Source organism: Eretmochelys imbricata, chromosome 2 (assembly GCF_965152235.1).
Source record: "Eretmochelys imbricata isolate rEreImb1 chromosome 2, rEreImb1.hap1, whole genome shotgun sequence".
NCBI lineage: Eukaryota > Metazoa > Chordata > Testudines > Cheloniidae > Eretmochelys > Eretmochelys imbricata.
The window spans coordinates 225,392,220-225,536,257 of record NC_135573.1 but is presented as its reverse complement, the minus strand read 5'-3'; the positions used below and the strand labels follow the sequence as shown (position 1 = coordinate 225,536,257).

At 41.4% G+C, this 144,038-nt stretch overlaps 4 protein-coding genes across 8 annotated transcripts; 3 read left to right on the top strand and 1 right to left on the bottom strand.

Annotated features, from left to right (window-relative positions):
- Window positions 1-6,023: 6,023 nt before the first annotated feature.
- On the bottom strand, window positions 6,024-6,392 carry FAM237B (family with sequence similarity 237 member B). Its single transcript, XM_077809417.1, has one exon. It carries the CDS (start codon window positions 6,390-6,392, stop codon window positions 6,024-6,026), a length of 369 nt encoding a protein of 122 aa, XP_077665543.1.
- A 13,763-nt stretch (window positions 6,393-20,155) lies between these two features.
- Window positions 20,156-40,231, top strand: GTPBP10 (GTP binding protein 10). 2 transcript variants are annotated; one of them, XM_077808136.1, is made up of 10 exons: window positions 20,156-20,272; window positions 21,035-21,228; window positions 21,327-21,418; window positions 23,996-24,140; window positions 29,654-29,727; window positions 30,455-30,507; window positions 34,509-34,616; window positions 35,084-35,161; window positions 37,005-37,128; window positions 39,727-40,231. In XM_077808136.1, the coding sequence occupies exons 1-10, from the start codon at window positions 20,240-20,242 to the stop codon at window positions 39,927-39,929; spliced, it is 1,104 nt and encodes a 367-aa protein (XP_077664262.1). In that variant the 5' UTR covers window positions 20,156-20,239; the 3' UTR covers window positions 39,930-40,231. The 2 variants fall into 2 exon arrangements, with proteins under 2 accessions (XP_077664262.1, XP_077664264.1); XM_077808138.1 differs by lacking the exons at window positions 20,156-20,272; window positions 21,035-21,228; window positions 21,327-21,418 and adding an exon at window positions 20,306-20,662.
- A 4,268-nt stretch (window positions 40,232-44,499) lies between these two features.
- CLDN12 (claudin 12) lies at window positions 44,500-57,913 on the top strand. Of its 3 annotated transcripts, XM_077808135.1 has the most exons (4): window positions 44,520-44,609; window positions 48,345-48,412; window positions 49,834-49,867; window positions 54,245-57,913. In XM_077808135.1, the coding sequence occupies exon 4, from the start codon at window positions 54,267-54,269 to the stop codon at window positions 55,002-55,004; it is 738 nt and encodes a 245-aa protein (XP_077664261.1). In that variant the 5' UTR covers window positions 44,520-44,609; window positions 48,345-48,412; window positions 49,834-49,867; window positions 54,245-54,266; the 3' UTR covers window positions 55,005-57,913. The 3 variants fall into 3 exon arrangements, with proteins under 3 accessions (XP_077664259.1, XP_077664261.1, XP_077664260.1); XM_077808133.1 differs by lacking the exon at window positions 49,834-49,867 and having other exon boundaries at window positions 44,500-44,553; XM_077808134.1 differs by lacking the exon at window positions 49,834-49,867.
- Window positions 57,914-71,346: 13,433 nt separating this feature from the next.
- Window positions 71,347-129,406, top strand: PTTG1IP2 (PTTG1IP family member 2). 2 transcript variants are annotated; one of them, XM_077808131.1, is made up of 7 exons: window positions 71,347-71,525; window positions 77,280-77,332; window positions 86,029-86,137; window positions 91,452-91,560; window positions 100,351-100,419; window positions 121,253-121,299; window positions 129,070-129,406. In XM_077808131.1, exons 1-7 carry the CDS (start codon window positions 71,432-71,434, stop codon window positions 129,117-129,119), a joined length of 531 nt encoding a protein of 176 aa, XP_077664257.1. In that variant the 5' UTR covers window positions 71,347-71,431; the 3' UTR covers window positions 129,120-129,406. The 2 variants fall into 2 exon arrangements, with proteins under 2 accessions (XP_077664257.1, XP_077664258.1); XM_077808132.1 differs by lacking the exon at window positions 77,280-77,332 and having other exon boundaries at window positions 71,396-71,525.
- Window positions 129,407-144,038: the final 14,632 nt, after the last annotated feature.

Below are 144,038 nucleotides of genomic sequence, written 5' to 3'. Positions count from 1 at the left end.
TGCCTGTTTTGTTGGTGCCTAGAGCCGGCCCTGCTAATAATACATACATTAAATTCTCAGCCTATCTATAAACATTTCTATAAACCCAGTGTGTCAGCTACCTAGAGAGGAGAGATTACCAGCACATCACTCTGGAGTCTTTACCACTCACTTTCCTCAAATACCCCTTCTTCAGGCAGGTTAGCATGTTTCTGAGTCTTTCAGGACATTTAGTCTCCTGCTCTGATCTTCTCAGTGTCAGCTTTTCACTGGAATCTGAGTTGTTCTCTTGTTCCTTGACACTTTCTCCTTTGATGATAAATGATCAGTCAGTTGGGAAATGCCAACGTCCGCATATTCTGTCAGTGTTTTGGAACTTTCTGGGATTACTCTTAGATCCCTTTGATTACGTCGAAATGTGTCCCCCGGGTCTGTCTGGACTACATAATCCTTGGATGCAGCTGTTCTTATATGGTACCCCTTTGGCCCCAAGTACCAGAGGTGTCATTGCTCAGGCTGAGTTAAGAGATGGGAGATCACGGGCCCTTTTGTCAAAATAATATTTCTGCTTCCACTTCTGATTTTCTTTCATTTTCCATATGGTTTCATGGCTACGAGATTTCAGCAAGTAATCAGTAACTGGTAAATTAGATCTTATCCTTCTTCCCATTAACCGCTGAGCTGGAGAAAAGCCATTCTCCAAGGGGTGTATTTCAGTAAACCAATAAAGTTTTATACAAATTGCCCCCACTATCAAAATATTTTTCAAACAGTTCTGTACTGACCGAATAGACTTTTCCACAAGTCCGTGTGATTGGGGGTCATTTGGACTTGATGTTTTGTGAAGAAAATCCCAATCTATGGCAAATTGCCTAAAATCTGCACTGGAAAATTCCAACCTATTATCACTAAAGACTTCATCTGGAATTCCATGTCTGAAGAAGATTCCCTTCATGCCACTTATCACTGACTTACTATTAGCACTGTGCAGTGTGCAAATTTCTGGATACAGAGAATAATAATCTGTGACTATTAAATAATCCTTTGATTGCCAGGTAAATAAGTCAGTGCCTACCTTCTCGTAAGTCCTTGTAGAACAGATGAGGTCGCGGTAGCTCTGCCTGTTGCCATGGCTTGTATTTCAAGCATGAAAAGCAGTTTCCTACCACATCAGTAATGTCGTGAGTGATCCATGGCCAATACACAACCTCTTGTGCTCACTTATTTGCACTTCTCAATTCCCAAATGACCGTCATGGATCTTCTGTAGCATTTCTTTTTGGAGGCACACTGGAATTACAACCTTACTGCCTTTGAAAATCACCCCATCTATCACAGTAAATTCATGTCTGCAGTTCCAATAGTCTTATACTTGCACGGCAGGTACTTATTTTTCAGACCACCCTTTAATTATCACTTCTTTAAGGATCCCCAGAGATTCATCTTTCTCTATTTCCTCTGCTATTTGCTGCAGTCTCCTGTTAGCTATGGGAATTGACTTTACAATCAGATCCACATAGGCTTGAATCTCTATCTCTAAAGTCTTCTCTGGCTTCCTAGTGGAAGTCACTGCTCTGAAAAGTGCATCTGCAGTGAACTTGAATTTAGCAGGTGTGTAGGTCACAACCATATCATACTTTTTCAGCTTTATCATTCTTTGAAGCCTTAAGGTACAGTCATTTAGCAGTTTGCTAAATAATGCTATCAAGGGCTTGTGTCCAATTCAACTTCATTATCTGATTGAATCTCTCACAGGCAAACAATGTTCCTAAAAGCTCCTTCTCAATCTGTGCATATACGGTTTCTTCCTCCGTCAGTGATTTTGCATGCATATATCACTGGTTGCCAACAAGCCTCATGCTTCTGTAAAATCACTGCACCTAACCCAGACTGTGAAGCATCTGCTGACATTTTAATAGGCCTTCCTGGTGCATAGACCTTCAACACTGGCTCTTGCATCAGTTGTTGTTTTAAACCTTCCTATGATTCCTCCTGTTCTGCACCTCAACACCATTCATTTTTTTATTCTCTAGGAATAAAATACTGCTTTGGTAGACTAGATATGAATTTTCCAAGATAATTAACCAATATTCTCTCTCATCTCCTCTACCCACTCGTGTGTTACATGTTGTCTAATCTTTTAGCCTTTGTTCTCTCACACACTTCACTCAATGTCTTCCTCATGCTTCCGCTTATGCTTAGCACTGCCTCCTCCAATCAACCTCATCCTCCTCTTCGTCAGTGTTCGTTGGATAGCTTGTCATGCCAATAAAGTCCCACTTGAACTAATTGTTTACACTGTATTGTAAATCACTTGGGTCAAGGACTTGTTTGTGAAGTACTCCATGTATGAATAATAATACATGCCTTGACATTGTTGAACTTATTATTATTGTACCTTGGACTTGATCTTAGCATTTGTATAGTCAATATACTGTAGTTTCTTAAGATATCTGAGACCACTTTGCATTGGGACAAGGGCATCAGAATATAAAAAAATATTAGATTTGATCCTGCAAGGTGTTGAGTCCCTTCATCTCCAGTTGAAATCAATGAGAGTTGAGGACTCCTTGTACCTTGCAGGATGGAGTCCTTTCAAATATGTATGGTGCATTGCAACTGTTGTTCAGTTCAAAAATAGTGCTGATATAAATGAGCATAAAAGTGTGTGAATGATGAGTGTGAATGATGAGTGTGAATGCATTTTACACCTCTGTAAATGAACTATAGTTAAAGTAACTTTTTTTTATTCACTGAAAAACCCTGGATCATTACTGCACTGTTTATACGGCCAAGGTAGAAAGCTCAGCTAAACTGAGCTCTCTAAGGCAAACAATTGATCCAGCTTTATATATTGGGTCTCTAATGAAGCATACTCCATCTATAGCTATTAAGTCAAAATGAGGATTGTAGTAAAAATTCAACTTTTGTTTTATAAATAAACAAATTTATTTTGAAAGGTCTTGCTGATCTGATTCCTTGCAGCATCCTCAGCTAATTATTTTAAGTTAACCATCTTTCACTAACTCTCCAAGGGTATGTCTACAAAGCAAAGAAAAACCCGCGGCTGGCCCCTGCCAGTTGACCCGGGCTCGCAGGGCTCAAACTGCAGGGCTGTTTCATTACTTTGTAGACTTCCAGGGATGGACTGGAGGCTGATCTCTGGGACCTTCCCACCCTGCGGGGTCCTAGACCTGGGGCTCCAGGACAAGTGCACAAAGCAAATGAAACCGCATGTATTAAGGCAAATGGCTTGGGTCACATCTCACGTAGTTTGGAAGCAGTTCAAACTGAAGCACATTCAGGACTGGTGCACACTGGAATCCAGACTGCAGTACGGCACATTTGCGAGAGTCTCTAGTGAGTCTCATCACTTACCCATTGTAAAGACCCTTTACAAATATGCCCTAAGAATCACTCCACCCCATCCTGCAGGTTATTCAACTGGTAACTGTCACACATATGCTAGTTCTTTTGAAACTTAAGTCCCAAGGCTTGGGATAGATGACAAAAATATTACAGCCGTAATAAGAGTTTGTCCTTTTCAGGTGAGTAGAAGTTGACTTCAAGCAGTCTGGAGTTTTAAGACCTCACAAAAACATATCCTCCTTTGCACCCAGCATCTGAAGTGTTATCCGCTCCCTGCACAAGAAGGCCCATCCCCTCCTTGTAAGAAGGTTGTGAATTTTAAGGCAGTGATTGGGGGTTTGAGGAAGCTTTCTGGATATTTTCCCCTTTAAGCAGGAGAATCCTGTCAAATTCCTAGTCCAGTGAAATCACACTTGTTTTGCTCCTGCCCAGTAGGATTTTTGGGGCAGGGCTGATAGAAGTCAGAGCCAGTAGCAGCGCAGAACTGCAGGCATAAGGGTGGCAATGCCACCCTTACCTCTCTGCTGCTGCTGGTGGCAGCGCTGCCTTCAGAGTGTGGGCACCTGGCCAACAGCCGCCACCCTCAATACCATACCATGCCACCCTTCCTTCTGGGTAACATTTGACTTTTGCACTGGGAGGAGTGGCTACAGGGGGGGTAAGGCAAATTTTGGGGTGGCTATAGCCCCGATAAGGCTCTCCCAGTGCCACCCCTGTAAAGGGCTAGACCTTGATTTAACATTCTGCCATAAGTTGCACAGCTCCAGGAGCAAACCAGAAAACAAGTGTTGACTTGGAGAATCACAGTTCATTACTAAGTTCCCCTTGCTTGGGAAGAGACCAGTAGCCGGTTATTGCCCCCTCTTTGCCAGCTGTGCTGTGCTGGTTGGTTTCTTGTAGTGGAGACAAGACTCCATCCATTCTCCACTCCATGCCCATCTGCCTGAGGCGGCTCTCCCACTGTGCTGCAACCCAAGTAGCCCATGGGTGGGATACATTGCACCCCTTTTACTCCCACCTTGGTGCATTGGGCACATGCTAATCTTATGCAAAATACGTAACTGTCCCTTTTTATGTTATACATATACTGTATTTGTAACTAATCAGCTACACAAATGGACAAGTATGAGACAGTGACTATTATTCAGTTTTTGTTGCATAGAAAAATATTTTAATTAAACTATAACCAAGACCAAGCAGTGATCAAATACAAACTTAGAGGCTGCGCAAGACACTACATCAAGCATAATCTCTCCCTTTGGGTTGATATTGGCACTTTTTTGCAGATCTTAAAACTGAAATCCATTTCATGTGCATGATACTGTATAAAATATCCTTGTTACCATTGCAGTCTGTTTAATGTATAAAAATATATTGGGTTTCCATTGCAGTTAACATTTTAAAAAATAATTATTTGCAAGATGAATGTCTACAAAAATATAACACTAGTTTAAACAGATAGATTTACCTGAGAGAACACAGATATTGACTCAAAATACATAAAGCATTCACACGTGCAGAGGGGTGGGAAAGGCAACCATGGTACATTTAAAGAAAGGGAAACGTTGGTAACACACATCTGAAGAACTTATCAATTATCAAGTGCTTGTTCAGCATAAAACAAAATCTCAAAACCCATCAAAGGAACAATGCTCAATAAGCAGCTACAGTACAGGCTGTGCTTTTGACAAGCAGGCTCTTTTCCTTCAGTTTGATGTCATCTTGCTAAGGTATCTTCAATTTTCTCCCATTTTGGCCTAAAACTGATGTTTTGAGAAGTCTGACCCTGCAAGATTAGAAAAGAGAGCTAGTTATTATCCTAGCAATCTGTTTAGGAAGGCTAGGGTTATGTGATATCTTTTATCTTGGTCTATTCATTTTGTGTGTCATGTTCAATCTCAATTCTTTGCCACTATAAAAAAAAAATCTACTGGGGTTATATTACTCTGGGGCAAAGCTATCTCTGGGGATTGGTTAATAAGATATAGAGCTGGTCATCCAGAGGCTGCCAGTTCAAATCTCCCCCAAAAGCAAGAGTGACCAGTGAATTTGTTACCATTTGGTGGTTCTCAGTGGCCAGGTGTCCATGTTACAAAAATGAGCACTAATAGTATGTGTCAGTGGGAAGGATATGACTTGAATGGACAGGGAATCTGAACCTCTCCGAGAGATCATTTCTCCAGGTCAGAGGTGAAGCATAATTGCTATGAAGATGTCACTGTTGCTATTTCTTTTACATCTGTTCTGTGAATAAACAGAGGAATTCAGTCTCCAACCTTGTTAGTTTGGCACGATGAGCTTTTATGAGCACTAAATTCACACAGACACTTTTAAGAAAAACCTTGGTAAAAATATAATAGCTAATATATAGCCCAATTTGCCTTGAACAGAGCACATAGTAGGGTTATATGGACATATATGATCTAGCACAATCTGAACAACACACACAATTCTTCAAAATTTGATGCACTGTAGATGTAAAAGGAGAGGAAGATGTAAATTATTATTAAAATGGCTTTGAAAAACATTTGATAAAGAAAGATGGGCAGAAAACTAGAAATTATTGTGTTGAGTTGTCTGAAAAATAGACCGTTGAAGGATGGAACAATATTATGGCTTTAATAGCTTGTATTTAGTTGGTTAGTATTGTACATTAAAGTTACCTTGTGAGGTTCTCTATGGGTATGTGGAAAAATAATTGGGAGATAGTAACTGTCTTCTGCCCATTCCATGGGACCTTGAAAGCACACAGTCGACATACATATCCCAGAAGTTCTGGGCTAAGTCATTGAAGAGTTCGTTATGCTTGGCCTTAGGTGATTCTTTTAGGAACATCATGAAATCCCAGAGAGCAATGATAGCATCTGCTACCCTGAGTTTCTTCATTTCCACCAGCCTGTGAGAGGAGATCTCCCAGCAGTGATGGTCAATCTCACCCAGGCTTCCAGGAGGTTCTTTCTGATATTCTGGATTGGCATAAACCAAATTCACTATCAATATACAGCCCAATTGAAGGTACCACCTTCTTCTACACACAGAGTCCATGCTTCACACTAAAAAGAAAGGACATAAAAACAATAGTGACTTTGCCCTTCTCTAATCCTTTCTCACATAACTTTAAAAGCTATCCCTGAGATGATTTATGAATTGTGGTCATGCATAACACTTAACATTTATATAGCACTTTTCATTTCCAAAGCACTAGTATAAACATTAATATGCTTTACAATATGCTTGCAAAGCAGCTAATATCATAAACTCCATTTCACAGATGGAAAAATTGAGATAAAAACATTCAGTGACTTGCCAATAGTCATAGACTAAGTTGGCTTCAGAGCTGATCTTAGAACACAGGAGCTCCCATCTACCACTCCTGTGTTTAGACTACCCTGCCTCTCTGCTAGTTATTCAATTATTAGTAGAGATTTAAAGAATTATAACATTCGTGTTTAAAATTATTGCAATCAAGTATCAGGATTATAAACAATCTGCACTACTGGAAGTTCTGGCAGTTCCGATTCAGACTGGCAGTACCAGGGCAAAGAGTAGACTGTTGCACACGAGTGAGTAAGTGTATGCACAGAATGAGCCTTTCCAGCCATAACAGAGGAAAGAGTAAATCCAAGGCTGTCTTCTTTCAGTATTGCATAGAAATTAAGCAAACATTTATTATAGCTTTTCTAACGTGTATGCATGAAATATTAGCTATCTAGAGAGAGCAGAATGGGAGAGGCAAAGAGTAGCAACCCTACAGTCATAATGAAAAGTCAGACATGACAGTATACAGCCATTGTGAGCTGATCTACACTAGGAAAATTCTGACCTGAAATTCTCGATGGATGCAGCTCTATCTGCTCAGAATAACTACTTATGATAAACCATCTGTTCCATCTTGTATTTAGCTGTGACACTGAGTACATTTCCCAGACCTGCAGAAGAGCTCTGTGTAGCTCAAAAGCTAGTCTCTCTTCACCAACAGAAGTTGGTCCAGTACCTTGTCTCTCAGAACAGGGTTAGATAGCACAATGGTTGAAACACCTGAGCTCTCTCTGCCCTATAGCTTCCACTATTGTTACCATTGACTGAGCTGCACTGATGGAAAATTACAGGTCTGGATTTTATCACTGAAGACATATGTAAGAAAGCAGCTGAGATGAAAGCTGGGAGATGAAAGAGCCGGAGCCATGATGTACCTTGTAAGTAGGAAGAACACTGTTGATTTGTTTCAGTACATAATATTTGTTTCTGTGTCTTTAATTTTTAATTATTATTCAAATCCAAATGAAGCACACTTTAAAAAGAAATCTAGTTCACTGTGATGAAACTTTTATTTTAATTCAACAACTATTCTCCTCAGCGTCCATATATTGCCAGTGCATGAACACAGGTGGAATAAAATGATTTGCACAGACCAAGTTAATTATGTCTTATTGGCCTAATCCAAATCTCATTGAAGTCAATGAAAGCCTTTCACCTTTTTTGACAGAATAGGTCGTCTCTCCCCAAGGTTTAGCGCCATCTCCTCTATTTGAACCCAAGAGTCACATGCCTCAGAACCTTAACACGAAGTATAGGAAAACACCAATGTGCAGTGAAGTGTATTAAATGGCTATTGTTGTTTCAGGGATATACAAACTGTTAACTGTGCAACCGCTTGGGAAACAATTAGCATTCAGTCAAGAGAATCTTATTATTCGTCTACTGACTGCCTGAAGAGGTCACTCTCTCAAATGCTGCTAGCCTACTCACAACACAGGCAGATCTGCAGGCTGGAGTTAAGGTTGAACTCTTCATTATGTCTCTGCAGAGTAAACTTACACTGTCATGATTTGGATGACCCAGTAATTAAACATGTCCGTAAGAGCAGTGTCTTGGAAGAGCCCTTCATTGTAGTTTTCAAACGCCCGTGGGGAGACAGCAGATTTGTTTTCTATTTCCAGCGCTGTCACAGACTTGCTATGTGACCTTGGGTAAGTCACAACCTAAGCTGAGCCTCTTTTTTTAACTATCTCTATATAATACGGGGATAATAATATGAAGCTACTTTACAGGATTGTGAGAAGAATTAATGTTGTTAAAGCAATTTGCAAGCCTTGCAGAAAGGCTCAGAATTGTGATTATATCCAGTGATTAGATTGATCATTTTAGAGTCGGAAGGCAACACCAGCTTCTTCTCTTGGAGAGTGTCTTGGCCCAGAATGCAACTTTGTCACTGATTTCCAAGTCCCAGGCACCAGCGTTAAGCACCAGCTAGTTAACACTTGGAACACAGCAGCCCAGGATGGCTTCAGCTGTGGCACCAAAAAGAAACGTTTGAAAAGAAGCAAAAGACTGTGAGAAGTGTCTCAAACCCAGCAGCAGCAATAGGATTGGCAAAGCGTCCCAAAACCATTATCCAACTTTTAGCTCTGAGGCAGGTATCATCTACGCTATCCCTGTTCTGTGCTCACTGTCCTTTAGCTGGTTTTTTTTAGCCCCTCCTCTCACTATGTCAGCAGGCTAAGCGGAGTAGAGATACATAAACAAGACTGAGGAAAAAGACAGATGACAGTAAAGATTCAAAAACATTCCCCCTCATTTGGTATCTCACCTAAATGCCACCCTGCAGATTTATCTGTCACAGCATTTATAACCACACTTTTCACCGCAGTCAGATACTCTCTTACCAATTCTCAAAATAAAAACAGCAAAGAAGTATGTGAACTACCAACTTTCAGAGGTGTCATGTAAATACAAAATAGTGATTTGGGCCAAAGAAAGTTTTACACTGGGTCCCAGGAATTTGTTGTGTCTCCCAACTGGGTTTCCAACCAGAATAATTTTGTGAGCCAATAATAATAATAGTAATACAAGGTTTTTCAAAGTGCTGGTAACCAGTCCTTTATTCACCCTCACTACATGTATATGAGCTAGATAACAACTAATATTTTGAATCTAATTCTGTTCTAAACCTTTCCTTTTTATCTATGGTTAAAGGTCAGTTGGTTATACCTTCTTCTGCAGAGTAACATTTTGAAAACATGTGTTCAAGTTTCTCTGCATATTTGTTCTTGCCTGTATTATTAGAAAAAATTATTCAGTAAAACAGGAAAGAAATTATGTATCTTCCTTACTTTCATTTCACTGGTACAGTAAGGATATGTAAGTGCCTTGGTTATGAAGCAGTAAAACAGGAGCTTTGAAGTCACCACTGATTTTTATCAGCTGCCAAAAGCAGAAAACAAAAATTACAAAAGTCAATTGCCATCTGAACCCCCGAACCAGAAGCAAACCCTAGAACAGCTCCTGAGTGGGACTTGACAAGTCATGAGCTAACGACTGCCACTATTTAGCGCAGGACAGATTAGTTTCACAAAGGCAATAATGTAAGTAACAAAGTGAAATACTTACAGGGATACTGTGGTGTGAGTAAATACTCTACCCCGTGAAACACTAGGGATCAGCCACTTGTAGAAAAGGAAATAAAGTCCTGAACTGACTGCTCGAGTCCAGTAGACTGAAGAGGCTGCTGCTCTAGGGAAGTTGGAATTGCACTGCACAGAGCCTAGGAAGATACTGACACTGACAAAGCAGCAACAGCATTAACTCGAGCCAGTGGAAAAGGAGAGGACAGGGGGCTATTGATCTGAAAGTCCCACCCCTATCGACATCACCTTCTCTGAGTCAATCTCACCCAAGTCCCTGTCTGTCCCCTTGTCCCATTCAGAATGTGTGTATAAGTTGGGGGTGGAGACGGACAGAGACAGAGGTGCAAACTAAAAATGTAAGAAGTCACATCTCTCGAAATCATGAATGTGCTCAAAGGCTCCCACCCTCAACACAAACTTCAACCTGCCAAGATAGTTTCAGTACTGCTGTCCCCCAGTCCCCTAGATAGATTCTGCCCTGTCCTGTGTTCCCAGTGTAAGGACAAGACATTTTAAAGTGTCACACTTCCCTGTTATCCGAGATCATCAGAAAAGTTACTGCTTTCCCTACTCATCCTCCACGTTAGGGTGTTAACTTCTTATCCTACCCGTAATTCAGCCCCAATCATTGTATAAATCTAAGTTTTCATGGAAACACACCTTTTTAATGCACCCTCGACTATCCTGTATGTATGCACGCACACACACACAAAACAAGGAGAGCCTTCAAATGTATGGAAAATGGGCTTTTTACCTGGGACACAGATGCCATATCAGGTTCCAGTAGGAAATTTCCTGATTTGAGATTAATTTTTAGAGAGATTCCCTGATTTGGGGATAATTTTACAGCACTTTTAAAAGTCTCTAGTGTCTTCCTCTAGTAATTTAAATTATTTTCTGTGTCTCATTCAAAGGGATATTTACAACCTCATTTTCACTGGTACTTTACCACAGCCCCTGAAGCCACTCCAGAAAATTGGAGCAGAAACTAGTGCTGCGGGCACAGAACAAATGCACACGTTTATATTGCACATGTAGCAGGGGGAAGCAAACCATCTACCCCAGTTTTTAATTAATCCTTTTTGCTTTTGCTTTTGTTTCTTTACTAGTAATAACTTTTTGCCCCAAGGAAAAGTTGGTTGATTTATTTTATAATAACTAATAAACATTTTTCACATTAAATATTTTGTCTTCTATATTCCCTTCTGTTGCTATGCCCACTACAGAATAGTCAGAGTAGAGAAAAGGTTTGACTCACATGTGCATTTGAAAGTATTCCATATCCTTAGCGGGAGGAGAGACTTCTGAAGCTTACACTTTGTATTGGATCTTCTGACATGAGTCACGGCTCTTAGCTCATACGACCACTGCAGCATGCATAACACAGGCCACGTTGTGTTCATAAAGACATTGTAGTAATTGTCATAAAAGTAGAGGAGGCCGGGGCAGGAAATCAGCTTCTGCATCACTCAAAACAGGCAGTGTGACTGTGCAGCCAACGAAGGAGACTACACACATAGTAATCTTTTAGGGAGGCAAATGCTCTTCCCATCCCCCATCCCACCATACTTAAAACTTTGAGTACTTCCCTGTCCCTTTCAGCGGGAAGGATTCTACTGGATTCTTTTTGTTTAGTTCTATCTGCAATCCCAACAGATAACCTTATTAAAGGAGATACAGATTCTATTTCCAGCTCTGTTGTGGCCTTCCTGTGTGACTATGTGCAAGTCACATAATGATGCCCTAGTCTCCACATTAGTAATGTGAGGGTAACATTATCTTAACTCACAGGAAGGTTGTGAAGTTCAACTCATTAATGTCTGTAAAGTGCTTTGAGCTCTTTGGATGGAAGACACGTTGTTAATGCAAAGTGTTGTTGTTTCAGGTGTCCCTAAGTCCATTCCTGCAGTCACATTACTTTTCACAAGCTTGTGACCCTCTTCCTCCCCACAACTCTTAACGTTGCTGAGGCATTTTTAGTCTGCAAGTATTACATTATGTTTGTGCACTTAAAGATGGAGCAGTAGGACAAGAGCACTGGCTATTTATTCTTGGACAGAGCCAGGCAGAATGAGCTGGACAACTGGGAGAACAGTCAACAGAACCCCAAGCAGAGAAGCCTCAGCTGCAGGAGTTGGCAGAGGAGTTGAACATGCTGTTCTTCCACACCATGGAAACACCTTAAGAAGATGCGGGTGAGGACATTTGCAGCTGAAAGTGTGAGAAAGACAGGGCAGAGAGAAGGGAGAGAAGCTAAGAAAAGGACAAAATGGGTATGTAGAGAATGAGGACAGAAGAATGGTGGAGGAGAGAAGGGGGAGTCATAATTGAGTCAATGTGTATAATAGGTAGATCTCCTGTGGTTTTTATGCAGCACAATAAATGTGATAATAAAAGCTTCTTCCCTATGGGCCATGGGCTGCACTGAGTGAGGGCCAAATACCAGTCCAACTGAAGTCAATGGAAAACCCTCAGTATGCTGGCTTCTTGAGTCCCAAGTTCAAATCCTGTCTATGGTCACTGGTGAAAATGAATTTGGAGATGGCTTTTTCCAGTTGCGTACATCTTTTAAAACAGTTCCACCACAGACAGTTTCTTAAGAGAGTTCCTGAAGTATTGTTGCACGTGCATTGTCTGAGTTCTCTGAGGGAATGATACTTCAAGCCAAACTATTAGACCTTCACTTTCATAGGCACTAATTTCACCCACAAGTTTTTAACAACCAGTAACAGCTTCCTCTTTTGAGCCCAGTATTATAAAGCTGTCATAAATATAAAGGGAAGGGTAAACCCCTTTGAAATCCCTCCTGGCCAGGGGAAAGCTCCTCTCACCTGTAAAGGGTTAAGAAGCTAAAGGTAACCTCGCTGGCACCTGACCAAAATGACCAATGAGGAGACAAGATACTTTCAAAAGCTGGGAGAAGGGAGAGAAACAAAGGGTCTCCGTCTGTCTATATGCTGTTTCTGCCCGGGATAGACCAGGAATGGAGTCTTAGAACTTTTAGTAAGTAATCTAGCTAGGTATGTGTTAGATTATGATTTCTTTAAATGGCTGAGAAAAGAATTGTGCTGAATAGAATAACTATTTCTGTCTGTGTATCTTTTTTGTAACTTAAGGTTTTGCCTAGAGGGGTTCTCTATGTTTTGAATCTAATTACCCTGTAAGGTATCTACCATCCTGATTTTACAGAGGTGATTTCTTTACTTCTATTTACTTCTATTTCTATTAAAAGTCTTCTTGTAAGAAAACTGAATGCTTTTTCATTGTTCTCAGATCCAAGGGTTTGGGTCTGTGGTCACCTATGCAAATTGGTGAGGCTTTTTATCCAACATTTCCCAGGAAAGGGGGGGTGCAAGTGTTGGGAGGATTGTTCATTGTTCTTAGGATCCAAGGGTCTGGGTCTGTAGTCACCTAGGCAAATTGGTGAGGCTTTTTACCAAACCTTGTCCAGGAAGTGGGGTGCAAGGGTTTGGGAAGTATTTTGGGGGGAAAGACGTTTCCAAACAGCTCTTCCCCAGTAACCAGTATTTGTCTGGTGGTGGTAGCGGCCAATCCAAGGACAAAGGGTGGAATATTTTGTACCTTGGGGAAGTTTTGACCTAAGCTAGTAAAGATAAGCGTAGGAGGTTTTTCATGCAGGTCCCCACATCTGTACCCTAGCGTTCAGAGTGGGGAAGGAACCTTGACAAAAGCATTTTACACCATAGGTACTATTCAGCTCTATTAACTAACCAAAACAAAGGTATTCTGGATTTCACCTGCTTGCCGGCTGTTCAGAGATGAGCAAATTATTAAAGAAGCTGTTCTAGGGAGTCTAGTAGAAGGAAGTTGTTCAAGGCTCTAAACTGGCAAGGTCCATGCTGCCTTGGACAGCCACAGCCCTGCACTTGAGAAAAATGCCATAGAATTTTAAATGATTACTGGTGAAAGACATCTGCCATCTGAAAGACAGCTCTTCCAACACAGTTGCCTCCAACACCATGCTGGCAGAGTGGCTCACTAAAGAATTACAAAAAGATCCACTTACTGAAACACCAAAACCTCTTCTTGCAGCATCTGCTTTTCCTTGAAGTCTTTCATCCAGGTAATATGCCAATCGAACTCTGCATAGTTTGTGAGATCTGGCAAAATCACAGCATAAGATTCTATAGGTGCAAGATACATGCCCTGCTCAATCTTGGATGATGTCAGGTAGATCTAACTTTCTAAACTATATCTGTTCTCTTCTTGAATCTGAGTCTCTGGCACAGCTGTCACCCAATAGATTAAGACCATAATTCAAGTCATTCCATTTTTACAAATGCTACTTTATATAGGTGTGACATTGCACTCCATATGTTTTATGGAAATATGCTTATGAGTGTGAATATGATGTTACTGAAATATGCATTATGTGAAAGGTCTCTTGTAAGGTATCATTACAAAGCTTATAATCTATTGAGTGTGTTCATCCTATTTGTATGCATGTATAATTCTTGTATCTGAAGCTAGAAATATGAAGTATAACTTTGAGGTCCTAATGTAATTATGCAAAGTGTGGGCCATTAATGGTGGCTTAAAATCTAGATGGCTCCCATTGACTAGGACAATTAGTTGTAAATGGTTTATTCACCTGCAAGCCTTCCTGTGTAGTGTAGGCCAGCCCAGGAAGAATGGAGGCTGGGGTCTCATAGGACATGTGACCATGTCACATGATACTGGAATCCATCTTAAATCTGGTACTTTTCCATTTAGAAGGAGGGGTGGGGACCCAGGGAGACAAAAGATTCCCGCCAGGTGCCAAAGCTATAAAAGGGGGTGGAACAGAACAAAGGAGGAGGCCAGTTATGAGACCATCCCTGCTTTCCACCTAAGATGTCTGCTGGAACTAACAAGGACTGTACCAGGAAAAAGGACTGGGCCAGACTAGGAAGGAGTCTAGTCTGTGAAGGAAGCTTATTGGAACATCTCTGAGGGTGAGATTTTACCTGTAAACGTTTCTTAATGTATTAGGCTTAGACTTGCGTGTTTTTGCTTTATTTTTCTTGGTGACTTATTTTGTTCTGTCTGTTATTACTTGAAACCACTTAAATCCTACTTTTTATACTTAATAAAATCACTTTTGTTCATTAATTAACCCAGAGTAAGTGATTAATACCTGGGGGAGCAAACAGCTATGCTTATCTTTCTATCAGTGTTATAGAGGGCAGACAATTTATGAGTTCACCCTGTATAAACTTTATATAGAGTAAAACTGATTTATTTCATGTTTGGATCCCATTGGGAACTAGGTGTCTGGGTGCTTGAGATAGAAGACCTGCTGAGTAGTTTTTGGTTAAAAATCTGCAGCTTTGGGGGCATGCCCAGACCTGGGTCTGTGTTGTAGCAGGCTAGCGTGTCTGGATCAACAAGGCAGGGTTCTGGAATCCCAAACTTTGGCAGGGAAAATGGGCTCAGAGGTAATCTCAGCATGTCAGGTGACAGTCCCAAGGGGATCTCTGTGACCAAACCCATCACCATAGGCTTTTAGATATTAATAATAATTTATAGAGCACCATAGCATATGCAACCTTGTTAGGGTATAAAATAAGCTGGATAATGAAGAGTCTCTGTGCCAGAGAACTTTCTGTCTCTAAAGGCAAGATCTGAAAAAGAATACAAGTATATAGTAAGACTTGTTCTTAGAATTTCAGAATATGCATTGGTGAAATATGATAGGAGCCATGGTCTGTTTTTATGTGAAAATGTGATCAAACCACTGTCATCAAAACTAGTTATACAATACTAGAGACACAAATCCAAATGTGCTTTGAAACTGATGATACTCAAAAAAACTCTAGCTGTCTACTGACAGCCTTTAAAGCATTAGTAGAGGGACTATTATTTCCTTTGCATCTAAGAGGTAAAAAGAACCTAACTGGGCCAAAATAGATATATGAAGAAATACAGCCAGAGGATGAGTATACAGTGACTTGATGTGAACCTATCACTGAGCTTTTTGAAGAATCAGTGAGCTTTCTGAAGAATTAAAAGAAGCAAAATCCACTAGGTGCCCATCTCATCTTCAGGTGCTTAAATACCTTTGAAAATCTGATTTAAGAAGCCCAATCCAATGGCCACTGAAGTTAACAGAAAGGCTTCTATTTACTTAAATGGGCGTTGACTTAGGCCCTAAATCAATTTTTCATTTTACATTTAATACTTTCATTCATTTTATTACCTAGTCTCAACTTTTCTCTTTCCATATGATTTCTTAGCATAGTATTATACGCTCTTCTTTAACCCTAAAATCAGACCTTTCCAGAACAGCATCTATGGAATTAGAATGCTAGGGAGTGGGTTTTTCTTATGTAAGCTAACCCTCCCAAATAGAGAAGCATAGGCCTTTGCTATTTGACTCTGTTTCCCCAATATCCTATCTAATTCCCTTAGGAAATTATTTCTGTAAAAATTCTTTGATAAGAAAATGACCCCCTTCAAAAATATTGTAATTATTTTTTATATTAGAGACTCTTGCACCTTGTGACAGGAGACTACCCAGTCTTTCCTCCACCGTTGGTCAAGTGCCATGTTTCTTGCTCCATTATAGTCCGTTTCCATAACAGCGACATTCTTCTCACTAGTTTTCTTACATGTCATCTGTTGTCCTCCTCTTTTCTGTCTTCCACCAGGTGGTATCTTGTCAAGTGCTTGTCTAGAAATACATAGTGTTGATACCTGTACAAAGTGTTGATACCTGTACAAAAGAATTGAATCAATGGAATTGCAATAAACAGTGCATCACTGATTAGCAGTGTGTGACATCAAGCAAAAAAATGGTGGTGTTCTACAATCAAGCTGGACACTTAGTACGCCCACTGTTTGGCACACCCACTATATAACTCAACACCCAAATCAAATTAAAAGAAGATGACAACACCAGCATCAGTAAGTTGCTGGTGAAATTGGCTGGGTTTTTTAGGGTAATGATATAACAATATATATATATTTTAAAAAGCAATGCAGTTGATAAAGAAACCATCTAAACACCTTAGATGCTTTGAGACGCATACCAGCAATCTTAGCATCTCTTTTATTTTTCTTCTGTATTATAAAGACTTTGGTAATGAAGACCCCTAAACAATGGCTCATTTAAAAGGCAATGGTATAATAAGTAATCTAATTCTTGTTCTTCTTATGAACTTGCTCAGTGCTGGAGCAGAACTAGTGCTAGAACAAATGGTGTTGATTCTAGTGAGTACCATCAACACTCACTGACTTAAGCTGCATTGAAGATTCTCATTTTCCTGTGTTTCCCTTCTTTCACCTTCAGTGATGTTGATGTTATGCAGCTGAATTAATGTAACCATTGGTAATATCTCTGGACAAGGCTGTAGACATATTTATCTTTCTATTGGAAGTCAATGGGAGTTGAGGGTGACCAGCATTTTATGATACAAGGCCTGCTAGTAACCTTAGAGTGAGTGTCTTCAAGAACAAATGTATCTATAGATTATGCCATTGGTATTATCAATTGTCATGCTGACTCAAGACCCTGAAAACCAAGCAGTACTGAACTTGAAAGAAGTAATGAGAATACATATTAGGGCATACTGACGTACAAGTAAAGAACACGGACTATGACACTATATGATTCATAATTGTAGTGGGGCAGCTGCCCCACTCCATGAGGAAAAGGGCTAGAACAAGCCAGAGAGACTGTGCAGACCAGCAGCCAATCAGCAAGAGCCTGTGGAGAGCCAATCGGGACAAAGATAGAGGCAGCCAATCAGGGCCAGGCTGGGCCCTATATAAAGGCTACCTAGCAAAGGGGAGGTAGTCTCTCCCTAACGAGTAAGGGAGGAGGACTAGCTCCTGAGGTAAGGAGGTGGTACCTTGGACAGAGCAGTGTTGGGCAGGCTTGGGGGGAGCAAAGGAGGGCTCTGGCTCCTGCTAAAAAGGGTTGAGAAGGTGCATGGGGCCAAAGGGGAAGTGGCCCAGGGAAGATAGGCAGACAAGAGGAGAGCGAAGGAGGGCAGAGAGAGGCTGCCACCAGAGGGTCCCTGAGTCAGGACCCAGAGTAGTGGGTGGGCCTGGGTCCCCCTCTTACACTGCACCTGGCCACAGAGGAGTGTGGCTGAGACAGACTGCCCTGAGGTGAGGGCTAGACTTTGGGGTTGTGGTTGGCCACTGACGCAGGTGCAAGATGAAGAACTGTTAACTCCCCACTCCCCTGCCCTGAAAGGGGATGAGACTGGAGTAGTGGGCACTGCTGGAGGGCAGTGTCCTGAAGAGGATGCTACCAAGCGGGGAGCAACGCAGGTCCCAAACTAGCAGAGCAGACAACAGGTGAGACATGATGCGCAGAGGGTGCTCCACAGCTGACAAGTGCTAATTCCTGGAGCAACTAGCTGGAGGTGCCAGTGGTGGTGAGTCATAACCCTGTTACAATAATCATTAATGAAGTTACTTCCAATATTGTGTACCTTGCCAATGTGGTCTAGCAATGTTCCCTTGCTGTTGTATTTGCAAAAGAACATTTTCAAGTCCTACAGAAGACTCCATTATAATAAAGTAAAACACATGCAGTATTTGCAGGCATTACAGCTACTATTAGCCAAACCCAGCTGTAAAGTTGATAACAACAAAAAACTGCAGTAAAATTAGCAAATTATCAACATAATCAAATGCTCTTCTCCATATTTTTCCATATATAGGTGAAGACATTGGTCCAGAAAAATGGCTCAATTAACTTTCAAGCCTTTTAAAAATACTATTAAATAAGTACATACTTGGATATGATGCTTAAGTATGAAAAGCACTGTATATTGTGAGTACTATGGACTCTCATTCAGTTAAGGTATTTTTATTTATTCATTCACCATATCCATCAACAGAGAGCAGGGAGAGTCAGTCAAGATTTCTCATGTATCCTCATCAGCACAACAATCCAGCTGCAGAATAATAAACAGCCTAGTTTTATTTATGACTGACAGAGGAAGTATGAGCAGTTCAAAAGCACAGGCCTGGAAGTCTGGATTCTATTCATTCTCCCTTAAAACTTGTTTAAAAAATATATTAAATATAAATTATGGAGAAGGGTAGTTTAGTGAAAACAAGTTATATCACCCTAATTTATCTTAATGTAGAAAATATTTATAATTTTTTACATAAAGATATCATCCTAAATTTTTTCTGCAATGAGGAGAAAAATGAAAATTATAGGGACAACACTGACACAATCAGGAATTAAGTTAAGCATTAACCACTTTGTACACATGGTTCCCAACTCTGAAGAGTCCTATGCCAAGAAAAGAGACAGAAAAACATAATGTTTAAAATGTTGTTAAAACTGTGGGGGGAAGACAGAATGGCCCAAAAATTTATAATGGGCTTCAGTGTCTGTGCTAGACATAAGCAATTGCTTAGGGCCTCCAATAATTCAAGGGGGCCCCTTATAGAATATTAGGGTTGGAAGAGACCTCAGGAGGCCATCTAGTCCAACCCCCTACTCAAAGCAGGACCAACGCCAACTAAATCATCCCAGCCAGGGCTTTGTCAAGCTGGGCCTTAAAAACCACTAAGGATGGAGATTCCACCACCTTCCTAGATAACCCATTCCAGTGCTTCACCACCCTCCTAGTGAAATAGTGTTTCCTAATATCCAACCTAGACCGCCCCCACTGCAACTTGAGACCACTGCTCCTTGTTCTGTCATCTGCCACCACTGAGCTCTGTCCTCTTGGGAACCTCCCTTCAGGTAGTTGAAGGCTGCTATCCAATCCCCCCTCACTTTTCTCTTCTGCAGACTAAACCCCAGTTCCCTCAGCCTCTCCTCATAAGTCATGTGCCCCAGCCCCCCAATCATTCTCATTACCCTCTGCTGGACTCTCTCCAATTTGTCCACATCCCTTCTGTAGTGGAGGGACCAAAACTGGCTGCCATACTCCGGGTGGGGCCTCACCACTGCCGAATTGAGGAAGTATTTATTCCCCTCTATCTACTGGCAATACTCCTACTCATACAGCCCAATATGCCTTGGCCTTCTTGGCAATAAGGGCACATGGCTGACTCACATCCAGCTTCTCGTCCACTGTCATCCCCAAGTCCCTTTCTGGAGCAGCTGGGGCGAACCCACAACATCCAGAGCGCTAAACGCTTACTCCCCTTCTCCCTCACTGTTCCTGCCCCCACAGCTCCCCTCCACCCCATCCCTCCTTGCCCCAATTCAAACCCCCGCACGCCCCCTCACGCTGTCCCTGGCCCTCCTGCGCTTCCCCACCCAACCCGCCCCCATTCTACTCGCCCACCTCCCCGCAATCCGTCCCCCTCCGTAAGACCCTCTCGTCTCGCGGGGTCTGCTCCTCGCGCTACCCCGCCCGCCCCTCCGCACACAACGCCCCGCCCTCTGGGCGGGCTGAGCCGCCGCACGCGCCTCTCTACGGAGGGGAAGCGCCACGACGTCAGCGGCTGCGCTCGCGCGTTGCGTCCCTGCTTCTAGGCCCGAGCTGAGGGGCCCTGGCCAGGATGGTGCGGGGGAGCCGCGCGCTGCTCCGGAAGGTCAGCGCGCCGCGTGCCCTGTGGCGGCCGCGGGGAAGGGACAGTCCGCGGCCGGAGTCTGGGGCGGCAGCTCCGCGTGTGAGCGGGGCTGGGGGTGGCGAAGATGAGCAGCCTCCGGCGTGGGAAAGGGTCTGGCCCGGCGGGCCACGTTGGGACGTCCCACGCTTTGCTCCCCCCCCCGCCCCCAGCAATAGCACGTAGCTGGCTCCCGTCGTCCTGCCCAGTGCCCGGTTTGCTGGGGGGCACCCAGAGTTTGCGGCCGGGCTTGGATGGCCTCAGCGTTGCATTTACAAATCCTCCCGGCGCTAAGGCTAGGAGAGCAGGACTTGCTAGCAGGCCTTGGCAAGCCCCCGCCAGTTTCTTCTCACAACGTGCCCTGGAGCAGGGGAGGTAACTCAAGCATGAGTTTCCTGAAGTATTTTTTCACTAACACTCTGAAGGATAGGTTTCAGAGTAACAGCCGTGTTAGTCTGTATTCGCAAAAAGAAAAGGAGTACTTGTGGCACCTTAGAGACTAACCAATTTATTTGAGCATGAGCTTTCGTGAGCTACAGCTCACTCCGATGAAGTGAGCTGTAGCTCACGAAAGCTCATGCTCAAATAAATTGGTTAGTCTCTAAGGTGCCACAAGTACTCCTTTTCTACTTAGAAGGATAATGCCATCTTGCCGGGGCTGGTGCTTAGGAGCTTACTAACAGTGTATGTGTGAAAGGCCTGTGGGATAAATATGAAACACCAATTTAACACTTCTTATGTTGTTAGTATGGCAACTTTATAGATGATCTAAGAATCTATGTGAAAGGAGGAACTGGTGGAATGGGGCATCCTCGCTTGGGTGGAGAAGGAGGGAGAGGTGGTGATGTCTGGCTTGTAGCCAAAGAAAAAACTACCTTAAAGAGAATTAAAGACAGATTTCCCCAGAAACGCTTTGTAGCTGGAGCAGGAGTCAACAGTAGGTAAGGACATATTGTGACCTGATTTATATTGTTGAACATCTTTAACCTGAGAGAAAAATATCCCTTAAAACCTTTTTTACTGTCTAACTTTTTTATAGTGTCCGTGCACTGAAAGGTGAAAAGGGAACAGATTGTGAAGTTGATGTGCCTTTGGGAATTTCAGTTACTTCCTGTGATGGGAAACAGATTGGTAAAAACCTTTTGCTTTTCCTTTATTTTGAGATAGCAGAAAATAAGGTAGTTTGACACATCGTTTGCTGGGTGTACTCTCTTCACACCAAAGGCTCTTGTGAGATGTTTCATCTTTAAGACAAAATAGAAGGATTTGTTTGAGACAAATGTGGGGAGACAGAATCACATGCAGGAGACTTCTGATGTTAGAGGCTCCTTCCAAAAGCATAATTATAACTAATTTGTATCTCCAGATATAGTACCAGGAACATGTTCCCACAACAAGATTTAAAGGCTGGAAGCCAGGTTGGTTTTAGAGTGAGCTACTGAATTACTCCGTGACCTTGGAAAGGTTACTTGTCCACTTTGTAACTCTCAGTTATTTGAACTATAAAACTGGCCGAGTTTCAGCATCTCAGGAATTACCCATGATGATAATTGTGTTGAAAGTAACTACTGTGTCTAGAACAGTGGAAAGAATTTCAGATTATCTGTGCAAGGCTCCTGAAATGGCCCTTTCTCAAACTATAACCTTGAAGTTGGAGAGTGCTCTCCTTTCTGTAGTTTTCAGAGTTATTTTTTTAGTAATAAAAATGATTTTTATTTATTGGATATTTCCTTTGTTTAAGTGTTAAGCAGGATTAAAGTATGATGTAGGTAAGGTGGTATCTGTAAGTATTTTTGTAAATTATATATATTATGCTAGTGTTTAACTACAATTCTAAAATATGGTAATAATAGGTGGTGACATCACAGCAGGAATCTTAATGGAAGAGCCTGTAATATCTAATGAGTTTGGTGGTTAAAACAGGCTGTGTAATTCTCAAGTTTAAAGTATTTGGTTAACAAGCTATTATAGCCATGGCTAAAAATATCAAAACTACTGATACATGTGGCTTTTCTTGGTTTAACCCACATCCAACTACATGATACAATGTGGTGATGTTGACCACTTAAAACTAATACTTTGGGAGATCTAGTATATTGAGCTTACATGTGATTAGTGTTACTTTTCTTTTTGGAATCACGTGCTTGTTAGTATCAACTACCATTTTGACCATACTGCGTATTCATTTTCAAGGGATAACAACTCCAAAGAGAAACTCTACTTCATGTAGTTATTTGGTATTAGGACTTGAAATGTCTGACTCTTGGCAGAGACCTGCACCAAGCCCAAGGGGTTTATATAGAAACTAGTGGAAAGTCTCTTCTTTCATTGACAGCAGGTCTACCTGGTAATGGAGAATCTTAACTGTTGCACAACAGCTATATTTTCTGACTAGTTTCCGAGTAACAGCTGTGTTAGTCTGTATTCGCAAAAAGAAAAGGAGTACTTGTGGCACCTTAGAGACTAACCAATTTATTTGAGCATAAGCTTTCGTGAGCTACAGCTCACTTCATCGGGTGCATACTGTGGAAAGTTTAGAAGATCTTATTATATATACACACAAAGCATGAAAAAATACCTCCTCCCACCCCACTCTCCTGCTGGTAATAGCTTATCTAAAGTGACCACTCTCCTTACAATGTGTATGATAATCAAGGTGGGCCATTTCCAACACAAATCCAGGTTTTCTCATCCCCCCCCACTCCCCCGCCCAAACAAACTCACTCTCCTGCTGGTAATAGCTTATCCAAAGTGACCACTCTCCTTACATTGTGTATGATAATCAAGGTGGGCCACTTCCAGCACAAATCCAGGGTTTAACAAGAATGTCGGGGGGGGGGGGAGGTAGGAAAAAACAAGGGGAAATAGGCTACCTTGCATAGTGACTAAGCCTCTCCCAGTCTCTATTCAAGGCTAAGTTAATTGTATCCAATTTGCAAATGAATTCCAATTCAGCAGTTTCTCGCTGGAGTCTGTGCCCACATATCTATTCAGGGGACACCATCACAGGGCCTAATAACATCAGCCACACTATCAGAGGCTCGTTCACCTGCACATCCACCAATGTGATATATGCCATCATGTGCCAGCAATGCCCCTCTGCCATGTACATTGGTCAAACTGGACAGTCTCTACGTAAAAGAGTAAATGGACACAAATCAGATGTCAAGAATTATAACATTCATAAACCAGTCGGAGAACACTTCAATCTCTCTGGTCACACGATTACAGACATGAAAGTTGCTATTTTACAACAAAAAAACTTCAAATCCAGACTCCAGCGAGAAACTGCTGAATTGGAATTCATTTGCAAATTGGATACAATTAACTTAGGCTTGAATAGAGACTGGGAGTGGCTTAGTCACTATGCAAGGTAGCCTATTTCCCCTTGTTTTTTCCTACCCCCGCCCCCCCCCCCCCCCCCGACATTCTTGTTAAACCCTGGATTCGTGCTGGAAATGGCCCACCTTGATTATCATACACATTGTAAGGAGAGTGATCACTTTAGATAAGCTATTACCAGCAGGAGAGTGGGGTGGGAGGAGGTATTGTTTCATGCTTTGTGTGTATATAATATCTTCTAAACTTTCCACAGTATGCATCCGATGAAGTGAGCTGTAGCTCTTGAAAGCTTATGCTCAAATAAATTGGTTAGTCTCTAAGGTGCCACAAGTACTCATTTTCTGACTAGTAATTTTTATTTTTCAGGAGAACTTAATAAAGCAGGAGACAGAATACTGGTAGCTCGTGGAGGTATTGGTGGCTGTTTGGTTACAAATTTCTTGCCTTTGAAAGGCCAGATACAAACAATTCATCTTGATTTGAAACTTCTAGCAGATGTTGGCTTAGTTGGGTGAGTATTGGAGTCTGTTATCTGTGAGTTAAACATTTAGGAGTATAATTTAAAGTAAAGCACTTCAAGTGAGGTGGGAAGGGGCATACATGCCTCTTTTTAAAAAAAAAAAAAAAAAAAAAAAAACAACAAAACTCATGACCAAGTCTCAACCTATTACTTCATTTTTGTTGTTACAATGAGTTATCAGAATTGATTACTCATGGTTGGATGAATGCGGGGCCATTGGTCTGAATCCAGGTGAGGTTGATAATGATATCAGATGGCTGTTCAGTAATATATGTGAAATGAATTGGGAATCTCAAGCCAAGGCCTAGTGGACTGGTAGCTGTATTGCAAAAACTGCCATTACCATCCAAGTACTGGCACAAGTGGGTCTCCTTAATATTTATTCTTTGGCATTGCTGTTAAAACTAGATATGGAATCTGCTCTCTCAGGCCTGGTCTACACTGACGGGGGCTGGGGGGGGGGGGATGGAGAATTGATCTAAGATGCGTCGACTTCAGCTACGCTATTCTCGTAGCTGAAGTTGCATATCTTAGATCAACTTAGAATCACTTACTTCGCATCCTCGCAGTGCGGGATCGACAGCCGCCGCTCCCCTGTCGACTCTGCTTCTGCCTCTCACTCTGGTGGAATTCCGGAGTCGATGGCAGAGTGATCAGGGATTGATTTATCGCATCTACACTAGACCCAATAAATCTATCCCCAATAGCTCGATCACTACCCCCCCCAATCCGGTGGGTAGTGTAGATGTGGCCTCAGAAAAGCATCCTGGCATATTTTTAGGGGAGTATGGAAAACCTTGAACTATGGTCCTTCTGTTTCATTTGCATTTAGTCTGCATTTTCACTGCCACCGATAAAAGGAATACAAATTTGAATTGGTTTTTTTTTTTAGGAAATCTGAAGAAAAGCATCTAAGGCACTAAAACCATGCAAACACTGTTTATTAAGAACTCATTAGGTTTTTTTTTCCCTATACCTTATGGACAGTGAGTTACTCTTAAAGTTTTTTATGGATGCATAATGAGCAAAGTACTTGTAAACATATCTGCACATTTCCATCTACATTGGATATTCAACAACTTGAGAATAAGGTTGATATTTTGCTAGCCATCTTCAGGGGTTATGTGATCACTTGGCTCCAGTCCTGCAAACACTATCCATGTGAGTAATTTGCCACAGGCAAGGAGTCATACTGAGCTTCATAAGATTCCTTATATGCATAATTCTTTGCAGAGTTTTATATGTGAAAAATGTAAATATTAGATGGTTTGGGCCACCTCATGAATCTAATACCTGTAGTTACTAATACCACAAACCTTTTAAAATATTCTTCTCATTACTTTTGTGAAGGTATAAGAAGCTGGTCTTTGTTTTAATATGTGGGACATAAAAATTCCCTGACAAATTATGCTTTGTGAATAACAGGAAGAAGAATATACGTTGGGTAGTCTGCATCTGTGCCTCTTAATATTCATAGGCCATGTCTCTCTATACTGCAAAATATCAGGTGGCACAGTAACTTACAAATGTATTTAGGATGTGTGGCATTCAGGCACAAAAACTGAGGGAATGACTCATGGTAGGCTTTTTATTAAGATCTGAAGAGATATCTCACTTTTTTTAATGTGAATTCTATTAAATGGATTTGCGGGGGGGGGGGGTATATATGTATAAAAATGAAAAAAAATTCCTGAACTATTAGACTCATCCTTTATGAGAGTACAACTGAAAGCATTTTTAAAAGCGTTTTTTTTTCTAGTTTGAACAATGAAAATGCACTCGTTAGTTTCACTTTAGTTTCTAATCTAAGGTCAGTTTCAGGCTGTCATGTATTAACACAGTGCTACAGTTTACTGTAGTGCAATACATTTGTTTAAACTGGCATAAGAATTGTAAAAAATAGTCCTAGATCTCTTGGTCTTAGGTCTCAGGTTTTGTAAAGGCTGGTGTGTTTGGGTTTTTTTGTTCTTACAAATCCTAAGTTTTGGCTCATTTGAGCTGACAGGCTTTCATTAAAAGCATAGAATCATGATTGATGAAGATTGTGTCCTAGCCAAAATTGTGAGTCAACATCTGATATCCTGTTAGTGTCTGTACTTTGATCTTTTCTTTGAGTATGTTGCTTTTACTTCAGCATATACACAAGTGCTTTGCTATTAGATCAGATCAAGAAATCTTATGGTCTTGAGAGAGGATCATCCGGTCTGGGTACAGATTGTGAGGTACAAGAGAGGTTGCAATTGAGCTTCAAAGAGAATACGTTGAGCCTTGATGGAAACAAAATACTTCCTTGAAGAAATGGAAGGCGTAACATTCCGAATTGTCTATATGGCTTCTATCATCAGAGAGCATTAAATTCCTCCAATAACTTTCCTATTATAAAAGTCATTTTCTTCCATTATAAGGAATTAAGTCTTTAAAATATCAGTTTTTTAATTAGTTGGTGTCCCTCTTGCTGTTTAACAAAGTTTGATTTTATTAATTTATGGTTAAATTCACAACATGGTGAATTCCTCAACCAATAATGCATTACAGGCAATAAAGGAAAATGCTTCTCTCTCTGGGCTAGCAGACTGCAAGACCATAGTCTCTTATTTTTAATTGCAGATCTATACTACCCCACCATAGATTCCTAACCTTCACACACTTTTGATCAGGTGACTTTTAATATCTATTTAGGAACTTATTTATCCTAGATCTAGTATTGTAGTGAAATATAGTGCCGTGTGATGGTCTGCAAATTTGACTTAAACCAAGGTCCCTTATGAACTCCTCCTTCTGTTGAGTGACTGGGAACTGTGTTCTGTTCCTGTGACCATGCCTGAGGTTGACTTTTTTTTTTTTTTTTTGAGTAAGGCACCTAACTGTGTCTTGTAACTCCATTTAATCATGGGTAAAATGGAACAATAATACTTTTCTGATTAGACACTATACATTCAAAATGGTTATTTTGAAAAGGGTTATTTCTAGCTCTTTAAGTGTGGGTCTGTTCTGTAAAGTATGTAAGTAAAAATGGCACTGCCTGACTCAGAAGACCTGTTTGCTGTGCATGTTCAGTTGTTGCTGCTTTCTTATGTGAAAAAGGTTTGGGGAGCATGGGAGGCATTGCTATAGTCAGCACCCTGCATAATCAGCTCAGATCTTGGAGCATGAGCTAAGTTTGTTTGTTTTTGGGTTTTTTTTGTTGTTTTCTGGTACACTCCTCAATAATACTTATCCCTTATACAGCGCCTTTCATCAGTAGATCTCAAAACATTTCACAGTCTTTAACGGATGTATCCTCACAACACCCCTGGGACGTAGGAAAGTATTATTACCTGCCTTTGGGGGGGCGGGGGTAAGGTGCGCAGAAACTGTGACTTGCCCAAGATCACACTGGAAGTGTATAAAATTAACAGAATTGTTAATTTAGTTCCAATTTCATGACCACCTGTAGAACTGTTTTATCTTCAGATTGTGTACTTGGGTATATCTGTGCAACCCTGCAAAAGGCAGTAGTAGCAGAAGTGCAAATGAAGGTGGCATTTGGCTTGTAGAATCTTCTGTTTATTGGAATGATACATGTACCAGAAACCAGGCTGAGTTTGCAAGGCTATCAGTTAGAAAAAATATCTTTTTTACTTTTCAAATCAGCAGTCCGGTATAAAAATCAGACACAGTAAACCTGGAACCTCATAATGCCTTTTTAACGAAGCCCCTTTGGAGAGTAGAATGTCACTTAAAGCTGTTACACATGAAGGTTCATCGCACTTTCAAATATTTTATGCTCAGACCTCAGGAGCACTGTTGAGTTTACAGGAAAGATAAGTTTGGTTAAAAGAATATTATGACACTGTCCAGTAAACTAAGTTTCACTGTAAATGAGTTCATCCCTGAAACCTTCAGAAAGTCTTTTAGTTTGTCTGCATTCTTATAAACAGTTGTAACGGTTTTCAAAATTGTGGGAAAAAAGCAAGTTGTATAAAACATTTTATTGTCTGTGTTACAGAAACCTAGAGATCCCAGCCAAGACTACAGTTACAAAATTTGTAGATGACAGTGCTGGGGGGGTGGGTTGCAAGCACTTTAGAAAACCCGATTTAGAATTCAAAATGACCTTGATACACTGGAGAACTGGTCTGAAATCAACAAGATGAAACAACTTGAAAGAGACAAGATCAAAGTATTATCCTTAGGAAGGAGAAAAACTAAATGTGCAGATTCAAAACTGAGAATAACTGGCTAGCCAATGAATCTCAAAGTGAATGAGTCAACAATGATGCTGTTGCAAAAAAAGGCAATGGGATATATTAGCAGGAGTGTTCTACATAAAACATGGAAGTACTGGAACAGGTTGCTTAGGGAATCCCCATAGAATATCAGGGTTGGAAGGGACCTCAGGAGGTCATCTGGTCCAACCCCCTGGTCAAAGCAGGACCGATCCCCAATTAAATCATCCCAGCAAGGGCCCTGTCAAGCCTGACCTTAAAAACTTCTAAGGAAGGAGATTCCACCACCTCCCTAGGCAACGCATTCCAGTGTTTCACCAACCTCCTAGTGAAAAAGGTTTTCCTAACATCCAACCTAAATCTCCTCCCATCACTGGAGGGTTTTTAAGAACAGGTTAGACCAGGTGTGAGCAAACTTTTTGGCCACATCAGGGTTCCAAAACTGTGTATGGAGGGCCAGGTAAGGAAGGCTGTGCCTCCCGAAACAGCCTGGCCTCAGCCCCCTCCCCCTTCCCAACCCCCCTGCTCCTTGTCCCCTGACCGCCTCTCGGACCCCACCCCCTATCCAACCCCTCCAGCCCCATTACCATGCTGCTCAGAGCACCAGGACTGGCAGCCACGCTGCCATGCAGTCTAGAGCACCGGGGCGGGGCAGGCCGGCGGCTCTCACAGCTGCCCTGCCCGGCAGGAGCTCACAGCCCCACTACCCAGAGTGCTGGCGGCACAGCAAGCTGAGGCTGTGGGGGAGAGGGAGACAGCAGGGGAGGGGCCAGAGGCTAGCCTCCCTGGCCGGGTGCTCAAGGACCAGGCAGGATGGTCCCGCAGGCCATAGTTTGCCCACCTCTGGGTTAGACGATCACCCATCAGGGATGGTCTAGGAATACTTAATGCTGCCTCAGCGAAGAGGAATAGACTGGATCACATCTAGAGGCCACTTGCAGCACTACATTTCTATGATTTCTAAGATCAGGGCCCCAGTACACTAGGTGCTGTGCAAGTACATACTGACAGACAGTTCCTGCCCCCAAAGGGTTTAACAGCCTAAATAGTAAAGGAGTACTTGTGGCACCTTAGGGACTAACCAATTTATTTGAGCATAAGCTTTCGTGAGCTGCAGCTCACTTCATAAATAGTATTGATTCTGGCGGGGGAGGGGTGGTAGATTGTCAGAAATGCAAAAAAAAAATAATAGAATTATATGTTTGCCAGTATTTTGTTCATTTAACTCAATAGTAACACATATGCAAGTGTGACATAAATAGTTATTCATTGTGTAAATCCCAACTTTCCTTCTAGATTTCCAAATGCAGGAAAATCCTCGTTGCTAAGCAAAATTTCTCATGCCAAACCTCAGATTGCAGATTATCCTTGTAAGTACAAACTGCATTATTTTTCATTGCTGTAACATTACTTGAGAACATAGGCCTTTCCTATGGCTTGGCTGAACAACTTTTAGAAAAGAACTGGAGAGTAGGAGCTGCCTACAGTTGCTACAGATGTTATTACCTACTAAATATTACTCTCTTCGCCTTTATTTCAGTTCTTCCACAACTCATAAGACAGCAAGAAAGAGAGGTAGCTTCCTTTGAGCACCATTACTGGGGCTCTCTGTTCCTGTTACTTCTGTTTTCACATGTATCTTTTAAGTTCTGTGGCACAAAGTCTGAAGCATGATAGAAGCACTGAAGAGGCCACAACTACAGAGATTTGTTTTTAGTTGTTAGTTTTGTGAGCTCAGTGTCCTGCGGGAGACGAAAAGCAAAAATGGAAGCAGTAGCTGCTGTATGATCAACATGATTAGAGGAGATAAAAGCAATGAGGGAAAAGTTAGTGGTGGTGGCAAATTTTCAGTGTGGCCTTAATTTTCAAAAGGGGTTTGGTTGATATTTACTAGGATTCATATCTGTTACATTATATCGTAGTACTTTCTGATGTAACTCCATAATGTCATTCATATAAATATATTATAATGGAAGTGTTCCAAACGAAGGCATGAGTAATTAGATCCAATACATAAGGAGAGGCATGAAGGTTTTATAATGTTAGTCACTTTTAATATACAGTGCTTTTTTTTTCTTTCTTATCCTGCCCATCCAGTCACAACAGTAAAACCTGAACTGGGAAAGATCATGTATCCAGATTACAAGCAGGTTGGTATTGAAAAGCAATTAAATGTGTTATACATTTGGGTATAATGGCTAGTTAGATTAATGTCATTACAGCCTTTCATCTTCTGCAATGGAGCTTAATCCCAAATCATACTTTCAAATATATATTTTCTTTGCTTAAGGATGTTACTGCATTATTTTCTACGCCAATAGTTAATGGTGCAAAAATGGTGAAAGTAAAAGTGGTTCCCACTTCTGTTTCCCTTAACAGAAGGAACTAGGTTTCTGTAGTAACAGACTAATAGTTCTTCACCTAAATGTTGTTAGCTTTCTTCTCCACCTTTTTTGTTACTCATCTAACAAATGAGTTTCCCTAAGTTATTGAATATGGTGGTAATAAAAAATACAGAAGTAACCAGAATTTTGCATTTTACTGCCATGAAATGACTGAGAATTTAAATATTGCACTTCCTGTATCAACTGTTTCCCTGGCAGCTGATATTAATAGGTCACTGTTAAAGGATTGGAAAAACTAAAATACATATTTTAGTAATTGATCACTTTGTGCCTGCTCAAAAAATTATCTTGATTAATTTAATATGAGCAAATATCTACTGTGTCTATTTTCTTGTTGCCTACTTTCAACGTAGCTTATATACAAATATAGTATGTTGGTGCTTTGAGGTTCACGAGTACTGTATCCTGCAAGGAGCTAAGAATTCCTGTGCACCCCCCAACTCCCACTGACTTCACAAGGGGGATGAGCACCTTGCAGGATCAAGCCCAAAATGCTACCCCAGGGGTATAAATAAATTTCTTGATTTTTTTTTTAATAGTAGAGTAAGTACCCAAGCATTATCTATAAAAACATGTTTTATATAAACTGTCCCTTTCATCTCCTGCATATTTTGTTTTGTTTTTTTTTTTTGTTAGAGAAATACAGGGAAAGCAGAGAATTTTGATTTTTCAGATCAAACTATTGGGTTACAGGAAACACAAAACTGAAACAACCATGGAGCAAAAATTAAACAAAGTTTGTCTGGCTATATTCTTTGTTTTATTCGCTATTTGTTTTTAAAGGATAATCTTATTTCTAATTAGTCCTAATACTTCATGTTTGTTCATGGAAATTGTTAGTTTTAAACAGGAAATTAACTACAGTTGATTTTTAGTCCTTAGCATATTGGTTAAAATTGTTTATAAAATGGGCGTGATCAGGTAAATAAATCTGTCAGGCCCAGATTCTCAGGGTGTACAGACATGCATTTTACCTGCACAAATTTGGACTAACCTACCCGAACTGAAAATTCCATAAAATATCTGTACATCCCTGTAACTCTCCCAGTATTATGAATAGATAAGAACAAAAGTCTACCCTTTCATGGACGCACACAAGCCTCCATAGGAATTGTGCACACATCTAAAGGCAAAATGTGTCCCTGAATTGGGAGATTAAATTGGCAACTTTAATAATTTCGAGAAGAAATCAAAACAAGATAGCCCTTTGCTGCAGATAACAGGGTAAGTTTTTTTTTTTTAATCCTGAAAAGGAACTGATCTGCCAGGAATCAGTGGCACGTCCTCTACCAAGTGGATAATTACACATCCCTAGGGATGACCTTTTTTTTCTACAGTCTGTCAATTATCAGATACCAGCAAGAGTTTCTCATTTGCTTGTACAAGCAATTTGTTTTATTTGATAAGGAGGAAATATAAAAGTGTCGTAGTGATATGCCAGCTCCAGCAAACTCCATCATACTAGAAAATAGATTTTCCCTGTACATTCAACTTCCATGGATTGTTTAGTAAATGTAGTTGAAACTGTATAGCCTTTTAATGTATTTCCATGTCTTTTTAGATGGAGAATCCTGAAGCAGGGTTTGACATATTTAGCAAACACCTACTAGCCAGAGGCCAGTATAAAGGTGAGTGGGGGTGGCGTTCACCAGCAAGATATTGAAGCAACATCTTGATAGAAAACTGAGTCATCAGTTGCTGGGAAAAGGCAAGGGTGCAGGGATTCCTACCAAGTACTGGCCCTGGGCTCTTGTCAGGTTTTCGTCCTTTTATAACAGCCTCTGGTTTGTAGGTGTTGGATAGACTTGAAGCCCTTAGCGCTTCTATTTTTCTAGATTTCTGAGAACTAGTAAATATATACAGCAGAACTCCATTTATCTGAACTAATTGGGACTGGGCCAAATCTGATAATCAAAAAGCAGAGAAAACTGGAGAATGGGAAAGTGCAGTGCTGCAGCACCATCTAGTGGCCAAAGGAGATCACTCCTTTTTATACCTGTGTATGCTGGTTGTCCAGCTAACATGGACAGCTGGATAATGGAGGGTCAGATAAACAGTGTTCTACTGTAGGTAGATAAGCACTAGGATGACCAGATGTCCCGATTTTATAGGGACAGTCCCGATTTTGGGGTCTTTTTCTTATATAGCCTCCTATTTTACACACACACACTCCCAATCCCTTGTCCCGATTTTTCACATTTGCTGTCTCGTCACCCTACTGAGCACCAGAAATGCTGCTTGAGGAGAACAGCAGAAACTTATAGCCCCTTATTTGTCTGCTAAAGCAGACTTCTGATGACAGGCTTTAAATGTTTTGCAGTTGCTTGTAAATATTGCCACTGAGATACTAAGGTCAGAAGGGACCATTATGATCATCTAGTCTGACCTCCTGCACAACGCAGGCCACAGAATCTCACCCACCCACTCCTGCGGAAAAACCTCTCACCTATGTCTTAGTTATTGAAGTCCTCAAATGGCAGTTTAAAGACTTCAAGGAGCAGAGAATCCTCCAGCAAGTGACTCATGCTACAGAGGAAGGCAAAAAACCTCTAGGGCCTCTTCCAATCTACCTTGGAGGAAAATTCCTTCCCGACCCCAAATATGGCGATCACCTAACCCTGAGCATGTGGGCAAGATTCACCAGCCAGATACCCAGGAAAGAATTTTCTGTAGTAACTCAGATCCCACCCCATCACAGGCTATTGGGCCTATTTACCATGAATATTTAAAGATCAATTAATAACCAAAATCCTGTTATCCCATCATACCATCTCCTCCATACTCTTATAGAGTTTAATCTTCAAGCCAGATAGGTCTTTTGCCCCACTGCTTCCCTTGGAAGGCTATTCCAAAATTTCACTCCTCTGATGGTTAGACAGTCTAATTTCAAGTCTGAACTTCCCAATGACCAGTTTATATCCATTTGCTCTTGTGTCCACATTGGTACTGAGTTTAAATAATTCCTCTCCCTCTCCGGTATTTATCCCTCTGATATATTTATAGAGAGCAATCATATCTCCCCTCAACCTTCTTTTAGTTAGGCTAAACAAGCCAAGCTCCTTGAGTCTCCTTTCATAAGACAGGTTTTCCATTCCTCGGATCATCTTAGTAGCCCTTCTCTGTACCAGTTCCAGTTTGAATTCATCCTTCTTAAACATGGGAAACCAGAACTGCACACAGTATTCCAGATGAGGTCTCACGAGTGCCTTGTATAATGGTACTAACACCTCCTTATCTCTACTGGAAATACCTCACCTGATGCATCCCAAGACTGCATTCGCTTTTTTCATGGCCATATCACATTGGCGGCTCATAATCATCCAATGATCAACCAATACTCCAAGGTCCTTCTCCTCCTCCGTTACTTCTAATTGATACGTCCCCAGTTTGTAACTAAAATTCTTGTTGTTAATCCCTAAATGCATGACCTTACACTTCTCACTATTAAATTTCATCCTATTACTATTACTCCAATTTACAAGGTCATCCAAATCTTTCTGTATGATTTCACTTTCCTTCTCTACATTGGAAATACGTCCCAGCTTTGTATCATCTGCAAACTTTATTAGCACACTCCCACTTTTTGTGCCGATAACAATTCTCAGAAATAAGTAGCTACGAAATAAGATCCTCATAAAATAAGCATCCCCAGAATACTTTTCTGTTCTTGTTTGTAGTCATTTGAGGTGTTGATGTTATAATTACTTTACCATTTTTTTCTGACAAATTTTCATTTATCTTCCTAGGTCTCAGTAGCAGATCTTCCAGGATTGATTGAAGGTGCACATGCAAACAAAGGAATGGGCCACAAATTCCTCAAGCATGTAGAAAGAACCAAACAGCTTCTCTTTGTAGTAAGTAAATATTATAATTTAAATAACCTGGTAACTTTAGTTTTTTATTCTGTTTAGCTTAGAATTTACTATCCTGTAAACCTAAATTCCTGAGATTTTATTGCCGCTGGCTTTGAGAAAACATTTCCTTCATAATTGTCATGTATTATTTTACTCTAGCCGTGGTTATAAACAAATATAATATAGTATCTAAACTAGAAATCTAATCATATCCATTTTATGTTGATGAAGGCCATAGAGATACCTAAATAATCAGAGGGTTTTATAAAGATTGCCTGTTGCTCAACAGCATGAAAAGGTTCCTAGCACAGCTCAGACATTAGGTAGCCATTGTGCAACAAGAGCCTCTTAAAACAGACCAAAAAGCCATTCTTGGGCCTGGATATCTTGAAAAATGGTAGTATTTGGGGGGTGGTCGTGTGTGTGTGTGTGTGTGTGTGTGTATTTAACTTTATAATTCATTCTAGGTTGATATTTCTGGGTTTCGGCTATCTTCAAAAACTCGATTCAGAACAGCTTTTGAAACTATACTGCTTCTAATACAGGTAACTTCGCATCGCTTTAAATGTTGACTCTAATACTGTGTAGATGTGAAGAAACAATAGCTAAAAGTGCGTGTAAGCTGACTGCTAGATTAGTAGACGGAGCTGCTGAGGATCCAGTGTGGTTAATCATTTTTACTAGCAATCTTAAAAGGCTGGGAACTTTCTAGATGTACTTAAGGCAGATGACAAAACTTTAGACATAATGAGGACACAGCTAACTTCTGCTGCATCTGTAAGGAGATGTGCCTGAAGGCCAAGCTGAGTGAAGAACCAGAGCTCTTCAGTCCCCAGATTTGGCTGCCTTTTAGGAAATGGAAAACAGGTCATCTGCTAACTCCCTGGCTTGAGCTCTGTCCAAACCATGAGGTAACTGAGGTTATGTGTATGCAACAGCAGCACAGCTATGGCATTAAAGCTCTGTGGATGTAGTGCCATAGCGTAGATGCTTCCTACATCAACAGGAAGGGGTTTTTCCATTGATGTAGTTAGTCCACCTTTTGTAAGAGGTGGTAGCTAGGTCAACCGAAGAATTCTTCTGTTGACCAAGCTGCATCTACAGCAGGGCTAGATCTACCTAACTGTGGTGCTCTGGGTGTGAAACTTATTTCACAGCCTTGAACACGTAAAGCTAGGTCAGTCTAATTTTTAAGAGTAGACTAGGCCTGAGTCTTAGGAGCTTGATGAGATATCAGTCTTCAACTTTGCAAAACCCCATCGCCTTTTAGGGGCCATGTGCAGAGTCTCATGGCCTATCCTGCATTCTTCAGTTATCCCCATTGACTAAACTTAACTCCATCTTTAAAAATCTATTTTTCAATCGCTTCCCCCTCCCCTGTTCTGTGACTTCCAATATATTTTTTTCCTGTTTCAGCTTATGCCAATGTACATTCCTGTGCTGTGTGATTCACAGTTAGGGATGATACCTTTTGATATATGCCATAGGAGAGATCTTGTCATTATAAAACTTAAGAATAAATTATGCAATTCCAAACCCTAAAAATGTGGTTGCCCTAAGCTTTGTCTCAGAGATTGTCTTCATAGCACAGTTAGCTTGACTTATAACTCAAGTGTTACCCCTAATTCCACTCCTTTTCTGTCACACAAATCTAGCTCAAGTTAAGTGGTGCTTTAAGCTCAAGCTAGCTGGTTTATCGCGGGGGTAGGTTGAAGTTTGAGTGATGCTCAGGCTAATAATGCAGTGGGAATGCAACAGCTCAATGACAGCAACTCATCCTATCACTCTGTAACTCCAGTGGGCTTGTCTACATGGTGCAGTAGTGTACACTAGAAGGGTGTGAATTCTAATACGCACCAACATGTTGCACACTTACTGGCCTTTGTAGACCCTGCTTGTCCGCACAAGCAGGGTTTACATGGGTCAGTAAGCATGCAAAAAATTGGTGTGCTTAGAATTCACACTGTTCTAGTGTGCACTGCTGTACCATGTAGACAAGCCCATGAGTGCAGTAACTCAAGTGTATCAAATCAAGCTGTGAAGGTAAGCCCTGAGAGATTTCTGACCAGTTACGTCAAGAAATTAGTAGATGCTTGTGTATGTCAATACAGATGTGACTAACAAGAACCAATCTGTCATTACACCTTACAAGAGATTGAATCACAAGGGTGCAGGCTGTGTACCAACAGTAAATGCATTTAAATGAGTTGACATTCTCAAACTGTGTGTGAATATATCAACATTGAGCACATCAGTAGATTTCAGTGCTGTAGGGAAAACTGATTCTTCAGACAGTTAAACAAATGAAAGAGGAAAACATAATTCAAAACATTTTTTTCTACTTTTTAAAAATAAAATTTTACAAAGGCAAATTAACTTTGTTTTTAGGAAATAGAATTATACAAAGAGCAGCTTCGGAGAAAGCCTGCACTTCTTGCCATTAATAAAATGGATTTGCCTAATGCACAAGATAGCTTGAAAGAACTTATGAAACAACTACAGAATCCTCAAGGTAAACTAACCTAATGCACAGTAGCTTCTTATTTATAATAAATAGATTGTAATTTACCTTTGTAAATATTTGTGGAAGTATCTGTTAGCTGATGATAAATATGTTAAACAATAGAATAAGCAGAGAGAGTCTTCATTTTTACCTAAAATTTATTTGGAAAGTTTTTGAGGCCCTCCCCTGTGTCCCTCTTTTTGGCTGCTTGCTCTGTATATTTTTAAACTCTAGGTTCCTGACTGACTTTAGCCAGGAGATCTGAACTATTACAAAAAGATGGGTATTCACTAAACATTCTGTATGAAAACTTCATTTATAAAAGGGTCAGCAGTTGTGGTTGCTAGAGGAGCCACACTGAGATTGTTCAATCAGGGCAAACTGCAAAGAATGGGGCAGACAAGCCTCAAAACTAGTGGTGGTTCTAATAATTAGATTCACAAAGCCAACAACAAAACAACTTTTACAATACCTTATTGGCTTCGTAAAAGCCCAAAACAAAGCTCCCTTAAAGCAGTCTAGCCCTGGGCTCCCACCCAAACAATCTAATCAAATATGGTAAGGATTACTTAAAATCTTTTTCACCATATCTAAAGTTCTACCAATCCCAAGAGATCAGACACATTACCCACAAGGTCAATGAATATTTCAGATCTTACCCAAATACATGCTTACAGCCAGTTCTTATTAACAAAACTAAGATTCTTTTTTTTAAAAAAAAAAGAGTGATATTATGGTTAAAAGACTTTACAGATATGAGTAAAGGTCTTAGGTCAGTTTCATAGTAGAGAGGGTGAGCTGCAGAAAGTTCTTTCATAATCCATTCCCTGGATTTATAATCCAATAGATAGTCCATGTACAGAGACTATAAATTCTTCCATGAGAAATAGCAGGGTAATCCAGACTGGCACAGGAGATCTCAGTCTTGCAACTCAAGCTTCCCTGATCAAGCTTAAGCAGAAATGAGATGACTGGATCAGGCCCTAGAGTTCTTTTATAAATCTCTGGCAGGCTACTCTAGCCTCTTGACACAGATAACACAGTGGGCATTCCTTGGGTGAAGAATAGGTAATATACATGGTTGCTTTGAAGTCAATTCCTATTTCCTATGTATACACAGGTAATTTGGTTAGTTAATGGCCTTATGCTAATCAATGCAACTAAAGGTTCATTAGTAGTTTACTACAAACTTCAAAGAGAAATATAGACAATGATATTATTTACACCCAAGTTTCATCTACATGTTAATATTCCATTTTGATCTCTGAATCAGTGGAACGTAGTAATAGACAGGAAGAGAAATTTAGCATCTGCAAGCTAATCTGGTAAGATATAGGTAAACACAGACACAATCAGTATCTTCTCATTCTCTAACCATATAAGTTTACATTTCAAAGCTCTAGTGTATATATATAACTTGGCTTTGTTAGCTGTTTATAAGGAATGGCCCTAATTAGTGTGTGTATATATATAATTTTCTAAAATGCCTTTAAAGGTGGAATTTGGGTCATTTAGCCTGCTGGTTGCTTAACCCCTTCTGGCTCAGTATCACACGAGGAAAGAAACATGTTCTTCTAAATCTCTTCAGGGTAACATCCTGGGTCCACTGATGTCAATGGCAAAACTCCCATTGACTTCATTGAAGTCAGGATTTCATCCTAAATCTGTTCAGGATGCAGTCATAACTTTGGCCAGTCAGCTGCTCTCTCAGTACTATAAACCCTACTATAAGAGTTTTAGCCCTGTTAGTTGGGACATACGTAGAATTGGGCAAAAGTACTAGTAAATACACAATTGTGATAATTCTGGGTTGGCAAGGAGATGTTGGAAATTGAATGAAGCTTATTAGATCATCTAGTTAATCAATTATTTATTTAAAAGTGAAACTTAAAACTAGTCTGTTCCTATATTTAGGAGCCATATCCTGGTAGTGAATAATAGTGTCTGCTGGCTTTGCTCTTAGAGTAGACAAAAATCCCAGGACAGCAAGCCTGAAGCTGAGATCCTCCTCTGTGCCTAGTCCCTTTAGTCAGGGTATAAGGCTGGAGGAACAGCCTGGAAAATGCTTTAAAGTCTGCTTCCAGGTAGGGGAGAATTCCTCCAGCACAGGCACAGCAGAAGACAATAAGGTTGTCTTCTGAGGACCTCTTTCCAAGCCCCGTGGCACGGGGGTCATTGTCAGGAGCAGAGCCACAGTGCTGCAGAGATTCTGGGAAATCTTAGGGAGGCTGCTCTATCTTAGTTAGACCCCCCATGGCTGTCTGAGTTACAGAGGGGTTGCTCTAGCATCCTGGAGCAGATCAGAATTCAAGAAGGTTCACACACCTACCACCTCTGGGCTGAGAGTTCTGTGGTTGCCTCTGAGGGCTGCAGGCCATAATCTCAACCTAGGAGTGCAAGTGCACTAGAATGCAAAAATCAAACGGCTATTGCTAGTATTCCTGTTCTGAAACTCTTTAAATTTGGAATCTTTCAAAATTTGTTTTTAATTATTCCAGTCATTCATCTATCTTCTAAAGTTCAGCTAAAGTCCCAATTTGGTAAAGTTCTATGGATTTATGGTATAAAGAAATACTGTGTAATAAGTATAAATATGCTCTGTTTCAGACTCTTTATGTTTAGTGGAGAAAGAGCTGATTCCAACTTGCACCATAGACTTCAAAGATATTATCCCTGTATCTGCACATACTGGAGAAGGAATAGAGGAACTAAAAACCTGTATACGGAAATCACTAGATGAAGAAGCAGAGAAGGAGAATGAAGAATATCAGAAAGAGAAACTTCGTATCTTACAGACTTCAGAAGTATAACATAATTAAAGGAGGAAATCAGTTCTTGGATATTGGATCAATCTTTATGAACATCTCAGTGGATGCTAAATTTGTGTTTGTCAAGAATACAGTCCTCGTGATATTGAACTCGACTTCATAGTTCTGACTCTATGCCACTATCAATTCAACCTTCTTGTTTTGAAAGCAAATCTGGAATCTTATCTGACACACATTGTAAGAACAGGGCAATTTAAGAAAACTGTCTAAGAATGTAAAATGAATAATATCATGCAGATGTACAGTGAATTTTCTAAGAAACAAATACATAGTCTTCTATACGAGTGGAATTTGTTTTTTGTTCTTAATCTTATAGGTGGTATTTATTACTTACCTACACACACACCAAAGCCTTAAAGGAGAGTGGTTGAAATTGGGATTTTGCTTGATAATAGACTGAGCATGTAAAATAGTGTATTGTCGTGAAGAACATGGTACATTGTAGAAGAGATTTTGATTTTTTTTCCTAAACTCTTTTAGCTTTTAAAAGACAAGTGTTAATATAATGAGTACACGTATGTGGCCATCAACAAATTGCCCAAATAGTTTCCTGTTTTTAGTCACTTTGACCATCTGTTTTGGAAGTAGAGATTGGCCAAACAAAAGTACTCGCAGAACATCAAGTGCTAAATGGCTCTAATATCTTTCCTATAACTACAAGCATGTGGATCTTGTGTGTGTGTGTGTGTGTGCTCTAGGCTTCCATTTCTCCCCCACTGCATAAATTCTCTCTGATCCCTTCATGTAGGAGAGATAGGGAGCTTGTTATGCTTTGGTTCTATACTGGCTACAGCCCTACTAGAGTGAAGAGCAACCTGGGTGCTGCTCTAAACCCAGCCAGCTGGTAAAAATCCCCCAGGGGCTGCCTGTTGTGCTTCTGTAGGAGTTGGGTAGGCTGGCTGTATTTCTGTTAGGCATTCTTTGCACCAGGGGAAACTTCCAACAGGGATGTGGGCATTCTCTAGTGCTTAGGGGCTGCAGCTGAGTGGAGCAGAGAATCTGGCCTGCACTCAAACATCACTTTGTATTTGGTTATCTTATGAATAGTGCCCTACCAAATTCATGGTCCATTTTGATCAATTTCACAGCTACAGGGTTTTAAAATTGGCCAGTTTCACATTTTCAGTTGGTTTATGCCTGAAATTTCAAGGTGGCGTAACTGGGGCTCCCAACCCAATAGTGGGTCTGACTTTCTCTCTCTCCTGCCCCCACTTCCCCTGATTGCCTAAGCTGCCAGGCAAGGCAAGGAAAAGTTCTGTCCCTTCCCAGCCCAGCAGCTTGCTGGGATGCTGCCAGCAGCAGGGGGATATGGAACCCACCTCCACAAGCCTCCTCCAGCTGCAGGAAGCTCCAGACCCAGAGGTTCTGGAGCTTCCTGCAGTAGGGGGAGGCACTCTGAGGTGAGTCTGATCTCTCCCCAAGTGCAAAAGCAGCCAGGTAGGGGAAGGACCAGTCCTGTTCCTCCCCAGCCCAGCAGGGACTTGCAGCTAGGAGCCCCGCTGCTGGGGTGCTCAGATTTCATGGGGAAGGGCTTATTTCATGGTCTGACATGTTTTTCATGGCTGTGAAATTGGTTGGGCCCCACTTATGAATTGGTAGAAATCTGAATGAGACATAGGGGAGAGAGGCTGATGTGGGGGCATAGAAGAGCATGGCATACTACAGAACTGTCATTCTTCATTTCTGCTCTCACCTGCTGGGTTCTGCTATTCTCTCCTCAGAAGTAGAGGAAAGTATGGGCTAGGACTATCTTTGTATTACAAAGGGGAAGAAGATTAAGTAAAAATGACCAAGATCACAAAAAGTCCCAACTCCACATTCCCTGCCTTAATTTTAAACACACTTCCTCCTTTTACTTTAAAAGTGGGTAGGTCATGAATCTAAGCAGAGTGAGCATCCTCTCTCTTGGGAAAGAATTGCCTGTCAGAGGGGGGGTTGATTTCCAGGTTTTGTATAATGAATGAACATTAAATGTTACTAAAAAGCAACTAGTACTCCTTCATTGTACAATATGTCCTCCACTTCAAAGATCCATTATAACGTTTCCAAAGGCAAAATTAATACTGGATTCATCAGACTTAATATTTTTATATACTAGTAAAATCCTCTGTAAATTTAAAAGCAGTTACTAGGAAGGAAACCATAATTTGCTCATTGTTAGCCAATTCTTTTATCTTTTATACTGATGAACTTTTAATACTTGACACCAATTGCATTTCCTCATTACTTGGCTAAATCAATGTTTTCAATGGGAGCTGGACACTATGCAGGACAGACTCGCTGTCGCACTTACTTCACTGCAGGGTGCAGAATATTGTTTTACAAGCGGACCAGGGAGCTTGTTCAGATGTCACTGACTGGGCTGGACACAAGGGTGTGAATGATGACTGCTCAAAGCCATATTCTGGTTAGCCATTTAGACCTTATGTGTGATGTACAGTGGGATGTGACTGAGACCTTTAATCCAAATCCAACCACTTGTCGTTTAATCACTGAGGAGGAAGGTGCTGCAAGGAGCATAATTAAAAATTGGACATTTAACCACCCTTCTAATTCAACTAATGGCAGCATTTATGGGAATCTCTCAGTGTAAGTGAAGGTTAATACAAGAACATCCATTGTTTTATTGAACCCACTAAGGAAGGGTAAAAATTTATTTTCTCTGGGTTTTAATTGACATTTTCAAATAAAGATCTTATGGCATTTTTGGTATCCCTTCATCTTGATGCTAGTTTGGGTGTTACTTTTACAGGCAACTGGATTCCTTTAAAGTTAAAGTGCTACATAAGAAGTTTAAGCAGAAGCTGTAAATCATTTCTCAGTTCAGGTGTCTAAAAACTCTTACCAGCCTCTCCAGCCAGGTGGCATGGGAAGTGGTGGCTTCCCCTAGAAGTGTGGTCAGCCCATCATTTTTCTTTTCAGCATGAAGAAGGGGGAAACCAAAGAAGGGAGGAGACCTTGTGATAGCATGTTCAGGAGAGGGGATGCTGAAGGAATGTCTGTGCTACAGGGGCTATCCTGGCAAAGCTACAGTGCTGTAGCCATACTGACATAACTTGTGGTGTAAAGGCAGCCTAGGGTGACTGAAGGGGTTTTCTGTCAGTGTAGGAATGCCACCTCTCCAAGCAATGGCAGCCAAGTTGATGGAAGCATTCTTCTATTGATCTAGTTGCATCTACACTGGAAGTTAATATAGCATAGCTACATTGCTCAGTGTATCTTTCAAATCCATGAGCAACATAACTATGTTGACCTGAATTTTAAATGTAGATCGGCCTGAGACATAGCAGGCCAATGTATTAGAGGATCCAGGCCTTCTTAATCCACCCCAATGCAATTCTTGTCTCATGTTTCAGAGGAATTTGGAAACAATCTAACAGTTTAACCTTCCCTTGTTTCTTCTTTTATTCCCTAATGCTAAATACAGATACAAGAAAGCCTTGGTGTTTGTATTCACCTGAAAAAATAAACTTCCCTTCTCTCTGAAACATGGAGAGATAAACAGATTTTCAGTCTACACAAGGCAAGCTCAATGAGACCAAGGCACCACCTTGCTCACTTCCTCCTGCATTTCTTCTCCCATCAGATTTCCAGCATGTAGTGATGTTTTAGACTTACTGAATCTGCCCCATGCAAATTTAGGTAGACTACAAATGACCAAGGGAGCCCTTATTGGACCTATTCCATAAAAAGCCATTTGCCTCCTGGATGACCTTGAGCAAGTAACTTCAGTTTGCTATGCCTCAGTTTCTCCATTTATAAAATCAGGACAATGATACTCTCTACTTTGTAAAATGCTTTGAAATCTAGTGATGAAAAGAGCTTGGTATTATTTATTATTATACAATTCCTGGAAGACAAACTACTGTAAACTTATTGGGGAAAAGCGGTGCCGACAATTCGCATGATTTTACTGTGAGTTTTGCGATATTTGTTGTGGGTATGGTGTTTTCTGTTTTGGTTTTGGGTTTTTTTTAAGCACTGGTTTCTGGAGTTATGGGATTATATGAGAATCTCAGCTTTTCTTTCTTTTACTTAAAAAAAAAAATATTCTAGCCTAATTGTAGTTCTGGTGGAATGCTTGAAAACTTGGCCTTGTGGACCTCAGGCACAAGGAAAATTTAAAAAAACAACCCAAAATGTATTATTTTTTACATTTAATGAGTTTTAAGCCAATCTCATAATTTTGGGAGTCCTAACTCATGATTTTTTATGTTGGGGGTTGGTGATACTGAAAAAGAACTCTGAGAAGTGCTTACAGTTATTTGTATAACTTTTGCTTACAAATGTGTTCCATTTTATCTCCGTGTATTTTGTGTCTGTGTCTGTCTGTCTGTTATTGTCCTTACCTATTAGCAAAAGATGGTGATTGACTGCAGGGCTTGATCACATTACACCACAGTGGCATAGCAGGAATAGGCTGTCAGAGCAGATTGTGAAGGATGTGGGATAGGAAATAGTTCCAAGAGGGAATCCTGGGAGTTGTAGTCTTGGAAACTGGGATAAATTCTACATCGGGGAGAAGTAGGACTACAATCCCAGAAGCCTTTGAGCATTTCTGGGGAAGGCCACGACTTCCTGAAAGGCTGAGAAAAAGGAAAAACCGGTACACCAGCCGCTCCTTAGTGTTTGCAAATAACGAGTTGCGTGCGTAGTAAGCGGGTACGTGTGATTAGCAATGTTGTCGCTTTTCAGGCGTTTACCTATAATGCTTTTAAGCCTTTTCTATTCAGGATCGGGTGGATTTCAGTGTTTATAGCTAATGAAAAACCAGGATTGCATATCTGCAGGTGGTAGAGAAGCAGAATTGTAGTGATGATCCCTTTTTATTTATACCTTTATAGCATGAAATGAGAGCTTAGTTGCCTAGATTTCCTGACAGAACTGGGCTCTTTCCGTATTACTGGGTGTTCATGTTCAAACGTAATAAAAATGCGGTGGGGGGGGGGGAAGGGGTTAATAATCAGACTGAAGTTGTTTTGATGATGATTATGTCCTGATTCACATTCTAACCCACGCAGTGCTGCCATTTGTAGGGGTTGGTCGTAGGCTGTTTAACAACAGTTCCTTCATCTTTTCATTAGTCACAAGAGGCACTTGCTTTTGCTGTTTGTATACTCTGAAATATGCTCGACTTTAGCCTGGGCTCTCGGTACTGCCATATTGCAAGATTCTAGGTTTCCTACTCTTGTTGACTTTTAGTTTGTAGCATAAATTGTTTTGGTAAATGAGATTATATCTCAAAAAGAAAAGGAGTACTTGTGGCACCTTAGAGACTAACAAATTTATAAGCTTTCGTAAGCTACAGCTCACTTCATCGGATGCATTCAGTGAGCTGTAGCTCACAAAAGCTTATGCTCAAATAGCCACTGAATGCATCCAATGAAGTGAGCTGTAGCTCACGAAAGCTTACGCTCAAATAAATTTGTTAGTCTCTAAGGTGCCACAAATACTCCTTTTCTTTTTGCGAATACAGACTAACACAGCTGCTACTCTGAAACCTGAGATTATATCTGTGATTGTTAAATATCACCACTATAATATATTCTAGCATTCACGGAAAGGTCTCTGGGTTAGTGAATTAGTGTGCTTGCTGTATTTTTAACCATAGCTCAATGCAATTTTTGGATCAATTAGCATAATAATTACACTTGACACAATCTTTTGAAAATGTTGTTGTAGATTATTCCTGTAACTCACTAATTGGCGGCCTCTGTCTATAAATCTGTGATCTGCGTTATATTACTCTTCTTTAGATGTGATTTGTTTATAGGCTTTTGCAAAAATTGGGGCTGTGTAGTTGTATCTTTTCCTCTTTTAGCAATTCTGTGGTTGCATAGGCAGAATTTATTCTATCCTCTAAAGAACGTGCAGACTTCCTGGGTGAATGAATACGGAGCTAGGACTTGGGACTAGAGTGGGTTATAGATTCATTGAATAATGTATCTGATAAAAATGCTATTATACATTAAATACATTTTTTTATTTTTATTTTAAACATTCACCCACCTTGAGAGCTTACCAAATAATGTTCCGATTAATGCTTTCTTCAGTAAATATAAGCTCTGAATAATTTTATCCATTGTTTAATCAGCTCTACTGAGGATGTTCTGCTCCAAAATATCCTTAAAATATGAGCTAAGAGAAAATCTCTGTTCTATGTAGTGGTATTAAGGCTTATGACTTCTGTGTGTCAGACATAAAGGATGCCTTTGATCCCACAGTATAGCAGGTCTGCCATCCTGTCTGATAGGATGCAGTACTATGCGTACACACTAGCTAGTACATTTCATGTTCCTCTTCCTCACAATTTAAAACTAGTTCTTGAACAGCTGGGGTGCACAGCTGTTCAAGTCCCACAGTTGTTCCTCATTGTTGAGCACAGGTGCTGCCTAGCTCACATATTGGCTAGTGAGGCTAGAACTCAAGATCTTAAACTCCTGGAAGAGAAGTCTCTACCATTTAGGGTAAAGCTGAATGTTCTGTAACTGTTAGTAGTATTGTACCCACTTGTGCCCACAGGCTAAGCCAATACTGGAGTAAGGGACTGTTGTATGTTTGACGTAGTTCATCCACTGACAGCGAATCATGTACGCTTTCAAAGCACTATGTAAGTGTCACTATTATGAGCTTTTTATTGGTGCGGACTCCATTATAGCTACCTATACATGCCTTTGTCACCTCCAGATTGGATCACTGCTCTACTTAGAGTGATGCTTGAAGATTACTTAGAAACTCGAGCGAGTACAGATACAACTACCCACCTGCTCAGAGGTTTTTTTTCTTTCATGGGGTTTAATAGATGGTTTCCATAGGTTGCACTGGCTTCTGGTACTTTTCTCTGGAACATGGTGATTTTGATCTACGTGTCCCTTTATAGTTTGGGTCATACATACCCTTAGTATTTGTTTCTCTCCTCGTGTGTGCGTGTTTGTTGGTTTGGGGGGGGGTTTGTGTGTGTTTTTAACGTGGCACTTGAAATCAAATGGGAAACTGGAGCTGATAGTCTCTGGATTTCTGAGTCTCTTGGAGCATGATGAAAGCAAGTTCATAGTAGAGGGCCTTAGCCTCTGAAATTCACTTTCTCTTTTAGTTCAACAATACTTAACTTTGGGGACCATAACAGAACACTGCTAGGTCTCTCGGCTTACCCAGACATTTTAATAGAGGGAATCTTTATTTTCCTGTATGTGAGTGAGGTCTGTTGGATTCTGCATGGGTGGCAAGGAAGGGGTTTCTTTGGTTTTGTTGAAGGAGATTGCCCAAGTTCTTACAGTAAGCTGTTGTGCATCTGCCTAGGGGCTGCTTAATAGGCACAGTTTATATCTGCAAAAATAAATAAATAAACATCCCCTTTAGACTCAGCTACTAAGGTGACATAGTCACAAACACTTGCAGGTCTCAGAGTGGGAGCCGTGTTAGTCTGTGTCAGCAGAAAGAACGAGGAGTACTTGTGGCACCGTAGAGACTAACAATTTTATTTAGTACACGAGAGCTTACGCTCAAATAAATTTGTTAGTCTCTACGGTGCCACAAGTCCTCCTCGTTCTACTTGCAGGTCTGACATTCTATCCAATAGAGCAGTGGTTCTAAGCACTGATCAGCAGAGCTCTTTTGAGAACCAAGAAATTGGGGGAACAGGGCACTGAGGATGGGGGTAAGGAAAGTCCGTGAGAGGATCTTTCTCTTCCGTTGTAGTCTGTGGAATGAAAAAGTTGGAGAACCTCCAGAGTTGAGGACAGTAGTTGCACTTACCCGCTAGCCAATACATTCTACCTGCTCTCCTAAAAAATCAGTTCTCCTTCCTCTTCCTACTTCGTTTATGCCCTTTCACCCAGAGAAATTCCATTGGTTTGGAGGAGGGAGAAATCCCCACAAGTATGACAAAGTTGTGTGTCTTCTTTAAGATTTCTGTTGTCCTCAATGACTCTCACCCCGACTGGTTAAATTCAAATTGGTAACCAAAAGCTGAAATAACAACTTTAAATGGTATTTATCACTAGGAATGTAGACTCAGGGGTCTGAATATCTCTGTGACAGCATCTGGGAACTTCCCCAGCAACAGAGGCCTCTTCTGCTGAGGCACCCTGATGTCAGGAAGGGGATTAAATAGCCTTGGCACAAAGAGATAGAGGGGCAGAGGCATAGGTGGTCCTGTAGGGAAAAACTCTAGGAATGGAGAAAGCTTAGGCTGAATGTTATGTTCTGTTATTTTATTTAAGTTAACAATAAAGGCAAACCCCAGAAAAGTGGTTTGCACTCTAAGCCGTGTGTTGGAGAATGGTTGGCTCTTCCCTGCTTGCAGCCATTTCAGAATTTCTGTATTAATGCTGCACCTGGAATTACATGAAAGAAAACATGCAATTGACATTTTCCTCATAATGTTCTCTTTCCTAGATTCAAGAGTACGTATTTTCTGCTCCCAAGAGTTGCCAGGGTTTCTCCTTATTTGAATACACCTTTTGGTGAGTATGTATTATCTGTCCTTATGCAAGCAGCTCACCTCTGAGCAATATTAGCAATTGAAGCCACATCCTGCCTAGCCATATTTGCTGCCTAGGGCAAACTGCCACTGTCTGTGTGATTAGAGATAACTGCCTGACCCCACAAAGTGGAGGAGAGAAGTGAAGTCTTTAGTAACCAGCGAAAGAAAAGTGCTATTTCCTTATCTCAGAGTGGTTTGACCTTACCTCCATGAAGAGGAAAAAGACTCAACCTCTACACCAGGGATCTCAAACTCAGTTTACCTTAGGGCCAGTGCCAGTCCGCAAATCCTCCCAGCGGGCCAATAATGTCACTCATGCCGCCCAGGACCCCCCTCCCCAAACTCCACCCCCTCAAACTCCTCCCCCCCACCTGCCTAAGGCTCGGGGAGGAGGTCTGGGGTAGGGGATTGGGGTTCAGGATACAGGCTCTGGGAGGGAGTTTGGATGCAGAAGGGGTGAGAGGTTGGGCTCTGGGAGGGAGTTTGGCTGGGGGTGGGGAAGGAGGTCTGCAGGCTCTGGGAGGGAGTTTGGATGCTGGGTGCAGGCTCTGGACTGGGGTGGGGTTTCAGGAGGGGTGCAGGCTCTGGGAGGGAGTTTGGGGGCGGGAGGGGGTGCAGGAGGGGTTGAGGGGTGTAGGCTCTGGGCTAGAGTTTGGGTGTAGGCTCTGGGCTGGGGCAAGGGGTCGGGGTGCAGGCTCTGGGAGGAAGTGCGGAGGGCTGGGGTGTAGGCTCTGGGAGGGAGTTTGGGGGCGGGAGCGGTTGTGGAGGGAGGGCGTGCAGGATCTGGGAGGGAGTTTGGGGGTTGGGGGAGGTATGGGGTGGGGGTTCAGGGAATGGTTCGGGGGGGGCGACGCTTACCTGGGTCTTCAAGGCGGGGCAGCCTGGGGTACTTCCGCACGCTGCTGCCCCCAGGCACCACCCCCGCAGCTTCCCATTGCAGGGGTGCTCAGGGCGGAGGCAGGACACAGAGGCACAGTCCCGCCCCGGGGCCACAGGGTGGGGCTGGCAGACACGGGAAGCGAGCAGGCAGAAGCCGCTCAGCTCCACTGTGCTGCCAGTGGTGGGAGGGGCCCCAGGCCATTGTAAATCACCCGGGGGAAGTGCGGGGGGGAGCACTCGCGGGCGGCAGGCAGGGCCAAGGGGGAGACCCAGCCCCAGAATTGCTGGAGCCCCACGGGTCACATTGGGGAGGTTCTCAGGCCGCAGATGGCCCACAGGCCAGGAGTTTGAGACCCCGGCTCTATACAATATATACACTGCTTTCCCTGCCATTATTTGTGTAATGATGTGCATATTGATGCTAGAGCCAGTCTGAGAACCCAGGTACCTCGATTTCTGCACCTGTTCTAAACACAAGACCATCTTTCTTCCCATTTCACTTCCCTATCACTGGAGAACCAGAAGATGCTGAGTAATGCAGTTCGGGAAAGTCTGGGTAGGTCACTCGGTGACAGTAAAGTCTCTAGAGTTGTCACTAGTCTTTGTCCTGCCTGAATATTTGATCACGTGAAGAATAAAATCATTTTTATTCTAGATTTTTTTTTTTTTCTGTGTTAAGGCTTTTGAATAAGTGGTGTAGCGTTCATGACAAGTTGCAGATTGACAATCCTGGAGACCTCTTCCCTAACTGCAGAGCTGTAGCACGTGACAGATGCTAGTCATGTTGCTCATTGCATTGCTGACAGATGCTCAGATACTGTTTTGAGGAATGCAGGATAAAACTCTGAAGAACAGAATGGCAAGTTTCAGCTTCTGCACACAGTACAGGAGGGACCACTCATAGAGATGGAGAGGATGGTTGACGCTCAGTGCCCATTTAATAAGGAGAACTTGTATAGCTCCATGGAGCCCAAAGCTCATGTTTAGCAGTGCATAGCAACACTACCACTTAGAACAGGAAGGTGGGAGGGAAGGTACTGGATTCAGCTGAAATCACAAGAAGCTAAAGTGTAGTTACCTAAATTGAAAAATTGGTCAGCATATTTTAGCTAACAACCTTGCACATGTGAATGGTGGTGGGGGAGCCTAAATTACAACAAATGCTCAGGTCCTCAGTTTTACATCTCATCCGAAAGACAGGTCAGTCTTTGTCTTTTCTGCTGCAATGGACAATGAGGATACTGCTCAACGCTCTCTGTTCTCTGGGATTTGGAGAGCCTCAGACTCCATTATGTGTCAAACTAAGCAGTGCTAGGTCCTGGCCCAGGTGAAGCTGCTCCCTGTGTTAATCTCTAAGGGCCTGTCCCAGCTCCCATTGAAGTGAGTCGAAGTTTTCCATGGATTTCAGTGGGAGCTGGATCAACTCCTTTGTAGAGAAGGTTTTACAATGAGGATTAGGCAGGGAGGCCTGAAGGACATATGAGTGGATAGTCGTGGGGTAATTGGGAGAGAGTTTACAAGTACTTCTCTCCCTACACCACTCCCATGATGACATGGGCAGCCAGTTAGTTACCTCTGATGCCATACTATCCCACGTTTCTGAACCTATTCCCTATCTAGCCCCTCCTTCAGCTGCCAAACTCCTCCTGTTCCCTTTTTCCACCACCTGCAATAACAATAGGAAAGGTATTTTGTAGCTACATCAGAATTTGTCACCCTTGGCATCTATCTAGTCTAGCTGATGGCTTTTCCTAGAGTGCATCCCCATAGCATATAGCATCCATCACCATAGTATCTGAATGCTGGTTTACAGGCAAAACAGGTCCTTACAGAACCTTTCCTGTTTGTGTGTTGTGTCATCATGGCCACAACAGATTTGGAAATAACTACTGTGCCACTGTTTCCTTTAACATCATCATTAGCATACGGCTAGAAACATGAATGTATAAGAGGTTGTTTACTACAGGTGTGTTCTCTGTGGTGTCCACAAGTAGCTGCAATTTGTACTAAAGTGGCATGTGAAGCATGTATCCTTCAAAGAGGTTGTGAGCTAGTTCTCAAAACATTTCTCAGGAACCTTGATATAATTTGTATATTCCTAATTCTTGCACACCAGGAAGATGATGTTAAAACACAATTTCATAATTAAGTGCTTCATGTTATAGCACTGGTATCCTGTTTATCATCTGCATTTCCACTAATCCTAAGCGTTGACAGCATAGCAAATCCTCTCTCTTCATTTAAACATAGTGGATTGGCTGAAGAGATGGTTTATGAATCTGGAGAGGAGAGAAGGAGTACTGTATTGTGCTGGACGGTATGGCTATACCATTCCCTCACAATGCCAGCTCTTTTGCGATTAGAAAAATGTACCCAGCTATCCAAATAAACCCGATAAAGTCTCTGTTACTCCTTCATGAGCTCACAATAGGACCAGATATATCCTCTCTCCCTTTGTTCCTTGTCTCTGAGTTCCTCTGGATTTGGATATGCACTTATCAAATACAAATATTTAAAGTTCACACAGGAAGCATGTAAACACCATGCAGAACTACAATATAAAATGAGTCTAAAAGAAAACCAGCCCAAATACACAACCATACAATATTAAAGCAAGTCTGGAGACAAATCCAATAACCACCAGGGAAACCATACCACAAAATATGTCAATTCTCTCTACTGAACTCCCACCTCGCAGGGTCCAAGAGCCCAGGCACCAGACTGAGCCCAGAAGTCTACACAACAATGAAACAGCCCAAGCCTGAATCAGGCCAGCCGCGAGTGTCTAAGCTGATCTAAGGCCCCACTGCTGTAGGAAGTAGGTACGGTTGGGTAGAAAGGGATAGCTGGTGTGCAAAAGAAGAAAAAAGAGGAGGCACTCAAAAAACAGTAATAGGCCAGCCAATATAAATAGACCTTGTAGTACAGCCTAAAGGCAGCCAAAAACAGACTGGAGACTGATGTCCTCTGTCCACGTATCAGGTACAGCAGACAGAGTTACCCATGCTGTCCCAGCCCTCACTAGAACTGCGCACATAATTACATAGAACTGGCATAATTACATCTACCAGTATTCTATGGAAAAACTAGATACCTGAGGATCTAAGGGTCTCTGAGGATGCTGAGAGGTGACCTGACCTCTCTGTCCTCATATGTTTTCTTTCCCTGCTTCCTAAGACCCTTAACTGCTTTTACAGTTTCTGTTATCGCAAAGGGATCTGTGGACAAAGTGGGTTAGCAGTTGACCTCTGAAAGTGATAAATCTTGAACTTGTTCTGATCTCTTCTGGCAGGGAGATCCGTAGCCAGTGGTCCCACTGCTGAGAATGCCCTTCCACCAGGGGACTTGTGTCTTATCACAGCTGCCTGACAGATATGCCATTCTCGAGCTTGTGTCTGTTTTTGCTTTAGTGTTTAAGCCGCAAGACACAACATTTGATCTCGTATTAAAGCTAAAATTACCTCCCAAATTTAGAGGTGTAAATTTATCTATTATTTCTTGGCGTCTTATATGCATTGATGTGGCTCTAAACATTTAGATGGAGGCATATGTTAAGTAAACTGTGGTACAGAAAAAGGGGCACCTTTGGGCTGTTTTACTCATGGGATAGTCCTGTTAACTCCCATCAGAGTGCTCCTCTGAGTAAGACGAGGAGGGTGTGGCCTACCCTCAGCTAGGTGTGCAGTATATAAATGTTGCCTTTATGGTAAGTGAGGGTATGTTTACACAGCAACTAGACACCTGTGACTGGCCTTTGCCAGCTGACTCGGACTCACGGGGCTTGGGCTGCGGGACTGTTTTGGTGCTGTGTAAACTTCTGGGCTCAGTCCCGGGCTCTAGGACCCTGTGTGCTGAGAGTTCAGTACAGAGAGAATTGACATTTATAACTTTTTAACAAGCAACTCTAATTGCTTTTTTTGTACTTTACTATAAAACAAAAATACCACAGACAAAAGACTCACTTTTTTTTGCATCTGGTTAATGTGTTTGTGTCTGCCTCAAATATTTGGTAGGAAGGTAACAAGTAATTGTATCGTGTGTGTGTGTGGTGTTCAAAACCTCACTTTTTAAAAAAGGTAACTTTAGATTATAGTTGATGCTATGTAAGGTATTTATAGTTATGTAGCACTGTATAAGTGTGCATAGTGCAACATTTTCAAAAGTGCGTAAGTGACTTAGGAGTCTAAGTCCTATTGATTTTCAGTGAGGCAGGCCTACATTTTCAAGTGTCTACTGTTTTTTGGGTGCCAAACTTGAAACACCTTAAAAGGTAGGTGCTTAGCACTTTCTGGATATCAGGTATCCTTAAGGTGTCTCAGATTAAGCACCCAAAAACTGAGGACCCCAAATTGCCTGGTCACTTTTTGCAAATGTGATTCTAAAGCACTGCTGAAAATGTTACCCTACACCCCGTCCCTAGGAGTTTACACGCTAAAATCAGATGACAAACCCTGATAGGGAGGGGGATAATGATGATATTCAGAAGGAAAGGGTTATCACCGTTTGGCAACACAGCTCTCCACCAGACCTGGCACATAGAAGCAGAAGAGTTGTCTGATTTACGGAGTTCTTGTTTGTTTGTTTGTTTATTCAGAGGGTTAGCACTCAGACGCAGAGGAAGTGAGTTTTAAGAAAGGAATGTTAATCGTTTGTCCTTAAAGCTTGACAGTTACTGACAGTAACTTATCAAAGGCTGAATCTCCATTTTCTTGCTCTTTGTGTCAATGCTTAGGCCTGTGCAAAGTGTGTGTAAAAAGCTACTGAATCCAAATGGCAGTGTTTTACACCTGCTTTGCACTCATTTTACACTAGTGTAAACGATTCCACATGGTGCATGGCTGTGGAGAAGCGGGTCCTGAGATTTGCTTTTCTGCTATGTTAAAATGTTCCTTTTAAGACTCTTCCCTTCTGAACCCGTCTCTTTTCATCACAGGGAGTGTTTTCTGTGGGCCAACATGGGCTGCCGGGATGTTCATGCAGCGACAGTACTGGCCTTCCTCAGTGGAACAGCCTCGGTAGCCGGACTTTTTGCTGCAGTTTTACTTCCTAACTGGAGACTGATGAGACTGCACACATTCAACAAAAATGAAAAGAATCTGACAGTTTATACTGGACTCTGGATTAAGTGTGCGCGCTTTGATGGAAGCAGAGACTGTGTGATATATGACACAGAGTGGTACACAGCAGTCGATCAGCTGGATTTACGGGTTCTCCAATTTGCGATCCCCTGTAGTATGCTAACTGCTGTCTCCGCTCTGCTGCTCTGTTTGATCGGCATGTGTAACACGGCCTTTGTGTCAAATGTACCAAACATCAAACTTGCTAAATGTCTTGTAAATAGTCCAGGCTGCCACCTTGTGGCTGGTCTGTTGTTTCTACTTGCATGTGCCATTTGTCTCACACCATCAATCTGGGTAATTTTTTATAACAACTACCTGAACAAAAAATATGAGCCAGTTTTTACCTTTGATATTTCAGTGTATATTACCATTGCCAGTGCAGGAGGCCTGTTTTTCACTTCAGTTCTGTTATTTATCTGGTATTGTGCATGCAAAACCTTACCGTCCCCATTCTGGCAGCCTCTCTATTCCCATGCCTCCAGCATGCACAGCTATGCCTCCCAGCCCTATTCTGCACGATCTCGGCTCTCTGCTATTGAAATTGACATTCCTGTTGTAACACACGCTTCTTAAAGAAAACAAAATGTGTTTCAAAACCCAAACGTTTATTCTGGCTCAAACCTTAGAAATTGAAGGCCTGATTCTCTGCTGCTTTGGCCCATGTTTAATTATTAACACCTGAGCAAAGTGGGTGTAATATAGTCCCAAATCAGATTGTATAAGGTTGAAGACCATAGAGAATTGGGTCCACAATATTTTTAAGTCTTACTTTTTAATGTATTTCTGACCAATCTCTTCTTTGAATTTACTCCTGGAAAATATTGACTGCTGCTAATGCTGTAATGACATGCTATTGATCAAAAATAATTTTTACAGAGACCTTCTTGCACATCCACTCCTCCTCCTGCTTATTCAGACCAAAGGGGTTTTGAACGTCTTTACTGATTTGATGAGCTATTCCTATGTCCTGATCCTGCAATAAGAACCATATAGGTAGACCCATTCCACCGTGCATTGCCCTACTAAAGACAATGGAGTGCTTTTTGTGGAGTGCAGTTCCCATTACAGGATGGCACACTCTGAAGAATATGATGCGCTAGTTAGAGCAGGAAGATGAGTAGAAAATAGACTACAAAACTTTGCATGTATTTTGGGATGTGATCTCTGAAAACAGTATTTGACAAACTAAGTCTTGTTACAACGTTCTTTGTTTTCCACTGTGCATAAATAAAACCCATCTGCTTATGAACTTCAAATGCAGCATTAGTGTCAAATTACCCTTTAATCTCAAAGTAAAAATCAGAGATTTAATAAAAAAAAATTCAACTAATAGTTCTCAGTCCTATTGCAATGGCCTGGGCTAAATCTCAGAGGTTGGGATCTTTTCCCTGATCATCTTCAGTGCATTTTCATTCCATTCAGTGGATTTTGGTAAATTATGAATCTCATCAGATTTTTCCATTTTATGATTTATTTAAAAATACCACTTGTAATTCAAACATTGTGGTTTAAAACTTGAATATTGTATTTTAAGGGGCGTTGTCATCAAGTAGAACAAGCCTAAAGTGAAAACTGCTTTAGCATCATTCTGTTCTGGAGCGGAATGTCCTCCAGATTTCAAATGTATTGAATAAACCTTGAACAATTTTACAGAATATAAAAACACTGTTTGCTGTATTATAAACAGGCTGTCAACATGCCTCTTTGGGAAGCAGATTGTAACCACATGGGGAAAGAGTCCTCATTCTGGATGTCTTATGTATATATTAATGAAAACAAATGTGTCTTTTCAAAGACGATGTTAATGGGAATTTTTTTTTAAGCAGTGGTTGTTGGGCTTTTCAGGCTGTATCTTATTTATTTACAGATAAGGATTTCACCTTTCCAGCCCTTGACTTCAAGATCTCTCCCCTATTTAATTGTTTTTTAGACCCAAGTTGGTTTCTAGCTCCCTTTGAAGAGAAGTTTCCATCCCCCTAAAATGAAGTCCCTAGTCATCCGAAAGCTTCATAAGTAGATATGTAAGCTAAGATTTTTCAAAGATTAAGTGATTATAAGCCCGTAATTTGAGACACATTAAAGGACCCTGATATTTCATAAAGTGCTAGCGCACACCCTCTGAAAAATCAAAGTTTCTCAGGTTGCACACTGAAAATTACTAGTCACACCTGAAAATCCTGGCCTGACGCTGAAGTGTAATATTCTCAGTACAGACACATTTCTGGCTCACTGTGTTTCTGATCGCTTCAAATCCTTTCGTGTTTGAAATGTGGTTCCAGTCTGAAAAGTGACCCTGTTAGCGGCACTGTGGAGTTTATTGTGTATTTGTGACTCATTAACTCCATAACAAATTTGCTCCGTTCGCAGTTTAAAAATGAAAAAAATATTGTTTCTGATTCCTTGCCCTGTAAACACAAGCTGGGATCTGTGAGAGTCAAGCTGGGATCTTTCCTTCTCCATGTATTAGCACTAGTAATAAATATTCCACAGGGCAAATGGTGCCCTCCCAGGATTTTTATTTCCGTTGTTAGCGTGTTTAGACCCCAGACTAAGTTTGCAGAGCAGGGAGTTAGAAAATATGTGGTCTTACATTCAACTAGAGCACATTTTATATGGCATCATAAAACACATGAACTCCATGGGGCCATTCCTACACAGTTATTTTTAGAGTGGATCTATGCTTTATGGTCATTTTCATTGTCCTGGTACAGATAATTGTAATATTTGTTTCTGCTATGCATGCTGTTACCTGCTTAGTCTGGGTCACTAAAGCAAAGGAAACACTGGGTGGAGGTCCATCCCCAGGCCTTATTCTGAATGATCTGAGTTTGCCAGTAAACATTCCTCGGCCATGGCCAGTGTCTCTTCTGCTCCTAGATCCTGAACCTGCAAGGTGCAGAACCCTCTGGAGTGATGCTCAGTGCCTGCAACTCCCATTGACTTGACAAGGAAATGAGGGTGCCCAGCTTCTCCACATGCTCAGCACCTTATAAGACTCTGGGCTCTTCTTCTGTAAAGAGGATTTTCAGTTGAAAGCAAATGCATCTGGTGTTGTGTTCCATATAGGTATATTTTTAAATTGGTGGATTTTCTGGTTTTTTGGCAGCTGTTTTGCTTTTTGACTTTGATTTTTCTGCTCTAAAGGCCTTATTAGCATAAATTGCTGTTAAGCTGATAAAGCCTTGCTCTGGAAATTGTACCTCTCTAAAACTTTAAGATGGGCCTTAACTCTGATGCTTGTGAATCCCAAAGTTTCTGGGTTTCAATTCAGGCCATCTCTGTTAAAGATATTATATTTCATCATGTATAGTTCATAAACACACTGCACGGTTATATCTACTAAGGAGTGTTAATGTGAGTTGCAAAACATGTCCCAAGTGAAAATGATTTTGAGTGCTGTGCTGTATCTCTCTTTGTTTATGAAAATCTTGTATTTTTCCAAGTAGAATTCCAGTCTGACTTTCAGTAATGTTTAATTATGGTGCGGGTTCTTTTTATGTAAAACAGAAAATATGTATTTTTAATAAAATGTGTTTTACATACAGATGTGGTTTCTTTTTAGATTTTTTTTTTATACAGAAAAAAAATTAAAATTGCACCATGCATGTTAAAATACAAAACGTATTTACGTGATCTTCCACTGGTCATTGACTTTGCCAGAAAATCTTTGAACTTCTTTAATCAACTCCAAATGCATTACATCTAATGTATTCCTCAGATCCACTAATTTTGTAATTCTGTCCAAAAAAAAATCCTGCCTTTTATAAATTCCTTCTGACTATTGTTGGCTCTGTCACCAACCGAAAGGTTGATATTTATTAATATTTCCCTATGATTTTAAACAGAAAATTAAACTAAAAGAAATAATAGGCAGGCGACAACTGACTTGGGATACCAGGAATATTTCCTCATTGGAATGGCCTCAGTAGCAGGAATTTTTGCCACAGCTTTACTGGAGATAAATGTGACTGTACACAATCATGGTGCTTTCTGGGGTTGCTTGTTCTGATTGATTCAGATGTGTAATACACAGACATCAGTTAAAGAAAAAAGGCCCAGTCATCAGATTAATTCCCCACCTTTCCGTCCTGCCTAGAGCTTGTGAGGGGCTGTCACCAGATCTACCTGACCTCTTCCTATGTCTTTCTGGTAGCTCCCTATCTTCTAGCAGCTATCTCTGATTTTTCTCAGCTTCCAGTGTGAACAGGGCCGATTGTTGAGCCTGTGGCATCTCGCTTGTGGCCCAGGGCCCATTGTGGTGACTGGGAAACTGGAATTAATGGATGGTGCTGCAAATTGAGCAGGACATAGCAAGCTTGGGCACCCAGAGCTTCTGGGATTGCTGTTATTCCTAGCCTGCCAGTTAGGTTGGTAGCTGCAGCTGAGCAGCTAGCTGGGCTGATAGCTACTCTTGCATGAGTTACTGTTGGGCCATCAATTTTGTAATTCCTTCTGGCACATTAGTCCCAGTTACCTGATAGCCAACATGGCCCCTGAAGTATAACAAGACACCATAGTATCTTACTGGGCTAAGGAAATGTGGGACACAGGAGAACAAATAATCCTGATGGCTGAAGCATAATCTGCCTGTCCCGTCCTACAAGACAAGGCTAAGGACAATGATTGTTTTGAGGACTCAATGCTGCATCATCTGATGGCTCCCCTAAGAGCTGCTAGTCTGAGCATTTATCAAAGTAATATCAGGGACTAGACCTCATGGTTTTCACACAAATGAAGTCAAAATCCCATTTTTAGTGCCAGGTGTAGCTGGGCCTCAGTTCCTATCACTAACCGCCAGGGCCTTTTTGCCTTTATCAAAAGGAAAACAACTCCGAGAGGTTTAATTTATCAGGCTGTAGATAACATCAGAACAAAGATAGTCTGATGCAGAATGCCTCTGAGCTAGCTGGACAAACAGACCAAACCATCTATAACCTACTAAGTAAAACCTGCAGCCCCAGGATTAGTTCACAGGTCACACATGTAGATTCCCTGAGCTTCCTTTTGAGAGCTTGTTTCCATAGGGACTGCCTTCTCATTCTAAGGGCCTGTGTTAGCAATACTGCGGCATACCTGCCTTTGTTATAGAGTGACTCACATTCCCAACAGAATTCTAATCTTCTCTCACAAATTTTCTATGCTATGCAAGGAAGTCTCCTGGGTCTTACCTTCCGCACATCTCTCCAATGCCTGGATTTGTTACCAGATAGTAACAATATCTCAGCAGATGCTTTCTCATTTTATTAGGGAAACTGGTATTTGGGGTGTAGCAGAGGCATGAGGATCCCCAGAAGTTTGTGTGCTGCCTGTCACAGACACCACCAAGTATTACTGGGTCTGCTTTGATATTATCGTAAGCGGGTGTGAGATGTTTCATGTTTGCAGGGCGTGCCAAAGGCACTTTTCACTGCTTCTGTGCTGGTGGTGCAAACTACTTCCAGAGCTACGTGTTCTAGTTCCTTGTATTTGGTTTTACTCTTTGTAACCCTCGGCTGTAGCAACAGAGAGCGTTTGTTTATAACTGAGTTTATATTTTTCTGTTCACAAAATAAAAGTAAATGGTATGGAAAGACTCTGTGTTTCTTCTTGAGCAATTAAACTTCCATGTAAGGTTTCAGGTAGTTGTTTTACTTGCTGCCAGTCTTATCTGTGTCCAATCCACTATAGCTCTTTTCTGTCTCTTATTCGAGGAGTCAGTATTTGACCTGAGGCCCCCCCAGATTGCCTAATTTTGAGTTATCACTTGGCGTTTGTAATAAGACAAGATTGCTGCTGTTGTTTCTTTGTCCACTAATCTTTGCTTGGGCCCATTGAACCTTTTGTTGTTGGCATTTTCAGTTCACCCTCCATATTTTCCTCCCTGGCCTCCGTCTTCTATCCTACCATATGACCCTTGAAGCTCTTTAACAGGAGATTTAATTGCAATATCACTTTATTCTACAGAAGGGAGACATGAATGTATTCTCACCTACTTTTCCATTTTCTTTCATACAGATATTCTTTCCTCGCCCTCATTCCCATTCCAATGTAATAAGTGACTTCTTATCAGAGGAGTAATGTCTCGTTCTCTCCATCTAGGATTAAACTGCAAGTTTCAACTCATGGTGTTCCCTTTGAATACTTTCACCAGGGGGAGAAGTTTGTCCTCCCCATTCTCTTCAACTTGTACATCTTTGGAAGAAGCCAGGGTCAGCTTTCTTAACTTGCACAAGATGGCAATGGTTCTTGTTGGTCCCTGCAATCACTGCTCCTGCAAATGTGTGTTCCACAGTGTGCCCATTGTTGTATTCATTAGTACTATGTGCTCCTGAGGGTGGTCCCAGAAGCAGGGGAATCTAGAGAATCAGTTGGCTTCCTTGCCCCCACTTTTGCAATGGGAGCAAAATTACCTAACTGGCTTCAAGACTGAGCTTGATATGTTTATGGAGGGGATGGTGTGATGAGACTGCCTACAATGGCATGTAGCTGATCTGCGACTGCAGTAGCAAATATCTCCAATGGCTTGTGATGGGACACTAGATGTGGAGGGTTCTGAGTTATTATGGAGAATTCTTTCCCAGGTGTCTGGCTGGTGGGTCTTGGTCTAACTGCTCACCATATGCTCATGGTCTAACTGATCACCATATTTGAAGTCAAGAAAGAATTTTCTCTGGGGTCAGATTGGCAGAGACAATTGGGGGGAAGGGGTCACCTTCCTCTGCAGCATAGGGCACTGGTCACTTGCAGGTTTAAACTAGTGTAAATGGTTGATTCTCTAACTTGAAGTCTTTAAATCATAATTTGAGGAGTTCAATAACTCAGCCAGAGGTTATGTGTCTATTGCAGGAGGGGGTGGGTGAGGTTCTGTGGCCTGCAATGTGCAGGAGGTCAGACTTAGATGATCATGATGGCACCCTCTGACCTTAATGTCTATGAGTCTTACAAATATAAGTTACATAGCTAAATTTTACTGATATTGTCTGCCTGGCACAGGTATCCAAATGGCCATATCTAAATTCCTAAAGTCCTATCATTGCAGAATCATGCCCCAAATACTGAATGGAGGTGTGGAATGCCACAGGAGCAGTTGTAATGCTGTTCCTTCTCAGGACAGTCGCTTTCTGTTTCAGGCAAATCTGGTAGGATTGTACTGCTAAAGCTGAGAGCTAGTATCATGATAGTAGACAAATATGTTTCTTTCTTTTTTAAACTTCTGCAGAAATGTGTGATATAGGCTATTGCCATGGTCAGGACTCTAGATTAAATAGTCTAGTGTTGTGCTCTATAATGATGAATCCCATGTTCCTATATAAAATCATGAATTTTGTTTTGTACACAAGAGAAATAATGCTGATGATTTTTCTGCCATGATCTGTGTACATGTATGGAACTATGCTGTATAAAATGGCAGATAACTAAACACAAATACTGTTTCTTGCCTGGATAAAAGTAATGCAGCCAGGTTTCCTCGTTATACCAATAAAATAAAAACCAGCAGGATCTTATTAAAGGGGAAAAGGCAAAATGCCACATTTATTGTGAATACAGAAAGAATCATAGTAAGCAGTTAGTTAAAGCAATAACGTTCCATTCAATTTCATATTTATTCATACACACACACAGGTTCTGCAAGGTTATCATCATAGTTACCAGCCTTAGAGTTGCTCATGCCAAGCCACTGGCCAGTTGTCCTGGACATGAGGAGGAAGCAGGGCCTTGTCAGATGCTCATCTGATGCTCCTGGAAGTTGGTTTGCAGAATCAGACCCCAAAATTCTCACTTTCTAGAGTCCATTTTTATAGGAATTTCTTCCTATGCCAGTCTATGGGAATTGCTTCATCATGCTGTTGCGGAATCAATCAGCATGTGGCACATTCCTGACGGCTCCGTGCTGCCAGATGTTGTCTTGTTCTTTGGTTCTCCCATCCTTGAGGCTGTTGGGCAGATTCCAGCCTGCCCTCCGGGGGTCCTCTGGTTGTTTCCACTTGATTCCTTCTTCAGCCGATGGACACTGCATTCTTAGGCTGGCACCTCCCTGATCATTCAGTTATTATCCACACCAAGCATCCATCCACATACATCCTCTATCTCTATTTTAATCACAATTGTTAACAAAGCAAGATAAATACAACAAAAGGGCGGGGAGTCTCTGTGTCCTGTTTCTGTTGTTACAGAGTATCGCTTTGAGTCTCTCTCTCTCTGAGTAGTTGTTACAAAGTATTGCTTTGAGAACAGGCTCTGTTTTAGGATGTACTAATACAATTAGCAGCTTGCAAGTTTCACACAGAGAGGGAGAGAAACAGTAAAAATATGAGACCAAGAGACCTCTTAATTAGTGATACCCTGGAATTTAAACTATGGGGAATCAAACTCATTTGTGATTTTAATACAAACTTCTTTAATATGATCCAACATCCTGTTACAAAACTGTTCAGTGAAAGAACAAACCCAACCTTTCATCCAGGGAGCTGGAAGCCTTAAAATTGGCATTTAATAATTAGACACCCTGTCCGGGCAAGTCAAAAAAATTTCAACAAGAATCACTGAGCCCTGTCTAGCATTTATCCACTCAGCATATAATATATCAGAAAATCCATTATCATCCTGTATTTGAAATATTAGAGAGGACTAAATAGTAGCAGCTATTTATATGCTGCCAATTTTAACTGAAACATGAGTTTTAAAGCACTTGGCTTGTCATTTTAAGTTATGTTATTATAACCATAAATCTCACCACAGTATACTGTAATGTAATTGAGAGGTGAAATTCAATACAATGAACCATTCTGTTGAACAATGCACTTGGCAGTTGTAACTGACCTGTACCTTTTATTTCACTACTAAGCACTTTCTTTAGATCCCGTAGAAAGTTCTTACCATGCCTTGTACGTGTGACAGGAATTGTAACAGCTAGCGGTCAAAAGTGTTCCTAAGCAGGTGGAGTACACCCTCTTGCTGATGAGGCAAAAAAATGCATTATTTTTATCTGCCTATATGGCTCCAGGATCACTGTATAAATATTCATATAGGTACATTTTAAAAATCATATTTACTCAACAGATTCTAACTAACCTATTGTGAATACAAATTGCAAATTCATCTCTTGTTTTACTTCAGTGATATAGCAGGGATGAATTTGTCCCAGTAAATTCATGGGAAAATTGTAAATACTTTAATAAGATTAATTATATTAACTCCTCGTTACATTCCAGTATCGTGATCCTGCAAACACATGCTGAATTGGACTGCTCCCAAATGTAAACCTTTGCAAGATTGGGGATTAGCATATCGTTCAGAATATCCAGATGACCACTGTGATGGAATGTACCTCTGTATTCACACCCTACACACTATTGTAATAATCTTTGTACAAAACATGCCTTGTGAGGTATCATCTGAATAACTCACTGGTCAATAATATCATGATGAAATGTATGTAGCAACTTTACATGTAAAGTTATGAATTTAAGATGAAATCATGACAGAAGTGTGCTTATTAGACAAGTCTGGGGAGTGAGTAAACTTGTTTCTCAAAGTTGATGGGCAATCACCCATCACGTGGCCATTCTTTGGCACAGAAGCAGGGCAGGAAAAAACAGATCTGCATCTAGGAAACAACAGCGTGGAACCTTTTTCACTGCCAGACTTTTTGTCTCTGTCCTCACAGCAGTAATTAACTTTATGTAGGGGTTACGCTCAGAAAAATGCATTTCTAAAGGGTGACCTAACTATAAAAGTGAGGGGCAAAAACACTCAAGGTATCTCTCCCCAGCCATCTCTCGTCAAAAGAAACAGTTGTTGGATTTTGGCACCAGATCCTCGCCTGAGAGCTCAGTCAGCAATGTTACTTGAAACATGCAGTAAGGGATTTCACCTTGAACCAAGTCTAGTTTGTTAATTTTTAGTATTAGGATGTGTTTTATCTTTATTTCTCTTGTAAACACTTCTGACTTTAATGCCCTATACTTGTACTCACTTAAAACCTATCTCCTTATAGTTAAATAAACTGGTTTTATTCTTTAATTAAAACTAATCTAGTGCTGTGAATTGTCTGGGTAACTCTATTTAAGGTATCGCAATATCGTATGTTGATCCCTTTAGAAGGACAATGTACCTAATATATCTTGACTGTCCAGAAGAGGGCTGGACAGTGCAGAACACACATTTTGAGGGGGAAATCCAGGACTAGGAGTGTGTTGGGGTCAACCTGCAGGTAGTAACCAAGGCTGCTAGAAGCCAGTGTGTGGCCGGTGTGTTGTTGACAGGCTGCTGGGGTCAGAGTTGCTGGACCAGGGCTGTAGCTGTACACAGACACTCAGGGTGTGATCTGCATGCTCTTTGGCTGTTTGTGAGGAGCCCAGGTTGGAAGCTACAGCAGCAAAGCACTGTGAGGCACCCCAGCTTGTAGAGCAGGGGTGACATGCCCCTCACTGATCTGGATTGCACCCTGGAATGTCATGCCCACCTCAAATTATTTGGATCCCCAATAAATATGTTAAAATTAAGAGTCCTTGTGGAAAGCTGGTTGTTATGGTAAGGCAGCAGAATGGGAATCAGGAGCTTTGGGTTCTAATCTCTGTTCTGCCAGAGACCTTCTGAGTGACCCTGGGAACCACATAAACTCCATGCTACAGTTTCCCTGTTTGTAAAATGAGGTTATTAGTACTTCTCAGCCACACAGGGATGTTTTAAGATTCACTGTTAAAAATTACCACGTTAAAACTGCACCTGCTTACTCAGCAGATCTGCTCCTTGTGTGTATGTAATCAGATCTGCTGACAAAAGGCCCCAAATCAGCAAGATACTTAAGCATGTTGGTAGACCTATTGATTTCAGTGAGGCTACTCATAGGCTTAAGTTAGGCACAAACTTAAGTACCTTGCTGAATTGACACAGTACCAGAAAAGGGTGTTTGGGTTAAAAAAAAACAAACACAGTCCTGTGAGCCCTGCAGAACCAGTATAGTAACAACAACAAAGAGACAAAGAAGAGTAACCTGGATTCTAATCAATTTAGCGTGTTATTAACTGAATTGTTTACTAAAGGTCCAATCAGTTACACCAGAGGAAACCTACTGAAGGTGATGAGGTTACACACTATCGCTAAAGGTTTCAGAGTAGCAGCCGTGTTAGTCTGTATTCGCAAAAAGAAAAGGAGTACTTGTGGCACCTTAGAGACTAACCAATTTATTTGAGCATAATCTTTGTGAGCTACAGCTCACTTCATCGGATGCATAAAGTGGAAAGTATAGTGAGGAGATTTTATATATACACACAGACCATGAAAAAATATACATTGTAAGGAGAGTGATCACTTAAGATGAGCTATTACCAGCAGGAGAGTGGGGTGGTGGGAGAGAAATCCTTTTGAAGTGATAATCAAGGTGGGCCATTTCCAGCACATTTCCAGGAGTTAACAAGAACGTCTGAGGAACAGTGGGGGAGGGGGAGGGGGAATAAACAAGGGGAAATAGTTTCACTTAGTATAATGACTCAACCACTCCCAGTCTCTATTCAAGCCTAAGTTAATTGTATCCAATTTGCAAATTAATTCCAATTCAGCAGTCTCTCGTTGGAATCTGTTTTCAAAGTTTTTTTGTTGAAGGATAGTCACTTTGAGATCAGAAGTCGAGTGTCCAGAAAGATTGAAGTGTTCTCCAACTGGATTATGAATGTTATAATTCTTGACATCTGATTTGTGTCCATTTATTCTTTTACGTAGAGACTGTCCAGTTTGACCAATGTACATGGCAGAGGGGCATTGCTGGCACATGATGGCATATATCACATTGGTAGATGTGCAGGTGAATGATCCTCTGATAGTGTAGCTGATGTGATTAGGCCCTATGATGGTGTCCCCTGAATAGATATGTGGGCACAGTTGGCAACGGGGTTTGTTGCAAGGATAGGGTCCTGGGTTATAGGTTCTGTTGTGTGGTGTGTGGTTGCTGGTGAGTATTTGCTTCAGGTTGGGGGGCCAAGATTTGTGAGAGTGATGGGTCGTCCTTCAGGATAGGTTGTAGATCCTTGATAATGCATTGGAGAGGTTTTAGTTGGGGGCTGAAGGTGACGGCTAGTGGCGTTCTGTTATTTTCTTTGTTGGGCCTGTCCTGTAGTAGATGACTTCTGGGTACTCTTCTGACTCTGTCAATCTGTTTCTTCACTTCAGCAGGTGGGTATTGTAGTTGTAAGAATGCTTGATAGAGATCTTGTAGGTGTTTGTCTCTGTCTGAGGGGTTGGAGCAAATGCGGTTGTATCATAGAGCTTGGCTGTAGACAATGGATCGTGCGGTGTGGTCTGGGTGAAAACTGGAGGCATGTAGGTAGGAATAGCGGTCAGTAGGTTTCCAGTATAGGCTGGTGTTTATGTGACCATCGCTTATTAGCACTGTAGTGTCCAGGAAGTGGATCTCTTGTGTGGACTGGTCCAGGCTGAGGTTGATGGTGGGATGGAAATTGTTGAAATCATGGTGGAATTCCTCAAGGGCTTCTTTTCCCTGGGTCCAGATGATGAAGATGTCATCAATATAGCGCAAGTAGAGTAGGGGCATTAGGGGACGAGAGCTGAGGAAGCGTTGTTCTAAGTCAGTCATAAAAATGTTGGCGTACTGTGGGGCCATGCGGGTACCCATAGCAGTGCCGCTGATTTGAAGGTATACATTTCCCCCAAATGTGAAATAGTTATGGGTGAGGACGAAGTCACAAAGTTCAGCCACCAGGTTTGCCATGACATTATCGGGGATAGTGTTCCTGACGGCTTGTAGTCCATCTTTGTGTGGAATGTTGGTGTAGAGAGCTTCTACATCCATAGTAGCCAGGATGGTGTTTTCAGGAATATCACCGATGGATTGTAGTTTATGGATCTTGGGTAGCAGATAGCATACCCCAGGTCGGGGTTCCAGGGGTGTGTCTGTGAGGATTTATTCTTGTGCTTTTTCAGGGAGTTTCTTGAGCAAATGCTGTAGTTTCTTTTGGTAACCCTCAGTGGGATCAGAGGGTAATGGCTTGTAGAAAGTGGTGTTGGAGAACTGCTGAGCAGCCTCTTGTTCATATTCTGACCTATTCATGATGACAACAGCACCTCCTTTGTCAGCCTTTTTGATTATGATGTCAGAGTTGTTTCTGAGGTTGTGGATGGCATTGTGTTCTGCACAGCTGAGGTTATGGGGCAAGTGATGCTGCTTTTCCACAATTTCAGCCCGTGCACATCGGCGGAAGCACTCTATGTAGAAGTCCAGTCTGCTGTTTCGACCTTCAGGAGGAGTCCACCTAGAATCCTTCTTTTTGTAGTGTTGGTAGGAAGGTCTCTGTGGATTAGTATGTTGTTCAGAGGTGTGTTGGAAATATTCCTTGAGTCGGAGACGTCGAAAATAGGATTCTAGGTCACCACAGAACTGTATCATGTTCGTGGGGGTGGAGGGGCAGAAGGAGAGGCCCCGAGATAGGACAGATTCTTCTGCTGGGTTAAGAGTATAGTTGGATAGATTAACAATATTGCTGGGTGGGTTAAGGGAACCATTGCTTTGGCCCCTTGTGGCATGCAGTAGTTTAGATAATTTAGTGTCCTTTTTCTTTTGTAGAGAAGAAACGTATGTGTTGTAAATGGCTTGTCTAGTTTTAGTAAAGTCCAGCCACGAGGAAGTTTGTGTCGAAGGTTGGGTTTTTTTGAGAGTATCCAGTTTTGAGAGCTCATTCTTAATCTTTCCCTGTTTGCTAAAGGCACTAAAGGCATCAATTTGAAAATAACAAGGCTGCATAACTAAGGGCATAACTTGACCTTTAGAACCTTATTACTGGTGGTAATGCAGAAAAATGGAAACATTTCCCCTTAACTCTCAGAGCACAGGCTGAGTTTACAGGGCTGACCATTATAAAAATCATATTACTTGTAATTACTTGTATTTAACAAGGAAATTATGAGAGATACTAAACTAGATCTGGTTAAAAACCTGAACATTTTCTGATGAATGGTTTTTTGACAGGAGAGGGTTGTTTGGTATTCAGCTTATCCTCTTCTTCAACCTTTTGCTGATTCCAAACCATGTTTCGTTGGAAGGGATCATATCTCTTCGTTCTATTTTACCCAGGATTTATAACAGTTGAGGTAGTGGTTACCCAATCAGAAAAAAAAAAGATGACTCGTTATTATAGCTATGGCTATTGTAACAGAATTACAGTAGCTGTTCATAAATTATATTTACATTTTGCCTCTCAGTGGAATAAATGATAGATTAGAAGAACCAAATGATTACACTATTTCCATATAACTTTCAAGCAATTCTCTTATTTCAAGTCTTCTGCCTCTGTCATAACTTGTTGCCCCATTTGAAAGCCATTTTCTTGAGGACTAATGTACTATAAGCAATTCAGGAGAAAGAATTGTAATCAAGTTGTAATTTGAAACGCAACATGTAAGAATTAGCTAGTTGGCTCCTGATCTGCTTCAGACATAATTCAATACAGGTCATGGAAACTCTAGCTACTGGATGCAAGCTTTGAGAAATTTCCAAGAACACGTTCCAAGTGATTCAAGAGTTAAGATCCATTTGTACAGACCTTATAAAACCTTGTGCTTTACTTCTAACTAAAGCAATATGTGACATATAGTGGACTTCAGGTTTTTTAAAGCCTCGTGAAGTTATTCCTGCTCCTTTCCCATCTTGGTCTCTGTGGCCTAAACACCTTTGAGGATCTGGGTCTACGTCTTTCCCCACCTTTCTCACATCCTATTTCTTTCATTTCATTCCTCATGATAAGGAAGGTGAACTGTATATCTTCTCCTTCTCCTCACCCCCCCTTCCATGTAGCTGGGAAGTGTTGCAGTGGTGACAGCAAATCTCTCTTTGTTCTGTTTGTACAGTGCCAACCACAATGGGGTCTATAATAATAATATTTTGCCAACTTGAGCATTCAGAATTCATGAGTTAGGCCACAAAAAAAGACAAGTGTTTTTTTTTAAGTCTTGGGTCCTTTTTATTTGTCTTCTGGTTTTTGAGCTTTTGGGGTGCACTCACTTCATGTTTTCAAGCTTTTCTCCACCACCATGACAACTAGAATTTTTTTTATTTAAATGAAAGCTGGGATTCTCATGTAATCACTTGATTCCAGCAGTTGGGGCTTTAAGAAAACTACCAAATATTACAAGACTCAATAAAAAATTACAAAAATTGGCAACACTCCTTCCCTTGCCTTCTCTTCCCTACTGCCCCGCCCAAGTGTTAATCTGAAAAGCCCGAAGGCCAAGCTGCTGGGTGTTTTACCAGAGCTGACTAGTAGAGAGCTCTTCTGCTAACAAAAAACTTCCATCCCCCATGAGCAGCGGCAGCAGCTTCTTCGGCAGGAGAGCGCTCCTGCTGACAAAGCACTGTTCACACCGGTGCTTCTTGTTGGTAAAACTTTTGGCATTCATTTAACACCCTTGAATGACAAAAGTTTTGCCGACGAAATGCCAATGTAGATAAAGCCTAATCTTCGCTCTTTAATTCTGCCTAAGAATAGTCAGAGGGTGAGCTAATGCACTCAGGCAAATGTCTTATGTTATTTTTAGGGCTGTCTTCTAAAACGTGGGAGCCAATTAGCTACAGGTTCCATACAATCCCCAAAACTGGCTCTGATGACAAAACTTTGTAACGTTCTGTATGTTCTGATGAACCTGTTCTTAGTTGCACCCAAGTCAAGTCATATTTGCCAAAAAAACCCACAAAATTCCCAGCACAATCATTGGTTTCTGGTCATGTGTCCCAGGGTAGCTGGGATTTCAGATTGGTAAAATCTGGGATACTTTAGAGGCAGCTGCTGCCAATCTCTGTTGCCTTCAGTACTCTGATGGCCTGCAAACTGGGAGTGCCTCCCTGCAGAGAAATGGATGAGAGGGACAGCTAAGTAGGTAGCCTCACAAACCAGCCTTTTGCAGTGGGAGCACCCTCAGACTCTTTCTCCAGTCCAACAAAGGATGTGTCTTTCCAGCCCAATTAGGGTAAGTCTTCACTACCAAGCTGCTGCCGTGGCGGTGCTTTAAACTGGCTGTGTCGTCGCGTCACCAGTGCTGTAAAAAACCCCACCCCACGAGGGGTGTAGCTCCCAGCACTGTGAGCGTGGTTCCCAGCGCTGTAGCACTCTCTACGCTGCCGCTTTACAGCGCTGAAACTTGCATCGCTCGGGGGTGTTTTTTCACACCCCTCAGCGAGAAAGTTTCAGCGCAGCAAAGTGGCAGCGTAGACAAGGCCTTAGTGTTACCCCCAACTCGACTTCTGTCCACAGTCCACACACAAAAATGTCTAGCTCAAGTAAAGTGGTGCTTTAAACTCAAGCTAGCTGGCCCTTCACGGGGCATGGGGCTGAAGTTCGAGTGATGCTGATGCTAGAGTAATGTAGTGCGGATGCAACAGTTCCAGTTACAACAAATCACCAGCTAATGTGGTCACTCTGCCGAACCCATCGCTCTGCTAAGCCAGTCACGCTGTGTAACTCCGGGGCTGTTCGGAAGCCTGTGTTCACCCTCACTGGAGCCAGGCTAGCGCCAGAGCAGTCACTTGAGGGTACTAACTCCAGGTAACTGTGGAAGCAAAAGGAAGCCCAAAGGGGCCAGGAGAGGACACACCATGAAGGCGAGGAGGAGGAGAAGAGGGCACTACGGGCAAAGAGGAGGGAAAGACAGACTGAGCCTCCTAGGGCAGGGAAAGACATCAGAGGGAGACACACCACGGGGCAGAAGGGGAGGGAAACGAGGACAGAGCTGGCGCTCCGCTGCTTCCCAGTCAGCCCCCGGGAGCCAGCCTGCCATGCGTTTGGAGCAGCCGGGCAATCCACGGGCTCTGGTCGAGCAGGAACCGCCGGGTGGCGACAGCAGCAGAGCCGCTGGCCGCCGCTAGAGGCCGCTGGACCAGGCACGGCCCGGCTCCGCGGCTAGCAGTGCGCCTGCGCGGGAGGCGGCGCTCGGGGCTGCGGTTCCTGGCACGCCCTGGAAGAAGGCGGCGAGTGCACCGCGGCCCCGCGGTCAGCGGAGCGCTCGGCCCGGCAGGGATGGACGCCCTGCGGCTCTGCGCGCTCTGGCTGCCCGGCCTGGTCCTCATCCGCCCGGGGTCGGGAAGGGGCCCGGGAGACCCGACTGTACCGGGTGAGGAGGGGCGGGGCCGCACAGCAAGGGAGCTGCGCGGAGCGGAGCCCGTGGCCGGGCTTGGGGGCTCCCCGGCTTGAGGGGTGTGAGGGGGCCCGGGCCGGGGGGCGCCGCGCAGTTCGATTCTGGGGGCTGCTGGCGCCCGGCTCCGGGGCTGGGGGGGGGGCCCCGCCGGTGCAGTGCGGTTGGGCTCCGGGGGGGGGGGCGCCGGTGCAGTGCGGTTGGGCTCCGGGGGGGGGCACAGAGGTTGGCTGCCCCCCGGGTAGCACGTGCCTTGGTTCGTGTAGGGCAGGCCGGTTTCCCCGCCCTCAGTAGCGGGGCCTCTCTCCAGCCCGCCTGGGGTGCTGCATAGGCAGGGTAATGGGAACAGGGCGAAAAAACGAGACCCCACTGCCCCCCGTGTAAATTTCTAGTGAATGTGTAGACCTGCCCTAAAACAGCCTAGGGGCAGAGTTTTTCCCCAAGACGGGCCAGCTGTGACTCACCCGGGGTGAGGCTCCCGACAAGAGCCTAACGGAGAAACAGGAACTGGGTTGTCCTTTTTTTTTTTAGTTCTTTCTGCAGTAACTGCGAGGCCAGGGTTTCACATCAGATAGCTTCACACCTTCTCTACACTACAAAATTTAAATTGACCTAAATTAGCTCACAGCTGGAGCTCCCTCCCCTCTCCCGGCTGATGAGCTCTGCTCTCGAAATTTACATGGGTGCATTTGGCACTGGCTTGGACTGTCAGCCCCTTGGAGTGGGGGGACCTCCAGCTGTGAGCTCATGGCAGGGCTGACAGGCCCAGAGCAGGGAGGACTCCACCTGTCCGTACCTGTCACAGTTAAGTTGGTGGAAGCACTCCTGGTTAGGGTGCGCACCACTGAATGCAGATGCATCTGAAGAAGTGGGGTTTTTTTACCCACGAAAGCTTATGTCCAAATAAATCTGTTTAGTCTTTAAGGTGCCACCGGACTCTTTGTTATTTTTGTGGGTACAGACTAACACAGCTAGCTCTCTGATACCTGGCACCACTGACATTGGGCGTGTAGTGTGAACATGAACCACCACAGTAATTACTATGGTGGCTGTAGGTTGACCTAACTCCGGTCAACTTAATTTTGTAGGTCTTACATCGATCTGACTCTGTTGCTTAGAGCAAGTCTCAGTCTGCAGGACTCAGCTCTTTGTACAGCACTATTATTGTGGGATGGGGCTATGATCCAGAGAAAGTATGCTGGACAAATAAAATGACTGCCTCGAAGAGATTAGTGGTAGAGTCACAAATGTCTATATTTTAGCTAAAATCCTCATGCCGTTAATTCTTGGTTTAGTACTGGTCAGGTTGGTAGAACAGCAGGGTTTTCAAAAGGTTTGAAGAGGAGAGAATACATCCTCTGTGTGTTGTCTCCATACATGAGGGATGGGTTTTGTAATGAGGAATGGTTGAGGTATTCTAGATTGATGGACTGCTGCCATACTAGTTATCCTCTGGGCACCAGAACTGTGCCAGGCCATTGAAGGCTCTTGGTAAAAATATCTTCCAACTTTAATAGTTATTGACAGGTGTTACAAGAAAATGTTTTAATATGGTTGGCTTTCATTAAAGTAGATTGTGAGAAGTACATTGTAATGAATACTCAGGATTCAATTTGAGCAGACCAGCTGTCTTCCACAAAGATTTCTCCATGAAAAGGAATATTAAATTTCCTCTCTTCCTTCCCCCCACCAGCTGCTCAATGTATTGTGACAAAAGTGGACTTTTTTTTTTTATTCTGCTACTAAAATATGGGATGAACCAACAAGAGCCAGAGCAGCTTTAACACCTCTGTAAAATAGTGTGCTCTGAGAATGCAAATATGACTGTAAACATTGATTACTTGCGCTGTGGGAATTGTGTACTTCCTACATTCAGCTCTTCATCTCCTTTTAGGCCATATCTAGGTGAGGGGGAAAAGTGTATTTTTAACACACGTTAAAATCTTACAGGTTTTCTATGTACAAAAATTATACAGCTTTAACTGTGTTGGTATAGTTAGGTGGTACAACCCACTAGTGTGGATGCAGTTACAGTGGTATAAGGATGTTTAATATCATGGTAGCTTAATCCTGTGTGAGATTCATAGATTCCAAGGCCAGAAGGGTTCATGGTTATCATTTAGTCTGACCTCTGGTATAACAGGCTGTAGAACTTCTCGAAAATAATTCCTAGAGCATATCTTTTAGGAAAAACAGCCTGTTTTGAAAATTGTCAGTATATGGAGAATCCACCGTGATCCATGGTAAATTGTCTCAGTGGTTAATTACTCACACTCTTAAAAATTGACACCTTGTTTCCGGTCTGAATTTGTCTAGTTTCAACTTCCTTTGTTATTCCTTTCTCTGCTAGATTGAACAGCACAGTATTAAATATTTGTTCCCCATGTAGATACTTGTAGATTGTAATCAAGTCACTTCTCTTATCTAAAATAAATAGATTGAGTTCTTTGAGTCTCTGACTACAAGGCATTTTTTCTAATCCCTCAGTCATTGTCATGGCTCTTCTCTAAACCTTCTCCAATTTATCAACATCCTTCCTGAACTGTGCGCACCATAACTAGACACAATATTCCAGCAGTGATCACATTGTACCAAATATCCTCTCTACTACTCAAGAGTCCCCTGTTTATGCATCCCAGGATCACATTAACTCACTTGGCCACAGCATCACAATGGGAGTGCATGTTCAGCTGATTATTCACCACAACCTCTGAATCTTTTTCAGTCACTTCTTCCCAGAATAGAGTCCCCCTTCCTGTGAGTGTTGACTATATTCTTTGTGCATGTATACATCTACATTTAGCCATATTAAAATGCATATTGTTTGCTTACACCCAATTTATCAAGCAATCCAGATCATTCTGAATCAAGGACTTGATACCTTCATTATTTACCACTAGTTATCAGGCATCTTTATACTGATACAACTGTTATAACTATTGGGGTTAAAAAAAATCACTTGCCTACCTGAAATAGCCAACCCAATACAAAAACTATGTAGAAAAGGCAAGTTTTGATTTTTAGTGTGTGTTAAAAATACACCTCTTTTTCCTAGTAAAGACAAGGCCTTGGAATCTTGAAATTTTATGGATATATTATCAACTTGAAATCCAGTTATGTTAAAAAGACTTGAAAGTAGTTTCTAAGTACTGGACTGGCTTCTGAATCTGCCTACCAATATTTGGTTTTGATTGCATTTTCCTATATTTAAAAATGTTTTATTCTCTCTCCCCTGTTACTGTTTGAAAGACCAACACAAACAGGAAAGGGAAAGCTGTACCTGACTGCAAAGCAAATAGTGAAAACAGCTGTAAGCTGTGCTATAAAATGCACAGAGTAAAACAAAATGAAAATTAGAAAATATATTTTCTAATTTATCTTTCACTTACAGTAATTTTAGGTGTTGTAACAACAACAAATAAAAGATTTTAAAATGTCTTCCCCCCCACCCCATGGTCATTTTGATAGTACAGAATAGGGTGTCTGGTGTAGGGGGGTGTTTTATTAAATTGTGAACGGCTGCTTTGTAAGAGGAGTGAGGCTGGCTGACGTGTATATTAAAAATTCCACAATCAGAATATTTGGCATTTAGAGCTTTTATATGGGTACTGTTTATTTTTATAAATCTAAAGAAATCATTGGTTATGTTGTTCAGGCCCCAGTCCTTCAAAGAGCACGCAAGGTTTTAGGTTATCTGCCAAATCTTCTTGAGAGCCTGTGAAATTTCAGAGTTGAACTAGTCCTGCACCCTATTTACTTTCTTAGTGTAGTTCTTGTGGGTTTTTGCTTCCTTTTTGCTTTGAATGACTTCAGTTATAAAAGGTCATCCGTTTAAAAGAAAATTTAAAAATCCCTGGTATTCTCATACCTTTCTGACAATACCAGTGCACTGAATGAACCAATTTCCTGTACTTCATTTAGAAACTTCAGTTTTGTAGCTCTGATCATTGTGAATGTTTTTTTGCCCAGGTGGCATAACATTACTGAAAACTTACATTTGGAGAGTTAAGGAATATTTGCTATAGGCTTTATGAATTTTTCTAAATTTTGATTTCCATTTTTTGCTTGAGGTTGGTGTACTGGCCATACTATTAGAATTAGAAAAGGAGTACTTGTGGCACCTTAGAGACTAACCAATTTATTTGAGCATGAGCTTTCGTGATGCATCCGATGAAGTGAGCTGTAGCTCACGAAAGCTCATGCTCAAATAAATTGGTTAGTCTCTAAGGTGCCACAAGTACTCCTTTTCTTTTTGTGAATACAGACTAACATGGCTGTTACTCTGAAACCTGTCATTAGAATTAGAGTTTCTTCATTGCATTGGCTACTTCTTGATACAATGTGAACTAATCAGTGAGGGGTTTTAAAATTTATTAATTTAATTTATTAATCTGAATATAGTAGTAAATAAAGCACAGATTTGTGTTATACTAAGAATTAATGTCAAAGCAGCAGGACAATAAATTATGAAATGTAGGGGTTTAAATACCTTCTAGATGTGTTGGAAAAAGAAACCCTAAGCTCTTTGACAATTTTTGTAGACTTAAAACATTTCTTACCTATTTATGACTACTGGATGGTTGTGTAAAAGTAGAACTATATTCCTGACTAGCAGTCATTACCATCTGATGACTTGCTATGTGTGGCCTGTGTGAAATGAATTGATGGTGTCGTGCCAGTTTCTAGTGGATAGGTATTTGCACACAAAAAATTACAGTTGGAACTCCTTTTGGCAGAATAGCTAGGAAATCAAGGATTGGTTGGGCAAGTAGACTGAACTATCTTTTAGTCTCTAGAAGTGGTCCATTTAGATCAGGACTGAGGCACCTCACTGGGCCAGTGAGAAGAAGCTATTCTATCTGTGCTGTGGATGAAGGACCAGACAGTCAGGATGGCATTTCACAAACATTAACCTCTAAACTTTTTCTGAGTTGCAAACAAGTTGCATCCTGTTACCTGCAACTGAAAAATAGCTACAAGTTATAACCGTAGTCATCCTTAGGCAATATGAACAACAATGGGTTTTCTGTGCTTGAAGATACTTTTTTCATTGTAAAACCTAACTAAAATATAGATTAAATCTTCCTATATCACTTGGCTTTTAAAACATCCCTTAACAGTTTTCATTGAGTTTTTTGCTAAGTAATTTGGTTTCCTGTCTTCAGAAAGTTTTTTTCCTCTTAGAATGAGAAAATGCCTGTCATGAGGTTTTATTTTTTAAACCTTTTTAAAAAGTTCTTGAGACATTTTATGGAAAGGAGGAAAATTTTGATACTAAATTCAGGTTAGGCATTGCTTGGCTTCTGCTTCCAAAGCTTCAGAGCTCAGAGTTTCCTTCAAATTTAACTGCAAGAGATACAGAATTTCAGCAAAGATGTAGGCAAGCTCAAAACTCACGGTTCACGGATTAAGTCTTCTGTAATCATCTTAGAGAGAACAGTCCTCTTTCACTGATCTTCCTTTTGCGAATTAGAGCCAGGCATGGGCATAAGTTTTTTTCCTAAACAGTGTGGAGGTGAAATTGAGTGTTCAGTGTCATTTTACTTGTTAAAATACTAGTGGAAACAAAAGCTTTTATTTAAAATATAGAAGCAAACTCACCATTCCTTCTTTGCATGTATTTGATAGATGAGGTTACATTTTTGTGTATACATGCTGTGATTAAAAAGTTATATTATTTGATACTATTGATTAAAAAAGGTTCATAACTTTGATATAATTCTTTTTTTCTAGCATGCTCTAATTTCTCCTTCAAGTCCTGTGAAGAATGTCTAAAAAATGTTTCAGTAAGTTTTGTCATCTTTTTACACTATTTTGGGGTCAGAGAATCTGGTGATGCTTACGTTTAATGAGATGATGCTGAAATGTCTTACCACAGCTAACTCCATAGCTGTGCCGCACAGGCTCAGAGGAGGGTGGGGAAGGAGATAGCAAAGTAGTATAAATCATTAGACAGTGTCATGCTGTCTGGAGTGGCTCACGGCTGTGTGCCTACCTCAGAGCAGACTGTCAAAAGCCGTGCAGACAGCCAAAACTGGTGATACGTTTTATAATTAGATTTCACCAACACAGTAACGAATGTGAACTCCTGGATCGCTGTATCGGTCTTATTGTAGAGTCACAGACAGTCCCCTTAGGCTCTCCAGTCTATCTTGCCACATAGGCCAGCTGGACTTAGTGATAAATGGTCACTTAGACCAAAAATCACAAAATATTCAGGTCGCTTCCAGTCCCAAGAGACCAGTTACTTACATCCAGATCAATTGGTACCCTAGATCTTTCACCAAAGACACCGCCTGCAGCCAATCCTGTAATAAACTGTCTAAAGATTTATTAACTAGGAAAAAGAAAGTTATTTACAGGTTAAAGCAAGCAAACGTACACACACAAATGAGTTGCAATCTAAATCCTAAAAGTGAGAGGAGTTGTGATCTGTCAATTCACAAGGTGTTTTGGCAAATCCAGGGATAACCCTGGAGGGATCTCTTGGTTCAGTTTAGAGTCTCTGGCCATGTGAGATGCAAACAGCAAAGACATGAAAATTCTCTTGTGACCCTCTTTTATCTTTTACATTTAGTCTTCCAGTCCATGAGATGAGCTCCCTTACACATTGCATTTCCAAAATTCAATAAGGCCATTCACCTATTCTTGTGTTGCAATGTTCCTTAATGGCCTGTTTAATCTTGATAAGCCTCTTGAATGGGCGGGGGAATGCCTGAGTTCACAAGCTCAAAGCAAACATTTTCAAAGTTATAAAGCAAAGTTTATATATTTCCTTCTGGCAGGGAAAACGGACATTACAAGTGAGATTACTGCATGTAGTAACTTCCAAGCATTTTGTAGCGCTCTAAACACTAAATACATTATTATAAGACTGATACTTATTTTGAACAATACTAACATACAGGTAAGCTGATTTGGTTTCCAGCTATGAGTTTGTCAGTTCTTAGCTAAAGGCTTCAGCTTTAGCCAGAATTGGCACTTGATTTGCCAGCGTCATATAAAGCATTATTTGTTCATACAGCTAATGAAAAGGTAGAAATTATTATAAAACATCTTTTCACTAAAAAAAGATAAACAGTCTTGTGTTCTCCCACATATGTTACTTTGTTGTAATGGATCATTTCATTTAGTCCCGATTAGCCTTGGGACAGCAAATTTTAAAAAAATAAGATGAAATATGCTGATTCTCTCTGTGCTGGCATAGTTGCTCAGTGTGTGTGCTGTTAGTCCTCCACTAACTCAACATGAGTCTAGCAAAGCAATAAATAAAGGTTCTCATCATCTTTGAAGTAGAAGACAGGAGAAGGTACATGTGAGTCATCTAGGATGAGCTTGTAACTATTGATGAATTCACTTACCACTTATTTGCTATGTATAGGAACCTTTTTTTAGTATTTTCTCTTTGAATAGATGCTGCTTGTAAGTACCAAAATGTTGGCATGTTAATAGGTGTATTCCTGACACACACACCCCAGACACGCTTTCCATCAACACAAGTGAGAACTACTCAGGTGCATTGAGAAGAAAATAAATTCACAGGTGTGTGTGTGTGCTGAAGACACCAGAAGAAATGTAAATATGTTACATCTTCAAAATCTATCAAACTATCGATGTATATACTTCTTTGATGACAGAATGATGGATGATGCAGTGAGACTGCCTTAATATCATCAGGACTGACCTTGGAGAGATGAGTTTAGACTTGACTGAGCCGATTCACATGACTGAGCCAATTCACAGAAAAATATAAAAGGCAGAAATAACTAAACCATTAGCATTTATGTATGCAATGTAAAGGCATTAGATCACTGGAAATGATTTTTTTTAATTGTCAAAGTAGAAAAATACCCAGCTGCTTATTTTGGTAGTAAAATAGATGGCTGCAGAAAATGAAAATATGCATTTGGGGACTAGACGATAATTTCTATTAAATCTTAGGGCTGGTCTACACTACCAGTGTCTACACTACAGGCTTCCTCCCACCGATGTAAGTGCCCTACTACACTGACATAATAACTTCATCTCCACAAGAGGTATAAGGTTTATGTTGGTGTAGTTAGGGTGATGCAGTGTCTGTGTAGACACTTCATCTGGTACATTGGCTGTCTTGTCAGTTTCACAACAGGAGCTGGGAAATTGACAAGAAAGGCTGGTAGCTGCCTTCCACTTCTGTGGAGAGCTGGGGTGAGAAACCAGGGGGCACACCCGCTTCCAGCCAGTAGCCTGGCAGGGAGCTGGTTAGGGGCGGGCCAAGAAACCAAGGCAGCTGAACACTGCTCTCCTGGGGCGAGAAGCCCTGGGTGGCTTCTCCTGGCAAGGAATGGGAGGGCAAGAAGCCCTGGGTGGCTTCCGCTGGCAGGGAATGTGGAGTCGGGCAGGGGAGGAGTACAGCTGGCTAGGATCCTGTGGGGCAGCCAGGCTCTTGGCAGGGAGCTGAGAGACCAGGCTCTAGGCTCCCCACACTGCCCCTCTTAGGTCAGTGGAAGCGCTCCTGGTGAGGACGCTCACCACCGATCCAAGGATTATAGTGTAGACGTGCATCACCATAGTAATTACTGCAGTGGGTGTGAGTTAGTTGCTTGGTTTAGTTTTTTACCATCCCTACCATATAGGTCAGAATGTTCAAACTTCAGGCATCTAAATAAAAGTGGTTTGATCTTCGGAGTTTCTGGAGCAGGTGCAGTTTCCATTGTGAGTGCTCTGCATTTTAGAAATCAGGCCACTTTTATTTAGGTGCCTAAATGTAGATTTCAGGTGCCTTATTTTAGGTATCACATCTGAAAAATTGTGGCATGAGCCCTTAAATCTTGTAACTGAACATTCTGTATTGACTTCTGAAAAGAGAGCTTAATGGCATTCTTTTTGATGTGGTTATAAAATTACCAGTTATGTTATCTGCTGAACACTACCTCTTGATAGACCATCTGCAGGATGTCTGGCATTGGATGCAGTGAAAAAGAGGCTTCTATTCTCCCTGTTTGTGTGCATGCATGGTGGCTTGATGGTGACTGGGGACAAGAAGTTCCAAAACAAGAGACTTAATACAAACAAGACTTCTTAACATTGCATATTAAACTCTTTCGCTTGTGTGAGACTATATTGCCTCTTTCCCTGTTTTTAAAAATACCTAACTTTTTATTTTTTTCCGAGATATTTAAGAAAAGTAGATTTTTTTTTTTTTTTTTAATTTGTTCTTTACCATTCCCCTCATGCCTTGTTTTGGCCAGAATTAGTCCTTAAAGTTTATATTACTAAAATAAATTTCAGGCATACTAGCAAAAATAAAAAACCTAAAAACAAAGTAAATTGACACTAATAAATTACACCCAGCTTTTTAAAACAGCAGTGACTTACCTCAGTGACGGAGATTAGTCTAATGTATGATGTACCTCTAATTATAGAAGATAGAGGAAGCAGCATTTTTTTGCATTCACAAGACTAAGAATTGTTCTGTTTCGATGATGATGATGATACTCCATGGGGGATTCTGTGTCAAAAAAATAAAAATTTTGCACCAAAAAGTTAAAATTCTGCAATATTCTACATATTTTGTCAAAATAATGCAATATAATCACATCGGTTTCAGTTGTTTTGGAGTCATTTCTTTAATTAATTACAGAAAAAAGTTAAAATAACTATTCCGCATTTCCTAAACACATGAAACTTAAGTTACAGATACTTGGTAACTAATACCCTGCATTCCAGTTATAATCCTGGATTTTCATTTAAATTAAATTATATTACAGAACGCCAAACAGTGCCAAAAAAAACCAAACTGGAATGTCATTTTAAATTGCTCAGACTTTTACACATGAAAGTTATAGTTTTGCTAATCATTATCCTGGACCTGGCTGGGTACTTCGGGAAGTGTTTGCTTCTGATTGTCCTGGCCTTTTATTGACTGCTTGGTAAATATTTTATTTGCCCTCAAAGTCTCTTTTTTAATGGGTAAGTAAAATAAATCTTGAGCTGTAATCTAACCCCATTGTGCCATTTTGGCACAGGAAAAAAGTGCGAAAGCACATAGATCTTCCTAGCTGATTCCCCTACTGTCATTTATAAGGCTTTACATCACGCTGGCAATGTAGGGGCCTTAAAACTTTTACAGGTTTTATGCTCCTTGGAGAATTGATTGAGAATGGGAACAGTTAACTAAAAACAGGAACATTAACAATGTTACTACACATGTCTGCCTCGGGGAAGGACCCTTCCTCCTGCATAATTAAAAAGACCTACAACCTCCACACCCCCAGACGCAGTAGCAAGGGAGAGGGACTAAGGGCTAGTCTACGCTGGCGACGCTAAAGCACTACTGTGGCCTGCTACCACAGCAGCACTTTAACGTGGCTTGTGTAGTCACGGCAGAGCACTGGGAGAGTTTAGATGCCAGCTCTGTTTTTTCGCACCCCTGAGCAAGAAAGTTGCAGCGCTGTAGATTGCCAGTGTAGACAAGCCAAGAGTGTCTCTCGCTTGTTGGCAGGCACACACGTCCAGCTCCCCTCCCCTTGCAGTGATTTGTATCACTTAGGCTGCTGCAGGCTCACTGGAATAAATGTGCTGCCTGGGAAGAGGCACGTCTCCTCCCCTCCCCCCAGATTTCTTTTGCATTTTTCTGCATGGAGGGCACAGAAATATGTGGGCGATATGAATTCTGTCAGGAGTCTAATAAGATATTATCCTGATAATGAGTACAGCCTAATGCCACAAGCTCACTTAGACATCATGTAAAATCTGGAGTCTGTACTAACAGATTCCAGTCTAAATTTGGGTCTTAAAATATTATCAGAATACAGTGCAAACTATGATGATAATCTCTGCCTAAATAGACCAGCTAAATATTTTCAATTTTCAGTTGTAGACTGTCATGAATTTGAGAACTTAAGTTAGACAGATGTTTCATAATACCAGTGAAATTTGGTTGTCTTGTAGCTTCCGTAAAAAGAATAGCTGTAGTAAGGCAGTTCCTAATTTGACATCAAGAATAAATCTGTTAAAGAATTTTCTTATTTTACCCGTGCTCTCACATACCAAATCTTCTGCCCTTGGGACTGCATGCATTTGTAACAGTTACATAGGCAGTCTCCAGAAAGTGCTAAAGTTGATCTATCCACACTATTAGTTACAGCCAGCAGCAGTTTAGCAGTAGCTTTAATGATCAGTCAAGCTGATACTAGGCTGGCTGTTCTTCATATATTCATACAGTTTATCTTGCATATTATAAGAAATGGTGCTCGTTTGTGTTGGCTGAACTAGCTAACATTGATCCTGTAAAGATATTCATTTTGGGGGAAATTAAAGCATTCTGCTTGTTTAGATGTTCTTTGTAAAGTGAAGTGCCCCTTTTTTAAGAAAGATTATTTGAACCAAAACAGCCTGCATACCACAAGCTACAAGTAATGAATTGCTCTTCCCCACCTGCAAGGGAATGAGTATCTCATTGATGGCAGGATTTTATTTTCTAACATGACTCCTGTAAAGAGAAACAAAACAGCATACTCTGCAAATTAGATCTTGGTTCTAAGAGCTATTTTCTTGTTAGTACAATTGGATCACGAATAGTTTCTAGATGAAATCTCTTTCTGCTGTGAGTAGGTCCTATTAAAACATGTCCTGAAAGGGCTCCTATTAAAACCCCATTCTACATTTCTTCATTGATTCAGTTGTGTGGTGAAGGAATTCTGAACTAGTGTCAATATTATATTCCCAGATAAAAATTAAACTAGAATTAAGGCTGAGTACAAATCATTAGTTTAAGAGGAAAAAACATTATAGCCATGTTGGAATTACACCAATCCCAGGAAATTCAGAGTTGAGGTTAAATTTAAAAGAAATCTAAACACATTAAGGTATTGAAATGCACAGTTAAGGCACCCAAACAACCTTAACTGTGTCCCATAGCAACACTATTCAATAACCATACAATTATGATTAGAGCTTAATGGTATTTGTATTTACAAATAATAGCAGGAATATATAGGAGAGGTGCAACATGGCTTTAAGAAAGGAAAGGAGTACTATAGACACAATAAAATATTTGCAACGAGACAGACATTTGGAAGAATGATAAATGGAGGGCATAATTGCTGTTCAGTATTAATGATCTTGAGAAAGCGTATGAGTTGGTTCTGCAGAAGTTGGTATTTGGAATATTGAAGGGAAAGGGACGTAAGGAAGTGGAGATGTTAGAGGAGCTGTCTTGATGGTCAAGAGCTCAGGTGGTAACAATATATGGAATTTCGGAGAGTTTTAAGGTGATGGGATTGAGACAATGAGTCCACTTCTCTTCATCTTAGTTAAGGAGTTAATTAGTAGGAGAACCAAGCCGGTGGGGAGACAGAAAACTAATACATGCTGACGATCTGGCCCTTTTGTCTGACAGCAAAGAGAAATTGGTAAACAGGGTATCGGAGTGGGAGTCTGTGTTTTGAAGTTGTTAACAAAAACTAAAGTTGTGAATGTAGGGAGGGTAGAAGAAGAGCTCATTATTAAAGTTTCAGGAGAGAAGATGAATCATAAGAAAGAATTTATGTATTTGGAAGTATTTAGTGCCATTGGAAAGAGATCTAGAGAATTGAAAAGAAGAACCCATTATGCATGGGTGGCAGTGAAAAAGGTGCCAGGAATACTCTGGGTAGAGCCCTCCATGGATACAAAATGTATGTCCATGGATATAAAGCAGATGTCCGCTGAGTAACAGGGCTCTAGCGACAACAAGCAAGACAAGCAGGGCCATAGCCAGTGACTGGGCCAGGAACCACAGCAGCAAAAGCAGCAGCATGTCAGGCTGCCACTCGCACAAGCCAGCACCCAGCCTGGGCAGCTCTTCTGGCATGGCTGTACTGCCCCAATCCTGCCCCTGGTGGCGGGCACCAGGCTCACCAGTAGCTGTCCCTGGTCACACTAGTGGGTATAAATGGCTCACACGCTCCCAGTCAGGAGATGCACACCTCTGCGTGGAAGGGATGCTATGACCAGGGACAGCTGCTGGACAGCTATTACCGTGGCCCGGCTATGGCTCTTTGGCCCCTAAAGCACTGGCCCATGGCTAGGTTGGGAGCTGGAGCCGGTCGGGGTAAGTACCATGCAGGCAGCTGTAGGGAGCTGTGTACCCTCTACCTGTCCTGCGTGGGAGGCCAAGGGGGCAGAGACACAGGACAAGGGCAGCTCTTGGGGGGGCCCACCCCGGCCAGCTGGAGTGGCCCGGGCTCCCCAGGCTGGCTCTAGCTTCCAACTTGGCCATGGGGCGGGACCTCATGGGGAGAGATGGGGCCATTGAGGGGGCGGTTCCTCCCGCTTCCTCTGCCCCACCACCTTTAGGAAGAATCAGTTTCCCCAGTCTAGTCTCCTGTGGGTCTCATTTAGTTTGGTCTCATTTCTGTTGTTGGGTTTAGTGTATGACTAGTGGTGTTAGCCTGTGATTTGCAGCAGGTCGGACTAGATGCTCTAGTGCAGTGGTTCTCAAACTTTTTTTTTTCCCCGCAGACCACTTGAAAATTGCTGAGGGTCTTGGAGGACCACTTAATGATCTTTCCAAATGTTGTTTGTACTGTTAGCTAACTATTGTAAAGCGCTTTTGATAAAAGCGCTGTATAAAAAAATTAATAATAATTAATGTTTTTTGTTCTAATAAATGCATCTTACTCATATTTTTAATATCAGTAATCTTACCTTTTTAATGTGATGGATGTGCCCTCTCTCCCCGGCCGCGGCAGCCCCCGAGCTGGGGCTGGGAAGGAGGGGGGGCTCTCCCTGGCCGCGGCAGCCCCCGAGCTGGGGGTGGGAAGGAGGGGGGTCTCTCGCTGGCAGCCGCAGCCCTGGAGCTGGGGAAAGTCCCCTCTTTCTCTGGCCGCCACAGCCCTGCACATCCCAGATTCCCCCCCACCCTCTTTTCTCACCCCAAGGCCACCACCTCACCTTACATGTGCGTCTTCTCCAGGGTCCAGGCTCCTAATTCCTGGAGCCCTCCCTGCACAGCTCCACGAATTAGGTGGATGGTCCTTCATTGTCTCGTGCGCGGCTGCCCAGGCACGCACCTTAGAGGGAACTATCCACGGACCACCTGAATGGAGCAGTGGTCCGCGGACCACAGTTTGAGAACCTCTGCTCTAGTGGTCTGTTCTGGCCTTGAATTCTGTGATTCTGACTCAGATTGACAGATTACTTAAATATTAGATCATTCAGTAATTGAAGAGTAAGTGCTACAGTTATGGGGGGGATATACTTATTTTTTTCATATTTAACACCATTATTTGAAAGTTTTTTTTTCTAAGTATGAATTCAGTTTAGCCCTAACTGTAGAACTGCGACTAGGGCTTCCATAATTCATGTAGGGCTTCATTCTTCAAGATCACAGGACGTAGTGTTCATACTCACTTAAATTTGATATTCTGTCCAGGGACTGTTGTATTGGGGCCCTTGTTTGTAAATAGCTGTTTGATGGTCAGTAGTTGTAATATGTCTTTGTTTCTCTCCTATGCAGTGCCTTTGGTGTAATACAAAAAACACTTGTATGGACTATCCTGTGAGAAGTATTCTTCCATCATCTTCACTGTGTCCACTCTACGATGCTCGATGGGGTGTTTGCTGGAGTAGGTACTAATAGTAATTTTAATAAACAGATGTAATTACTTGTAATTCAAGCTATAGTAAGATAATATTGATTTTTGTTCCAAAATTAAGTTGACTACCATGTATTTATGATTTAGAATATGTTTCACCCAAGGAGCATCTTTGGTGGGATTCACTAATGTACACTGCCTGAGATCCTTAGGAACAGCCTTTTGAGGTACAGAGTCGCGGTGCTCTGCCTTAGTAAGCACATCAGCACCTTGACACTTAGAGGGGTTGTTCTTCCAACTCTACAGGAGATAGGATGATGTATGTGCCCTTCTTCACCTTGAGTGAAGGGAGTCAGCATGATAGAAGTATGTTGCCGCTCTCATGGCTGCCTCCTCAGCATGCACAGACAGCTATGATGGCAGCAGAGAACTGGAACTATACCAGTACTTCCACTAGAATGAATGCAAATGGAAAGTTCAAGAGCGTATGAGAGTGGTACAGGCTAAGGATGGAGGTGTGTTGGCTGTGGGTGCTGAAGAGATGCAATTGAGGCTTTTAAGAAAAGTGGGGGGGGAGGGGCTGATAAGTAGCATGGCTTCACTGCTCATTTCCTTTTTACAGTTTGTGTTGACAAATTATGCAGCCTAGCAACTTTAATTCACAAATTAGTTTTGCGTATGAATAATGTAAGGATTGGTTTCAGAGTAGCAGCCGTGTTAGTCTGTAACACAAGTCCGCAAAAAGAAAAGGAGTACTTGTGGCACCTTGTTAGTCGCTAAGGTGCCACAAGTGCTTCTTTTCTTAATGTAAGGATTGTGACTCCTATGGTCTGTGTAACCCACATGGCTTGTCATTGTGAGAAGCTTTATTGGTGCTTATTCAACAAAATAGAAAGGAAGTGATGATCCCTGCCGTGAATTCAGAGCCAAAATGGACCAACAAGAATCTCACTTGTGTGCACTAGGAGACATCAGGGTGGCTTGATTTTAGGTCACATTTTAATCATGATTTAAATCAGGAAGCAGGAAACCTTGATTTAAGACGTAGTTTAGTCATGTTTTGCATTTGTACTTTCTAAGTTATTTTCCTAAGGAATAGCTGATTCTCATTGATTGGTAGCCATTAAAACATGTTGCTTCGCAGGTAAATATAGCCTGCACACCAGAGTTGGTGCTTTTTTTTCCTCTGAGGATACACTATACACACATTTATTTAAGCTGTTCTATATCTTAATTTACATTTATTCAGATTCTTAATTTTTCAATTTTATATTTTGTTAGAAAATGGTGAACGATGATGTGTTTGTTATTTACTAGATAACTAATTTTTTACTTGCAATTTGTGCCAAGTTCTGTTGGGATGGAAATTCAAATTTAATTAATGCACAAAAACAACATTTTAAAATTTTTGTATTAAAAATAATACCTTAAATGTGATGGATACATAAAAAAAGTTTTTTATCAATACATGTTTTCCCTTTTAAAACTAATTGATTTACTAAAGAAATGAGGTATTATCTGTAATTAGTTAACTGGTTATTTTTTTGGTTACCATGTCCTTCAAGATTTTAGAACTAGTAGATCGTATCCTCTCACACTTATATTTTAGTCGACTGGAAGAGGAGAACAAGTTTTCCTGCTTTTTTCAACATTCAGTTAGTTTCTTAACTTCGAATTAACTAGTTGTTCAACTTAACTAGTTGAATAAACTGAAATGAAGAAAATATTCTCTCTGCAGAAGAAGCTATTGCTGTTGAAAGCTGGTTTAGCAATTCAACCAATTGTGGTTCCATGTGCTTAGCTTAGCCAGTGACTTCCATTTCAGTCGTTTGATTTTCTTTAAAAATTGGAGCAAGCATACTGCTTAATATTATTTTTTGTATTTAATTTAAATTATTTTAATATATTGTAATTTTAGGCCTTAACATAGGTTGTCAATTTCAATTTTAATTTTAACTAGGTATATTTTTTAAAAAAGATATAGATTTAATTTAAATTTAAAAAATCCAATTTTTTATTAAAATAAGTTTTATCTGCCATGGGAGACATGAAGGAAGCCTTAGTCTTACAGCAGTAGTGATAGAGATTTTTAAAGAGAGATTTACAATTCTTAAATATTGTTCCTTGAACTGTTTGATTTACTCTCTTTTAAAAGAGAAACTCAAACTATGTATTCCTGAAAACTGCTGTTCACTGTTCAACTTCTGATGCCACATGGTGTGCTGAGCAGACAAATTCTTTCCTACATATCATTAGTATGGGAAGTACTTGCAATTATTTTAGGCAGGTTTTCATTTTGTAGATTGACTGACTGTAGCTTAACCATAAGATGAAAACTTCATAGTAGCACACCTTCTGCACAATAAGTTGCCAAAAGACTTCCCCTGCTTCCACCCCCTCCCCGCCCCCGAGTTATTACAAGTTCTACACTGCAGCATGTCATATGAATATATGGTCTCATGGAGTTTGTCCCAGACATAGCAGGGAACTAATACCACATTGAGGATGGTGCTATTGTTTGTCTTTTTTGCAAATGAAATGAAGCAAAGCCACTTATTTTTGACTCAGTGTTGCTGAAAATGAACAGTGCAGCTTGTGAAATGCATTTTCATGTTCAGCTGTGTATTGGTGGAAAAATGGAAAGCTGGGGAACATATAGGTCCCAGATACCAGTGATATCTGGAACGTGACATGCTGACAAATGGTTGGTCAAAGCTAAAGGAGGAAGATGAGTGTAAAAGCAACATCAGTTGAATTTATTGTATTTTTATGGATAAATAAGCAAATAAAGTACCTGGTGGATGCAGGAACACAGAATGACATTGATATTTGTTCCATTTTGTTAAATTGTATAGTCAATTGCTTGACCACACTTTTGGTTTTTATCCCTGTATAGACATAACCTAAGAGAGCAGACACAATTGGGCAAATCTACCATTAAGAACTCTTGGAATGTGGCCGGTCTCCCTCATGCCACTGATTTACTTACAACCCCAGTAAAGTTGTTTCAGGAAGATTAGTTATAGGGTAAAGATGATGGTTGCTTGAGTCAGTGTTTGTTTGAAGTTACAGTGGCCCCTCTTAAATTACCTGAGATGTTAAACTGACCCTATTTATAGCCTATCTAGTCATAACAGTTGGATACAATTGTTAATAAGCTTAATTACAGTCTAATTTGTTAAATAATCTATTCATAAGATTTTTATGAATTTTAACTATAGAGAAGAATTAAGAGCCTTTATTGTTTCTATATTCAGATCATCCGGACAAGACAAATTCTGACACAGATGCTAAATTGTTTGGAGTCCATTTTAAAAATTAATTTAAACTGGAATTTATTTGTTAGTTCTCAGAAAACTCATTCTGTACTCAGTGAGTGTTTGCTGTAATTTGGGGAGGATATGTATTTTCATAAAAAACGGAGATTGACTCCCTGCTCTCAGTGCAAAATGGGGGTCATGCTTAACTGTTGAGATGGACCGATGTCTCCATAAATATTGAAGTATGCCAGTCAGAAGCATTGTTAAGGTTGCATCTTGATTTCTACTTTGATGGGCCTTTTCTCTACAACTCAGTAAAAACATCAATTTTAGATTAAAAAAAAAACAAACCAACAAGAACACAAAGTGTTAGTGAATTATTGAAAAGAATCAGTTGAAAATTAGTCATAGTGAGGGGAGATATGTCATCAGAGAGGATATTGCGGGCTTTGGGGTGGGGGCAGGGCAACAGAGAAGGGCAGCAAGAATGATCAAGGCCATGGAAAAAGAATGGGGTTGTAAGATAAATAAGAGGGAATATGGAAAAAAAAAAATCTAAAATAATGAATGGCATAAAGTAGGTAGATTAGGAACTTTACTTCTCCTGTCCATAATTCAAAAAGGGGATATTTAATGAAATTGAAGAATGAGAAATTCAAAACCAACAGAAGGAAATAATTTACACACAACCTGTAATTAGACTATGGAACTCATTGCCACAGAAAGTCACCTGAGGCTAAGAATTTAGCAAATTCAGAAAGGATTGAATGTTTATATGTATATCCAGAGTTGTCATTAATTAATTATAACATTTTTTTGAAGGGATACTGAATCTCATGCTTCAGGCAAGCAAAACTCTAATTGTTAGAGACCAGAATAAGATCTAATGGGGGTCATATTACCCCACATCTACCACTGCAGAAGTCTTAAACCTTCCTCTGAAGCATCTGGTGCTGGCCACTGTTGGTGCTGGATTAGACAGGGTCTGTAGCAGGAGTCTTTCCTTTTTAAGATCCCTTTCACAGATGCCACACAACACAGATTAAATCTTGCGGTGAAGTGTCATACTAAGGAATACATTTGAGAATGCAATGTCTTGAAAAAATGTTCATGGTTCTACTTAATTACGTTAGGGAGCTCTGTCATTTAATGCATAACCACAAATCCACAGTTGTAAACTTCTGGCTTTTGATGTGAAGGAAGAGAGTGAACACATCTGTGAGCTGCATTGGAGATCTGTTGCAGCAAGCGGTTGTGGTGAGGAAAGGGGATAAAATAAGGGATGGGATCTGGGAGAGTTGAGAACGCTTTTTAAAAAAACCCTTACTTCTCTAACACCCGTTCTCCCTTTCATCTCTAAACTCATTGAATGCACAGTCCACAGCTACGGTCTAGAGTTCCTCTCCTCCAATTCCATTCCTAATCCTCTCCAATCCATTTTTTGTCTCTTGCATTCCACTGGAGCAGCTTTCATCAAAGGTTCTAATGACCTCTTCCGTGGCCAGAACTCACAACAGATGCTTGGGGCCAGGATTTAACCACGCAAGTTGTTGACTCTAATGGTTCTAATCTTAAAAAAAATAAAAATCTATGCTCTGAAAATGTCTGGGAGATCTGTATAGTGGTTATAAATTACCCAATTATGCAAAAAACACCCTGTAGCTCTGTAACTGAGAAATCATAGTGTATGTAGAAAAACTGGGAGGGAACTTTCATTGCCATGTCAAAATCTGAGATGAGGATGTGTTTTTATGTACAAGAGTAGAATGGACAGTTTAAAAGGAGAGGACTAACAAAGGGATTAAAAAGCAACCTGATCTCAATCTGGTGAATGATGATTTTTCCGTGAGTAACAGTGGCAGAGTTCTTATGTGAAACTGTATAACGTGTCGTTTTAGCAGCTATTTTACTAAAACTCCTATAGGAGTACTGCATAAAAAAACCAAAGATGAAACTCGGAAAGACCAAATGTTCATCAGAGGAAGCAGGGAGAAGAAAAATTCAAATGACCACTGCTCAAGTCTTACAAGTTGTTTAATTTTATATATACACACACACACACATATATATATTTTTTTTTACAGTGAACTTTGAGGCCTTCATCATTGCCATAGCTGTAATAGCAGGACTCATCCTGCTGTCAATTGGTGTCTGTTGCTGTTACTGCTGCTACTGCAGAAGGCGTTCTAGGGGGTAAATATATTTTTCTTTTATTAGCTTTGTTGGTCCTACAATGCATAATCTCCAATAGCTCTCCTAGAAATTTAATTTGGAAGTAAAACAAATTTGGTATTTTTTTGGTTAAAAGAGAGGTAAACATATTTATTCACCCCACTTTGGTATTCTTTAATCACATCTTCCTGGTAAGAAAGTAAAATGAATAAAGATTGTATGCACACTTATTCTCATATATATAAAAAAAAATCTCAGAGTATGTATGGTGTGTGTAAAACTTAGCAATCATCTTAACAGGATTTTTTTCCAAAGATCGATGTAAAATTTAAATTTTTAAAAAAAGCTTTAATATTTAATTGTACAAAATGTCATGTAACTATTAGAGTAGGTAGTTGAATCAAAGCACATTAGATAGCAAATTAAATTAGCTCTGCATTTACACTTTGAGTTAATATTCATTCTGCATTGAAACAGATTTATGGTATAGCAGCTACAGTATCCACTGAGGACAGGCTGCGGTTATAAGATCCATTAGTTTTCTTCATTTCACTTGTTTTAAATGATTGTCTAACTGTCTGAGCCGGCACCAGCTTTCCAAGCAGGTGCCTGGGGCGGCATTGAGAATGGGGCGGCAGTCCGTGTCCCACGGCGGCAATTCAGCGGCAGCCCTGCTGCTCTTCCAGGCCCAGCAGCAATTCGGCGGCAGCTCCGCCGCTGTTGTGGCCGCAATTCGGCGACTGCTTGGGGCGGCAACATTTTTTAAAAAATAAACAAATACCACATCCTGAGTCTGCTCCCTGCCAGGGTAGATAAAAATCAATGATTTTTAAAAAAAATAAAAATGAAATCTGATTTTGTTTAAATAAGTTGTTTTTTTTTAAATCTGTTTAAAATGAAATCTGAATTTAAGACAGGCATCTTAAGACCTAAACTTACTATAATTTGTTGTAAATATGAAACATGTTTTGATAAGAGACGTTTATATATCCAAAACATTTAAGGCTGTTTTGTTTTAATAAAATTTAAATGCTGTTTTGTGTTTAATTAAAATTCAGTTACTATTCTAATGCAGCTTGACACAGATCATGAGCAAAAAGTTATCTAGTAAATAAGCAATATATCACTCATCATTTTCTAACATACTAAAATGTACAGATAATAAGAATCTTTTAAGGCTAGTTCGTGCCTGAACAAAAGTGGGCCAAGACGAGGAATAAAATTAGTATCTATCCTGTATAAACCAAGCAACATTTCAATATAGTTTAGTGTCCAGGCACCTGAGTCTGCTTCAGGGTATTTCAGCTAGCAGTCAGTAGACTGTCTCAGGAATCGGTTGTCAGAGATCCTGTTTTCCTTTAATTTACACAAATGTCATGATCATAGTAGAGATACCTTTTTGCTCAGAGGCTTTGAGGATGCCTAAGTTAGTTTCAAAAAAGTTTCAAGCTTTACAAAATTCAAACATTCCTAAGATCTTAGAGGGTTTCTGAAATTCACTTGTTGCCACAGGTTTAATTCTTTAATTGTTTAACATACTTCAAAGCGATCCAATAAGCAAGCAGTGTCTTGTTTGATTTGTATATGGGATGACAGCAATAGTTGGTTTTTTTTTGTTTGTTTGTTTTGGGTTTTTTTAAATGGTGCATAATCCTAATTGAGACACCTTCTGGAAAATAATGTTTATTGGGGCAGCACAAGTGTCCTCTTGTGGCACTGCATATTTGGAGCAAGCTTATAAGGGCAGTGCAGTCTCAACTAGCTGTTGTCCTTTCTTTCCTCAGTTGCCATAGGGATAAGGACTTTCTCTCCATATGTGGAGGAATTTCTAAGGTTCTATACACCAAATAATCTATCCTCTTGTTTGTTGTTTTTTGTTAGGTGCTTTAGAATTTTTTTTAGATATTACTCGATTTGTGCCATTGCACTGTTTTCTCATTTTTGGTCCCTGTGCCAATGAAATAGAACTGATCTGTAGCTACCAAGAAGGAAGATTTAAAAAAACATGGATTTAAATTGTGTGTCATTCCCATCTGTGTTCCCAGAGAAGGCTATGTGTACCTGTTTGTTCTGTTTGGTGGAAATGGATTTTCCCAAACTGCTGCACTGTGCAAGTCTTCAACGCTTCAGGCCTATGCTGATGGGCAATCGAGGCTCTGAGCCTTTCTCACAGAGTAAGCTTTCTTGGCCGGTCTCATCCACTACCTCCACCTAAGGAGTGGACTAGACCTCTTGATTTCAGTGCCAAGCACATCAAGGATGGCTCCTGTGAAAAAGAAATCTCTGCCAGATAGGTTGTGATATCACACTACTGTCCCAGAGCAATGAGAACCATCTAGCGAATCCACTAATACGACTGAAGCCCATCTAACAGAGGGAGAAGAAAAGGAGAATGATTGCATCTATCTCCAGTATCCCCTCCCTATGGACACACTCCTCTGCCCCTTCTGCTATCTAGTCTGAGGATTCCAGTGCATTGGCGGTTCAGCAGACACCTCAAGAGAATCCATAGCAACCGGATTGTGTTTCGATGTGCCCTCTGCAACCTGCCTTTCAAGAGGCAGAAGAAATGTAAGTCTCATCAAGGCACCTGCAAACTGGAAGAGTCTAACTCTTATCAGTCTGTGTTGCCACCACCCCATCTCGGCTCCGAAAGCAGAAACACCACGTGCGCCAGCTCCGGCTTCCGACTCCCCAAACACTCTGGCTACTGCATCCCAACCTCTTCCTCCAGAGCCACAGCATGAAAAGGTGGTCCAACCATCTACTGAGGGAAGGACTATCCCTGCCCCTGGGACCAGCCAACTGGATATTACTGCCTCGAAAATCCCGAAGCTGGACCCTGCCAAGAGGAGGATCGGCATTACCTCGCAGCTTATGCAAAGCAACTCCATCTCCAGACGGCTTAGTGCTTCCTTGCAGTATGTCCAGCACAACGCCGTTGGCAGAAGGGTCAGCGCCCCCCGCAGGTAACTTCACAGGACCCTGTCGTCAGAAGAGCTAGCACTACCTCACAGGCCACTCAGCGAGACCCAGCCAGTGGAGGATTATCTCCACTCCTCGGACCATGCAACAGGACCCCAACCCTAGACGGACCACAACAGCCTCCAAGACCACCCAATGGGACCTTGACCCCAGAAGGTCTCTCACTGCATCAAAGACCCCCCAGACAGAACTTATCCACAGAAAGACTAGCATTGCTCCAGAAACTCCAAAGCAAGATTGCATCCCTAAAAGGGCCAATACCGCTGCCTCTAAAACTGTTCTTCCTAAAAGGACCAGTGCTGCCCTAAAATCCATAAGGGAAGATGCTGCCCTCATTCCGGAAGATCCGGCCGAATGGAGTTCTCAACTCCAGGAGGGGAAAAAGGCAACAGACTAATCCCACAGCAGTTTTCCAGCCTGAGCCTGTGGAGATTGAGCAGCCAGAAGAGCAGCGCCCCACGGTGAGGGCTGCCACACCATGGCAAGCCACTTGGATGGAGGAGTTGGCAAGGACAGCCTTCTTTGAGGACTTTGACCTCCTTGTAGACAGACTCACTAAAGATCTGTCTGCAGAAATCATATCTGGGAGGAAAGGAACTCAGGAGAACTCACAGACTGCACACAGATCTTCTGCATCCAGACGCCACAGTAACAACATGAGGGAAGCCAGGAGAAGGAACATCAGTTGCTGCTATGACTCAGCAGCAGCATCCAGGATGCAAAAGCTCTACTGGTCAATCAGCCCTAAGGCTATAAGAGAAATCCTCGACGGGCCTTCATCCTGCTGCGCAGTCCTGTCCCAGAGTGTCCCAAATCTTCAAGGGTGTGTTCTACCATGTAGCTCAGAACGACGCGCAGCATCCAGAGTGCCTTCATCCTCTACCCTGGGTTGACTATGCAGAGGACCTGGAACAAGACTTTACATCACAGGAAGTAGAGACCAGACTTACAAAGACCAAAAACACAGTCCTAGGAAAAGATGGCATTCGTTACAACTTCCTGAAAAAACTAGACCCCTGGTACTAGCTGCCATTTTCAACAAATGCAAACAGTTCCACTGTACTCCCAGCTCCTGGAAGAAATCTATGACTGTGCTCGCCTACAAGAAAGGTGAGTGAGACGACCCCAATAACTGGAGACCCATCTCTCTCTGTTCCACCGTGTACAAACTGTATGCCAGCTGCTTGTCGGCTAGGATCACAGACTGGTCAGTGAACGGAAGAGCCATCCACTCCATCCAGAAAGGCTTCATGTCACATGAAGGCTGCTACGCACACAACTTTGTCCTTCAGACTGCCATCCACATGGCCAGGAGGGCACGGAGGTAGTGTGCCATAGCATGGCTCTGCTTGGCAAGTGCTTTTGGATTGATGCCCCATCAGCACATTTTTGACATGCTGTGAGAGTTTGGGATACCTGAAAACTTTCTCCAACTAATCCAGGAACTGTCTGAAGCCTGCATCGCCACCATCCGCTCCATGGAAGGAGAGATGCCTGAAATTCCTATCCGGAGCCAGGCTGCCCTTTGAGCCCCATAGTTTTCAACTTAGCCATGGAGCCACTCGTTCGAGCGGTCTAGAAGTTTCGATTTATATGACAACAGAGTGAATATCCTGGCCTACGCAGACTCTTTGGTCCTGGTCGCAGACAACCCTGAGACTCTCCAACAAATGCTTGACCTCACCAGCCAGGCTGACAACTGGGACTCTGCTTCAGTACCAGGAAGTGTGCATCCCTGTATATTGATGGCAGTAGAAGGGATTTGGTCCAGGCGATGCCATTTCACGTCCAGGGCGAACCCATGATCTTCCTCAAGGACAGGCAAGCATACCAACATCTCTGCATGCTGATGGGTTTCCGCGTCCAGCAGATACCATCGCGGAGATCCTACAAGAGGTGGCCAGGACTGACTCCTCCCTACTGGCATCGTGGCAGAAGATCAATGCTCTGAACACCTTCCTAATCCCCCCCGTATTTCTCATTCATCCTGAGGGGATCCGCTGTAGCGGAGGTACCTCTTAACAAAGCAGGCAACACCATCCAGCAGCTGGTGAAGAAGTGGATGCTTCTTCCCCAGAGGGCCAGCCATGAACTAGTATACATCTCACACAGGCAGGGTGGCGACAGCGTCCCTCAAATGGGTTATCTGTGCGACTTTGCCGTGATCACTCATGCCTTCCACCTTCTGACGTGCTCAGATGCCACGGTGAGGAACATCGCGGAGTGTGCTCTGCAGGATGCCGTCAAGAAGGGAATCGCCATGACCACCTCCATTCAAGGTGTCGCCACCTACCTGAGCGGCTCGCTGAAAGGTGAATTTGGAAGATGGGGGAGACTGCTTCGCTCTGGACTCATGCCTGCAATGCTACGCGACAACTGGAGAAGCATATCGGCTGCCACTGGGCGTGGTGCAAGGATTGCCAGGAGATGGTAGTCCTAGTACCATAGGTGAAGAACACAGGGCACACCATCATCACTTCAAGAGCCAGAAGCAATCTGAAGAGGACCCCTGTTTTCGAAGGTCACTATTTTCTAAATGGACAACCTACCTAATTGTCACTCAGTAATTAAGAATCTCCACTCATCGATATATTTTTGCTTTTCACAATCAAATCTATGTACAACTTTTCATGAGTGATATACCTGAGTATTCAGATTCTAATATCTAAACTGTACTGTTGAATCTATTCACCTAAATTTAGGCTATTGCTGATTATGTACTCTATGTATCATATGACTTTTAAAAACAAACTTGGTATTTGTGGATAATCTAAGCACTATACCCAGATGTACAGATGCTCTTTTCTTAACCTATGTATTATATAATTTTTTTAACATTAGCTTTACTAAAATTTTTAAATCTAATGTCTTCAGCTGGCATATCGCCTCTAGCACTGAAGACTGTACATTGGTGCCAAGTTGTGAGTCTAGCAGTGCCAGGACTCCATTTGTGCTAAAATCATCTTCACTGTTTGTGTCCTGTTTCTCATAAAGTTCCTGTCCTTGTGAGACTTCCTTGGTTCTGGGGGCTTCCCTGCTAAAGAATGCATCTCTTCGTAAACAGGCAGCTACCGTTACTCAGTTACATGGAATCTCTTTGGTTCTGAAGAATCTTGGTCCTGATCCGGAATCCCCTCTGTAATTCTGGGGCCTCCCTTGGCACCAAAGAAGCCTGCATTAGCGCATGAAGCTATCAGAACGGGACCAATTTCAAGCACTTTGTTTTGAGGAGGCGTCCGTACCATTCTCAGCTGTGATCCAAAACGAGGGCAAGAAAAGCGTGTTGAGGAGGTTTCCATGGGTTTGTCTACACTACAGTTGGGAGCAAGCCTCCCAGCCCAGATAGACAGACTCTCGCTAACAGGCTAAAAATAACTGTGGATGTTGTGGAATCAGTGGAGGCGTAGATTAGTAATCTGAGTTCAAGTTCACTCTACCTGCTGGGTCTAAGCTAGCCTGAGCCTCCACCAGTGCAGCATTGTCGCACAGCTATCTTTAGCTTGGTAATGCAGGCCCTGAGAGAGCAAGTCTGTCTGCCCAGCCTGGGAACCTTACTTCTGGCTGCCGCATAGACATCTCGTGTTTGGAGCTTGACTGCCCCAGAAGAGAGAGAAGCAACCACCATCACCTTCAGCCACCAAGCATTCAGGAATATGAATCCCTGCACCGTTAGTGCCAATGGCTCCTCTGGCTCTGTTCATGCTACAGGTTCCAAGACTCCCAGGGCTTCTCCTAGTATATTTGCAGTTGGTTATCATTGTTAGCATCTTGCACCAGAAGTTTTGCTGCTTCCATGTTCTTCAGAGCTAAAGGTTCATGAAACTAATGGTATATGCCAATCTATTGCCCATTTCTGAACTTGTCAGTCTGCTGAAATACTAAAGTATGATGGTTACTTTTAGTTTAGTTGACTTCTATGATAAGCTTAACTGAGAACTTCCCTGGAGTGGTTCGAAGCAGGAAAATACTTTTAAATTCCAATGCTGTCCAATAATAAATACTGTACATTCCAAGTCCTATAGAGCAGTGGTTCTCAAACTTTTGTACTGGTGACCTCTTTCACATAGCAAGCCTCTGAGTGCGACTCCCCCCTTATAAATTAAAAACACTTTTTAATATATTTAACACAATTATAAATGCTGGAGGCGAAACAGGTTTTGGGGTGAAGGCTGGCAGCTCGTGACCCCCACCCACCATATAATAACCTCGTGACCCCCTGAGGGGTCCTGACACGCAGTTTGAGAACCCCTGCTATAGAGAGATGTCATAGCTATTAGGGGGTCTATATATTTTGGAACAGAAATGTGAGTTGGGACTATTATGTAATCCCTCCTAGCCCCTCTGATGATCCAGTTTTACAAAAGGCTGTGCAAGAGTTAGAGGCTTCTGTTGTATCACATATTTCAGCCACAATGGGTTCATTCTGAAGTTATACCAGACAGAGGATATTTAAACAGATGCTGTCACTTTGAAATCTGGTCAGGTTCACAAAAGGTCAATTTATTGACTTATCCCCAAGTTAATCTTCCGCAATTAAAAAAAATTACTTTTTTTTTCTCTCCCCTTTCTATGAGAGGCCCACACAAACAGAGGAAACAGAAATTGACTGCACGGAAAAGGATCCAGCTACATAGTGTGTCCCTCCCCTCCCCCCCAAAAAAAAACAAAAACGGAGGCAGCAAGTCTGAGCCTTGGTCAACTGACTTGGGCTTGCGCTACATGGCTAAAAATAGCTGTGTAGGTGTTCAGGCTTCGAGCCCAAGCTGTATTGCAAGACCCATGAGCCCAAGTCAATTGACCCATGCTCTGAGACTTGCTGCTGTGGGGGGGTTTTTGGCTATGTAAGATGTACCCAAAACATACACATTTAAAAACATTTCCACTGTAATCACTTTTAGTATTCTTGGATGGTACTTGTAACAATAGTAAGTTTTTAAAACAACTATATGGAAATGTGACTTGACAGTTGATTGTGTCCTTTAATGAACTGCTGAATTCAGACTGCCCCTTCTGATCTATGTATGATGTGCCATACATACAACATATATATGTATGGCACATCTATGTTGTGACTTGCTGTGATTATCCTGTTCTAGCCACTGGATGTCACTGTTGCTCTGCTTAAGTGCTGATGTAAGTGCACATATATGGTACTAAGAAAAGGAGTACTTGTGGCACCTTAGAGACTAATAAATTTATTTGAGCATAAGCTTTCGTGAGCTACAGCTCACTTCATCGGATGCATTCGATCTAAGGTGCCACAAGTACTCCTTTTCTTTTTGCGAATATAGACTAACACAGCTGCTACTCTGAAACCTGTCATATGGTACTGTTAGTCTTCACATCTCAACCAACACATGTTGAGACTTATCAATATTTCTGATTAACACATCTCCAGATCATGCATTCAGTTTTGGGAGATGATAATTGGAGAAATGTGACAAAAGTATACAATTACTAATTCTTCGTGTTCAAAGGAGTTGGGATAAATTAAGTCCGGTGATGAATAACTAAAAGAAAAATAAAATATCCTTTGACAGGCATTGGCTTCAACTGTTTTGTAGTTCTTATATGGTATACGCAGGTTTAGCTGGTAAAGCGTGCAAGTACTTCAAAACTAAAAATACTTCTAGTGTAAAGGGAAAACGCTACCAATTTGTCAGTTGTGAATTAAACCATGTATTGGAGTCAAGTGCAGCTGTAAGGGCTGTAAATAAGGGCCGATTAAAACATTGTCTGCTAAATGACCAACAGGCTTTTTTTCAAGCACAAAAAATCTCTCGATTTCTCTCTCCTCTCTTCTCTCCCCCCCCCCCATCTTTCTAGTGTACCAGATGAAGAGGAAGAAAGACTTGCCAGAGATCGAGAGGAGAGACGAATGCAATCTCTTCAGCGGTGAGTTTTGGAAATATAATGTATAACCATACACTTCTTGGTAGAATTTTTATTACACAAGTAGTAACCTTAGCTCCTAGGGAATACAGTATATATTAAACAAACAGTCCAAAACCCAGAGCCATCTAAGAAGGCAGGGGCAATAAAGATAAAACATTAACAGGAAAATATAATCACAGACATTGTAACGATATTTGATTCTGACTAAGACAGTGCAACTTCAAATACTGGATAGATCCAGTGTACGTTCCTTTCCATTGGTTTAACTGGTGTGCTCTTTACTTTGGGGATTGAAGGTTGTACTACTTAGGAAAAGACAGAGTTCAAACAAAACCACAGGAAAGCTCATACTTGTGATCTGGAAATTGCTTACCAGTTAAGCACTTTGCATTTAAGGCTAAGTTTTGCACAGTTAAAATCAAGATCAAGAAATGGAGTTTAACGTTCCTGCATATGTTAACTCTGCCATGTAGCACATGTGAATTTTGTTTTTCTGGTTAAATGAATAGTTTAATATAGTGGATGTTAAACATTACCTTAAAATATATGGCCGACTTAACTTTGCGGTAGCAACCTTAGCTGAATTTCTGGCTTTATTTTAACTGTGTAGACTTACACAACAAGTTTATCTTTTTGCATTCATGCCCTTCTTTTGGGGCTTGAGGGGATGACGTGTGTTTTTATAGGACTTTGAAGATCACGCTCCACTGAGGGGAATAGGGACAGGAAGGGGCAGAGGTAAGACACTTCCTAGACAAGACAGGGTCACATAGATGGTTTGAAAATGTGTTGGTTGATGTATTTTTAAGCATAACTTTGCAACAAGTGTAGACACATTTTAACATTTTTAAAATGTATTAGCTGGTCATGGTATATATTGGGTGCAAACTTGTATTTAATAAAATGTTAGCTAAGATGCTAACTTAGCATCTCAGGAATGGAGTTTCTTCGACTCATCCATGCAAAAAAGCATGAGTGGTCAGCTATGAAAAAACATTCATATACAGTCATATTTGAGCACTTTACACAGGTAGCCACTGATGTTTGGGGAGTGTTCATGTAACTGACCAGGGCAATTCTAGCCCCTATTTTAGTGGTTTTTTTAGTAAGTAAACTTAAGCCATTTATTTTTCAGTTAGCCACTCGTTAAAAATGAAGGATTAAGGCGGGAAAACACTGGGATACAGGAGCACTGCTGGAGCCAATGCTTCCCTCTCCAATTCATTGATGGGGAGTGTGCACCCTTTCAGTGTAAATGCTTTGGCAAAATCGATCCCAACTTCTGGATCTTTCATATCGGGCTGGGAAAATATGCAGTGATGTCACGGGAAGATGACTGTTCGGCTGTGCTTAAAAAGAGCTTTATAATCGTTTTTTTTTTTTTTTTAAAAATTCAAATTTGCTTGTGGACTTAATCCAAAATGAGCATTGTTTATATGTCAGGTGTCAGTTGGCCTGATCTTTTTAGAAAGTGAGACAAAAATTTATTGTAGAAAAAGTGTATTTGTCAGCATTGATTCATGCCATTCAATTTATAACTGATCACTTAGCTCATGCAGTCAATTGTTTTGGTTTCATAATCAGCCTAAAGAAAACTGAAGTACCATACCAACCTGTGTTGAGTGATGCACATGTCTAACAGTTGTTAAGATCTGTGACGCTTTTCTCAAGTCTCAAGACAGAAGTTGTGCTGTCTATGGAGAGTGCTGTCACAGAATGCCACAATTAATGAGATTCTATGACACTTCCCAGGGCTGTGGAGCACCTCGTTACCACCTGCTCTTAGCATGAGAAGCCTTGTCTGTGCCTGCCTGGGTCCCTGACGCACACCCCATCCACATGCAGTCTACACAGGTCCCTCATGCAGGCTAGTAATAGGCACAGTCCAACCTTGAGTCCTTTGTGCATCCCTCTGGGCATCAAGCCCCTTAACCACTGCACACTCCCAGAATTAGCAGATCCACTTCTTATTACAGATTATAGCTTAACTAGTTACATTTTAGAAAACAGCTTTGCTTAACACACAGTGCTTAGGTTAGTTTATATAGAACACAAATATGTTTATTTAACAAAGAACAGATCAAATTATAGTAAACAGAGATATTGGAAATCAAGAGTGACTCATACAATAAAATCATAACACGTAGTGTAGAGACTATATTTAACTAACAAGATGCCCTTTTGCCTAATAAGGTTATTGCCTACCCAAAGTTCTTAACACCTTGTGGAAAAAAAAAAAAAAACAGTGCCAAAGATACAACTACTTGCAGTGGTCATGGACAATCTTGTCTGTCCCACTGGTAACCATTTTTGCAGTTCTCACATTGGTCTGAGCTTACATAGATTCATAGATACTAAGGTCAGAAGGGACCATTATGATCATCTAGTCCGGCCTCCTGCACAACGCAGGCCACAGAATCTCACCCACCCACTCCTGCAAAAAAACTCACACCTATGTTTGAGCTACTGAAGTCCTCAAATCATGGTTTAAAGACTTAGGGGAGCAGAGAATCCTCCAGCAAGTGACCCGTGCCCCATGCTACAGAGGAAGGCGAAAAACCTCCAGGGTCTCTTCCAATCTGCCCTGGAGGAAAATTCCTTCCCGACCCCAAATATGGCCATCAGCTAAACCCTGAGCGTATGGGCAAGAGTCACCAGCCAGATACTACAGAAAATTCTTTCCTGGGTAACTCATCCCCCCCATCTAACATATATGTTCACCTATAGTATATGCTGAATCCTTGTACGCTGACGTCACTGTGAGACTCAGTCATTCTCCAGTTAAGATTTAAGGTATTCTCCATGTAAATGAAACTACTAAGGATGAATAAAATGAAAAGTTTCTGATTGTTTCATGGCATAGCTAGGGAGGCAAAGTTAAGGTAATTTAAGTGCCTTGTTTAAAGAATGCAACCTTAACCTTGAATTCACTGGATTTCTAATTTTTTTTTTTTAAATAACACTTTAAAAAAAAAAAGTTGATATGCAGTTAAATCACTGTGTGCCTGCAGACTTATCTGCACAGTCTTGGAGGGAGGGATTTACTTCAGTATTTTTTAATGCTCCTAGGTTTGGTTGGAGAGGAATTATTCTTGCAAACTGTAGGAGGCTCACAGTAAGGGCATCTTTATCTAGCAGACCTTAGGAAGTCTGGGGGTGCAGGCAAGGAAGGGAATCAGTAGGCACTTGATCGGCTGGCAACAAAGTTCCCTGTTAATTGCAGTACCTGTCCACTCTCCTGTTGAGGAAACTGATGCTGCAGATCATTTAAGGCCCTCAAAAAGGGAGTCCCTCTTCTCTATACCTCTGTAGGCCCTTAGCATTTTCTTCTATATACCTTTTAGGTTCTGTAGAAGTGTGCCTCCCTTTCTTTCTAATAGCTTCTAATAGCTGATGGTAGAGGCATTGGAAGATGGGTAGGTGGAAAATACTGTCAGGAGGCTTGAGATTCAGCAGACCTGGGGAAAAACTGGCCTATGTGACTTGTGCTCTTGGTCCATTGTGTAGGGGTTTTCTGGGAGGTGAAGACTTCTTCCTGGCTCCCTGTGATCTCTTCCCTGGTGCCCCCCTACATGATCTTTAGGGCTCTTTCTACATGGGAGAACTGAGTGGCAAAATTATACTGTTGTATTTATACCACTGTAGCTATACCAGTACAGGTCCCTGTGTGGATGTTCTTGTTCTGGAATAAGAGTGTCTGCATGGAGAGTTTTATACTTGCATAGCTCTAGTGATATAATTAGGAGGTAAATTTCCCCTTGTTGTCAAGCTCTCAGTAGGATTTTCAGCCCCCTGGCAGTCTTTAACATCCATCCCCTGTGACACTTCTGGGGAGGGGAACCCCACCTGCTGCAATTCTCAGAAAGCTTCTTAGGAACCATTTGTAAGTCTTAAGATATTCATCAGGGTTCCCTGGGTCTCGCTCTCCTCCCATTCACCCCTACAAAAAAAGCACTAATGGGCTCTCCCTGCCCACCTGCATGTAGCAAACACATTTTGGGAATTAACAAGCCTACTAAGGGTTGTGGAGGTTCAATGGTGGTACCAGTGAACGTACTAAGGTCTGAGAGATCAAAGAGCTTCTTAAGACCAGCAGTTTTGTTGTTGGTTCTTCCCTTCTGGGTTCTTGATCTTCCCCCATCCTGTGGAAAATCTACTCTGAATTTCCTAAGGTCGTCAGGCTGACTTCCTGTGGGCCTCAGAAGGTGGGGCATGGAGAGCGGTGTTTGAAAATTGGGACTTCGGTGGTGGGCCAAAGATTTGGGATGCATTCTAGCCTCCTTAGAGCTGCCCTTCAAAAGATCTTTTGGTGGAAAATCTTTCTATTGAGAAGCCAAGGTACTGACTGGCTTTCCTTGCAGAGACAGATCTCAATATAAAAGGCTGGAGAAATTAAAATCAAAATTAAAAAAAAAGTCAGGCATCCAGCAGTCATATGGCATGTTGTACTAAGACTGCATGACCAGATAAATCCATAGCAATGTTTGAAATTGAAGAGGTAGCTTCTGAAATTAAATGTTTTTCAGCTAAACATTGGTGCTGTGCACTAGCTCTGAGCTAGGGGAGTCTAGTACACTGTTTTTCTTTTCTTTTTTTTCTGTTTTTTGGCTGTGAAGTGGAAAAAGTTAGACTGTTTGAACTATGAGCTCTATTTAGGGTGTCATAGTTAGAAACTCTTGTCTAATTTGCTTTACATTTGTAGGACAAATCTACCTCTGTGTGAGGTTAAATTTTCAATTTTGAGATTGGTTTTGTGGGAGGATGGAGGGAAACTTGTTTTAGAACATAAATACAGATGCAACCTTAGCTATGGAGTGATTGCTGTCACTCCATAATGTATCCCAGTGCTTCCTGCTATTCAAACGATATGCAACTTTCTTTTCTTAAAAAGTGAGATTTGGTTCTTAATGGAAAGCAGGAAATATTGTTCTAAACCCCAGAATTGGTCAATGCCAGATCACAGTTCACGAATTGATTTTGAAAATGAGGGCCGGAGAAGAGGGAAATGATGGGAAGTGACATTGTGTACTACGGACTATATCTGCTCACATGATTTCTCTGCAAGAACTTTCAGGGTTGATAAACACAAACATTCTACTATGAAAGTGAAATAAATATACTAATCTACAAAGCACTGGTATGATGCAGTTGTGTTAAAACATCAAATGCTTGATCATTATGAAAGGGCATTGTGTGATTCTGTTACTTTTCAGTGAGCTAAATGGAGGTATCTTCAAATTGCGTTTGAAAACCAAGCAAAATAAAATCCTTTGCACATTCTTCACTTCACTGTTCTATCCCATTGTGTCTAGAGCACTTTGTAGGTATTTTTGTTTTCTTTGGATCTAAATTCTGCATTTTTATGTACTTATACATGCATTATTATTTAATTGTTATGAATTCGTAAGGAAAAACCTCACAGTCTTAGAGTTTTTTAGTAGTTATCTTGTAGGTATTCAGATTATTGTATGTGGAACCTTTAATGAAGAGAGAGCAAAACATATCTTGCAACAATTCTGTGACTCATTGTTTATCTTCTACCCTTTTGGAAATAGCACTCACCTGACCACCTGTCCTGGAATTAATTAATATAATTGGATTAAACTGGTTCCACTCTTTCCTGTCAAAAATATCCGTAGAGAGTCCATGATGGACAACTGCTGCTGCTCCTTAGGAGCTTTGACAAGCAGAGTTCCTCAGAACTCAGTTCTGTCACTGCTGCTATTTAACATCAATCTGTAATCTTTAGGAAGTATAGTGAGTTGACAATGATGTCCGCCATATGCAGGTGACAGGCAGGTCTGTTTGTACCATTCACCCAGACAGCACTGTGTCCTAAATATCTCAGTACGTAGAGAAGATTGGAGCCTGGGTGAAGATCAGCGGGGAAATCCTGTGAGAAGCAGTGGAGCACTAGCATCTTACCCTTTAAAGGCGTGTGCATTCTTGAAGTTAAGTGTATGCACACCTTAAGTATCATACTGGACTTATTGACCCTGGACATTCAAGTAGCAGCAGTTACCTAAAGTGTTGTCTTCCCACTCCAGCTATCAAGATGAATCCATCCTTTCCTCCTGGATAATATCCTAACCATAGGAACTTATGTATTTGTACTCTGCAGTTTAGAATATTGCTACTCTCTCTACCTGGATCCAGATGAGAAGTTCCAAAGTAGCTACAGGTGGTACACTAATGCTGCAGTTAAGTTAAGTTAACTGGGAGTGGCTAAGTCATTATGCAAGGTAGCCTATTTCCCCTTGTTTTTCCTACCCCCCACCCTCCCTCAGACATTCTGGTTAAACTTGGATTTATGCTGGAAATGGCCCACCTTGATTATCATACACATTGTAAGGAGAGTGGTCAGTTTGGATGAGCTATTACCAGCAGGAGAGTGAGTTTGTGTCGGGGGGGGGGGGGGGGTGAGAAGACCTGGATTTGTGCTGGAAATGGCCCACCTTGATTATCGTGCACATTGTGGGGAGAGTGGTCGCTTTGGATGGGCTGTTACCAGCAGGAGAGTGAGTTTGTGTGTGTATGGGGGTGGGGGGGTGAGAAAACCTGGATTTGTGCTGGAAATGGCCCACCTTGATTATCATGCACACTGTAGGGAGAGTGGTCACTTTGGATAAGCTAATACCAGCAGGAGAGTGAGTTTGTGCGTGTGTGGGGGGGTGGGTGAGAAGACCTGGATTTGTGCTGGAAATGGCCCACCTTGATTATCGTGCACATTGTGGGGAGAGTGGTCGCTTTGGATGGGCTGTTACCAGCAGGAGAGTGAGTTTGTGTGTGTGTTTTTTGGAAAGGGGGGGGGGGGGGAGAAAACCTGGATTTGTGCTGGAAATGGCCCAACTTGATTATCATACACATTGTAAGGAGAGTGATCACTTTAGATAAGCTATTACCAGCAGGAGAGTGGGGTGGGAGGAGGTATTGTTTCATGGTCTCTGTGTATATAATGTCTTCTGCAGTTTCCACAGTATGCATCCGATGAAGTGAGCTGTAGCTCACGAAAGCTTATGCTCATATAAATTGGTTAGTCTCTAAGGTGCCACAAGTACTTCTTTTCTTTTTAGTTAACTTAAAGAATATCAAGTCAGTGCTTTACAACCCGTACTTGTTCTTTGTGCACTCCCAGATCCTGGAAGTGGATCTGATATAGACTTTAAAAGTCCTCCTTATCTTACAGACCATCACTTCTGGAACCCAGTACAGCAGGGGTTCTCAAACTTCATTGCACGGTGGCCCCCAGCTGACAATAAAAATTACTACACGACCTCAGCAGAGGGGCACCGAAGTCTCAGCCTGCCCAAGTCCTGCCACCCCGGGTTAGGAGGCCCAAAGCCTGAGCCCCGCCACTCTGGGCGAGGGGGACCAAAGCAGAAGCCAAGGGCTTCAGCCCCAGACAGCAGGCCTGTAACCTGAGCCCTGCTGCCAAGGACTGAAGTCCTTGGGCTTCGGCTTTGGTCCCAGGAGGTGGGGCTCAGGCTTGGGCCCCAGCAAGTCTGAGCCAATTCTGGTGACCCCATTAAAATTTGTTCGGGACCCACTTTGTGGTCCTGACCCCCAGTTTGAAAACTGTTGCACAACAGCAATTGCAGTTAGGCAGCAAACCGTGTAGTCCAGATGTCGATTTGAGGAAGCAGGGAGCTAATGTCTTCAAGAGGAGACCCAAGGCACTCATGCCTTTCCCAAAAGAGGTCAGAAAGTACCCGTACTATCCTCTGGTGACTCAAGATACAGATGCTCACTACAACAGAATTCCCACAGAATTTGAAAATCTGATGTTTTCATAATTAGCATTCCATTGTTGAACCTAGGGCAGGATTGAGTATTAACTAGCCTTCTGGATTTTTTTCCCACTGTGCTTTTATAATCCGCATTCAGTGCTTAGATACTGTGTGCTTATAGCACTTCTGGAGCTATTGGCTGATAGAAACCAGGCTGAGAGAGAAGCACTGGTGAAGTTTTTTTTATTGTGATAATAGGTCAGATAAGACCCGAAGTTTTTGTGCGCTTGAGATGCTATAGTGTTTGTAAGATCTTCTACTTGATGCAGGGTCCCCTAAAATCCTACACAGATCGTTTTTGCTCCAGTTCTTGAGAGCAATTTACCTGATCTAGTGGTAAATTGATAGCAAGATGACCGCCAGCAGTTGGAAGGGAGAGGAGAGGAGAGCAGTGGTTGAGGGAAAAGATGTAGAGTGAAAATCAACTACTGGACAAATCCAAACAGGAGGATTTATATAAGCTGTCCGCTATCTTCGCAAAAAGGCATTTTAAAAATGTACTTCTAGTATTGTTTGTAAACAAATAAATTTGTTAGTCTCTAAGGTGCAACAAGTACTCCTTTTCTTTTTGTGAATACAGACTAACACGGCTGCTACTCTGAAACCAAACTAGAATGGCATGCTTCTGTGATTGCCATAGTGTACACTGTTAACAAACTGAGCTCATCATACAGTACTTTTTAAACTAACTTCCATAATTCAGAAAAAAGGTACAAAAGCTTTTTTTAATCTGACCATACTGTAATGTTTGTACTGATCTTTCCCTGTGTAGCTTCTGTGCAGCTTTGCTTAAATCTGCCTTACTTTGTGCTCCATTTTACTTTTGACAAAATCTTCTAAAATTATAGGAGTACTTGTGGCACCTTAGAGACTAACAAATTTATTTGAGCATAAGCTTTCGTGAGCTACAGCTCACTTCATCGGACGCATTCAGTGGAAGATACAGTGTGGAAATTTATATACACAGAGAACATGAAACAGTGGGTGTTACCATACACACTGTAATGAGAGTGATCAGGTAAGGTGAGCAATTACCAGCAAGGGGGGGAGGGAACCTTTTGTAGTGATGATCAAGGTGGGCCATTTCCAGCAGTTGACAAGAATGTGTGAGGAACAGTGGGAGTGAATAAACATGGGGAAATAATTTTACTTTGTGTAATGACCCATCCACTCCCAGTCTTTATTCAAGCCTAAATTCATTGTATCCAGTTTGCAACTTAATTCCAATTCAGCAGTCTCTCCCTGGAGTCTGTTTTTGAGTAGAAGGCCTAAAAGTGGCAATTCATCAACAAAAAAAAACTTCAAAAACAGACTCTAATTCCAATTCAGCAGTCTCTCATTGGAGTCTGTTTTTGAAGTTTTTTTTTGTTGACAAATTGCCACTTTTAGGCCTTCTACTCAAAAACAGACTCCAGGGAGAGACTGCTGAATTTGAATTAATTTGCAAACTGGATACAATGAATTTAGGCTTGAATAAAGACTGGGAGTGGATGGGTCATTACACAAAGTAAAACTATTTCCCCATGTTTATTCCCCCCCCCCCACTTCCTCAGATGTTCTTGTCAACTGCTGGAAATGGCCCACCTTGATTATCACTACAAAAGGTCATACCTCTTCTCCCCTCACCCCGCTGGTAATAGCTCACCTTACTTGATCACTCTCCTTACAGTGTGTATGGTAACACCCATTGTTTCATGTTCTGTGTATATAAATCTCCCCACTTTATTTTCCACTGAATGCATCTGACGAAGTGAGCTGTAGCTCATGAAAGCTTGTGCTCAAATAAATTTGTTAGTCTCTAAGGTGCCACAAGTACTTCTTTTCTTTTTGCGGATACAGACTAAGACAGCTACTACTCTGAAACCTTCTAAAATTAAGGTATTCGCCACTACATGTTGCAGTGGGAGGATCATTTTGGGAAGATTTTCTGTATTCTCAAATAAATAGACTCCTTGTCCCTTGCTTATAGGAAATTATACACTAACTTCAGCTTGATGGGCCAAAATGTGTTTCTTGCATACCTGATCTCTGAAAATTTACCTAAAATGTAATTCTGCTGGGCAACCCGGCAATAATATATTTAGGAATCTAGGGTTCTCCTCTGTGAAGTATGTGTATGTTGCAGTATATTTCCACTTGCTTATTCTGAACAGTTCTAGGAGGTATGAGTGCATTCCAATTTGAGAACAGCAGAGGAACAATATGCAGTCTTATGTCCATGAACCAAAACATAGCTGACAGGCTTAATTTTAGTTCTGTTATCATGGAACTACTTCAGGACTTGCCTACCCAGAATACCTTTAGGTTTATATACTGCATGGTCTTCCACAGTTAACCATGTCCATAAATATAGGTATAGTATGGTATTGATGTGGTATTACATACTCAAAAAAGGAAAGGATAGGGTATTATTGTGACTCTTTTCAAGAGACCTCATCTTGGAAGGATCAGAGATAATACATTATGCTGCCATCACAGATATGCGTCCTCTGCATAGAACTATGGAAAAGCATTGTCATTAACTCTGGATGCAACTGCTTAGTTGTTGGGTTTTTTTGTGTGTTTGGTTTTTTTGGCAGTGTGCATTGCCAGAGGGTGGGAGGAATATTTAGTTAACACGATTTTATATCAAGCAGAGAAAGTTTGAGGATGTGAAGGACATCTACTTACAAGTATGCTCTGTGTTTTGCCAAAGGGATAACAAGCAATGGACTAGCTTTTATTAAGGGCATCTTTGAGTAGTATAACTGGGTAAATTATTAGCGGAAGAGGGAGATACAGATCTGACACTATTAATAGTAATTATTGGAAGACTTAAAACTGACAGGGATGTCAACCTTGGTGTCTTTTAATACAGTACATAAGCTTCCAAATTTGAGACTGTAATGGTTCCTCTAACTGGTAAACAAATTCTGTAATTTTACCAGATGCACATCATTTTAGATCTGACCCCTGAAAAAAGTTATAGTTAAGATTAAGGCTGTTGATTGATCGCAGTTAACTCACATGATTAACTAAAAAAAATTAATTGAAATTAAAAAAAATTAATCGTGATTAATTGCAGTTTTAATCGCAGTGTTAAACAAGCGACTACCAATTGAAACGTATTAAATATTTTGGATGTTTTTCTACATTTTCATATATATCTTGTATTCTGTATTGTAGCTGAAGTCAAACTGTATATTTTGATTACAAATATTTGCACTGTAAAAATGATAAACAAGAAATAGCATGTTTCAGTTCACCTCATACAAGTACTGTAGTGCACTCTTTGTCCTGAAAGTGTAACTCACAGATGTAGAATTTTTTGTTACATGACTGCACTGAAAAACAAAACAATGTAAACCTTCAGAAGCTATAAGTCCATTCAGTCCTACTTCTTGTTTAGCCAATTGCTTAGACAAACAAGTTTGTTTACATTTACAGGAGATAATGCTGCCCTCTTCTTATTTACAGTGTCACCAGAAAGTGAGAACAGGCATTTGCATGGCACTTTTGTAGCCAGCATTGCAAGATATTTATGTGCTAGGTATGCTAAACATTCGTATGCCCCTTCATGCTTCGGCCACCATTCCAGAGGACATGCTTCCATGCTGATGCTTGTTTAAAAAAAATAATGCATTAATTAAATTTGTGACTGAACTCCTTGGGGGAGAATTGTATGTCTCCTGCTCTGTTTTACCCACATTCTGCCATATATTTCATGTTTATAGCAGTCTCGGATGGTGACCCAGCACATGTTCATTTTAAGAACACTTTCACTTCAGATTTCATAAAACACAAAGAAGGTACCACTGTGAGATTTCTAAAGATAGCTACAGCACTTGACCCAAGATTTAAGAATCTGAAGTGCCTTAAAAAATAAGAGAGGGACAAGGTGTGGAGCATGCTTTCAGAAAAGAGCAACACTCCAATGCAGAAACTACAGAATCCGAACCACCAAAAAATAAAATCAGCCTTCTGTTGGTGGCATCTGACTCAGATAATGAAAATGCACATGTGTCAGTCCGCACTGCTTTGGATGGTTTTCGAGCAGAACCCGTCATCAACATGGACACGTCCTCTGGAATGGTGGTTGAAGCATGTGCATCTGGCATGTAAATGTCTTGCGACGCCGGCTACATCAGTGCCATGAGAACACTTGTTCTCACTTTCAGGTGACGTTGTAAATAAGAAGCGGGCAGCATTATCTCCTGCAAATGTAAACAAATGTGTTCGTTTAAGCGATTGGCTGAACAAGAAGTAGGACTGAGTGGACTTGCAAGTTCTCAAGTTTTACATTGTTTTATTTTTGAATGCAGTATTTTTGTATGTAATTCTACATTTGTAAGTTCAACTTTCATGATAGTTTGCATTACAGTACTTGTATTTGGTGAATTGAAAAATACTATTTTTTGTCTTTTTACAGTGCAAACACTTGTAATCAAAAATAAATATAAAGTGAGCACTGTACACTTTGTATTCTGTGTTGTAATTGAAATCAATATATTTGAAAATGTAGAAAAATCCCAAAATATTTAAATAAATGGTATTCTGTTATTGTTTAGCAGTGCGATTTAATCACAATTAATTTTTTTAATCCAGCAATTAGTCGCAATTAATCACTTGACAGCCCTAGTTAAGATACTTAAAATGGCTGCGAATGGATGGTGGTTGTCACAAAGAGATGATTGGCTCTGACCCACTGCCTAGCCTGCTTCCTACCACCCTATCTGGATCCTTTTCTTTCATTAGACGTCACTTCTGCGGCACCCAGCCTGAATCCCACCAGTCGTGTAAAAACATCTAGGCACCCCTTTCCCAAAGCTAATTCAAAATAAAAGTTTAGTTACGTAGATAACGTTCAGTTAACAACTTGTCTGCAGTGCTTAGCCACTTGACAGGGGTTGGGGGAATTCTGCAGAAATACACCAGAAAGACTGGGGGGAGGGGGAGAGTTCTTGTTTCTTAAGAAGCTGCTAGTTTCTCAGTCTGGGTTAAGTTACAAGTGAAAAATTTACTCCTGAAGGAATTCGATGCCACTGCACAATGTAGAATTTGTGCAGAATTTCATTTTCCCCACAGAACTGGGGCTGCTGGCTGCCACTAGGGGCTGTTGGACTCTGCAGAGCCCAGCTCGTAGGGCGTGGCGTGCCCGTACTGGGCGAGATGGAGGTTCTGCATTGCTGTGCTTGATCCTCATGCACCTGGGAATGTGAGTAGGCCTGGAACACTCAACTCTGGCAAAGGGTGAGAAAGGGCAGGGCCATACCACGACCCCCAGAGGGACAGTAACTAAGCTGCATGGAGCAGAGCCTGTGACTGGGTTCTGAGGGGATGGGGCACGGGTGTATACCCCCACAGCGGGGCTCTGGGGAAGTGAAGGGGTGCAGCTGTCTGGGCAAGGGGGGACCCATGCAGCCCCCTCCAGCACCTCCCAACTAGAACTAGGTTGTCATAGGGGTTTCGTTAACTCTCTACTCTTGGGGGAATCTTTTTGTTGTCTTTATTGTTGACATACTTTGCTGACGGGTATTTTGAAATGACCAAAATAATTGAAACTGGAGTGATTTATATTGTGTTGTTTTTGACAAATAAAATATGCAGAATATGCACATAATTTTTAATTTTGGGGAGGCAAATTCCCCCAGAGTAAAAGTTAGGTGCAGCACTGTTCTTTCTGTAGCTGTTCCCTTAGATACAGTTGTTTTTTTTTCATAAATGGCTGTTTAGATCAGCAGAGGCAGTTGGAAATGCAGCATCCCCTAGAGTGGTTGTCTTAATTAGTTTGATGTAGTCTACCTTCATTTTACCACCTTTTCATTGTGGTGGTGGTGGTGGTTGCTAGTGCTGCTGCTTGGGAGGGTTTGGAAATGGCTTTGCAAAAGAAGAGATTAGTGTTTGAAGCCTTTTAAAGTATCCAAAAATATTTTCAAAAATATCTTTGGAACTACATCACCAGTCTTAAACTTCTCCTGTAGAGTTTCTAAACAGCTGTTCTGGTTCTAATAACTTATTGTGTGGAAGAAATGTTATTTCTGAAGCTTAGTGTTTAAAGAAAAAATGCTCTTATATTCAGTACCAGCTATTCAGTAACACCATGTGTGTTCCCAGCATTCTCAGTGCCCAGAATAGCTTGACTAAAATGTATAGTACAAGTGAAGTTTCTCAGGGTATTGTACGCTGCACTTGCAAGCAGTTTCGACTTGATAGACTTAAGTATTCATAGAACAACTCAATCATAAGTCACAAAAGTTAGCAAGATAAAAAAAGGCCTATTAAACCAAGTCCATCACCCATTCATAAAGGTCTTTCAAGAATATATTCAGGAAGTGGTTGTTTGAAAAGGTAGGTGTCTGTTAGAATAAAGTGGCAAGGCTAATGGTTCTAGTTACCTCTTATTATCACAGGCAAGAAATGTTATCACTGAATCCTGAAGAGTTCCAAAGAGTTCTGACAAATTGAAGAATATTGCAGGTGTAAATAGTTTGTGGTTAGAGTAGTAGAAAGGCAGACAGGACTTCAGAGTTCTTAATTATAAATAGTAATGATAAATGGATGTTATATGGTGTCTGCCCGAGTTCTGTCTTGAGCTTTCTGTGTGGTCTTGTCTCTTTTCCCATATGTAGTGTGGGAGTATTACATGCTTGCTTTCTTCATGGGAGTTTATAAAACTAGTGTAGGGCTTTAAGATGTAAATAGCATAGGTGCTAAGCAGTAGTATCTAGTTTTTAGTACGGTGACTCTTGGTGTATTGACAAATTTCAGATTTTTCTACATGCAATTTACAGAAATCCACTATAAGATACCATGTTAATAGGGTTGCCAACTGTCTAATCACACAATCCCAAACACCCTTGGCTGGCCTCCAGCCCCTCTTCCCTAAGGCCACGCCTCTGCCCTGCCCCTTCTCTGAGGGCCGCCTCCCTCCATTTCTCACTCTCCCCCACCCTCACTCACTTTATCTGGGCTGTAGCACGGGGTTGGGGTGCAGAATAGGGTTTGGGTTCTGGGCTGTGGGGTGGGGCCAAGTGATTCGGAGTATGCAAGTGGGCTCTGGGTTGATCCTGGGGCAGGGGTTTAGGATGCGGGATGGGGCTCAGGGTGCAGGATCTGGGAAAGGGTTTGGGTGTGGGAAGGGGTTGTGACCTGAGGCAGAGGGTTTGGGATGCAGACTCTGGGAGGGAGTCTGGGTGCGGGAGGGGTCTCAGGGCTGGGGCAGGGGGTTGGTGTGTGGAAGAGGTTGTGGGGTGCAAGATCTGGGAGGGAGTTTGGTGTGGAAGGGGGCTGATTCATGGGGTTGGGGTGCAGGAGAGGGTTCATGGTGCATGCTGCGGCCGGGTGGCTCCCACCTCATGTGGCTCCCGGAAGCGGCGGCATGTCTGGCAGCAGCTCTAGGCTCACGGGCATCCAGGTGGCTCTGCAGGCCGCCCCTGCCAGCAGCACTCCTGCAGCTCCTTTTGGCTAGGAATGGGGAACTGCCGCCAGTGGAAGCTGCGGAGTCGGCACTCGGGGAGGGAGCAGAGCACAGAGACCTCCTGGCTGAGCCGCCTCCTAGGAGCCACTGCCAGACAAGTCACTGCTTCTGGGAGTGGCATGGAGCCAGGGCAGTAGGGAACCTGCCTTAGTCCCACTGCACCACCGGACTTTTTGTGGCCTAAAATTTCCCAGATTGGCTTCAGTAGCCTCTGGGAGATCAAGCCCAATTCTGGGAGACTCCTGGCCAAACCAGGAGGGTTGGCAACCCTACATGTTAATATTGTTTATTGGCTGCATCATACAGGGGGTCCCCAGTATACCTCTCCCCTTTATCGGTCATTTCGCATATCCGTTGTTCATCAATAGGGGAATGTGTTCCAGTTCCCCTGGGTCCTGATAAGCATATCCATCGCTTCTCGTTTTGTGAGGCTTTTCTTTGGGTGCTTCCCCTGGCATTCAGGAGGCACTGGGAGGGAGGAGGAGGAGTGGGGACAGGACATGCTCGAAGGAGGGGGTGGAACTGGGCAGGAAGAGGCAGGGCGGAGGTGGGTGGGGCGGCAAGAGGCAGGGCGGACCATTATTTCTTACGGGGAAAAATTCCCTGGTATCCATTGCCCTTTTCAGGAACACAACCTGAACATATACCAGGACACACTGTAACTGTTAGTCTGTGTAGCAATGGCTAACAAGCTGTACAAGCTACTAAAATAGCCAGGAATATAAGTGTGTTTCCTACTTGGAGATGTTTAGATTGCGTGTTTATTGCAGACTTAATGTTTGTGAGGGGAATAGTAGTTGTTAAATAGAGCAAATGGCTAGCAGTGTTACTATCTTTCTGGAGGCATGTCTAGTTATTTACAGCTCAAATGTTGGTTTAAAAACAAAGGCAACTGTTTTGTCATAATGGTACAGAATGCATTTTTGTATTCTAAGTCATTGATGTATCATAAAAGCAAGTTCTGAACTCATAAAGGAATGAGCTAAAAGACCATTAAGCAGGTTAAAAACAGATGATTCAAAATTTAAAGTTTAAAATTAAGCTCCTTTTTAGTGAGCTTAACTTTAAAAGCTAGACAACTTTAAACACTGGTTATGAACAGTCACAGTAACCATTGGTTATGAGTTAAGATTCCTAAACACATGCTTGAATTAGAGTTAAAAAGTACATTTAACTGTAGGCCTACACCTGCTTCTGCTGAATGGATAGTGATGTTTCAATGGGTAGCTATTCAGTATTTCATTTGCTCCATCGTTTAGTGTATAGTTCCATGACCCTTAAAACCCTGCTCTGAATATAGTAATTTATTTATGGGTTTTTTAATGGCAGTGCTTCACAAATATTAATCTTCCTAACACCCTTATGAGGTAAGGTGATATCCCTATTTTACAGATGGAGATCTTAGGCATAGAGAGATTAAAGTCAAGTGTCCAGTAAGTTGGATGCCCAATTTGAGATGCCATGGGCCTGATATTTTCCAGAGTATTCAGCATTTCATAATACTTTATATGTTCAGAGCAGAGCTCCAATGGATTTCAGTTGAAGCTGAGTGCTCCGCATTTCTGCACAGGTGTCTAGAGGTGATCACTCAGAAAATGAAGAACATACAGTTCGTGACCACTGGTGAAAAGTTTAATTTGTGACTTGCCCAACATCACATAGGAACTCTGGCAGAGACATGGATAGAATCCAGATTTCCTGGGTAGCATTCAGTTGTTTTAACCAGGTGATCAGCCTTTGTTCTTCCTGCAGTCCCTTGCTTCATTTACTACACACCTTTCAGTATGCACAGCAAATGAGGTAGGGATTCAACAGACAACACTGTCATTCACTATACAACACTGATCCATTCCCTGGGCACTGGCTATCCTTTGCACTGAATGAGTCAGGGGTACCGTGGGAAAAAAATAGTTTGTGATTAGGTAATTAAAGCCTATATCATAATGAATACACATAATATTACTCCTGAGGGAAATTTAAAATTCTGTGCACAATATTTTAAAATTCTGCAAGTTTTCTCAATAAATAAATGCAGAGGCTTCAGCGTGGCAGTGGGGAGCACAGGCCACTGGCTGTACAAAAGTGGGAGATCACCCTGCAATCTCCCCACCCCCGGGACACGGACTCAGTGGTGAGGCTGCACCCAACCCTGACGCAGCATAGGGCCTGCGACTGCCCCAGAAACACCCTGGGGGCCTGCGCCAGGCACACCAGATGTGGGGCAGGCAGGCTTAACAAGGCAGGTTCCAAGTGTGGAGGGGCTCAAGGTGGGGGGGATCCAGTTGTGGGGTGAGAGGATTCTGTGTGGCACAATCTGGGTGCAGGCAGCTCAGTGTGGGGTCTAGGTGTGGGGGGAATCTGGGTGCACAGAAGCTCATTGTGGGAGGGGGTTGCAGGTGCAGAGGCAATAGGACTCTGCCGGGGTTCCAGGTGAAAGTGGGGCTCAGCAGAGGGGTCTGGGTGCTGGGGGGTTAGGGGTCTGGGTGCAGCTAGTTGGGTGTCCATGGTGTTGGGGTCTAGATGTGGGGGCTCAGGGTGGTGTGGGGGTGGAGCTCATCAGGGTGGGGGTTTGATTGTAGGGAGCTTAATGGGGGGTGGTCTGGGTGCAGAGGGGCTCTAGATGCAGCAGTTGAGGTTCAGTGGGGTGGGGTTCGGGTATGGAGGGCTAGGGGGGTTCTGGGTGTATGGGGTGAGGTTTGGTGGGGGTGGGTCTGACAGTCCCAGACGCTCCTTGCAGGGGAAGTCCTGTCCTCTCCTGCCTCCAGCCCAGCCCTGCAGTGATTTACCTCTCCGCTGGCTTCTCCGGGTGCCTAAAACAATGTACCTGCGCAGCTAGGGAGTGATGCTTGACTGCTCTTGCAGCTTCCCTTCACTTCCCTGTCAAAGCCATTTTTTTGCGGGGGACATGAATTCTGCACACGTGCAGTGGTGCAGAATTTTCCCAGGAGCAACATAAAGAAGAATTAAGGTTGCCCAGGCAACCATTTTTTAATGTGGCTTTTAATGTAATTTTTCTATTTTTTTCTTCAAACAAACTGGGGAAAAAATTACATCACGTGGAATTATATTGATCCCTCACATAAGTCATCACCAGGGTTCAGATCTTTAGAACTACAACATAGCCTTCTACCACTTGAAGTAAGGTAGTAGCTGGTAGCAGAAAGTGGCTGTTCATCATCTATGTGGCCTACTCACTAGAGAATGACAAAACATTTTGCCAGTGGTTTTACAGATATTTGGTGACAGTAGAGGAATGTGGAGACTCCGGGTTCCTGGTTTCACTTCCGGGTTCTGGAGCAGTGTATCTTCTAGGGGTTATGGAATCCTGTCCCCGACCTGAAACTTCATCCCTTCTATCCCTGTCCTCTCCAGCTTGTCTTAGGGCTTGTCTTCACTATCAGGGTAAATTGACCTAAGTTACACTATTTCAGCTATGTGAAGAACGTAGGACATAGTGGTGTCTTCACTGTGCTGCGTCGACAGGAGGCACCGTCCGGTCAACTTACCTTACTCTTTTCGGGGAGCTGGAGTACCAGAGTTGACCAGAGAGTGCTCTGCCATCGATTGCAGCAGCGTCAGTCTTCCCAGTAGCGAAGACAAGCCCTCAGTCCTCATCCCTCTAATCTCCCTTGTCTTCCTCCTTTTTCCCCTCCTGCAAGCTTCCAGTTCTTCTGCATTTGAGTTAGACTAACTTCTTTTCCATGCTGTTGGGGCCTCAGCAGTCTGATCAGTCAGTCTCCCTGCTTTCAGTTCTGGTGCTTGACGCCTCAGCAATACCAAGCTTCCGGGAGGAGCAATTCCAGGGAAAAGTCTAGCTCAGCCCTGTGGTCCTGGGAGAGACCATACACTGTTGCTCTTGGGGATGGTACACATGCAATCTGGTTGACACATAGGAACTTTATGGCAGTGGAGTATGCTCAGTGCAGATGGAATCTTTGGTGAATTTAGCTGTCAAGCTGCTACAAGCCTCTGAGCACGTGTGAACTGCTTGGGTGGTTTGTGAAAAAGCGCATACCTGGAGCTAGGACAACTCCCCTTTACCAAATTTCTAGTCTCAGTTCCAAAGTATGGAGGCTCTGATCTTTTTAGTGAAAAGGTTGTAAGAATCTTTTAAGAATGGCAAAATGTATTTTCCCCTAAATTTGTTCTCAGACATGGCAAAATCATTTCTACCAAAACTCCTCCCAGTCGTCTTCCACACTCCACCCTAGAAAAATCAGCCAGAGACAGACAGCTAGCTTGCAGAATCTCAGCTTGAATGGTTAGATTGGTAATGTTACTGGCAGCTGAAAACAGGGTCTTACCATTGAAGCTGTTAGGCAGTGTTAACTAGAGACTACCAGTGTTACCTATGATGTCATAATATTTTTAGTATGTCTCCATTTTTTTTTACATTCTAATGTTGTTGTTTGACTGCTGCACACGAAGATGTCTTCACTTAATGCCTAACAAACATTAACACAGGTACCCTCAGAACATTGCTGGGACACACGGGGTGGAGGATAGAAGAGCTGATATGTTCTGTCTTACGGTTGGGGAAATTGACGGAGGTTTGACTTGTCACATAGGAAGTCATAGGTAGAGCCAGGAATAGAACCCTGATCAGCTGGTTCCCAGTTCATTTGTTCGCCACAGGCCGGCCTGCCCTGTCTCTTAGCTATACTTTCCTCTGTGTAAAAGTCTGATCTTTGCCTTAAAGTCAATATACCACTAATTTCAGATTCTAGTGCTCAGCTCAGTCTTGATACTGAGTACAAGAATCAGAGTTCTGTCAGCACACTGTTTCATCAACCCCATGTATACTAGCAGTTAACAAACCAGCATCTTCCTGCTCCTCCATACGAATTTTGCTGAAGGAGATTAGCAATAGCATGATGGTACACCAGCATCAGAATCGCAAGACTTTTTTTGTGGTTACTTTTGAAATGTTACATTTGTTTCCTTTTTTTAACATAAACTAAAGTGCAGTAAACAGAAATATTACTGTACTCTAGTATGTTTTTATTTTGTTTAAAAAAGTTATTATCAAAGCATTTATTTCAAACAAATTAGAAAAGCATTCTTCCACTAGTATATAAAAATATTAGTTGCCAAAGTTACTCCTTTTGCAAAGTTGATGGTATAGTTTAGACAGCTGTATTTTAATTTACTCCTTGTAATGTATAACCAAATCATAATGCTAATATAAAATTTCTTCTCCTTGTAGATTTGTGATATTGAATTAGCATTCTGCAGCATGCAATCGGATATGAATTTTACAACTATATTCCCTGCTGGGCAGCATAGTGACATTTATGAGATAGTTCCCTGGATGTAATTAAGGCAGTGTATTTTCAGTTTCCTTGCTTGTTAATATGATCCTAATTGATGGCTTGATTTGTTAATGGGGAGTTGTACTGAGTTTTAGAACTGGGAGCTGTAAGCTTTAGAAATGGCTCTTAAAAGTTCTAATTATTGCAGAATTCTTAAAAAAAAAAAAAAAACCTGGTCCAAATGGACTCAATTGTAGTTGTTATACCTTGCTTATAAAATGTCTTGAAACAATCTAAAATATAAAAATTTTCTTGATATTTATTAATAATCTTTGCAGGAAACATGAAAGAAAAATGAAACAGGATGAGATACGCAAGAAATATGGTATGTATGCTAATCTTACTGTAATATCTGAACAAAGTCTTTTCTTCCCTGTTCACACTATTTAAATAGACATATTCCCATCAGATTGGTAATGAATACGGACCCTTTCACGTTAGGATTTTGAGTCCAGGTTAATAGTGATGAAAAGTCACTACTATTCGACCGTTCAGTAGCCTAAGTAAAGTAGACTGTCTGGCCTTAGTCCAGTTTCATGTGGGTGATAATTAGAATCATTAGCAGCATTCACAGCAGGAAAACAAGGATTAAATGGAGATTTTGGAGCCTGAAGTACTTTCATTCCTGCTGTTAGTTGTTCCAAAATAGATTTGTGGCACAGTAGTGAGAATAGGGAAGGATGAGGGAGCTTTGCACTACCATTGCCTGTGTTATGCCTCTTACTGGAGGTCTTCATTATTCAGAGCTGTCAATCTTGGCCCTTTTTTGATTTGGTTTGTTCGTGGGGCTACTGATGCCATGTATTCAAATATGCATGATAAAAAGATATACTGTGTTTTTTATCATGTAAATTAAAAAGATAGTGATTCTGTATTTAGAGCTCTGACCAGCCACTCAAAACCATTTTAATTTCCAGTCTCTTGTTAAACTGATTGACAGGAGCTGGGAATGTCTTCATCATTCTGCACCTAGTCCACTGGCATATGCAGGAGTGTTTTAGTTGAGCACTAAAGGGATTTTCTTGGATAAAGGAAGCTTGCAATAACATGAGCTCCTTAGTGAACCTTAAGAGTAGGAGAAGGGAAAATTGTTACAGAAACTCTAATTTTTAAGTGTGCATATAATTCACAAATTTTGATTTTGTAGCAGTGTATAACATCACTGACCTTGGCCTTCAAACTTGTGTTCCGTTTTAAAATGTTTGATTGAGTTATGTGGACGTAAATAAAAAAAGAATTAGTCAGTGCATTTTGTTTTAAGATTAATATTACCCCCCCCCACTCCCCCCGCTTGTATTTATGCAGACTTGATGGGTTCAGTCCTGTGGGGTACTGAGCTTCCTGTAATATCCAAAAAAGCACTCAGCACTGAAGTCAGTGGGACTGCTCAAGTGCTTGAAGTTGAGCATTTGCTTAAATGCTTTGCTGGATCTTGTCAGAATGCTTAGTGCCTTGCAGGATTGAGCCCTGTAATCATTTGCATTCTGGCTATAAATCTACCAAGCTCGCTTGCAGATGCATTCTTCAATCACATGCATGTCAGTGTGTCACCCTGCTCCCACTGAAGTCAATAGTTCTGTCTCTGACTTCAGTGGGAGCACATTCCAGCCCCCAGTGTGCAAGTATTAGTCTTGACTTCTAATAAAATTATTAGATATACCCATGTTTGCACCCAACTTGTTTACAGGGCAGTTGCCACATAATAGTTTAACAATTAGACTTGGAAACTTCAAAAGTTAACTTCTTTATAAAACAGATTTATTTGCAAGGTAAGTTTCATCTGTTGCATCTTCAGACGACACTTATTTATATTATCAATCCAAATGCAATTTCTCATAATTAATAGATTTTTCAATAGAGGCACCAAACTGGGTTATAAAGATGTGTGTGGTTGAATAGGAAATAGTTGAAAGGAGAGATGTTATACCTTTTTTTTTTTAAATCCTCAAGCAACATCAAATGACTCCGAATAGATGAAACTCTTATTCTGAAATATATTAGTCCAAAAGTTAGTACACTGAATAAAGTACAAATGCTAATTCTCATCTTTGAATATGATTATAAAAATAATTAAATGAGACATGATACAGGTCCTCAGCACAGCCTTGAATCTCCTTGATCTGTCTTTATTTTTAGCTGTCTAGTAAATACAGTCTGATAAAAATTGCTGCAGAAAATTATGGAGGCACTAGATTATTTTACGCTGCCTCTTACACATTGCAGAGGGGATTCACTGTTAAGTAGGCAAAGACGAGTGGCAGAATGACAATGGCTTTGTTAACCTGACTCTGTAAATTAAGATGATCATGCCTGAAATGTCAGCCCTTGGTTGGCTTTAAGGGAATGCCTTTTTCCCATTTCACCCACCAGCTTTTCTTATCCCATTTAAATGGTAATTACACATTTATAATGCATTGCAAGTGTCGCTCACTTCAGCCATAGTCCTTTGGGAGCACTGGAAGCAATAGAGCTTTAGTAATGGGGAATATTCATTTTGAATTGTTTTTGTTGCAAAATTTGTCACTATTTTTCATTTGCTCGCATATATGAATGCAGTATGATTATTCAAATTATACGTTGATGGTTTAACAACCTTTAAAATTGAATTTAGAGTATTTTCCAGCTTGCGTAATGTACAAAGAAACTATGATTTAATTGCCCCCATATTTGCTGCTATTGTACATTTGATATAGCATCAGTAAGATGCTGCTTTACTGTCTGTACTTCTGGATTTTTGCTTGGTGGTAGTGGAAGAGGCCTATCTCTCCAAGATGATAAAGAATGTCCTTTGTCTTCAGTTACACATGATGATTCCCCTTCATGATCTGGGGATTCCACACTCCTTGTTTCCTCTTAAATTCTGTAAAGACACTTGATAGTCATTCTAATGGTGCATAATCCTATTTCTGTACTTTGATTTTACATAAAACATTTATGTTTAAAAGTTTTTCACAAGAAATAGTTATACTGGCCTAGATGGGTATATTTTACTTTGACCTTCTGTAGTGTTCTGAATGCAAAACAGTTGAATCTCTTCTAAGTCATTAGTTTAAAATTTTTGTAATACTTATTTTTATTAGCTTGTAACTTAAGAGTTGAGAGCAAGTTGACTATTTTGAAGTTGAAATATAATATGAAATTTAAGGAAGAAAACCTGTGTTTAATGGGGGAGATGGAGCAATCTGCTTGTGGTTTTTACAAGCCTGTTTCCTCATGACCAAGCTCAGAAGTGACCTGAGTCAGCCCTTATACTGGGCTTCAGGAGACATGTCTAACAAGTTTGTCCTCTGAACTTCAAAGTCCAAACCAAAGGTTGGGTTTTCACACCTACATCAAAAGGAAAACCACCACAAGGAGAGAAGCTCCTTGTGCCTAGCTCAAGACAGTGGGTGAGCTCTACCTGAATTCAACTATCTGACTTTCAGCTCCAGATCCTTCCACTTTTGAACCACAACATCCAAGCTGTAGCAGCTGGCTCTAGCCTGTCACCACACCTAAAATTTTGCCCATCCTCTTATTGGTGGTTCCCAGATCCTTTTTGCCCACCATCACATATGTCAAGTCTCCTTCTCCACTAAGAGACAATACAAGCAACTCACTGCTGTCTTCTGGTCTCTGTTTCTCGTGATGATCTCAATCTGCATTCTCCGATAAGAAAAGGAAGAAACTAAAAATGTTGGTGTATGAGATGTGGCAGGCATGGGTGGGATGAATAAAAACAAAGGGGAGGTTGGAAGCAAGGCATATAAGTAGGGCCCTACCAAATTCACAGACCATATTTCGTGGTCATAGGATTTAAAAAACCTTAAATTTTACAGTTTCAGATATTTAAATCTGAAATGATCAGTGTTTCACAGTGCGGGGTCCCGACACGAAAACGGCTGGTGGGGCGGGGAGTTGTGGTATTGCCACCCCCATTGCTCTGAAGGCAGCGGTGCAGAAGGGAATGGCACCCTTCCTTTGTGCCAGCACCAATAGAAAAAGCATGGCAACACCATACCACCCTTACTTCTGCGCTGCTGCTACTGACAACGCTGCCTTCGGAGCTGGGCTCCTGGCCAACGGTCGCAGAGCTTCCTGCAGCTCGGGAGGTTCCTGGAGGTAGGTCTTATCCAGCCCCGGGATGCCCTTGCAGGGGACGAAGTCCGGCACATGGTAGGAGCCCCTGTCTGGGGCATCCCAGCCCTGCCCCTCCCCAGCTCCGGGCCCAGCGCTTGTGGAGGGGTGCAGGGAGTTACACAGCACCCCATGACCACAGCGTCCTGGGCAGTCACCCACCGAAAGACCGGCCTTGCCCCCCAAAATGATGAATGCCCCCCCCCCCCCATTACATGCCACCCTCACTTCTGTGCTGCTGCTGGTGGCACTACTTTCAAAGCTGGTTCATGGCCAAAAGCTGCTGCTCTCCAGCCACTCAGCTCTGAAGGCAGCACGGAAGGAAGGAAGGCAGGCATATCATTTCCCCTATGCATTCCTAGTCTCCTTGAGGATAGGGTAAATGAAAATTCCCTCGCTCGTTTCAGGAGCCTTTGTTCTTGGTGCTGTGAAATTAAAATTTCTCCCTGTAATCAGACAGGCTTGTGACCTGTAATACCCACACTGGACTGACCTCTAGGTTTAGGTCTGAAAATTTAGATACCCTAATATGTAGTATCCCTTTTAGGATAAAAGGAAACTCCTTGAAATTAAAACAAGTGAAAACTAGTTAAAAATATTAATAATTTGTGGAAATTTGCACTAAAGGATATTAAGCCTAATAGTTTAGTAAAACTAAAACAAATATCACTATGAAAAGCATCTGCAGTAATGCTAGGTAGGACAAAATTACGTATGCTATAAAGTATGAGGACTAACAGTCTAAACGATCAGTGGCTGTGGTAAGAAGGATACTTCCCCTGTGCAGTGTTGTATGGTTAAGTGCATTATAGGAGTTTCATACCTTCCTTTGAAGAATTTGGATTTGGCACTCTTGGAGACAGAATACCACCTCTATTCATTCTTGATGGCAGTGGTGACTGGAGCTATTCTGTGCTGCTTTTAGAATGATCATGTAAAGTATGGTATTTTAAACCAATCTTATGAAAGGCAGGTGTTAATTAGAACTTCGCCAGGCAAGGTTTAACACAGAGAAATAAAATAAAGAAAATGTGTGAATTCTTTTCAGGGGGAAAAATAAGTTTTCACAGTGTTCATTTTTAGTTGCAGCAATTGTCACATCTAGATTCCCGCTGGTTAGGGCAACTACTCAAGATGGGAACCTTTTTGATTAGCATAAGATTCTTTTTTTATGAAGGCTTCAAAGGATTTTATTTTATCAGAAAGACCCTTTCATCCCAAAGTTCATTTTGTCACTGATTCTTTATTCACTGTAAGAAAAGGCTTTAGAAGTTAGGTTCTTGGAATTCTATGTGGAATCTAATCAGTGCAGAGAATTTATAGTCTACTTAGTGACCAGTGTAGTAAAATAAATGTTCATAGCTAGTATTGCTACTTTAATTTTATATAGCTAAATATTGTGTAAAGCTATCTAATTTATTTCTTCTTAAATAGCTACTGTCGAGACAAATTTATATCCAGAATGTAAAAAAAACCCAACCTCTCTACATTCAACATGTCATTGATTTAAGTTTTTTCATCTTTGCATAAGGATATGATGATATCCAATATTTACTCCCCTGCTTGAATTGCCAAGGATATACTATAGCATTGCACATTATTCTATTGACAGATGTTACATATAATAAAGTAAGTTGTTTACTGGAGTATAGAAACTTCCAGAGGGATTACTAGGGTGACCAGAAGTCCCGATATTTAGTTGTTTGTCCCGCGTCCCGACACCATTTGTCCCGATATTTTGCTTTGGCGGCACTCCAGGTTTGCTTGCTTTTTTGTTTGGTTGGTTGGTTGTTTTGCTTATGGCGGGAAAAAAACTTAGAGCCAACCCTGGTGGGGGGATGAGCCTGTGGCTGCCCCCCCCCAATATGTCCTGATATTTTGTTCTTGTCACCTGGTCACCCTATGGATTGCTGATTATAAAAAAAAAAAAATTGGTGCACTCCTTTTGTAAAGGCACGCACATTACTTTGAGTGCGCGTATATGGGAGTACGTTTTACTGATTCTTTGTCAATCTGCCAAAATTGATGATGATTAACCCTGATGAATTAATGAAAATTCTGTTCCTCCTGAATCCAGTTTCTGAATATACATTATTGTGTAGTAAGATAAATCTGTCATATTTGTTCATGGAAAACGTCTGACAATAAAATAGACCTAAAAGATCGATATATTTTCTGATACTGGTTTAAGGATAGAAGGCTATAAAATAAGTTATACACAATAAGTATACAAGCTTGATCTTGGCTTTGTATAGGATTTAATCAAAGAATTTAAAAACATTTAGTTTTAATCCATAAATAGGGACATCCATCAAATTCACTAGATCTCCTACGTTCCTACCATTTATAAGAGACTGTTTTGTGTATTGCAAATAAAGCTCTGAATTATCAGTGATTCAAGTAATGTAATATATAGCTTTGAATCATATCAAAGATTCAAGTAATTGTAACATTTTATTTTACTAACCCCTATAAATCCTATTACAATGTAAACATCTGTACAGTGTAAATATTTATATATCTGAGAATTTTTGTGGTCCTGAAAATAAATGAGGTAAACACTCCTCTCCATGTACACATGTTGCCTCACAAATATGAATGAGTTACGTTGGGCATTAGGGAACAAGTAGCCCTAAAGGAATGGTTGTTTTCATCACATTTCAGCCTACTGTAAATACCAAGCTTTCTACTGACAGGGCTTGAAAATATATTGGCTGTTACCCAGTAAAACTGGCTAATATTGTCTTGCCTGGCAGTTGGATATCTTACTTGCTGCACTCTGCCTAAACTGTACCTGTGACCAGCGCTCCATGCCCCTGTTTGCTTGTATTCATTAAACAGAGCAGTGAATGCTAGGCACCTAGACATTGAAACACACCCTCTCCACCTAGTGAATAAAGATATGCTGGGACACAATGTAGAGGTTGGGAATGAATGGTACAATCTTCTTTCCTCTTCCCCTTTCTTGGTACTGACTGTTGTGAAGAGGGGAATTTAATCAAGAGCTTTACTTCATCAACCTATTTTCCTGCCACCTGCCCAAGACAAAGCAGCTAGGAAAGGTGGTGCTCCAGGTTTTCCAGGCATCACTTGCCAAAACCAATATGAAGGGTAGCAAAAGTCCTTCTGCTCCTTCACAGCATGGGTCTGCCACTAGACTCCTCTGGGCCCCTTTATCCTCAGTATGCACTTCTGGCTAGTGGATGTTTAGTAAGTTTCTCAAGGTCTTGTTGAAAATTACCACTGTATGGAACAATGATTATTGCTGAACTAAGCTTTACAGAAGATGTTCACAGATACAATGTCTTTGCAGTGCTTTCTGTGGCAATATTCTGGTTACATTAAAAATCTTTGATAAAAGCACACACTGTGACCTGGTTTAGGTGATGCCTTTGTTCTTGTCCCCAGTAGTTTCAGTGAGTTTGCAGGTGATCTGTATTTGTCCTTAAAGGACATTGGCTGGTGTCACAGAACTACTGCATATCACTGATTGAACTTGACAGGTTTTTGCTCAAGAGTGAAACAGAATTAAGCCAGCATGATGACCTCCCACCTTTTTGAAAGGATGGTCCTCTTACCGCAAAGCTGAATTTATTGGCAGAGCAGTTTGAAACTGTTTCTGCTTAGCCATCTCCACACTTAGTCTTTGATAAAGTAAAGAACTGGCAAATAGCTACAGTATCCTTCACAAGTGAGAAATATTGTTTCTCCTTAATGACTTTTCATGAAAAAATCTTTCTCGCTTTTATGTTTTACTCTTCATGTAAAGTTCATGACTTTTGGTTGAGAAATAAAATGACTTAAGAGTTTATTTCTAATCTACTATAGATGAGTAGTTGTATCTTATACTTTAAGACTAGGGTCCATTTTTTAAAATTCTGTATTTGTACAGAACCTAGCAGAATTCCTGGTCTTTGACTAGGGCTCCTATACACTATGGTAATACAAATAATTAATAAATGCTGTCCTCTTTTCTCAGGTCTCCTTCAGGATTCTGATCATCCTTACAGTAGATTTGAGAATGAATGAAAACAGACACTGTTGAATCTCCTCATCGAAAACTAAGATTCCAGGATAAATGAGCACTTTTATATTGGTTTTCAGCGGTCTTCAGGCTTCTTTTTTTGCAGGTTTTCAGACAGTAAAAATAAATGCACAAATATTTACTAAAATATGTATTTTTAATCTGGCATATTTATCTTTTAGAACTAAATTTTTATAAACACTTTTGGTTTTCGAAATGTTTGCCAATTGTGCTCTCATTAAATGTGAAATGTCACCTTTCCACTTTTAATAAAGCTTTTTTTGGAATTTGATTTAAATAGTTAACTTCCTAATCATGTATTTGAACTAATATCTTAGCTCACCTTTCTCTTTAAAAAAAAAAAAAAAAAAAAATCCTCTGTTCCCATGTTCCTAAATAAAGATTTTTTTTCTAAATCTGTTGTATGCACATAAGTGATGGCAAGAGTAACGGAAGCGTTTGATACTGCAGAAGTGTGGTATTGGTATTGACAAGAAATAATTACAGCGTACAAATTCTTTAGTATCAAAATAGTATGTGAAGAGTTTTTTTTAAAATGCAAAATGCGATTTTTTTTTTTTTTTTTGCATAGCATAATCTGATGTAATAGCCTGGTAATATATGAACATTTCTGTGTCCTTGGTGTGGAGCAAAAGTTTTGAGTTAGTAAAACGGGCACAAAATCTTTTTGAAACGCATGCAAAATCTTAATATACATTTGTGTGTAAGCTTGAGAGGTAATATCAGGCTGTTTTAAAAATCTTTCTTCCACGAACAATTCTCTAAATTAAAAATACTGCATGATGCCAAGATAGCATCAGTTTAACAGTATAATAATTTCATATTTGTTACCTTTGAGTTTTTGTGGGGAAATTTTCATAATACATTGAGTTCTGTCATCTTCCTGGATTGGTGGATTTTCATTTTTTTCTCTTCATACACAAATGCCTTCCTTGAGCATTTTAAATATGAAGGAGGAAAAAAGAATGAACCTCTGCATTCTGCATCATGTCAGCAAATTATTTAATGTGAATTTCCAATTCTATATAGTTGGATTTCACCCTGTATTATCTTCTGCTGAATAAATTTACAGTACTGAAGGCCTTTGTATGTTGTTTTTATCAACCTTGCTGGAGGAGAACTCTTAACTAGACATCTTGAATTCAGCTATTCATTGTTTTTCTTCCTAAAGAGGGCTTCTGTGAATAAAAAGCATATTTAAGGAAATGATTAAATATAGGGTTTGAGTAGGGAAAAAGAATGCAATTTGGCTTTCTCTGGTCCTCTGACAAAAAGAAAATCTAACACCATGTACATACAATATGAAGTGGATATTGCCTTAGTATGGTCAGGTGAATTGCCATTCTTTGCAGTATCAAAATGCTTGCATATACTTAAGCTATGAGTAATTAGATTCTATCACTCATCTCAGACTAGTTGCCGTTTTATTTTGGTTTTCCTTCTGAGAATATTTTTCCTCAACAGATGTTTTTATAAAAGCAAGCAACTGCCAGTTCTTGGATCCCCAGTATAATTGAAGACGTAATGTAATTCTGGAGTAGAAGGTTTTTTTTTTATTTGCTTGGAACTCATGAAACTGAGCACAATGGACTGAGCACAGTTTGCTAAGTTTCTTCAACTGTCTACTGTTCTCAAGTCTAAAGTACTATTCATATGTCTGTCTGAAGAAGAATGTGTGATAAGAGTGAGTTGATAGCGTGGAAATAAAGCATAGTGGTTTTCCCAGGAGATGCCTTTGGTAAAAATGATGGAGGTCTGCCCGACATCTCTCAACCCAAATAGTGACATTCGTGACTTAAAAGAAAAGCTTTATTTGCACCTGCTACGATATGTGAAAAGCTGTCATGTACTCTAACAAAAGGGGAAAAGCTGTCAGTATGACTTTTAAGGAATTTGTACTGGGTGAAGAAGCAAAATATTTTGAGCATATGGAATTAGTATTTTTTGCTAATGTTATGGTTTTAAATATAAGGTAGGTAGAGGTATAAGGTAGGTGTTATCTTTCCATTAAACATACTGGTTTTGTAGCTCTTTTGCCAAAATTGCAGGCACTAAGAAAGTATATATTGGAAACTATATAATCAGTCTCTTAGCACATATTGTGTATGTACCTTCTTCAATGTGAAACAGTAAATGGGGCATAGGAAAATGTAAAGTGTAAACAAGTTATCGTAACACTTCAAACTGAAAGTTTAGCATTATGTCATCCTGCTTCTATTGGAACCAAAGGTAAACTTCTACTGAATTCAGTATTGGACCTCAGTACCTCAAAAATCTACTAGAAAATGTGAAATAATTCTTGACGAACTTCTCAAAATACTTCCAGTTTGGGAGTATATCTGCCCTATTTCTCAGAAGTTTGTCCTGAATTTGGTGTTCAGTTGTGACCCACCGAGGCACGGTTACAGTTACTTACATAAAACATGTTGGCTTTGTCTTAGGCTGAAGGTTGACAGTCTTTGAATTTTAATTTAGCTCCAAGTAATGGAGTGAAATAGCATTAGACAGATGTAACGTAACATCTTTCTTTGTCTGTGCTCAGGTGTGTGCTAGACTCCTTTGTTCATTTTCAGTAATGAGATTCCCTTCCCCCACATTCTGTGGACAAAGCAAACAGAATGATTGTATAAATAAACAAATCTAAAGGGAACAGAGTAACCACACCTGTAATGTCTGATCAACCCAGTGCATATTGTTGATATTCCTACTACAGATTTGCACAATAAATATCCTCCCCTTCACTTAAACTGGTTTCCTTCATTCCATCTGTTTTCCCTCTTACTTTAGCAGATATTGTCAGTTTTAGGACTAAAGCTAAAAAAAGGAGGTACCATTAAAAAAAATAATAATAATCCTAAAATAAATGTTCTCATTTCTTTAAAAAACATTTCAGAGTTAAACTTCTAAAATAACCATATTAGGAATAATAGGGACTGGGCTAATTTCCTTTCCCAAGCAAAATGAAAATAATAAACAGCCTCAATGAGGAAAAGTAAACTATCTTGAACTTCTGTATGGTTTTAACTTAAATATTTTTTTAAATATAATTTCTTTTCTCCTGCCAGATTCTTTTTAAATCAACCCTCACAATAAGGAGAGTAAAGGATACTTAAATAGTTATTTATGTACAAGGTTCTGCTTACTCTTTAGAAGACAAATCTATGACTAGGGGTGTGACACTGACTTTTAAAAGTTTAAAACCTCACACTGCAGTGTACATGTATGTCTTTGCATATCTGGATGAATGAATCTCCTTGCTCATTTTAGGCATGCACAGTAGCTGTCTTGCATCAGTGATCTATGTACTCAGTTACTCTCTTTCAGCACCCCTCCCCCAATTCAGTCACTCCAGCAACTGTCTGAATCCTGGACTTGTTACTCCAGGTGAACACTGAAACTTCCTCTTCACAAAACGAGTGCCTTACAGAGTCAAATGGGGTAGCATATATTGCATCTGTGTACATTCCCATTACCAAAAAAGTGCAACTTACTGCACTTCAGCATTCAGTGACCATCAACTTGCTTTTTTGGGAAAGATTAATAGGAGCAAGTTAACCTCCCTAGATGAGAGGGCAGTAGGTGAGAGAGTGACTATATCCTTCCCCTGAGCATGTATTCTGAACAATTGGGTCGGTTTTACCTCACCCCTTATTCTACAGCTGCTACTGTAACTGTCTGGCACTTTGTCATAAACCAAAGTATTGTGTTGAATTACAATGTTTAGCAGAATTGTCTGTCTTCCATCTGGCCTCATTGTGGATAATTATACCTAATAGTTGTAGAGTAGAAAGTAAAAATTATAATGGTAGTGGTATATATTTCCAGTAGAGGCAGAGCGATAAGGGAAAATACAGTTAGAAATAATAAATGCTACTCATTGCTCTAAATTTTTAGCATAATTTAATTGAGATAAATGAAAATCTGAGTCTTTAGAATAACACATATGTCAGAAGTGCTTCTCCCCTGCACAGGGACTTTCACAGATTTAAGAATACAGAATAAAATTAATAAAGCAATATAACACTAGACCAGCAGAAACAAAATGTAATCATAAAACCAGACTCTTCATCCCTTCACCTAGCCTCCAACTCCTTTCTATCTCCCTCTCCCCAAATGCTTGCAGAGGAAAAAAAAGATGGATTTTGCGGCCTGCTCTGAAAGTTAAGAAATCCTAGCTGGGGGGGAAAGGGACAAAAGTCAGAGAGGCAGTCCCCTCATGAACACGTTATCTTGCCTCTGCCCACCTTATTTAAAGAAAGGGACTGCACCTGTTTCAAAATTGGCTGGGGTTGGGATGGGGGGAAGAGAACTAGCTCAGGAAACTGGCTCCCAAGTAGGAGCTTTATAAGTTTAAAAACAGCACCTTAAATTTCACGTAATTGAAACTGAACGTTTAAAATAAGAACCTACGTTAGCCAGTTACTTTTCTGTGCACCATCTGTGGAGAAAGTTTTTATGAGATGTTGTGATAGAGTAAGTGCTAAACAAAAGTGCATCATGGGGTATTTTTGGGGACAAAAACCTAAAAACATATGCTGCTGGGTACGTTGAGAGACAGGCTTGGACTTCTGGATGGAAGCTTCAGCCAGACGGCCCATACAGAAATTTGGGGGGTTGAATTTTGAAGACTCCTCAGTTGACTTCTGGGGAGAAGGAACAGGATCTCAGCAAGTTGGAAAGCTAAACTATAGTTGTGAGGGGAAGCACTTCCAGGCTCTTCTAAAACTAGGCTGTACTCAATGGAGTAAAAAGGTTACTAAATACTATGGTCTTGTTTGTTTACTTGGGTTAAATAAAAGTTTCATGAAATTTTCAAACCCCGAAGTCAGAGGCATAGTCAATCAGTAGGTTTTGAAGAGATCTGCAGGGCCTTCAAAAAAAAGTTAAGAAAAGCAGCCATGATCACTTGATATTTACAGTGCATTGCCCTGAGGGGAAGATTAGAGGGTTAAAAAAGGCTGTTCCAGCCACTCAGACAGCGGTGTTGAATAAAGGGTATGTCCAGGAAGGGGCAGGTTACGAAACCATCTCTTTAAACTTTTGTGGTTTTTGGACAAGATGTTGTGATTAGCATTCTCTTCTCCCATCTGGAAACGTTCAGTACAGAAAGCATTATTGCAAAATCCACCACAAAGCAAGGCTACAAAGGTTATCTAAAGGCTAACTCGACCCCCTCCTTTGCTGTTCTTTTCTTCCTCTCCTTGAAGCATGGAACCCTGCTTTCATGTTTTGATTATAGCTTTTATGACCTTACAAGTGTTTCACCACCAGGAAAAGAAGAGAGCCTCCCAAGAAAAAGGATGGGAAGAAGGAAATCGGCCGTTAGGGCATTGAAGAATGCTACATGCTCTACCCATTCTCTTGCTACAGGCTCAATATCACCTTGTGCAATGGCTCTTTTCTAAGATGGTCCATATGAGCAAAAGTCCCAGGATTGCTCCCAAAAGCGGGTTTTCTGTTACGACATCACATAGAAATATCCACTCTGACAGGTTTTCCCAATGTTGCCTTACACGAGATTAGAAAAAAATTAGGCCTCCCCTAAAGGTCACTTAAAAAATACTACCCTAAGACGTAGTTCATTTTGAAAGCCTATGTTAATTCTGTGGCTAAGGAAGCCTGTTCATCTTTTATTTATTTCTTGTCATTTTCACTTTGGACTTAGACTGAGAGGCATCATCCAGTAAGTAGTCAGTATTCTGTATTGAATATCAAATCCTGAGCTCTCAGTTTGCCAATTCTAAGCAAAAAGAGCCTTTTTCTTCTTTCTCTTTGCATAGATTTTGCTTGAGTCTCCCCCATGAAGCCCAGCCTCCCCATTTGAGAATCTGCATTATGCCTTTAGTGCTGTGCGTGTGCGCGCATGCCAGTGTATATACACACGTTTCAAGTGCACTTGGCCTTAGCATTAATTGGCAAAAATACCCATCACTTCCCTTTCCATCTCGCTGTGTTTTCTCATGTTCCATATCTCATTTACACATTTAGATGTTTCTTGTAGTCAGTGAAGTAAAACTGATAGCAAGTCCATGACTATGTAATCTAAACCTACTGAAATGTAATAATTTAATGAACAATTTGACCTGGTGGATGAGGGGAAGTTATAGTATGTTGGGTTATAAGATTTCCTGTATGAGTGCTTTGGTTTAGCTTACTGGGGGCTGTGGAATGAACAAACAGGGAAAAGACAATGGCTCTAGATAAGGGTACCCCAGCACACACTTGGAAGACAAATGGCAAACCTGTCAGCTTTGAGGACCTTGCACGCTGTCTCCAATAAATTGCAAGCCATGGTCTGACAAAGCTGAAAACTAACATTACAGGGCTACAACCGGTTAACATAAGTTGGTCTGAAAGAGAAGGGGGGTGATCCAGAAGACTGAGCAGCTTTAAAAGGACACATGCAAAGTACTCCATTTAGGAAGGAACAATCAGTTGCACACATCCAAAATGGGAAATGACTGCCTAGGAAAGCATATTGCGGAAAAGCATCTGTGGGTCATAGTAGATTACAAGCTAAATATGAGTCAACAGTGTAATGCTGTTGCAAAAAAAGCAAACATTCTGGGATGTATTAGCAAGAGTGTTGTAAGCAAGACAGAAGTAATTCTTCCGTTCTACTCTGCACTGATTAGGCCTTAGCTGGAGTATTGTGTCCTGTTCTGGGCAACATATTTCAGGAAGGATGTGGACAAATTTGAGCGAGTTCAGAGAAGGGTGACAAAAATGATTAAACATCTAGAAAACATGACCTGTGGGGGAAGATTGAAAAAATTGGGTTTGTTTAGTCTGGAAAAGAGAAGATGGAGGGGGGACATACTTGAAAATTGTTATGTAAAAGGTTGTTACAAGGAGGAGGGAGAAAATTTATTTTTCTTAACCTCTGAGGATAGGACAAGAAGCAATGGGCTTAAATTGCAGCAGGGAGGCTTAGGTTGGACATTAGGAAAAACTTCCTAACTATCGGGGTGGTTAAGCACTGCAATAAATTGCCTAGGGAGGTTGTGAAATCTCCATCACTGGAGATTTTTAAGAGCAGGTTCGGCAAACACCTGTCAGGAACAGTCTAGATAATACTTAGTCCTGCCATGAGTGGAGGGGACTGGACTAGATGACCTCTCAAAGTCCCTTCCAGTCCTATGATTCTGTGATTGCTGTATCTTACTTTATTGTGTTAAAACATACACAGATGCAGTGCTTGCTCGGTTCTCAAAGTGACTTTGCTTGTTCTAATGCCTATTTATCTGCCAAGCAAGTACTTGACTCCGAGTGACAGCACAAAAGCTCTGCCCTCTGTTGCCTTTTCTGTTGAGAGGTAATTTCAATATCATCAAGAGAAAAGTCAGTGCAACAATATATGCTGATGGTTCTGACATTCAATCATGAGAATGATAAACTTGTTAAACTGGTGTAATTCATCAGATCGAGGCTTACCTTCAATCTTTGTCCTTATTCCCTTATGCACTCAACTGGAAACCACCACCCTTAGAAGTCCTTTTTTAAATTTTACCGTGAGAAGAAGTGGAGTTTTCAATTGTAGCTCTTTTTTTATACCACAGTAATCAGATCTCCTGTTTACAGAGATCTGTCCAAAGCGTTAGCTGTTCAACCTACAGGGCATCTAATATGACAAGCTACGCATAAGTATAAGAGTGGATGACAATGTGCCCTTGAAAGGATAGGCCCCCCCAAAAAAGGCCTTGATCTTGCAAAATACTGAGTGCCCACTAGATCTATTTGAGACCATGAGAGTTAAGGGTGTGCCTTGCAGGACTGGGTCATAATAAATTACAGATCTAAACCTCAGCCAAAATACTAACCTGTAGCTAAGCTTTGGAAAAAACTCAGATGTCTACCTCCCTTGGAGTGCAGACCCAAAGATGTATTATGAAATTCGCGCCCTCCCTCAATGTGGAGAGAGGTGTGCATGCTTCTTCCCCCTGCCGTCCAGTTATAAATTACAGAAACTGGGTTTAATAATAAACCAAACAAATTTTATTAACCATAAAAGGCAGATTTTAAGTGGTAAAAGGGGTAACAGAACAAAGCAGATTACTAAGCAAATGAAATCAAACACGCAAACTAAGCTAGTTTCACTAAAGAAACTGGTTACAAATAGTATTTTTCACCCTAGATATTGTTGCAGGCAGTTTGCAAAGTTTCTGTGGTTCAGAGTTCCAGTTATATTCCTTTTCAGACTGGACCCCTGTCTCAGTCTGGACTCCCTCCTTGCCTTCCCTTATGCAGCCTTTCTTCTTGGGCAGACAGGCCATGGAGAGGAGGAGTCCTGTTTGCCTTCCTCCCAACTCTTAAATAGGATTTACATAAGGCGGGAATCCTTTTTTTCCCAAATTTGACCCCCCCCTCCCCCTTACTGCGAAAAGTTACAAGAAGTCCAAGGTAATGTTTTAGTATCAGGTGACACAGGACCGGCTCTAGGCACCAGCAAAGCAAGCATGTGCTTGGGGCGGCATTCCGGCCACCCTTTTTTTGTTTGTTTGTTTGTTTTTACTTGGACACTTGCACTTTCGGAACTTGGGGGGCAACAAATTTTTTGCTTGGAGCAGCAAAAAACCTAGAGCCTGCCCTGAGGTGACAAGACCACCTGACTCTGTAGGATCACAGCGTCCATGAGTCAGTGGCAGGATGGAGCATCCACAGGAAGGCCAAGCTTTTCAATCTATTGTCCTCACTGAGGGGCCAGCCGCTCTATCTGGCTTTTCCGTTGTTGTACCTGAAGTGTTAGCAGTGGGTATCACCCAAAGTAGCTTAATTGAAATACAGATACATAGTCAATGTTCCTAACTTCAGATAAAGAAATGATACAGGCATACAAACTGGATAATTGCATTCAGTAAATCATAACCTTTCCAATGATATCTTACATGAGCCATCTTGCATAAAGTATTTCTCAGTTAGTTAGGTCATATTCATATCATAAGCATATTTTCATAAAGAATATGGAATGACACGTCACACCCACATTTCTCCATGTGTCAGCAATCTTGGCTGTAGCCAGTGGTGTCCTTACCCCTAGTTTGGAGTAAAGCCCATGAGCTTTTGGTCTTAACCCAGCCATATCTCTGATTTCCCTGAGTCTGGTGAGACAGGGATGCAAGGTGCTTCTGCACATTGACAGGCCCTCTCTGGAGTTGTGTCCCAACCCGAGGGTTGTGTGTATGCAAGGAACCCATTTCCTCTTTGGGGGTAAACCTGTTGCCCTCACCCCCAGGGCAGAGTCATGTCTGAGTTCCCCACCCCCACCTTTCTGATGGGCTGTGATTTGGGCTCTCTTGGTTAAGAGAACCTACTGTGGTCATGACCACATTCAGACCAGATGTGTCTGTTACCAGCAGTGGCCTCCCAGCTGTTTTACTCCTCTATAGGGCTTCTTTCACCCCTGGACAGGGCAAACATGTTGGCAGTCCTCCTTCCCTGCCTGACTTCCACCACTCTCAGCTGGGGTTTCACCTAGCACAAGGCTCAGCTCTGTCCCTGCCTTCCCAGTGAGGGTAGACAGGGAGCTTTCTCCCTTGGTCACAGCATCAGGCTTCAGGGAAGTTGCTCCCAAGTCCCACTTTAGGGTGCCTCCATTGGTTCCCTTTCTCTGGACCTATGCTTAGGCCACTCCCTAAGGTCTCTTTTCATTCTCAGACCTAGTGTCCACGAACTCACCTGCCAACTAGCCTGCACGATGCAGATCCTTAGGCTTTCTATCCACTAACCACATTTTAAGTTCAAGGAGAGATCTCATAGAAGTATTCCAACCCAACCAGTTTATACAAATCTTCCATCTTAGTGACATGTGACCCCGTACCTCATTTGTGGAGATATTCTCTCATCAGGGTGGTGGCTTCCATGTAGATCACCCCCGGGGCTTTTTGCACACCTCAAAACCTTTTTCTGTAAGCCTTGGGTCTCAAATCAAACTTAAGCAGTAGAGCCTTTCTAAACTGTATATAGTCTCCAGCATCTCCATCCATTTGGTTATATGCCTTTCTAGCTTTTCAACCGAGTAACGGGGTGAGACAGTGGGGCCAGTTCACAGAGTCAATCTGGTTCAGTGCTGAAATGGAAAAGTCTCTTCATTCACTGAAAGACTCAAGATTCACTCCCAGATCACAAGGTTTATGCTTTTAAAAGGAAGCAATTTCATCCTCATTCTTCTTTCTCCAGATATAGGAACACTACACCATGCTCATTTTTATCTTCAGCGATCTTCTAACCAATCCAAGAAGAGATTGAGGTATCAAAATAAGAGGTCAGCTCCATCATCCTTTCAGTAACCTTGCAATCGGGACAGACACAGAGGCATCAAATTTGATGCAACACTCAAGGATCTTGGAGTAATATACAAGAATGTGTCCCCTTTCCTCCCTCCCTTTGGTTTCAGTCTATCCTTTCTCCAGGAGGCATGGATAGCGATTACTATGGATCAGTGGTACTTTAAGTCACAAGGATGGCTATGCCATTCTGTTTCTATCCACCCATACCCCTTCCAGTCACCTTTCAGGGACCATTTTCATAAGAGTTCTATGCTTCAAGAGATAGATGATCTAATCAATCTAGGATTGATAGAACTTGTTCCTCAAGAATTGGTAGAAAAGGGCTTTGCGATATACCAGGGTCCAGTCTAGACTCATGAGCAGCTCCATCACCCCTGCCCTGCAACCTAGGGTGCCTCACAATGCTTTGCTGAAGTAGCTCCCACCTGGGCCGCTCACAAGCAGCATTCCAGCATGCAAGTCACACCCTGAGTGTTTGTGTGTAACAGCAGCCTGCCAACCATGCTTGGGTTACCCTCTGGCTCTCACCAGCCTGGGTTATACTGCAGGGTGACCCCAACACACTCCCAGTCTTAGATTTCCCCCCCAGAAATGTATGTCCTCAATCTTCCAAGGGAGAACAATGGTCTGGCTGACTCTAAGCAGAAAAGTGACCTTGACCCACGAATGGGAATTAAATAGCTTCTTACTGGACCAAATCTTCCAAGCATAGAGGTGAGACAGAATATAACCCAGTATTCACATTTTACACACTATTATAATAATCTTTGTACAAAGTATGCCTTGTAAGGTGTCATTTGAAAACTTACAATTTTCTGGTTAGTATTGTCCTGATAAAATGTGTGGCAACACTGTATGCAAAGTTATAAGATTTCCCTGTATGGTGTTAACACATGTTCCAAAGCCCACAGCCCTGCCCAAACAGAAGCTGGTAAACAGGTCTGTCTTAAATAAAGGAATGTGTGCTTTTCACCTTAATTTGCGTTTGAGAAGTAAATAGAGTCATCAAGCAGGAAGGAAAGACAAAGGAAGTTCAAACAGGTGAAAAAAACAGCAGAGAACATCCTTCCACATAGATTCTGTCTGCTATTGCCCAGCTGGAAATGTTTTTCAAGAGAGGGACTGAATTTATAAAAATGAGGGACAAACACCCAAAGGCACCCCTCTCACTCTCCCTGCCCATTGCATTTACTGCACCTGAAACGACAGAGGAAGCATTTGTTGGACTCTGGGAGCGGGGTCCTGACCTACAGGGATTGGTCAGTAAGACGGCTGAAAGCATGTGGTGAGAAACTTAGCTTGAATTTGATAATAGTTTAACTTTTACATTAGTAAATGCCTTATATTTATTTTTCTTGTAACCATTTCTGACTTTTATGCTTCATTCCTTGTACTCACTTAAACTCTCTCTCTTTATAGTTAATGAACTTGTTTTATTGTTTTATCTAATCCAGTGTGTTTAAACTGAAGTGTCTGGGTAACTCCATTTGGGGTGACAGGTTGTTGCATATTATTTTCTTAAAGGAATAATAGATTTCTATTGTTCGGGAAAGGTCTGGACAGTACAGGACATACATTTCTGGGGTTCCAGGCCAAGGGTGACATAGCTGCTCATTAGTCTGGATTGTACCGTGGTATGTCACCGGGGGTTTCACCGAATAGACTTGTTCATTTAAAATAACAAGAAGTGTCCGATAGTCTGTTCTTGAGCAGGAAAGAGTCTAGGACCCATAGTGCACACTTCCATGATTTGTTGGTCATACTATTTTGATGTGTGCTTTCCATCCTCTCCCATTGATTCCCAGGGTGTTAAGGAAGGTAAGAAAAGCAGCAGCCCAGGTCATACTGGTAGCGCCTACTTGGCTTTGCCAGATCTGGTTTTTGGATCTGCTGGTGTTGTCCAGTCACCAGTTTATTAAGCCTCCAATTCAGAATGACATGATAACACAGACTCACGATCTAGTTGTATACTCAGATCCAGCCTCTCTACATCTCACGACATGGACAGCATCTGGATACCCTTGTTATATAAGGAATGTTCCTCAGAGATATAGACTATCTTACTTTAGAGCATGAAATTATCTACTAGGATTACATATTCTGCAAAATGGAAATATTTTTCATTTTGGGCATTATCTAACTGTTATACTCCTTCCCAGTGTTCTGTTCTGATTATCTTGGATTACTTGTTGTAGTTAAAATATTTGGGACTACCTATTCCTTCTACCAAGGTGCACTTAGCAGCAATTTCAGCATGTCATCCACAAACAGAAGGAGGTTCAGTTTTCTCTGATAAATCAGTGAGTAGATTTCTGAGGGGTCTATTTCAAGTTTTTCATCATGTAAGGAAGATTGCTCCAATTTGGGATTTAAATTAGTGCAGTGTCACTGCGTCGACCTAACTACATCAACTTAAGCACTATGCCTCTCGTGGAGTTATTAAGTCAGTGTAGGGGGCGACTGACATTGGTGCATGTGACACTTTAGTGTAGACGCTTACTGCATTAGGTTGACGTAAGCTGCCCTGTGTTGACCTAACTGTGGAGCGTAGACCAGGCCTCCCAGTTTTCCCCCCGAAAACCTTATTTGTCTTTAGCTGAAGCTAAACTGCATACCTTAGATGTAAACATATCTTTGTTATTACTACCTGGATCAAACTGAATCTTTTCATAAGACTTCAGGACTTTTTATTCCTCTTAAATCTCCAGTCTATTTCATCACAAAGACTGCATGTGTTATTAAGATAAGCCTTTCTTCAAACGTTTGGACTCACTCCAGCAGGGCACAAGTGACATCAACAGGGTGTCTGAGATAGGTACCAATTTAGAGCCTCCTCTGACTCCAGCTCATATTGTTATGAAACATTATTTGTTAGTGTCTGCTTCTAGATCAGATTCCGGTTTTGGAAGGGCAGTTCTACATGGGGGTGATGGAACGGGGGGAGGGCAGTGGGGGCCACAACCCCCTCAGTGGAAATATTGGAGGGGAGGAAACATACATCAGCCCCCAATGTTTTCCTCCCCCACAATATCTTGTGGAGGCAAGAGTGGGACATGTCTGTTTCTGGTTGCACATGCATGCGTGGGGTGGCAGAGGCAAGAGTGGAACTTGGGAGCAACTGCCCCGGCCCCTGGGATTAGACCAGCCACTGGGGAGCAGGTAGGAGCAGCTCTAGTCTCCTCTCCGTGTTTTCTTTCACTCAGCTCGCCATCTTGACTGCACTAGCCAGGGCTGCTGCACAGGAGTGACACAGTGTATGACCCCAGCTGCCTGGCAGAAGTGGCTGTTCATGTGACTCTCAAATGGCTGGACCAGCCAGTCTCCCCTTCTAGCCATTGTAGGACGCAGCAGAGACATGCAGCCTGGGACACATGCACCAGCCACAGGGATACACTGTGGGGATTGGGCATTGGCACCTGGGGTGTGTCTGGGTAGCATTTACACTGGGTTGTTGCCATTACTCATTCACTCCCAGCACTACCACGAGTGCAGAGAAATAAAACCCTGCACCATTAAATATGCAGAGCACCACGGGAAGGATACCACCAATCAAACCAAGGCTGACAATTTCTCATTTCTGTTCTTTTTTTAAAGTTCAGTTGAGCCTTGAAAGAAAGAAAAGCCCACTGTGACTTTAAGGGTAAAATCCATTTTAGGAGTGGGAAGCTCTCTATGGTTGAAGCAATTATTTTATGTGTCTGTCTGAGTATAGGTTTTAGGAAAGAAACAGGTCTCGGGGGGTTTACAGGCTTGGTATTTTAATATGGTGCTTAGTATTTTAGACTTCAGCCTGCACCTTAGTCCTCCTCTTTCCGCCGCCTCACCCCCATTCAAAGCATGTTTCTGCAGCCTTTGGTTCTACAATCTCTTTTCAAATAATTCCTAGCTCCCACCTGCATCAAAGATAACTTCTGGTTAATCAGAATTAATTAGTGGGATCTACATGTTCACTACTTGAAGAAAGAACAGTTACTTACTTTATAGTAACTGTGGTTCTTCAAGATGTCTACACACGGAGATCCCATGACCTGCCCTCCTTTCCCACCACTCAGAATCTTATAATATGGATTCTGGGCAGTGAAGGAACTAAGTGGTGGTTAGGGTCACTGCACTTTTTATGACCTTGGGGGCCGGGGATGGGGGAGCGTGGACATGAAGAGTGCATGTGCGACCCCTGCCAGATGCTGCTAGTGAAAATGTGCTGAATTGTTTGGGTTTTCTAGTTTCCCTTTTTTGAGAAGAAAACATAAAATTTCAACAAAAAATGTGTGAACATTTCCATATAATCAAAAATTCATTTTTACTGAAAAAAATTTCAGCTCAAGGTTAGAAAGCCCCCAACTGTTCCTTGTGATAAGCAGTTTCTTTTTTCACCCCTTTATCATCTGTCTTATCCCAGTGTGTACCCACCCTTCTCTGTTTGAGATCCCTCTTTTTACTCAGCTGTTGCCATCGTACGGATGGGGCCATTTATGGGTACATGTGAGAGAAATCAGCTTCCCATGGGCCTCCTCCATGTTCTTTTTAACAGTTGAGAAATCAAGCATGAAAAGTTCCTAAAATGTGAGGTTGCTCCCTGGGACAGAGTAGCACCTGTGAGCCAGAGGAACTAATAGA

Excerpts from the sequence above, each read along its gene's own strand:
- FAM237B (XM_077809417.1), bottom strand. The coding sequence starts at position 6,392 with ATGGACTCTGTGTGTAGAAGAAGGTGGTACCTTCAATTGGGCTGTATA.
- GTPBP10 (XM_077808136.1), top strand. The coding sequence starts at position 20,240 with ATGGTGCGGGGGAGCCGCGCGCTGCTCCGGAAG. Across the intron at positions 21,419-23,995 it reads CTGTGATGGGAAACAGATTG|GAGAACTTAATAAAGCAGGA; the intron begins GTAAAAACCTTT and ends TTTATTTTTCAG. Across the intron at positions 37,129-39,726 it reads ACAACTACAGAATCCTCAAG|ACTCTTTATGTTTAGTGGAG; the intron begins GTAAACTAACCT and ends GCTCTGTTTCAG.
- CLDN12 (XM_077808133.1), top strand. The coding sequence starts at position 54,267 with ATGGGCTGCCGGGATGTTCATGCAGCGACAGTACTGGCCTTCCTCAGT.
- PTTG1IP2 (XM_077808131.1), top strand. The coding sequence starts at position 71,432 with ATGGACGCCCTGCGGCTCTGCGCGCTCTGGCTGCCCGGCCTGGTCCTC. Across the intron at positions 71,526-77,279 it reads GGGAGACCCGACTGTACCGG|CATGCTCTAATTTCTCCTTC; the intron begins GTGAGGAGGGGC and ends CTTTTTTTCTAG. Across the intron at positions 100,420-121,252 it reads CGAATGCAATCTCTTCAGCG|GAAACATGAAAGAAAAATGA; the intron begins GTGAGTTTTGGA and ends TAATCTTTGCAG.